The sequence below is a fragment of the Apteryx mantelli genome, chromosome 3 (genome assembly GCF_036417845.1).
Source record: "Apteryx mantelli isolate bAptMan1 chromosome 3, bAptMan1.hap1, whole genome shotgun sequence".
Taxonomy (NCBI): Eukaryota; Metazoa; Chordata; class Aves; order Apterygiformes; family Apterygidae; genus Apteryx; species Apteryx mantelli.
Window position 1 is genome coordinate 49,639,270 of NC_089980.1, and position 144,179 is coordinate 49,783,448.

General features: G+C 39.9%; 3 protein-coding genes across 5 annotated transcripts; 1 reads left to right on the forward strand and 2 right to left on the reverse strand.

The window, feature by feature from the left end:
- Positions 1-305: 305 nt before the first annotated feature.
- On the reverse strand, positions 306-16,807 carry DESI2 (desumoylating isopeptidase 2). 2 transcript variants are annotated; one of them, XM_067293334.1, is made up of 5 exons: positions 16,570-16,807; positions 8,239-8,311; positions 6,215-6,308; positions 5,378-5,519; positions 306-3,947 (listed from the first exon to the last, which is right to left on the reverse strand). In XM_067293334.1, the coding sequence occupies exons 1-5, from the start codon at positions 16,606-16,608 to the stop codon at positions 3,714-3,716; spliced, it is 582 nt and encodes a 193-aa protein (XP_067149435.1). In that variant the 5' UTR covers positions 16,609-16,807; the 3' UTR covers positions 306-3,713. The 2 variants fall into 2 exon arrangements, with proteins under 2 accessions (XP_067149435.1, XP_013799399.1); XM_013943945.2 differs by lacking the exon at positions 16,570-16,807 and adding an exon at positions 8,839-8,916.
- A 3,081-nt stretch (positions 16,808-19,888) lies between these two features.
- CATSPERE (catsper channel auxiliary subunit epsilon) lies at positions 19,889-66,181 on the reverse strand. Its single transcript, XM_067294568.1, has 24 exons — positions 66,096-66,181; positions 65,262-65,498; positions 63,416-63,464; positions 60,728-60,801; positions 58,977-59,046; positions 57,238-57,326; positions 54,542-54,572; positions 53,147-53,224; positions 51,958-52,064; positions 47,341-47,833; positions 46,481-46,952; positions 40,925-41,364; positions 38,182-38,259; positions 37,713-37,771; positions 32,904-33,012; positions 32,431-32,483; positions 31,486-31,539; positions 30,748-30,781; positions 30,574-30,653; positions 30,142-30,241; positions 29,361-29,447; positions 23,174-23,334; positions 21,911-21,964; positions 19,889-20,909 (listed from the first exon to the last, which is right to left on the reverse strand). Exons 1-24 carry the CDS (start codon positions 66,179-66,181, stop codon positions 20,759-20,761), a joined length of 3,246 nt encoding a protein of 1,081 aa, XP_067150669.1. The 3' UTR covers positions 19,889-20,758.
- On the forward strand, positions 66,046-103,974 carry ADSS2 (adenylosuccinate synthase 2). 2 transcript variants are annotated; one of them, XR_010883710.1, is made up of 13 exons: positions 66,046-66,385; positions 81,963-82,065; positions 83,307-83,375; positions 84,134-84,184; positions 86,511-86,577; positions 91,251-91,358; positions 91,588-91,669; positions 93,348-93,474; positions 96,312-96,466; positions 96,890-97,014; positions 98,656-98,753; positions 101,186-101,358; positions 102,212-102,290. XR_010883710.1 is itself a non-coding variant. In XM_013943876.2 (13 exons), the coding sequence occupies exons 1-13, from the start codon at positions 66,218-66,220 to the stop codon at positions 103,236-103,238; spliced, it is 1,356 nt and encodes a 451-aa protein (XP_013799330.2). In that variant the 5' UTR covers positions 66,055-66,217; the 3' UTR covers positions 103,239-103,974. The 2 variants fall into 2 exon arrangements, 1 of the variants encoding a protein (XP_013799330.2); XM_013943876.2 differs by lacking the exon at positions 101,186-101,358 and adding an exon at positions 103,186-103,974 and having other exon boundaries at positions 66,055-66,385; positions 102,212-102,361.
- The last annotated feature ends 40,205 nt before the right edge of the window (positions 103,975-144,179 follow it).

A 144,179-nucleotide genomic window follows, 5' to 3' on the forward strand; every position in this document is an offset into this window, starting at 1 on the left:
GCAGGCTGGGTGTTTGGATACCCCCAGTATCTGTACTTAGCACACCAAATCTGAAAACTTTTTGAAGTTAGTCTATTAAAAGATAATGGCTCTTACTAATGCCTTAAACAAATCAAACTGACTGCAGCTTTTGATGCCCAAGCCTAGTGTACACTGTAGCTTAAGTAGCTGTAGTGAAGTTACCCAAATGTTTCCTATCCTTTGCATAAAGCATTTTTTCAAGTCAAAAGGTCAGTTTGTGTGGCACTTGCAAAACAAAACTATAGGTATCCGAAGAATAAGCAACACAGCCAGCTGTCTTTTTTTTATAAAAGTATTTTTAATAAACTGATGGATTTAAGATGATAGACAACTTGTTGCCATGTACAGGTAACAAAAGTCAAAATTCTTTGAATTTTATACAAATACTATGAAGTACAGTAAACTTGAATACAAGTTTACAAAAATTGCGTCAGTGAATATTCAGCTTGTAATCAACTTCCAACAGTGAAAATTATCATGTATCAATAGTGATCAGAATTGCATTGCAAGTTTTAGAAATAATCCAACTGTATTTTTACCAAGCCACTCTGAAGTTACTGGTGCATACTGACAGTACATTGGATTTTTTTTTTTTGGCTTGCTGAACAGAACATGGCATTAAAAGAAAGTGTCTTTGAGTTAAAGAATATAATACATATCAAAAGTCTATCTTATAGAAAATTAAACAAGAATGAGAAAGTAAACAGAGCAGAACCCTGAAGTAGTGAATTATTTTTCTACCCGTTTTGATGGAAAGACTCCACAGGCATCCAGCTTTCTCACAGCATTTTGGAGTGTTCTAGTCCTAGCACAGTGTGGTCGTTAGTAGACTAAAGTAATCCCTGCTTGGCAGTAATGCTGGTGAAAGGTAACTTGCTCTATTGCTAACAAATAGGAGTAACCACTGGCAGGGTGACTTCTTTTAGGCATCCAGTGGAGGCTGAGTTTACAGCACGTGATGGAAGATCAAAGCTCACTTTGATCCAATACCGAACAGCCTCCAGGGTTCAGGTGTCAGTTTCCTCATACGATTTACAAATGGATAGTTTTGAGAAAAAAAGAAAAAAAAGAGCATAAGACAGCATTTTCACCTGTACAGCTATCAATAAAACAAGCATTTTTGTTACAAACTTTCCAGTCTGCTTTATAAAAAATATTCTTAGTTTTACTTCTAAATAAAAACTGTGCTGTGATCTGTCACTGTTTCTTGCATTGTACATGCTGTAGTTGTGTGTGTTAATGAAAGTGTAGAGATTTGTGACCTAGCGCTCTGGATATATTAGAAGCCTATAAAGCTGATTTTGGTACATAAAAGTTAGGTAGCAATGAAAATTCATTCTATTTATTCTTCCTAAAGCCTAGGAAAAGCTACAGTACATTGCTAGATCAGTGGCCTCAACCCTGAGCTGAAATAAAGGACCTGCCTTGGCCAAGAGACTTAGTCACATTACTACCACAACTGCACAGCAGAGACAAAATAACCCATCCATGGCCTGTTGCCTTAGCTGTAAGTAGTGTGATATTTAATTCTGTAATAATGCTTGAGAGTCAACTGGAGACCACCTTATTCATTTTCACTACAGGAAAAAAAAAAAAGAAAGAAAGGAGAACTCAAATTCAGAGATTCAAGTGAAGGGGGAAAAAAAAAATCAGTACAGATAGCCAGTATGTCCACCTTCTGGAGATGAAACACATACTGTAGCTAGTGGTAGACATGTCAGTTGATCTCTTTCACTCAGTGGGAAATGATTATTAAACACATACCAAACTACAGTTAAAGAGACCTCTACTATTATTCCACTCTTTCTAGAGTCTCACTTGATTTTTTTTCTCCTCCTGTTACTACACTGCATCACAGAAGATCAATGAAAGCTTAGAGAGTTTTACAAAGGATTCAACCCAACTGCAAGCAGAAAAGCCTCTGCCCATTTCTAACATGAACTGGAGCTGGTCATCATAAGAATTCTTACTAGAATATAGTCTAATGCACCTTTTTGAGGGTTCAATGGCACTGACTACCCAAGGCTAGGAGCATTCGTAACATTAAGCATTCTTGCCTCCTAAGATCATTTTTTTCATTTTAAATAGCAGAAACTGTAGAGTTAGTATTCCATTCAGTGGAAAAAAATACACCCAGAAACAGATTAAAAAATAAAGCTCCTAAGAGTCGTTTATACTTCTAGTAATGCACGCTACTTTGTGAGCTGATCAGTTTACAGATGGTGTGGTTTTTGTTACAGTTTAAGGCAGCAAGTCTTAAAAAAAATACACAAGCTCACCTCACTCATGGTTGTGCTACTGTATCCTTATATGCACAATAGAACCTCACTAATTCACACTAGTGACTGGAAGAACCATTAATTCTCTTGATAAGTGAACAAGAATAAGGCATTCCATTATATATTCTGATCACTAATTATAATTTAGCTCTAATTATAATCCACCAGCAAACATACTTCTGTATTTTACAAAATAACATCCTTTATCTTCAGATATAATTATGTGTGCAGATTAGTGGGTTCCGCTGTGTAAACACACAGGTGCCTAAGCAATTTTCAGGTTTTTCTTCATTACATCTGACAAGAAAGTTAATGCCACAGATAGAGACAGCGGGAAAATAAATTTGGATTTCTCCATAATTTGTGTGGGTATGCACAACTGGTCAGTAACTCGTGTCCTGTTTGAGCTATAAAAGTTTACAAACTCAAATGAAGCATAATCATCAGCAGAAAGCAAGGCCATTCCCCCCATAAATGGCTTGCATATTACACTAGTTCAAACTACATTAAAAAAAACCAAAAAAACTAACCGCCCCCACAAAACACCCCTCCTCTCCAAGTACTAACTTTTAAACATAAGTTTGAAATGAAGTAAAACAAACAGCGAAATTTGCTGATGCTTGTAACAGGTGGTATTCACACATCTAAATCCTGGTTGAAGTAGACTGTAAATACAGAAAGAAGATATGATGCCTATTCAAAAACAAGACAACTACATGGCAGAGTTAAAAAAAACAAACAAACAAAAACCCCTAGGGATTAATGTGCATTGTAATGAGATTTCCCTTCATATGTGCAAAAATCCACAGTTTCATTAATGTAGAGGTCAAACTTCTAGTAACAGATCTTGGACAAAATCAGTCTCCCTACATCCTGGAATCTACCTGTTTACATCAGCCACTTTAAGTGCACAGTACCCTGTTCACATATATAATATTCAGCAGTTTCTGGCATTGTTCAGAAATCTAAAAGTCACCTGCCTCAAATCTTTAAAACAAAGGGGAGAGTTCATCCAGGGCATAACATCACTGCCTTTGAGTTACTCCAGCAGTTAATCAAACTCGTATTCTCTCTTCTTTCATGGTGGCAGGAGTCCTTACAGGACTTGTAAACAGCAGTACACAATACTGTAAACAAATAATTAACGTTCTGCTTTACACAAGATGTTAAGTTAACCCAGGTCTACCAAACAGGTGAAAATGAAAAGGGTGGCTTCACACAAAATCCTTCCCTTTTCTCCCAGCAATTCTTTTCACTACATAAATAATCCTGAGCTGAAACACAGGTTGATGAGAGCCATTTTTGCATATAGATACGATATTCTAGAGTCAGCTCTCATGTTCTGTCAGGAAGTCAATTGCCATAGAGATTAAACTGAAGTATTTCAAACCATTTGTTACTTTGGAGGAGGACTTATAATTTGGTGTGGCGTCCAGTTCTAGACGCAGATGCTGAGCTTGCCAAGGAAGCTGATGCTGCTGCATCCTCAGCTTCCTCCAGCTCATCGTGTAGCTCCTGGCTAACACTAGACTGGAGCGCTGCAGGAGTTAGCCATTCTTTTGGCAGGCAGCTCTGGAGAAATGGTATACAAGAGCTGAAGTAGGCAAGACGATTCACCCATCGTGGAATCTCTTTTCCGCACAGAATCTAGAGGGAAAGGAGGAACAAAGGATTATATTTGTATTATGGATTCAGCAGTAACAAAACTACATTGCTGTACAGAATAGCAAAGGCTGCAAGAATCTTACAATTTATATTTCACAAACACCAGTCAAGAAGCACCTAAGTTAACTGCACTAAGACAGCCTCCCAGTAAGCAGCGTCCCAGCTCACACAACAGACTTATTTTGTTTTCGTTGTCACTATTCAAGGAGTGAGCTATTTTACTTAACATCCTCCGTATTCACTTTTGATATTATTTACTCCAATACAAAACTGGAGAAAATTCGTAACTACTGGGAACACTACTCTGCTGTAACTGAATAGCATTTAACTTGTAATTATATCCTTGTTTTTATAGTGAACTTGAACACAAACTAGGCAAGAGAAAACAGAAACAACATGGTCATGGTCAAAGAGTATGGCAAAAGCCTGGCCCTTTAGGCCAGAATTCATGCCAACTGCAGCTTAGTCAGTCTCACCCTACCTACACATACCACCATTGCATAAGAATCATCATTTCAATATAATTTTCCAGTACCACTAAAAGATCAAGCACAGTTTATACAAAATGTAGTCTATACAAAAAGTGTGCCAATGACTATTTTGGAAAAAAGGAACAAAAGTTGTATAGACATTTGAGAAAAAAAATCCTTCTTGCTTGAATGAGCATGAGAATAAATTCTGATACACACAGACTGGCTTTTATAAATAATACTACTGCCATTCCCATCTTTGTCCTGGGGTACTTGTTCCTGCCCCTTTCCCTTGTGTAAGTACAAGCATGTGAGTGATCAGGTATTCAATTGTATTGGCAAACTGATCAGGTTAAAATAAAGCTGAGGGGAAAAAACAAAGCCATTCAATTCCACAACTGGACACTTTGCATGACCACACAGGTGTCTAAGTGACCAGGACACAGTTGTTGGCAGAGGGATAACTTGACAAAAGCCTCTCCAACAGAATATCAAGGTTGTCTGTGCAACTTTGATTGCTTTGCTATTCTTCAACAGTATTACATAACTCTTCAAAACATTTTTAGTGTGATAGCTCTGTGAGGAAATTAGCTGGTGATTTCTGATAAAATATTAAGATATGGTTCTGTCTTTGGAAGTGATCTCTGAAATGGTTTTGAACACTTGTGTTATGTTAATACTTGCTGTACTAGGTCTCCCGATTAGGAATGCAGCCCTGCTGGAACACAGACTATGTATAACAGCAATATTTAGCTTTTTGGCAGCACAATCTTGCTTTTTGGACATAAACACAAATAAAGCTGAAGAAACGATGATATTTTCCCAAGGTATCAGAAATAGAAAGTTGGAAATTATGCCAAACATAATCCAAAGGACAGGAAGGAGATGATACTTTGTAGCCACCTGGAAAGCACCTTTCTAGAAACCCAGGTGTTTGTTTACCTCTGATAAAGCTGATGAAAAGTGATTGCAGTTTTTGTGCATTAGATGATAGGCATTTCCTTTGAATTCTTTTCCAAGCTCTTCTACTATTTTTTCTACATCATCTTCCATAAAGTCAGTACTGCCTAGAACCACAGCCTCTCTAAAAAGAGAAACAAATTGATTAGAGGATAATCATGCTTCCGTGAAATAGGTGGATCACTGTTCTCCCATTGCCCCAAATCACCCCACCGTGGGTGATCTTTCTGCCCTCCTAGAATAACAGATTCCATTTTACAGCACCATTTTCATCTTCCTCATATGAGACGACTTCCTTGCTGACTGTCTCCCTGTAGCTCACTTAAGTTCTTTGTGACTTAACTCCTAGAGCGGTGGATACAATTTTTCCCTCCTCTCCAAAGAGACAGCTGGGAAGAGAGGAGAGTTGGTAATGCAGAAAAGGGTCAAGGCAACCACACTGAGGAAGTGAAGAGGCGACACTGGGAAACCTCAGAGAGCAAGGTTTTTCAACTTTTCTTTGAATAAAGATTTCACTAGCTTGGGAAAGTTACCTTATTATATATATTGTATGAATAATAGAAGCTAGCTACAAATCTACATAATTTGTACACATTTAAGGAATTTGACTGTATGCTAAAGACAATATTCTTTGTTGTAGACACTTTTCACTGCCTCACCATCTTCTCCCACCTTTTGTTGCTCAGGCAAAAAACTAACTTCTCATCAAGTCAGAAATCCTGACATGCTATTCAATATGTCTACCTTCAAAAAATAAATGCAACAAATAGCCTTTTTAACATGCCTCCTCCAAAGCAACAAAATAAGTATCTTTCTTACTTAAATTTAAATGTTTCTCCTAGCTCAGAAGCATTTCCTGGCGAAATTTCAAATATTCCAGAAAAAGGGTAAGGATGACCACCATAAGCAAATTCTGAAAAAGAAAGCTCACATTTAATAAAGCCTGCATAAAATGACAGTAAAGAACAGCAGACCTCCTTTTACTGGAAGATCACCTCATAAGAATCTAAAGCTGGAAACTAGATATCTTATTTATACGGGCAAAATATGCAAGGAGTTGGAAGCGTATAGTTTTATTAGCTAACAGTCAACCTATGTAAAAATTTAAAAGAGACTTCTTGTGTCAATATTCAGGTTAAACCTTTACAACTTCACGATAGGTACATACTGTTTTCATTGTATAAGCCAGGACTTACAAGTTAAATTGGAAATCCAACCAATGTTCTTTATATAAGCAATCTTTAAATGTACACTTACATATTTACATATTAGGGACTCAAAGTGCTCCATCTTCAAACGCCCAATGGCCTTGCTATTCAATGCACACTACAAAACTGTAGTTTTGCACACTGTAAGTGTGGCAGTTAGCACTGGCCTAACACATTTTTGAATTTCTTAATTTGCAGGAGTTAAACTGTACTGGTAAGTTCTTTAATACAACAAGAAAGTAAACCAGTGCATGACTTACTGAAGTCTGCATATAACATCTACTGGCATAAGCACCAACAGTTTGGGAAAATATCACAGCATACTTGAACTTCCTTCTGTCTGTAAGATAATGCAATATGCCACACCCACATCATAACAACAGCTTTAAGCATGACTTCACACTTCCTTTCCCCAGTACTCATAATACATCATCCTCCAGGTCTAGAGCTCACTTTTGTGGAAAATCCTTTTTACAATAGGTTAATAAATAAAGTTTGAAGTACTTAGAAAAATACATGTCACTGTTCTAGTAGTGGTATGGCCTACGATATGAGAAAGCCATTATAATCTGAACAGGAAGGGAGGCACACGTATTTGGCACAGTTCTTGAACTAGGTTTCAGGCATGACACTGTCAGGAGTCAGGTCCTTCTGGTTTGGATTAGAAGAAATTCAAATAAGTTTTAGTAAAAAGCCCTGTATTTTTGTCAATTCTCCAATATTTTGGTAACACTTGCAAATCCAGGCACAATGCTACCATTATAGTAGCTGAAACATCTATATTTTAAGATACTTTCCACAGTCTGGTCTTTGGAGCACATGACACATCTTATACTGCTTCCCCCCAGTCCCAACCACATTCCAAGAAAAGAACTCAAGTAATTTTTTCTTTTTTAAATGAAATACTTTTAGCAACACCATCATCTCAGAATGTGGCTTTACTGTTAGGTAGTAACGCCTCAGAGCTGAGCCTGTGCTACAACATACTCAGAAACATCTCTTCTAGCAGCAGTGGGGATTGAAAGTGGCCTAAGCAAATCAGGAAGCTGCATTCTCAAACTACAGCCTATTTAGCAAAGTCAGAATGTACTACTCTATTTATCAGAAGTATAACTTTTGTAAACACACAGTGTGCATGAGATCCCCTTTAAAGAAACTTTCTCTTTAAAAAACAAACCAACTAACCTGCTAGTAAGGATCCAAAATAGACTTTACTGGGCACCATGCATTTCCAGGTGCCTCTCTGCAACAGATTACTGTTTCTACAGTTAAAAATTAACTCCTTGTACTAAGTGCCAGCAGAATACTGAGGAAACATGATCTAACCATGCTTACATGAAGCATAAATTTGTTTTAACAACAGGTATTTGGAAACCTAAAATAAATATTGCTATGGCTAGCTGAATAAATTGTACACTTTTTCATAGTTGTGTAGCTGTATACAAGAATGCAGGATGATGGCCAGGTTACTGGTATCCAAGCTTTTTTCCCAGAGGCAGAAAAGATGAGAACTTTAAGAGAAAACTGACAAACAGGTTTTGGGAGCCAGACTTCCCTGAGGGCACATCTGAAAGATGTTTTTTAATAACAGCTTAACCAGAACAAAGAGTAAAACTATGCTTTTCTTGTACATACCTCGGCCATATACCTCTATACCTGAATGGAATACTCCGATTCCAAGCGAAGAAGTATATTCATTCATCCAATACTAGAAGGAAAGAAGAAGGAAAAAGGCTGTAGTTAGTTTCCAATACAAATTTCTCCTCTGATAGCAAACTGATGTGTGTTTGTCCCCCACATTGAAAGCATAACAGCTAACCACCAAATGAAACTGCACAAGCCATTTTTTGAGAACAGAACATGCCATGAAAGTTATCCAACTATACACAGTCAATTAATTCCATTAGGTTTTACTTCAATGTTTTAGTGCTGTCAAAGGAGATCACACTTGGGAGAAAACCAGATCAACTTTGTTTTGCTAGCAAGTTCAGCTTACCAAGTTTTCCATCAGGTGGAACAGATACTTACTAGAATCAATTAAAGTTATTTTGCAGGAGCATTCATTTATTTTTAATTTTTTTTTTTTGGGGGGGGGGGAAGGTGGGGAGCATCAGAAAGTAGGATTGTAGTATACATACACTGGTTATCATTTATAGCAATGACCACACTTCTTTGCTCATAACCAGGTGAGCATGAGACACACTCATAGATATATGAAAGATGAACTGAAATTACCTTAGTGTATTTTGTCTTTGAATACTCAATTAGGGGTCATCATACATAAGACTAAATGGTCTTCAGGCTCCTGATGCATCTCTCTCCATACATCAGGTGTAACAGTGTTTTTGCAAAGTCTAGTATCAGTTTCCAACATATCACTTCTATGGTAGCAAACAGATCAGAGCTGCATTTCAAAAGAAACCAGGTAATGATAGATTTTAACTAACCCTCCCCTCCCCCTGTCAAATCCTTTCCTTGGCGCTCTCTCTTCCTCACCTAAATAAGCAGCACCGAGGTGCCTATCAGGAGCTAGCAATTACCCTCAAGACCATAAAGGCTCACAGAGTTCCGAAAAGGGAAAACTTCAAAATTACTGTCTTTCCTTGGCTGCATCACCAGCCTCAAAGTTATCAGTCTCCAACCAGTAACAAATTTCAAGTAAATCTTATTTAAAGAGAAAACTCAAACAAAGGCTTCAAAAAGTCTCAGCTGTGTCCTTCTGTTAAAGATCTTAAAACTGAGATGAGCTGGCAAGAAAAGGCTCTTGAAAATACAAAAAAAACATTCTTTTGTCCAATTATTACTCCAGCAGTGGGATTTTTCCCCTCCACAACTAATCTGGTCCCAAAGTGCACCACTGTGAGCTTCTATAAAACAGAATTCAAAGAGTGAGGTCGCAATTAGGATATAGATTTGAGGCAGCATCCCCAGCAAATTAATATTTGTTTAGCAAACAGGAAGAAAAAAAGCTATCTTATTTAAACAAACTGTTGACAGAGTAAGAACTTTCTGATGTGAAGTCACTATTAAAACAGCACAACTAATGATAAAAATGTAAAAGGCCACAGATGTCATGCTTTGTTTGTATGTGCTAGCTACAGTTTGTATATAATTTACAGGGCCGTTACAAACATTATGGCATTCAATGTGCTTTTCTGCAAGCTGTTTTTTTCCCATTAAAAATGATCCACTAAACTTCGGACTGAGAAGCCATTCAAGAAAATCAAAACAAATTAATAGGTCTCAGACAAAGAGACCTATTATTTTTGTGTGAAATTCTATTCATAACAGCTCCATAAATACTGTCCATTGCTGCACATTTTGTAGTTATCAAGGGAAATAAAATAATTGCCCTACTAATGTAGGTTGATATCGATGTAAAGTGAAGTTACGATCATTGAAGATCCATAGGGTATTCCTACACAGGGGAGTAACCAAATTTCTATTTATTCTCCCTCATTTGGAGTTAAACAAACTCTTGATTTTTTTTTTTTTTTTTTTTAAACATAGGCATACCCAGAGTTGGCAAAAAGGGCAAGTCAGACCATAAGGTACAATTTTTCAGGCACTAAAAAGGAACATATTTGGCTTTTACAGAGTTCCTTATTCTAAGTATCATCAATCTTAAAACTAATAGTCCCTCGAATTCGGTTACTAGTAGTAGCCAAACATCTGCACACCATGTTTCCAAACTAAACTTCCAGTTGTGCTAGCAGGCACAGGACATGAATGACTACCTGGATAACAAGACAGTAGGAATCTGATGATCTCTTCTTTAGACATGCCAGTTATAGGAATTTTTGTCAACATGAATTAACAAAAGTCAGGTTTTGCTCTTTATATTTATACAAAGCTAAGGGTCACTGAGATCTGTAGATGAATTTTGCTTAGACTGACCTTTACACTTTGCATTAATTTCTGGCTTTGTTAATGCATTGCTGTGATGCTGGAACAGGTGGGGTTTAGATCACTACACCAAGCCACCACCTTCATCTGTTTACATGGCTTACCAATTCTCTCCTTCCTTCGTTCCCCCCAGAAAAGAGCAGAGAGATGGTCCATATAGAAAGACACATAACAAGAAAAAAAAAGGGGGGGAGGGAGGGAGAAGGAAGGAGAAAGATTTGTTAAGACTACCCAATTAACAGATATGTGAGCATAAAAAAAAAGGTTCTGTTCACTGAAGTGAAATCAAATCCCACATGAAAAGGGAAGAACTACTTAAATGTAAATTCATTTCAGTTCTGAAGCCAGTACTATTTCACACTTTTCCAGCTATTTCAAAATAGTTTTAGCTTTATACTTATAATCAAAACCATAGGAACACTCAATATTCAGTTTGTCAGTAGAGGAAAAAAGTATGTTTGTCTATTGAGAATATGTATCCAAATTAACCTAATCCTTATCACAGCTTTTTGAAAATGGAACAAAAATTACACAAGATGTTCCATAAGCAGTGGAAATAATAAAGCCTATTTTGTTACTAGGCAGGAATAGAGAGAAATTATTCATACTCTTCCCCTCCTATTACCTGTGAAATGTAATGCAAGGTATAGGGAGACAATAGAAAAACAAGTCACCAACCTTCCCATCAATCTATATAGAAACAGACTGGTAGGATGAAAGGCTGGTATAACAAGGTATTCAGCAAGTTCAGTGTTATTCAGGTATACACTTGTTACTACTATTAGCACATAAATACATGGGGCTCACTGGACTACAGATACTGAACACTGGTGGTAAATTAAACAAGTGTCAGCAGCTTTAAAAGAGCTTGCCTAAAGCAAGATGGCATTTCACTTAATATTTCCAGTAAGAACAGAGTAGGTTAATTGAAGATAAAAGAATTTCAATAAGGCAGAATTACTTTCCCCCTAAGAACAGTAATTATATCTAATTATTACTTAATTTGGATCAGCTATTGGAAGGTTGGTCACATTTTCTCATTGAACAGAATGTCTTATCTCACTGAAGAAAAAAATGCAGGACAACTGCAACTTGAAATAGTCTTAATTTGGCTATAGCTGAAAGGATTATGAACAACTTACAAAATAAAGATTGTAAATTAAGAGACATATATACAGATTATTGGTTCAGTAGCATGCAGTAAATTATGGAATCCCAAACTGATCCCCAAAATTACTTCTTTGCTTCTATTACACAAATGGGATTCCTCTCATTTAGTCTTAATACGTATTTTACCATAGTAGAATCTGTGAGAGGCACAGTTCCATATCCTGAGCATTGTGCAATAAGTCAATCTTGTAAAACAGGAATTCATGTTCAATGCAATTATCAGAACAAAAATATTAGAGATGTATTTTTCTATCTGCACAATAAAGTCATGCGCTCCAAAAATACCTTCATTATTTTCTTCAGAGCTTTCATTTATGCTAATACTTCAGACTGTTGCAGGCTTATTTGACAGGGGGGAAAAAAAGGATGTTACTTTGGACACAAAAAAGCTAGACTCCTAAAAATAGCAGTTAGTTATAATGAAAACAAAACGAGTTCTTCAGTTCTTAAAAAACGAGATATCAAGGTCTTCAACTACCCTTTTAATGAGATATTTTCAAAGGCATGAACAGCAGCACATAAATATGCCCTTAAGCTCCTTTCCCTCCATGAAGTTACCAGTACTCGAAAGTTCACTTTCTTGTACAACACACACACACACACACACACACACACACCCCTCACCCCTCTTTGGTTTTGTGAAAAATTTTCTCCTTTTCAAATGAGAATTAGAGCTAAGGAAAATGGAAGGGTCTCTGTTTCAAAACTAACTGACTTGGTCCTGTAAAGAGCTTCACCAGTAGCAAGGTCAGCTAGTGTTCCCCCGCATATTTACATAGTTGTGCTTGGGAAGACAGATGTATGAAGCACCATTGGCACAACCAGTAACAGTCAGGTAACAGCTCAGTTCCTCTGAGAAGAAAGTGGAAAGGTGGAAACATGTCTCAATCTCATCTCTTTTCCTATCAAATACCACAAAAATATCAGCTTGTGGGTTCAGTTTGAGTCTGAAGAAGTTAAGCAATTAACTACATGAATTTCACCCATAAACCGAGAGAAACGCTGAAACAGAGAATACAAGCTGAAGGACTGCTGACGAGGACGGTGGTAAACTACTGTGGGTTAGGGATCAGACTTGGAGATCCAAACAAAGCAGTCAGATACAAAACTGAAATTCTTTTTCAGCATGTTTTCCTGATGAGGTCTGCAAATATTCAGTATGAAAATTCTTTTGCTTCAAGTGAGCTGACCCTGAGATATGTAGTAGTGTAATTAGCAGTTACGAGAGGAAAGAATCTAAACTGCATTGACCCACATAACATACCATCAAGGGGGGATGGGGGGGGGAACAGCCCAAACCAAAAATCAGATGTCTTTTATTCTCAGCAGATGTTCAGACACTTTCTGTGCCTGCAGAAGTGGAGCTACAGCTAACAGCTTAAAATGAAACCATTCATACAACTGTTGCAATTATAATGTTGATTTCTCCAGCCAGGTGGCTAATGCCAATCCTTTGCTCATAAGAAGAAAAAAATATCCTAATACATCTTCCTCAACAAGAACTAAACCACCTCCAAAAGCTGTGAAAAAGTCAGGAGCAAGCAGTATATTGAGGCACTAGCAGGTATATAATTGGCAGCATTTGATGAATAAACAGAACTACAAAATAGGTTTTATGAAAGGCTCTTCCCTTCCTCCCCCCACTTTTAGTGCCCCAAAGAATATGCTATCATTGATGTCAGCAGGCTTTCTAAATGCAGCAATAAAACCACTATGCAACAACAAAGGGAGGCTTCGTTTAAGTTCTTGTTTCAAACAAGTTTAACATGGATTCAAACATCGTTTAGTGAAAGGGTTCAAGGATGTACATTGAGAGTGTCTTTCAGATACCAAAAGAACCTCTGTTCTCCTTCCCAGGATAAAGGAAATCTGTTTTTCTAATGGTCAAATAACGTCATTATAAAACAACAGACATAGGTAGGGTATTTGCTTAATGGTTTCAGCTTGCACTATATATAGTTTGTGGTGATGTGCAGCTTCAACAAGCACCAGAACTGCAGGCCGATACACAAAAAGCCATCCCCACATATGATCAAACATCTGCAAATTAAATTTATTTCACTGCTTCTTCTGGTGAAGAAGTCCTTTCCACAAGTGGTGGCTTTAGATACTATTCTACTTATTAATGCAGAGACAGCCCTATCAATCCCAACAGGACAATAAGCAGAGTCCCCAACATGTCCTACTGAAAAGTACTGACACTAGTTTATATGAGCACAACCTTCCTGTTGTTGCATTAAAGAAAACGAAACAAAACAACAACCCCCGCCCCCATCCTAAGATGATGACTGGAGTAAAACTGATCACTAATTCAACTCAGGAGGAATAAGAAGGGAGGATATGGATTGTAGCAAAGAGATTTGAAGAGTAAATGATGAAGGAGAATCATGTGAACACAGGAGTACAGACTGTATAATGCAAAGGCTTGTTGAAATCACAAACATGCACCATCTAACCAAAATGCTATCGTATCCAAAATGAATTTTCCTCAAATGCTTTGTCACATTTCTTTCTAGGCAGGTATTTATATATGAGAGACAGCCCACCCTGTTAGTTTTCACAGCCCATCTTTAAAATGTGCCCAGAGCATACTTCACACAGCTAAGGCAGTGTTCATAAGAAAACTGGATCTTCCACGTTAGTGAGTTAGAAGTGCATCAAGCCTTCGACATTTAAAAAGATACTATCTTAAGAAAAGTCACTACCCAGTCCATGCAATATTTCTATCTTCTGACCAGTTAGCAAAGTATATTTTCCTCAGGCTGCAGAAGTCCTGAAACTGAAGTCCTATTTTCTATTCTGTACAAATACTGATGGTGAATAAATGTAAAACTACCTCTTTTAATGCTACAAGAGCTTCTCCTCTGTGTATTTTTAAACTGTAGCCCAGGTAAATCATGTATATGCATGTGACAGATTATTTTCCCCCTCAAGTCTAACATAAATAAGGCACTGTGACTTTTTGTCATATTGGCATCATGTATGTGCTAAATCAGGCGGGCAAAGACCCCAAGGTTTTCCCCTCTCAGAGAAAAAAAGTCACAGTGAACAGATTGTTCCTGTCTCCAGTCCCCCGTCACTCTTTACGATGAAGGAAAAACAAAATAGAATTAACAGGTCATATTCACTGCGGACAGAACTCAGACACCAGGGAGGGGAGAAAAAAAAGAAAGGAATTCTTTGACTGCCGGGGCATTTGTTTCTACAAGTATTAATAAGAAAGAAATAAATGTCAAGAATCAGACTAGCTACCTAATTTCATACATAATTTTAATTTCACATAAGATAGCTCCCTACTAATTGCCATTGAATACTAGCTTGCTACTCTAGCACTCAAGCCTGAGTATTCCCAAGCAACAAGCTGCATTTCTTCTCTGCCAGCAATCACTGACTCGACACTATTCAAGTTCACCCTTTTAACATGCCAAAAGTTCACTTTTAAAGCAGTGGTAATAGTAAAGCCTATCCAAAATAGGATAAGTAATGCAAACAATGTTACCTGAAACTAGTTGTCAATCTTACTGTCCCTGTATCAGTAGACTCAAAATAGAGTCAGAGGAGAACTAGCAGTACTTGTTCTAATTTCCAGTGATTGAAACGCATTAATGGATAATATTTTCCTAATGTTACTTATCCATATCTCCTATTCTATGCAGGTTCTTACACCTCATTTGTTACCATGGTATTTGAGCAGCTTCCAGCTGAACATGAGACAATACAACAATTGCTGTTGGTGTCAGGAAGATTACACAGAAGAGAGGGAAGGTGAGTTCACAGGATTGCAAAGCAAGCTGAAGCACTCCATTAATTTCTACCAAGTTGTGGCCATACCAAAGTTGTTCAAGAATTCTGGTCTAGAAAATAAATAACAGTTAAAATACTGACAGAGTACAGGCATACCTCGTTTTATTGCATTTTTTTTTAAACAAATTGAAGGTTTGTGGCAACCCTGCATCAAGCAGGTCTATCAGCGCCATTTTTCCAACAGCGTGTGCTCACTTCAAGTCTCTGTGTCACATTTTATACAGTTATTCTAGACGTTTTTGCACACTTAATAGACTACAGTATAGTGTAAACATAACTTTTACATGCACTGGGAAACCAAAAAAATTTGCATGACTCGCTTTATGGCAGTGGTCCGGAACCGGACCCACAATATCCCTGAGGTATGCCTGTACCAAGAATTTTCATCCCTTCAAAGACAGGAGTTATCCCTGACTATTATCCTGTTGAAAAATTACCTCAGACACTTTGATTTTGTTTCTAGAAGCACGAAAGGCAGGGCTTTCCCCCTGCTGAGTCCTGGGAGCAATAAAAGAAGAGGAAGCGCAACTCAGAGAGAAATCCACGTTTTCCTAGCATTCGGCTACTCATTAATAGCAACTACAGCAATAGAGCTATTTCCATCATTGCAGGCAATTAAACGAAAGGGAGCAGATCTACGCGTAACTGCAAAAGAGACGGCACAGCAAACTTTTGTTACGGATGATAATGGATTTATAGCAACTGATAGGCTATCAGAAATCATTTCCCCTCCGCTTCCCGCCAACCTCAGGTTGTCCATTTCTCCTTTTTTTCCTCCTTCGAAGGAAGGGAGCCCGCGGACCACCCTCAATTCAAGCAGGGGACAACTGGAGGAAAGGAATGGAAAAGTTTCCCGGCCCGCAGCCCCGCAGCCCTGCGCGGGGGCGGAGGGGGGCAGCCCCGGCCCGCAGCCACAGGTGCGGCCACCAACGGCCTCCAACCGCCGCGGGGTCCCGCGCACCTGCCGCCACCCAGCCCGCGCCCGCAGCCGCCCCGCCGCGCCCCAGCAGCCGGGGGGCGCCGCGCCCGGGCCCCGGCGGCGGGGCGGAGCGGAGCGGGCCGGAGCGGGCCGGGCCGGGCGCTCACCATGTCGTAGACGTTGAGGATCACCAGCTGGTTCGCCATCGCCGGCGGCCCGCGGGCGCCCCCCGCCCGCTCGCTCCCGCTGCGGCGGCGCTGCTCAGGCCGGCGGCGGGTCGCTGGGGACCCCCGGGGGCCGCTTCCTCCGCGTCCTGCCTGTTGCTGCGGGGCGGCGGGGGGCGGCGGGCACCATGGAGCCGCCGCCGCGGAGGGAGGGGGCCTCGCCCCCGGGAGACGCGCTCAGCCGGCGGCCGGGCCGGGCCGGGCCGCGGGACGGCGCGGGGGGAGCGGGCGCGGGCCGCACGCCGGTGGCGGCGGGGCGAGGCGACCACGGCGCGGGCGCGGGGGAAGCGCGGGGGGCGGCTCGCGCCGCCGCCGGAGCCCCTCCAATGGGCGCAAAATGGAGCCGCTCGAGCCCGCCCCCATCTTCCGCGAGGCGCGGGGCCTGCGGGGACTACAGCTCCCGACGTGCAGCGCGGCGGCGGCGACTACTGCTCCCGGCGAGCCACCCCCCTCCCCCGCACTGGTAGCGCCTCGTGTTGCGGCACGGCGTGTCGGTGGCGCCGTGCCGGCGGAGCGGCCTTTGGCGGCCCGCGCGCGCTGCGCTGCGCGGAGCCATGAGCGGCTGCTCTCCGCGGCAGCGCCCTGGTGTGTGCGCGCTTGTGGGGCGGGGGCGCACGTCCGGCCCCTACACGCAGCCCGCCCCCACCGCCGTTGAGCGGCGGCTGGCGTAACGCCGCTGGCAGCTGGGGTGGGCCGAGGGTTGTGTGCCCGTATTCTGGAAACTTCATCATCCGAGACACTGGTGTTTGTATATTTTTGTACTTCCGAGGTATTTGGGTCAGCTAAGTTAGCCCTGGGGCCTGAGGAAACAACTGCTAAAGTTTCTTCCGACAGGCGGCAACATGGACTGCGCAGTCAGACCGCTGCCTCGCGGGGCTCAGACCCGGGCTGGGACAGTCCTGCGTGTGCCCGGCAGCGACCGTGGTTGCTTGCTGCTTTCACGCTTGCTTGACTGGAAGGCTGTTTTTAAGTGGCACAGTCTCGAACACATCGAGCCTCTTAATTTTCAGCGGCAAGAAGTTCTGTGTCCAGGTCATGTGTGGAACATCCCCCAAACCCACTGTTTTATGTCCTGGTTCAGTGAAAAATGGGAATCGGAGCTAGTTTTTAAAATGTAAGTTTTAGTCTTTTGGGTTTGCAGATAACCTATAGGTCGTTACTGGTGAATAAATTATTATTTCTAAGACTGCAGACATCTTCTATATGTACAGTACATCTTCAACAGGCACAGTACACAACCTTGTCAAGCAATAGAAAAATTAGATTCTAGTAGGTGTGTCTGTAGGAGACAAGATGCTTTCTCTCTTCCAACAGCTGACTTGAGGTACATATTCAATTTTGTAAAGACAAGTACTGCCCTGTTGCAGCTTCTTATAAAAGACACAGTTCCCAGGAGTCTGCAGATGCTCTCCCGAGAAGAAGGAAGTTCTGTGGGAAGAAGGATGTTTCTCACCCCTGCAGTAGTCTCGCTTCTATTACCATTTCTGGCAGCAGAAATACTGCAAGCACATGCATGTTTGGTGTCCTTAAGAAACATGTCCTATTTCCAGTGAAAAAATTAAGGGCATCTCCTTTCTTCCTAATTATATACCTTCATTTATGTTCTTCTCAATGCTTAGCACATCTTTCTTGGCTGAAATTCCTCAGGGACGCTAGGGCTGCTGAGCACTGCACCCTGGGCTCTTGCCTGCAGAACAGCTCCATCTCTCCAGTACTACAGCACAGCACAAATGATGCAGACAGTTGGGAAAGCACCAGTTTATTTCCTACATCGCAGAGTGACTTTTGGTTAGAGGAAACTAGTATTGTTGCAAAAACCTCTCACAAGTTTGGCTACTAGTTGTCAGAACATGAAATTTGAATGCCAAAGAGACAGGTTTGTAAACCTCAGGTCCATCTGAGCTATATGATGACTGTTGGCAGTAATGCCTCATTTCACCTTTAAACCAATAAACATGTGGACAGGATTTCTATAACTCCTTTGGGTTGTGTTCTTCATCTGATTGCTCCTTCAGCTGGCAGCTAGTCAGAAGTCACAGATGAGGAATCAAAAGATTTCACTGATACAGCAGTAGGTACCAGGTTTGAAGCAAGGTCCTGGAACAGGACCTGACTGAACCAGGTCCTGTCTCTGTGCTGATGGCACAGAGGAGCTGAAGCTCTTGCTTTTACCTTGACATGCACAGAATCAGCAACATCTTGTCTTAGTAACTGTGATGCCCAAAGTCCTTGAGCTCAAGGGATTTTCTTTTTTCCTTGAAGATGACTTCTGATCCTATGTGGTTACAGTTTAAAAAGTCTTTTGAGAAGGACACGGAGAGGAGGCACGCCAGCTCATCCATGTGTGGCAATAGTCACGTCTAAAGCCAAAGCTAAAGGGGAACTTGTGGCTGCTGCTACTTCAGAGTGGCCAGTCAAAAGGTAGCAGAGAGTGCTCAAGATAACTCTCCTGGAAGGCTTACCTTCCAGGACATCTGAGTCTTTTAAAAAAATTTGCAAGTACTACATTTTTCCTTGGTTTACCCCCTTTTTGGCATCTTAGATAATGAAGTTTAGGCACTAGAAGGCACTGTTACCTCAAAAGGAGTTTAATGTGTGGACCCAGGGACTTCTAGATTGTAAAATTGAAAGCCAAGCTGCTTGGGCCCTGGATAAGAACACAGAAAATCTTTTCAGAGAAAGAACACAAACCAAAATCACTGTCTATCTGATTACTAATTTATACTACATATACCTTATGCCATAAAGTTTTCCTATCTTTGTGTGGGAGAAAGCTGCTTAAAGAGCAACATAGTTTCATGTCTTTATAGAAAATGACATTGCCTTTTTTGGTTTCAAAGGTACAGAAACAATAAAGAGTAGGGGAGCACCAATTTTCAGCCATAAGAGAGAACTGAAAGAAGACTAAGGCAGCCCAGATTCACAGAGATGCAGACAGGTGTTGCTACAAAACCCGCTCTGTGGCCAGTGTACTGGGCATAAGCACAGCTCAGGTAAGACAGATTTCAGGAAGAACTGGGGACTTCTTGGCTCACATCTGTGCTTCAGCCCATGAGACCATCCTATCTTAAGGGAATACTGATGTACTGTTCAGTAGACTGCTTTCACTGCAGGTGAAATTTCAAAATTGATTTCTGATTTTTTCCAATTTCTGCCTCGGTACAAAATGTACTGAAATAGATGGGATAGGAATCATGCAAAATGAATCAGTAACAAATGTTTAAAATGTTCATATATTCTTCATGCCAAATTTCCACGGCTTTTATAGTCTTCACAATTTTCATAAACTATGAACGTCAAATAAAATGATTATAAGAAGTTCAACCATTTATTTAAATATGGAGCTTAATTAAACTTCTAGTTTTAGGACAAATAGAACAATTGCCATTAACAACATAAATTTTGCAAGGTATCTTATCTTGACCATAAGAAAATTCTGGCTACAAGTGCAAAACTGTCTTCAGCTGGAGTTAGAAGATAGATTCAAATAAAATTTTGAACAATTATAGCAAATACTACAACCCTTATATTTATATATTAAAGTAGAGAATAAGCTTGTGAGAATATATAATGACCCAAATACGTATCTTTAGTATAGCATTTATAGAATTAATATTTATTAAACAGAAATAATACATGGACTATCAAAAAATGTCTTCAAGAATGTCTAATAGTCCTTCTGTGGACTGCGCTACTCATTATGGGAAATTAATTTGCTGGCTGCATCCCTTGGATAGAGCAAAAATTTGCAGTGTTCTGTCAGATTTTACATGAAAAAAATGTTTCTATACCTTAGGTGAGTGAGTCAGTGAAAGCCATAAAAGGTGAAGCTAACTCAAGCATGAGGCTCACAGCTGTAGCTTAGCTTAGTTTGGCTTGAAAGGTGTCTATTAAAAACTGTAAGCCACCACTGACCTGTACACACAAATGCAATCAAAGTTGTACAGAATAGCGTATCCTTTATATTCAAAACTAAACACATGAAACAGTATTATAGAGATATAAAGACTACTTATGAAAACATACCTTAATAAACAATATTTCAATTGTCTAAAATGCCACCATATTCTGACAATGTGTTATATAGGATGTCATCAATATAACAGTAAGATACTGGTCTTTAAGTCTTGCACTAGTCCTCTTGCAGGTCAAGCGATGTTTGTGAGTCAGTATAACTGAGCTCTTGAAAAATTTTTGTGTACCTGAAGTAGCTTAAGATGAGGAAGGCCCAAAAAATGCAGAGTATGAGGAATGAATAAAGTATAACTGTAGATAGATCTGACCTGAAATGCAAATGAAATTGGATTAAAATATAATTACTTTTTAGATTCCTGCCTTAGTCAAGAATATCTTGGATTTCATACTAGGAGTACATTCACATGGTACAGTAATTCATGACAATGTAACTGACTAATCATTAGGTATTTCTTTTAAAACTTATGGTCATAATAGGAAAATTTAAATTATTTGGTTTTTCAGTCAGTGGCAAGATTCCTTTGATTGGGGATGAAGAATAAAATGTGATTTTACTGGGGTTACTTAAAAGTTCATTTTGGTTTTAAAAAGCTTCTTGGTTCCAGGTATCTTGTGTACTCAACACAGAAAATAAAATGCCACAAAAATTGGAATGAAAAGCAGGTATTATGCAGGTTTACCCTCAGCCTGCAAGTTGGGATCTGAGTAATACCTCAACACTTGTCACCTAGCTGAGTAAGTGCATAAGCCTAGCTAAAGCAATTCTCTGAAGTTTCCAGATATGTCAGATGTAAAATATGTTTATTCTAGACTATGGTAGTGGCTAGCTTAAGAAGTGCTAAGGGATAGCGTCCAAGTTTCATTTTCATTTCCGTCAGGGCAAATCCTGTATTTTTACCAGAAGGCCATGGAAACTTTTATTTCTGCAAGAACAATATTCATGGGTGGAAATGAATCCAAGCAGTTGCAAGAGAAGCGTCCAGTTTTGTGGATCTTGTAGAAACACTTGCATTACATCATGGAAAACCAAGGTAGGTTTGGCACGCTGGCAAACTTCCTGTTTGCTTTCAAATAAGAGATTTTGGAAAAACTGCATCAACTAAAAATGTGTGGAGGAATTCTGTCTTTATCTGAAAATCATGTGCATAGAAGAAGAACATGATATCTTGTACCTTCGTAACTGTTTTTCTAATTACCTCTGTAATTTTAAGTATATTTTCATATAAATATTGAATAATAACATAAGAACATAAGAAGAATTTAATATATTAAATAACGATAAAGCTTAGAAACATCTACTAGCTTTTACCTTTCAATTATTCCATATGTATGGACCGCAAAGAATGCTTTTAAATCACAAAAACTGAAATATAAAAAAAAGCTTTGTTAGGTATCTTCACATCTGTAAAGACTTGAGAGCAAAAACAGAGAATCATATGAAACTGTCCAGTGCCCAGAATCACCCATCATTGCATATTTATTAAAAAAATTAAGTTATTGATAAGCAGATTAGAATTATTAAAACCTCTCTATATTCATAAATAACACTCCAAATGAACTATATTGTCAATTTTTAATATTGGCAATTACAATTAATAATTGTGCAGTACAGTTGGCTTTTGTGAGCATTCAGGCATGTACATATAGGTTTTTACAGGTCCTCTGCTTTGGAAAAATCACATTCTACAAGAGTCATGCCAGCAGTGTCAGTAGGATTTATGTAGGCCTAAAAAGGAGGCAACCTGTCTCTGCAAAGTTCAGGCTACAAGGGATAAATTATGGCTTTGAGACAGGCTAGAAATAATGTGAAAACTGTGTTCTATTTACTATAGGCTCTGTGTAAGCAGGGACTATTGGAGAAACTGCAATGCATTAACCAGCCCTCACTGTTTTCAGTCTGGCCTCTGTGCTAGTGTTTCAAGGAAGCAGATTTGAAGGAAGGGGAGAAGAAAAGCCAGAACTCTCTCCCATGGCTGGACCTTTTTCAGTGTAAGGTTAGCTAGCCCAAGTAAGCTACCAGGATATATCAGTTCTTTTCACTGATTTGTTATTGGTATTTACTGGTCTGTCTACATTCCCAAAATATATGGGATATGTGGTACTACACTGAGTATTATATGGGTCAGTTTCTTTTTTAAATTTTTGAGTGCATAAAAATGTTGAAATTCTGAAATTGTTAATTTGAAGGAAGGGGAAAACAAATATTCTTGAATAGGAGCTGTACTCTCAAAAGTTCTTGTAAAACATAACAAGATGTGACATTTCCAAAGATTTTCAGATAACCTATATTCATTTACAAATAGTACGGTTCTTTTTTTGCAAATGCCTCACTGTCTTCAGATTACGTACTCAGTATTTATGCCGTTGATTAGTTTGAAAAATGGAAAAGTCAAGGATTCTGAGAATCACATCTGAATCATTTTTAAGTTAGAGCTAGGCAGAAGGGGAAAATATCGGTAACACCAAAGTCAAAGGAAATCCTGAGCAAAAATATTTTTAAAATATCAGTGGCAGGCATTTTATCCATTTTTACCCCACATTACATTTTTTTCACATTAAAAAAGAAAATAACCTGTAGTTTGGGTCTAATATCCTCACTCTGAACACATAAATGCCACTATGACTAGTAGCCCAAACAATGGAATTTGTAGAGGTCATGTTTAAAATCTGATACTGCTCATACAGTCCTTCATCTGTACTGTTCTGATGAAACACAAAACAGGATCTGTAATTCTGAACAAAAACAATAAAGGAGATATTTATTTTTGAACTAGCTTTGAAAAGCAATCAGACACAAACACACACAGATTTGTTTTTTTTTAATGTGTATATAGTGGCTAAAAATGATAAATAGATTCTATTGTGTACAGGTTCAATTAAGTACAAATTAAATGTTCATATGAACATAAATTATATAATTCAGTCCCTTGATAGTGCTATTAAGAAACTGCCTACAATTTACCAAACACAATTATCAGTTCTTGAAATAACTGTATTTCTCCTACAGACATCATGTTATTAGGAAAGCTGCTGATCTTACATTTGTAAGTCAGTCTGTATTTCAGTTTCTAAATACAAGGTTGTTACTAGACAGAAGATACAGAATATAAAATATATAGAGAAGTTTGAATATGCCTCAGAATTTATTTCTGATGCCTCAGAAAATATTTTCATCAGTCTGAAAGGGACGTGAAGATGCTTCATAATTATGTTTGAAGTCCAGACAAAAAAGTCCTTGACAGACAGGACAAAGCATTAGCTCTGTGGATATTATATAACATATTCTGTCTCTTCCCATTCAGCTTGGCTGCTTGAAGGTAAAAAAAATAGATGTCATGATTCATACATTCTCTTTACATTCTTTCAAATTCATAACACTTGTGGGTTTCTGGCATGGCTTCCAATGGGAATTTGATCAATCCAACAGCAAAAAATAAAAACAGCTTACTTATCTGTAAGTGTCATCTCAAGATGTATTGTCTATATATATGTCTACATTCATGCTATCGGTATGTATATGTTAGTCAGAAAATTGTCCTGTTAATATAGATAGGTAAGGCACACTAGTATCTAGGATGTAAAGGGTTGCTTCTGCAAAAGAAGAATGAACTTCAGGAAAAAAAAGATGCATGCATGGATTTCCTGGGCTAAATAAAAGTCAAAAACCATCTTGATTAAGAATTCTGCATGTATCCTAAAGGTCACATTATCTTCATAAAAGACTGTAAAAAAGGTCAGCTCTGAGGAGCTGACTCTCTCACCTACAACAAAGGGCCAAAATTAATGGTTAATGAAGAGGCTATCTTAGTGGACAAGCTGAGAAAAGACTTGCAGTCACATATTCAAAGGATTTTCTTATTAAAAGGGGCAGGAATTAAATTAAGGTTACATTAAGAGAACAGGTTGCTGGCAGGAGAGTCGAGTCTGCTTTGCTCCTTCAAAAGTCTACCAGAAAAAGGATGGGAAAAGCAGATTAATCTTCAGAGAATAATCTTTAACCTAATTGTGCAAGGCTAAAATCTGGCATGAAATTAGTTATTACAGCTATTAGAGCTCTAACAGAGCTAATAGACTAAAATTCTTCAATTTGAATAGACAGTAAAGAAAAACTGCTTGGGGGAGTGGAGAACATTATCTTCATGAATAGCAAGCTAAAAGCCTTTTCAGCTTGTCTGTGTAGACAGATCTTCTGGATTCCTTTCTCCTGTTTGCAAGAATGTTCCTCCCTGGGAAGAGCAAGGTTGTATTAACCCCAGTAGCATCCACATCCAAGCAGTTAGATGAAAAAGCATTTCAGAGGACAAATGTATTGCAAGTTGGTATAATAATAATGGAAGTATCCTGGTATTTTGGACTGAAAGACTCAGAAGATCCTGAAGTCAAAGTTGGTGAGGCAAAGTTAGCCTGCTGAGGCCAGCAAAACCACTTGATCTTCATCCTACCTTACCATGAGAATCTCCTGTGAAAAGCAGGGAAGTGGGGGAAATGTGTACATCAGCCCTTCTACCTGTATGATCAGGAATGTGTCAGATGCTGACCTGGAAACCAAGCCTCCCCTAGGGCAGACTGGACACATATTATTGATATATAAAGCAAAAAGATCAATATTGAGGAAGCCTTAGTTCTAAAAAAGTGATGCTGGAACATCTCAAATCTTTCAGCTGTGATCTAACAGTTTGGCGTGATTGAGATTGTCTGATAGAGCATCTGGTAGATGGACTGCAGACAACCAGATGTGATGATTTGGTCAGCACTTCTGAAGGATTCGCATGGAAAAGCTGAAAGGTCCTTGCACTACTGATCTGATAGTGTGAAAGCTGAGGGTCTGCACACAACAACCAGAGATGGACAGGAGGAAGGCATAACAAGCATACTTGACAGCTCTGAGCTCCTGCACATTAATATGTAACCTGCAGTCACTCACAGTCTACAGACACGGTGCTGCGTCACACTCCTACCTCCCCAGCTGAAAAGAGCTGCATCTGAGATTACCATTCTGAATGCAAGGGGAAGATGGGAAGGTTTTTCTTTGCAAATATTAATATTCTCCATCAATAAAGGTAGTTGCAGACACAATCTGCAGACATTTGCATTGAGTGAAAGTTTGGTGCTGGCTGTGAAGTCAGGTCATTGGCATCTTGTCTGGAGCTTGAAATAAGGGCTCACAGAAGTACATGTTCCCTTCTGCCCTGAAGGATTAGAAGAGTTCTGGCAATATACCATGGTAAAATTCTGTATTCAACAGTTTTTCTGTCAGGGCATGGAAACCAGACAGAGGAATGCTTTGGTGCCAATTTGGCCAATATTACTCTTATGAAGTCCTAGTGCTAACTGTAATTACTAGATGTGATTTGTTAATATTACCCTAAAATTTATTTTCATATTGTAGATATGCTTCATGCTCTAACACACAGAAGTAGCATATTTGCCTTCTCATTTCCTTCCAGCAGCTGTTGTATAAACAATTTCCACATGTATCCCATTTTGATCAATATAAAGAAAACTTGTTGGTGAATGGACAGTTGTTTTGCATAAGAATTTTATGCTGGAATCATAACATGAAATCCCCTAACAAAAAGATAACATGAAGTTGTGAAATATGAATAGAAAAATCTCCCAAATGCTCTGTGGCACAAAGCCAAATTTCATAAAGCACTGTCAGATAAAAAGAAGGAACTCAGTACAATACTGAATGTCAGTCTTCCTCCTGAAGGTCCCCAACAGGTAAATCATCATCCAACATCACTCCTAGAGGTGACAGACACACACACAAATCTAGATTTATTGTAGCTAGACATTAGCTTCAAAATCTTGGATCCAAGATTGAAAATCCTGCTTATACAAGACTGAAGAGGGGGTTTCAGGACAAAACCAGCCACAATTGGCAGTCTTTGCTAAATTACTTTATTGATACTAACTTAGTTACAAATTAGCAAAAAAAAGTTTTTGCCCTTAAAGGAGAGGTCATTCACTAGGATCTCTTTAAAGAAATCTGTAGTTTGAACCTGAGTGACTTCTCAAAACAACTGCAGTACCTGCAGACGTGGCTGTGATACTGGAGGTAAAATAGTACCTTGGAGCATAATTGACAGATTCTCTGTGAGGGTGGTATCAAGGTCCTTTTTCAATTCAGATAGAGGGAGGGCAGAAAAGGACTTCAGATGGGTAAATAAATAGCTTGTGGATGTTCTTATCCAGAAGTGCTATGTAACTGATGATATGAAACTGGACGGGGGTAGTAGACAATTAATTGATTTACTTAAGGTCCTCATTAGCATTAAGGCTCTGGCCCAAATGTTCCTCTGCCACTAATGAGGCAATTAATGAGGCTGCATGAAGAAAAATTTATGTCCCATAGGAACAGATATGTGTAGTGGTCTTAACTGGAAGGCTGCTGTACCTCCATGAGTTAGTGATCCACATAACAGTTGACCTGAGTAGGTGCAGGCCTGTGGTGTGCTGTACATATCACTTGACCACTGGATGAACTTTCCAGTTGTAATGGAGAAGCCCATACATGACTCCCACTTGGCACCGGGTGATTACACCACCTGCATGTCTCATCTGATCTTGAAGTGAAGCAGCATGTTTACATATAACACATCCTTTCACTTGACAGTAGAAATGATGAACAGAGTTGTTTACTTCTAAGAAAATCCTGTAATAGCTCTAAAGGCTACAGTGCTGGCAAACCTCACCATGGATGGGATCTGTGCAGTGTGCTGTGCCCTGTCTAGGGGTCTGTCCAATGCTGTACAACTTGGGGTTCCCAGCATCTGAAGGGACGTAAGATTATGTTATCCCCTTTTTCCTTCTTGTGTTATCTCCAATAAATGGTATTTTAAACAATACCTTAAGGAGTCTGAATGCCTTTCTTATTGAGATCTGTAACAAACACTTGCACTGGTGCATTACAATACTTCCTTTCTATGTCTTCAGACATAACTCTAAATGACACTGGGTTTTGCCAGATTAGATGGGCAGGATTCCGAAGAACAGGATTAACTGGCAATGACAACTTTGAAGTCAAAGTCTGATGAAAGTTGTCCATTAAAGATTAAGATGTCTCCAAAAAGAGGTCCAAAGAACTATCCAATGAAGATGCCCACTTCTTCATTAAGAATTTATAGTCATCCTGTGCCTACTGGGAGATACATGATCTGCCAAGACTGAAGGAAGTTCTCTTGAAAAGAGAGATCAGAACATCATAAGGCTAGAGAAGTTAGAAGAGAAGGTTCCCTCTGCTCAGAGTTCACATTGGATGTCGTAATGTTGAACTTTTGGTTGTACAGGAAAATGCAAAGGACCCACTTCATGTATAGGAACAGCTGTCTGGATGGTCAGAAGTAGATGACTGATAGCCAGTAAATCAACAATTGAGGAATTTCAAGTTACATACTCTGCTGGTGATATAAGTTTTTAGTATTCAGATAAGCTGTCTTCTCTGTGCTTTCCTTTCATGGTGACTTGATAGGTATGAGAAGGATTTGGAAAAGAAATTATTGGAGCCTGAATCATAGGGCTCAGATGTTTCTTTTTCTTTCCTCCTTCCAGAAGCCATAGACTCTGGCTTTTCCAAAGATGAAGGATTTGGTTGTTGGGCTGTGTCAAATGCAATGGTCTCTTTGGAAAAAAAGATTTGACAAAATGGAGAAAAATAGAGTGGACAGTGTGCTTAGTCCTAACTGCAGGTCTCCTGACTTGGGAGCTTGATACAAATGTCTGCCCAAGTAAAGCACCCCAGGGAAGCTGCAGCCTATCTTTTCTGACTCTGGGTTTAAATACCAAACATTTGGCTGTGATATATTCTAGCTAGCATTATATATAGCTACATTACAATAGCTAGCATTGAAAGTGTCCTTTTCTACTTAAAACAGCTGTGTTTAAAGTATGGCGTGAAGATTTAAAAGTATTTTACAAAGATAATTAAATTTATCCATAGTTTTATTTGTGATCGAAATTAGATTCTAGCAGTGAGAACGGTACAAATAGGTCAGATTTCTTAAATATAAATTGATGTGTAAAAATAGCATTTTTTGGTTTTGAATATATACTAATAGTAAAAGTATTTTGAACAGACAAATGTAACTGTAGTGATGAAACAGGTGTTAAAAGATTCACCCTAAATTTAACTATAGTTGGGTTTCTACCATCAAGATCACAGATGGGCTACTAAAAATGCTTATCAAATTGTAATTACTTTATTGCCCCTTTGAGCAAAAGCCCAAATTTGGGGTTCTGTGCAACAGTTTTGTTTAGATGGGAAATAAACACTGGAAAGTTGATCTAACTGCCAATGAAACTGTTCCTAAATAAGATATCCTAGTGAAGTCCTATCCAAATTGGCATCACTAATAAAATGATCTCTGCATCTGAGGAAATTTTTTTGGTTCTAACCTCCCTTTCTGGCCTCCTGTCTACTACTCTTTGTGTTCAGCTATTTTGTATTACAAAATACTTTCAATTATTCCTACTGTTGACCACAAAGAATGCTTTAGTGAGTTTTAAAATGATACCTTTGCCTTTCTTGCAATATAATAATTGACAGTACTAATTAGGTATTTTCAGCATAAAATATCCTTTCAGAGTATGGTTAGATCAATGCTGTATTGTCATATGAGTTTTATTCAAATGTCCATATCAATGCTTTGCTATGCCCCCCTCCTCCAGGGATATTTGTAATGTAAAAATATGACGTAAGGTAATTATAGATTTTACTCATGCTATTACCAGCTATTTCTAAACATATGTTTTCATACCTGTGGTCCCCATATTTCATCCAGTGTAGAGTTTTTACTTTCATTAAGCATCATGGGCCAAGACTGTGCTTTATACAGGCAACCTTCCTGTTAAAAATAGAAATTTAAAACAACAGGTTGAAATATAGATTAAAAATGTGTACTTCAGATGCGTATCATTTGAAAATATGATACACAAGAATACAGAGATAATTGTCTCTGTCAGGGCTGCATATAAATAAGAGTCGTGTCCCATCCTCCAGCACAGCTGTATGTGTATACATAGAAGGATATGAAAGAGTTGAAGGAGTTCTTTCATAAACAGTGCTGTCAGAGGATGCTGCCAAAGCTCCAATAACACTATATGTAGATGAGGATTCTCCATAAATATCCTTTGTCATTCTACTGAAAAAGGAAGTTATGTTCTTATTTTAGTTATACAGAAATTGGGCAGAATTTGTTTTGATGAGACCATGTAGATAAGTGGATATCTTTTTTTTTTCTTTTTGGACAGAAGGCAGTCTGAATTTTAAAGTGATTCAAGTTTCATTTCCCAAACCATATTCTCATGGGCAGATTTCCTTTTTTTCTCTTTGTCTACTGTATTGTTTTGATGCTTCTCACATGCTTAATTTTGAACAGTGTACAATGTTAAGATCAATACAAGAAATGTTAAAATGTTATGCAACTAAATGCATCCATTCAGACTAAAGAGGACCAAGCATGCATAAAAACAGCCATACTTCATGTAGACCATTGTGCATAAAACATATTTAAGTTACATTCTCAGTAGCAGGCTTACTTCTTTCATGGATGAAGTGTACCCATAGTCAGTTCTGCCTTTCATCTCCCATAATATGAAATTTGTTTCAACCCTTCTAACATATTTATTGCCATCATACCTGTAAAACATATGGAATGTAACATCTCAATAAAACAGCACAAGCACATAAACAACATTAGGATTCAGAGCTGTGCAGTGGATCAGTAAGCATGTAAAGCTGCCGCTGCTGCAGCTGTGGGGGAGGGCAAAAAAGGTAGGCTGCTTTAAGGTAACTTGGAATTGTGGCATTGACATGGTGCAGCAATACCCACTGGAACAAAAGCATGCGTGAAAAGGAACATAAAAATTTGATAATGTTACTCTTGCCATTGGGCTGCAATACTTTCTGCAGCTTCACATCTCTACACAAGGTTGGTGGAAGAAGTCACAATGTATCAGCAATTTACTTACATGGAAATAACAGGTTGGAAATACCGTTCATAATGGAGTTCCATTAGGCAACCATATTTATCCCAGTCATAATAGGCTATCTAAAAAAGGAGAAGTTTTATTCGTATATTGAATACTGCACTCTGCTTCTCTTTTCACATGCAGCCCCACTAGAACGAAAACTATAATGCTCACCTTGTCCTTAGCTGTTGGACGCCACAGAAATTTCCTAATGTAATGAAAAATCAACAATCATTTTGTTAAACCTCTTAAAACCTTCTTAATTTTTTTTCTCTGTCTTGATAAAACACAGTTTCAGTTGTTTAGATAGAAAGATTTCAACCTGCCACTCTTCTTCCTGACTTAAAAAAATAAGAAAGCCTTTCTTTCTAGTATACAGTTTTAAACTTTGTTATGTTATTAATTTATTTAAAAAATCAACTTACAAGTAACACTAGTTTCTAAATATTTGTAGCCAGTTACTGCTATAAGCATTACCCAGAACTAGTAACTAAGAATTTAGAGGCCAGAACAATTACAGCCCTGAGTTCCTTTCACTGTTAATTTAACAGCACATTGGGTAAAATCCTGAACTATAACAAATCTCCATTAACCTGTTGGAATCAGGTGCAGATATTGTTTTTTGTGGATATTTTAGACAGTAATCTGATAGAAGAAAAATATTTCAATAGTTTCTGCATTGATTCAATCACACTATACTGGCAGAGAATTCTTAGAATACTAGTTTGCTTTAGGTTTGCAAATACTGTGCGTCTGTGCTGTAACAGAAAAGAAAAAGATGATAGGAATACCAATATCAGAAAAGCCTCATTTTATATTAAGTGGTGTATATTAATATAGAGCACTTGACTTTTATATGACAACATGTCCAAAATGCCTAGTCTTCTTTGGACTATTAATACAGTGTCTTACCCAGGTATCCTGTAAGTAGTAAAATTATGTTTTTGACAGACTACATCTGAAGGTCTAAAAGACAAAAAAAAAAAAAGGGAGAAATTTTTGGAAAGACATTAAATATACAGCTATATGTATTATATAAATGCCTAAATATTGATCTCCTCCAGAAACTGTCCTTCAATTACATGTAAATATGGCTCCAGTGTGCTGTTGTTACTTAAACCAGCAGAACAGAGTTCCTGAGGGTTCGATTCTTGGACTATTTAACAAACTACCTTATTTTTACTTAGTTTGGTAAAAACACATTTTTTCTTCACTTATTTTTGATAAGAATTTTTTAAGGATATGAATTTTTAAACAAAATATAAATAACTGGCTTTTTGGGGGGAACACTAGGCTTTTTTGTGGTTTGAACACTAATCTATTTGATTCTAAAGATAAGAGAGAGCTTTTGGATATGCTTTTACTTTCCTAAACTCTCTGATATGGCAGAAATCACTGTATGAGAAAGAAGTTGAGCTGATAATGCTGTACATCATGGATGTAAAACATTTGCAGAGTTATAGGAAAATAAGGCTGAAAGAACCGCAAAAGATCATCTTGTCCATCCCACTGCCCCAAGACAGGATCAACTGTATCTACATAATTCCGGCTTTCCTCAGGAAGATAATGAGAACTGATAATATCATGGAAAGTGGGATATTTTCTTTTTTAGTTTTTTTGCTAGTTAATTTTCTCAGAAATTATAGGCAGCATAAATCTATGCATACTTTCAATCTGTACATACATTTTCAAAGACAAACCTTTTAATTATTGTTTATACATTTATGCAGAGAAAGAAACATTTTATAAATGTAATAAGTCAGATATATGAGGCTTAAATATCACTACATTAGCATTTATTTCAACTACTATTGTAAAATTGCACAATCCAGAAGAAAATAAATGATTTAAACTTGCCTCTCAACAATAATATGCCTTCCTGGAGGGCAGCCAACAAAAAAGTGAGATACCTGAAAGTAAATACAAACTTTAGTTTTTCCAGGAAACCTTCCAGAAATGAACCTCATCCATGGCTTTGAGGAGTCTGGTCACTACTCATGAGTGTAAAAGCTACAGTAACTATAGCAGCAGTTTTGCATCATGGTTTATTACTATGGCTCCCTTCTTGTCCACAACCTCTTTCACATCTTATTTACCTTGGACACTTTTTCATCAATATGGTACTGTGAACTTTCTCTTCTTTGCCTTTCTACTTAAGCAGTGTTTATATAATTTTACATGGCATTAGTTAATTGGAATGACATGAACTGGAGTGAAAACTTGGCCATCTTGACCCTTGGCTCCCAGTGGGTCAGGATTTCCTCATAAGAATCTGAGAAACATTGTTACTGTATTTTATCCAAATTACCATATCAAGCTACAGTGCCTACCTGACAGCGTAATTCACATGCAGCTTCAAAGACACTAGGCTGCAGTTCAACTGATGTAACACCGCTGGTTAATTCCCTGCAAAAGAAACCCCCCAAACAAACATGAATTTGTGTTAGAATTTATTTCAAAATAAATCAGTAGCACCAAACTATTGAACTGCAATCATATCAAGGTAATTTCATTTGGAGGCAAGAGGCACTGGTTATTATTATTTAATATTATTATTTATTTTATTAGCATATCATCTAAAAGTCAGGTCAGTGTTTATTCCCATGGTACAAATATAGGTAATTGTTGCGGCATCACAGGTGGATGTTTGAGAGACTAAGAGAGAATAAGTCCTAGCACCCTGGGTTTTTTAAATGCTTATTGATTTCTGAGGGCCAAATTTGACATTATTAGACCTCTTGGTTACTTTGTGAATAATACAGCAGCTATCCAAGGACAGGCTACATTTTTCAATATCAGCTTCATAACTACTTCTTTTGAAAGAATGAAATTGTGACTGTGATCACTGGTTCTCATAGCATGGTGTCTTCTCTGCTTTTGTCTTTGAAATTGTTGGCCTTTCAGGCTGTTTATCTTGTAAAAGTAGTCTGCTATAAGCACAGCAAATAAATGGTAATAATGTACCTGGTCTCTTGCAGAAATCTGAGTGCCATCACACCACAGTGTATTAGATCTCTAGTTTTCTTTGTAAGGTAACACACTCAGTTGTTTGGCCCAGTAGAAGGGATCTAGTCTCCATGATTGCCTGTACGTCTATTTTATATGTGAGTACACGGCAGGAATAACACAGACACTTCCATCTGAACATGAGGAAAAACTTTTTCACTGTGAGGGTGACAGAGCATTGGAACAGGTTGCCCAGAGAGGTGGTGGAGTCTCCTTCTCTGGAGATATTCAAAACCCGCCTGGATGCAATCCTGTGCAATGTGCTCTAGGTGACCCTGCTTGAGCAGGGGGGTTGGACTAGATGATCTCCAGAGGTCCCTTCCAACCTCAGCGATTCTGTGATTCTGTGAAATACTGAAATAAATATTGCTTTGGAAGGATGGATTAATGATTGCTGTGAAATAGGTCTTTAATCCATAGACAAACACAGATCAAATTAAAGCAAGAAAATGCAGACAGCTTTGAAAATGTGAGCAGCTGAAATATTAATTTTTTCTGAGTTGCCAGACAAACCATGTTGAGGAACGCAGGAAGGTCAGGTTTGGGTGGGAGGTGATCTCTGTTGTGGGAGATTTGGATCTATTATTGAACCCATTAACAGTATACCTGTTCAGTATATCCTGGAACAAGGCAGAGGGGAGTGAGCAGAATTACACAGATCCTATCTGATTTCACCTTTTGCAGAACTCTGGTTTGTGCTGAGGTAAGATGAAAAGCTTAAGACAACCTTCTGTGGCACTGAATCAGAACTCTATCAGACAGAGACTGTTGATTCAGGCAGTCCCAGAACAGAATACTCAGCTGGCCTTTTCTATTGTAGCTTTTCATAAAGAGATCAATTTCAAAATATCTTCAGTCCTTGAAAATAGTGTTGAAGACACTTGATTGTATTTCCCATCTGTGATCTGAGATTCTGAAATGGCAAGGATTGCTCACCAGCATATTTAGCACTCCTGGAAGGAGAATACTAGAGCTGAATTGAAAGCTTGATTCAAAACTTTTAAAGATCAACCACTTCTGACAAAGGAAAAATCAGGCTACCTGTGCTTTGATGCAGAGGATAGTGATGATATCATTAGATGCACATAGATGTCTTTATGGCTCTATGCTTTAGCATATTAATGTCAAGACCTCTGTGCTTGAATCTTGGACCAAAATCAACCACATGAATTCTCTAACTCGCCAAGAAGGAATCCATTATGACTGATTTGGATGGAGGAAAAGAGGGTGGGATGACATATCCACACACACATCTTGAGAGTCCTGCCACCATTACAGGTAAGAGGTGATACTGAAAGAGAAGCTGAACAACATGTTGGCAGGTGGGAGCAGGGAAGAGGAAATCTGAAGGAATAAAACATCCTTTTATGAAGGGCTCAAAGACAGATTCACATCACAAAAGTGACTACAGAAGTCACACACCTGACAGCTACCAGATTTGACTGCACAGGGGCTCTTGAGCAAGACACAAGCAGAATTATCTCAAAAGCCACAACTAATTTCTGTTTATACTTTGCAATGTTGGCCTGAAAAATTTGCTAACCTGAGTTAGGAGACAGTGAAGTATGTGTGCTAACTCAAGGCATCCAGTCCTTTACAGTCCTTCTCCCTAAGTGCAGGGAGCAACTTGAAAACCTTTTCAACTGTTGGCTCTCCTATGCATCACTGTTACTACCAATGGCATAGGTGACTGCCATTGTAGCTGAAGAGAAATTTGGTATTCTCTGCCAAGTCCTGATATTTCTGGAGATGGGGGTGAAATATGTAAAGGCCTGCAATTTAAGATTGCTTCATTCATTGACAGTAAGGTCCTCATGGGTGATGGTTGGTGAAAGAATCCAGAAGACTACAGGACAGCTTTCCAAAGTATAAAATCTGCTAATTGCTGAAGAAGATTTTAAAATCATCTGGTATCCTAAGGTAATGGTGAACTTCCTCAAGAAAATGAAGGAGGCATGCCCAATGTTTCATTATTCCTGACAAATGAGCATCTGGATGAAAAAAATAAAAAGGAATGAATCATGGCATAAGAGTTGCAATGAATTTTACAACGAATTGCAGCATCACTGATTCAAAGATGAAGTCAGGCAAGAATGTCCATTTTTGGTGTTTAACCTTCCTCGTGGATCATCTGCCAAGATCTTTAGGTGGACATTTTGCTTAACTGAAATGTAAAAAGCTTGTCTTGGATGGGAAACAAAAGAAGCTATTCAAAACAAAACACACCACCGTTGTCAGACCAATTCAAGGGGACATATGAGAGTGGCAAGACAACTTGGAAAAGATAACGAGTGTAATTATGGAAACAAATACAGGAAAGCTGATAGTGAAGCACACAAATCACAATAGTTAGGACTACTAGGCATCTAGTCTTGCCCTCTGAGTATCTCAGGACATTTTAAGTACAACCAGACTCTTCTAAATGGAGTCCAGTGAATTTAGTCAACTAAAGCATTTCAGTTCTTAGGTGACTATTTTGTTGCATACAAAGGTTTGAAGCCTCTGAAATAACAGGGAGTTGTGATTAGCTTTAAACGTATGAGCAAGATCCAACCACCCATACATCTGTGAAACAGCATTACCGCACCTACATCAGTGCATTTGTTTATCCTCTCTGGTATCATACTCATCTATGGTCAAACTCTGTTACTTCAAAGGAAAGTTGAAAACAAACACACCTTTACATCACAGACAACATTTTGGCCATTGTGTATTGGGGAAAACCATACCTTTCTAATTCCTAGAAATGTTCCTCTTCCTTGATGGAACACTTAAGCCTGTCACTAAATTATATTCATTTTCTTAATGCAGAGTTGTACACACTATGTTGAGGTCAATGTTGAGGTCAATGACCTCTTTCTGTTATTAATATAAGGAAAACAAACTGATCTTCTTAGGCCTCTCATTGTAAAACTTTTGTTCCACTCACTGGATCCTTTTGTGATCTTCAAATCCTTCTCAGTATTTTTTACATTCTTCTTGATCAGGGAACATCAGAACTGGACACAGTATGTTAGTCTCAGCTTTATCAACACTATGCACCAAAGCAAATATATCTTCTTAGTTCTCATTCATATTCTCTTTCTTATACACACAAAAATCCCATTAGCTCCTTTGCCAGAACACTATATTAAGGCTACATGTTGAAGTGATTATTATGACAGCAGCTGAAGTCATGCCCCACAAAGAATGAAGTGACTTAGTAATTACAGGCTAGTAATGTGCCACACTCAACAATCTTTTGTACATCTTTGTATGAAGAGCTTTTGGTATATATATGTAGCTCTTGGTTTATATATCTTTATGGAATATAAAGTTGAGAGTCTGGAAAGACTCTGCACTGATACTTGCAAGTAGGCTTATTACATGAGAAAAAAACATCTTTTAGCCTTCAGTAGGCTATCAGTTTGCTATTAATTCACTCATGTACAAAAGACAACAGCCCCTTCCTTGTCAAAGGGACATCTGCATTTCTGAAGAAGGTGGTTAATAGTCTGGAAGAAGATCAGAACTGTCTCCTGAGCAATCTGAGGACCAATAACACTTTTAGAGGTGAGAAGATATGAATAAAGCTGTATGCAAATCCAGAACAAAAGTGAAAATAAAAGATTAGGATTGGTCTCCAACTCAAGATCTTCTTCGGGGATGTAGATTTGTTCAACAGCTGGATGCTCACCCAAGAAACTGAATTCTGAAAAGCCTGTCAGCCGGAAAATAAAAAGTGAAAAGAAATGTTGGCAAAAACCTAAGTATTACGTGTACATGGTTTTCTGCCAGTTGGACCTTTATAAACCCTTGCAGATGGGTTATCTATTTTACATTTTATAAATACTTTTATTTGCTTTTTCTAATCTGACTCATGTCCACTTGTATGTAAGAGAGCTGCATGGCCCTTCTTGAAGTATTACAGCAAGAAGCAGTATTCTCCCATTAACAACTATATTATTTATCTATATATATTATTTTATATATTATTTTATTATATTTATATATATTATTATTATTTTATATATTATTTATATTATTTAATTTTTCAGGGCAGTTATAGTCCTGATGACATTTATAATTCATACTTATCAAAACTACATTATCAACTTTATCTTATCTTTATCTTTAAATTTCATGATACTTACAATGCCTTTGTATAATTGGATTCTAAAGTATAGTCAATTTCATGATAAAATGTAAATGTCTAAAAGAGACAAAATAAAGAATAAAACTAATTGACAAAAATCTTTAAACCACAGAGATACCTCTATTTAGATGAAGGGTATCTTCATGATATCTGAAGCACCTGAAAAAATGTCTAATTCCACTTCTGGAGTCTATTTTTTATGTGTCCACCACAATATCTATGTTAAGTGAGAGGCTGAATCTTTTCTCTATTCGTGTGGTTCTTAGTTGCCCAAATAGCATAGCCAGGATTCATCTACCATAATTTAGATATCTAAACTATAGGTGGATACATCCAACAAACCAGGAGCCTACATTTAGTTGAGACAAATGCCCTAGCACAAAACGTACAACACGAGGGAAGGAACAGCACCTAAAAACATCACAAGAAGTTTCTTTCAATAACATTCTCAAACACAGTAAGAATACATGACCAGGGATGAAGAGCAGCTCTGGCCTTCTGCACTGGCAAACTACATGTGCTTTGTTGATCCAAACCAGTTGCGCCTATGACAGGAAGAAACATAACAAAAGGCTCATTGAACTGCTCACGGAACTGGTTAACACACTGAAGAATACAAATGTGAAAAACACCAGCATTACAGATGCATACTGGAAGAGAACCAGAGTCAACATTTACAATTTTCTGTGGCCAAATAAACTTCACTGGGTGAAACACGCAAACTCTCTTTTTACTTTCAAATAAGGAAAAATAATTTTTCACTCCAAATGTACCAAGTTCTTCCCATGTCACAGAAATGTTGAAATGGGGAGATTCCAGCTCAGCTCACAGGCAGACGGGGGACACTTCTGCCCAGTACAGTTGGCAAGTATAGTCAGCTCTAAAAAGAGTTCCTGTTCCTTGAGCAGATAGTGTGTAATTTTTGAAAACATGTATCACTCACTCCAAAACACTGGACAAGGTCCCTAACAAAGAAAACATCTTTTTCTGAGATTGGAGGGGGTGAAGAAAAGGGAAGTGTCTTTATCATATACAGCCCTCCCATACAGCATTACAGGTAGCAAAAGCAGCAATAAGTCCTGACTTGTTTTCATTATTTTTTGCCTCACCGTGACTTTCTCAAATTTTCTATCCTAATAAATCCTTTTTTTATTGAATACTGCCTACCTATGTGTAGAATTTTGATTGCCAAAGCCATTCTCCTTGGGCTCAGTCCTCATCTAAATGACTGAAAATATAGTTTACAACAATTTGACATATTTGTTGAGTTCAGGATTTTACTTTTTACTGAGTGTCTTCTTGTTGTCACCTGTATCTATGCTCCATTGTTCCAAGGTTGTCAGTGGTGAATGCTCTCATCTAGTCCCTGGGTCTGTCTGGCGCTCTCACTTCAGGAGGTTGTCTCTTTGTCTTGTTTGAGAGGCTGCTCGTTTTATTCCTTCAGATAGTGACAGATCGTGCTTGAGGTACACATTCTGGAGGATGCCACATGCCATGAAGACAGTGTTAATCCAGACTGCATGGTATCCTCAAACTGGCAGAGCCAGCACTACCACAGTTTTGGAATACTGAAAATCCACCATAGTTGTAACACTTCTCAGCATGGGGTCTTAAGGTCTCAAAAAGGGGGAGGAGCTAAAGGGGGAGAGGATAGAAGTGTTTTTTATGGAGAGAGCAGAGAGGAAAACACATTAGAATTCAATGTTCCATGTGGCTGCAGAAGCAAGCCAGATAGGGTACAGCATCTAGTACAGAGTCTGTCTCTGCTGTCTTGGTTCAGGTGGAAGTGGGGTTTGTCGGTGCTTACCAAAGCAGTCAGGTCTTGCCAATGTTGTCCAAACTGAAGAAGATGTTGTGGCCTGATGGGATGTTTGCATCATGAACAGACTCAGGCACTTGCAAAGATGTCTACTGAGGAGATGTTGAGGATGGTTGTTGCAGACACCCATTGCCTTCATGGAGTTGTTTTGCAGGCTTGGAATTTGCGTGAACTGATTTTGAGATGATAGGTCCATAGGGAACTCAATAAACTCGCCAAAGGCATCAACAAGCTTCTTCAAGATCAACTAGCGATGACAACGGACAGTCCTGTCATGAACTGAAAGCTCACAATGGTTAAGGCATTCTCACATTTATCTTGAGGAAGACAGTGATGTCTGTGACATGACTGGAAATAAATCTGTCTTAAGGAAGGTTGCAAAGGTACATCATGGTATTGAGATAGAGCTGGAAACACTCTATCCATTGGTCCTCATCAGTGAGGACCACAATGCTGCATCTAGGAGGAAGTTCAGGAGCATGCCATCTGAACAGCAAGCAGCAACAGCTGATTCTGCCTCCAGCCTCCTCTCATACGATCCTCTTCATTTACACCATCCCCCTCTGGTACTTTCTAGCTCTTTAATACCAGGACCTGTCCTTAGCCTTGCCAGAACAAGCCTACATAGCTCAGTGTTTTTGTACCAGTGGCTGGGCCTCAATTTCAGCCTTAATAAGGGAGCCTTGTTTCTGAGATGCCTGGAAAATAGTGAGCCTGTAGAGGGTGATGGAAGCACTTAAACTTTTACAAAATAGAAGCTGTTTCACAACATGGTATGATTTTGGTAAAGACATCTCAATTAGCAGGTTGGTATAGCACAAGAGACACTTTCAGTATCTATAGATCATTAAACATGCAAATGTTGACACGCATGAAACACAGCAGCAGTATTATGGAAGGGGGGAGATAAACGAGATGAAATGCTGACACACACTTAAAATGCCTAAAACAATTCTTAGGCCTAAATTAGGGCATATGGTTTCCAGTTTATGTGAGTAATTGTTCATTTTCATTAAATTTGCATTCTTGACGTTGCAGAATTGTGTAGCTAATTTCCAAATTTACAGTGCAGACCTGGGATGATGAAACTTAGTTAATGTGCTATTTTAATTCATAGTTGGAAGTACTGGTTTCTCTTACTGAATTATAATCCAGGAAATATATTTAAATAATAGTTCTATTGGCAGAAAATTAATCTGCATGGATCTGTGTGGGCTGCAAAGTCTTAATAGTAGTGAATGCATGTGGAAAAAAGCCTTTTCCCACTCCTTCAATGTACACGAAAGGATTCTCCCAAATACCACACAAATATCACAGAATATGAAAATGTATGGCAAAATATTGTGGAAAGAAACTTAAATTGGACAGAAAGAAACTTTAACAAAACTTACCTCATTTTTAGTACAGATTCCACGAGCAATTTCATATTTGCTGCTTTCTTTTAGTAGTAATAAGTCTGGCCTGTAGAATTCCAGATATGTACTTACATCCACATTTTCCTCAAAAACTATCTGAGACCAAAATGTCAGTTCATCTCCCATGTCCAGATAGTAGACATTGAAATCCATGTTGTGTTGAAAAGCTATAATTGAGCAAGAAATTTCAGCTCTAAATGTAGAACTAAATATTTCAATTTCCAAAGGATAGGTCTGGCGATATATACTAGAACCATCAATTAATAATATGTATACACTAGCAGATGGATTCAAATAAAGGACCATCTTTTTCATTCCATTTATCCACACAGGAAGCTGAATTAATTCTCTCAATTCACTTTTTGTATAAAAGAAGATGTTGTTTTTCATTTTTATCAATATATTCCCAAGGTAGTCTGTAAAAAGAAAAACAGAAAGAATACACTTTTATCTGTGTAATTTAAATTTACAAAAGATTATGACTATATTTATTCAGAGTTCCTTTTGCTTACAGCTGGCATCTTTCTCATATGGTATCTACATGTACTCCATTCATACACATCCCAAGTTAGAGAGAAATCTTTTGACAAGCAATGCCCAGTGGTTGATGGACATATCTTTTGTCCTCTCAATCTCACTCCTACAGAAAAAAAAAAAAAACACGCAGGATCTTGCAGGATCATTTCCTTTGTCATCCGGAATCCTTTTGCTTTAGAATTTTGATGTTGTGGGGGCAGAAGATGGGTCTTGGCATAGGTATAAGCAGCACATTTTGAAGAATGAAGGTAGACTCCTTAATTTGCTTTTAACGATTGTACAAATTTCAGTCTAGTGACTCTAGCAGTGTTAGCATGTATGATCTCACATGGGGAAGGGAGATACCAGTGTCTTTAATAAAGCAGTGATTGAACAAACTAGTTTGTCAAATGACCAGCTACTCTAAATACTTCCCATACTGCCCAATGTTTTGTGTAATAATGGAATATCATGTGGTAATTACAAAGATTTCAAATACAGGGATGTTTCTGAGAAAATAGAAAGTTATTTAGCACTAACTGGAGTTTTTTGAGATATACTGCCCATAGGGACATTGCCACTATGGATGCATGTGCTGTTAGTACCTGAAACCATATAATTTGAGCAGTATTCATGAAGCATGCTTATGCCTCATCTCTTTGCATGTAGGGACATAAAGGAGAAACCACACCATATGTTCTGTAGTCCCCCTAACCCCATAATTCTAGATCTAAACAATTCAATGAAGTCCTCTTCAAGAGGTAGGAGATGAATAGGCAAAAGGCATATGCATCTTGAAGAGATTGATTAGTGGTAAGTAGCCCTCTGACTTTTCTTTGAGTGATAGTACTTATAAACAACCATACTGATGATGACTACAAGAAGTATCCCCTTCACATCCAGAGATAATATAGAGTTAGTATATGTTAAGAAAAAGAACTATCCCAGGACTTCTCTAAGAAACACTGTATCATTCACAGATGCTTTTACAATGGCATTGTAAAAGGGCATTGTAAAAGGAACTCCAGGCGGCTGTTTGCAGATGTCTGGGAAAGAGACATTCTTCAGTTCTGATTAGTGTACCTTAAATCTTTGAAAGCGCTTTCACTTAAACAACCCTGTAAAAGGGCTTGATTCAGCTGAATAGGCTTTGTAAGGAGATTGCTGTGCTTTTGAGTCCTCTGACAACAGAAAGAATGAAAAAGAAACTTGTCTAAATAATTTGGTCCTATTCAAATGAATATATGCCTGCTGTCCAGCTTAACCCTGAAACAACAGAGGTTAGAAAAGAGCAGAGATTACATAATTTCCTAACTCAAATGAAATTCAGATATGATGTTAGAAATTTGGAATGAATTCCAAAGACCACTCCACATGGAAGAAGATGAATAATTAATGCCTAGATTTTTTTTTTTTTTTTTACTTTTGGCTGAGGTGACCACCTAGAGGAATGGCACCTTTATATAGAGGTGAATAAGCAAGCCAAATCACCATAAACTCAAATGTCCCCAAACCTGTAAGTGTAGTAAGTTTAAGTAAAGGTAAGTGCAACAAGTGTAGATCCTACTGGAGAACCGGCTCTTCTGACAGAGGGAAAATCTTAACCAGACTCTGGGTGAACCTCAGAGCTGCAAGTTGAGTTAACCTTCTCTGGCTTGAACACTGTGTTTCTCTCAGTCTGCCTTTTGAGATAATACTGCTCCGATTTTTTTCCTCGGAGGCAACTGTTTCTAATTTTTTTTTTTTTTTAAGAGAATCAGATGTTTATTATGTCTTTTGTTGAATATTCCAAAACTCTGTTGCAGGTATCTAACAGATCATCTTTTCTTGGAAGGCCACCTTTGATGAAGTCCATTGACTGAACAAGGAAAATAATAAGATGCAGCATAAAATAACAATGACAATCTGTTATTATTATTTTGATTCATGGCTGTATACAGCCACTTGTTGACGTTTTATTGTATCTTGTCATTCCTAACAGCGTGGCTTAAACACTGCTTCTCAAATCAGCTAATGGTGCATTTATTTAGGTTGACAGTGACTCTAGCACACCATACGGACTGTAGGATGGATGAGAGTCAATCTAGATGCATTTTCCAGGCCTCAGTGAGAACCATTATTATTATTTGAACATACTGGTGTGTACTGGGCATTGCCTTTCATGTTTTGGTCTATTACCTTCTGAAAATTAGTGGTGGCTCTCTTAAAACAGTATAATCTGAAAGGGATGCTGAAAATAAACTCATTTCAAAGATTCACTTCAAAGGGATTACGTCCTGTTCTCCAGGTTATCAGCTGTTGCCCCCAATTTAATATAATTCATGAACTTATTGAGGGTGCATTTCATCCCACTGATGATGATGTTAAATAATACCAGCCTGTTATCAGCCTCTGCCAATTAGACTTTGAACTATTGACCCTTTGGGCCCTACAGGTCAGCCAGTTTTTCACCCACCCTGTACACCCACTGCATATCAAATGCATTGCTAAGGTCAAGGTAAATGAGACCTACTGTTCTCCCTTTGTTCACCATGCCAGTCGTCTCATCACTGAAAGTGATCAGATTGGTCAAGCATGATTTTTCCTTGGTAAATCCATGCTGACTGTTTCCAATTACCTTTTCATCCCTCCTGTGACTGAAAATGCCTTCCAGGAGATTTGATCAATAATCTTCCTAGGCACTGAGGTTAGGCTGACTGGCCTGTAGCTCTTCTAGTCCTTCTTCTCTCTTTTTGGGAGGGTGAGTGAGATGTCTGCCTTTTTCCCCTGATCACCACAACTATACAAAGACAATGGGAGTGGCCATGCAATGACATCAGCCAGCTCTCTCAGCACTCTTAGACATATCCTGTCTGATCCCATGGACTGTGTATGTCCAGCTAGTCTAAACAGTTCCTAATTAAATCCTCCTATACTGTGGATAGTAACTCTCTCCCACAAAATTTGCTATTTGGAATGGAGACCTGGTAGGCCTGAAAATCATTTGCCAATAAAGACTGAGGGAGGGAAGCATTGACTGCTTCAGCCTTTTTTGTATCTCTAGTCACTAGGTCTCCTGCCCAGTTGAGCAGCACACCCATGTTTTCCTTCTTCTTCCCTTTGATGCTGATGCACCTACAGAAGCCTTTCTTGTCATCCTTCATATACCTTGCCAGTCTCAATTCCAGCCAAGCTTCAGCTTTCTCAGTTCTGTCCCTTCACGCCCAGGCAATGTTTCTGTATTGGTAGCCTGTCCCTGCTTTCATCTCCTGTATGCTTTGTTTCTGTAGTTGAGCTCAATCATTACTTCATGTGGAGCATATTGCAGGGCCTGATTTTGGATCATGTAGATCTGTTTATAACTATAGTCTATTAAAGTGTGCTCCTGTTTTAAATGTCCCACAGTCACCCAAGAAAAAGGCCAGAGGCTCAGCCCATCTTACCATTTGGACAGAGTTGCCTGCAGCCTATGCCAGGGAGAGCAGCACAACCTTTTTCAGGACCAGCTCTAGTCAGAGGCAAGGAAAGCTGCAGTGGCCATGAGGCAGAAACTCTTTCTCAACAGAGTGCTAGAAGCTTGATTAATAGGGTTCCCTCTCATGCTTCTCCTTTCTGAGCCAGGAGGGAAATGGTACTCGGTGTAATCTTTTGCAAGTCTCCGTAAGCCTGATTTGCGGTTATAAATTCAGGCACTTTCTTTAAAAAGGACCACTAAGAAATATTGCTTCAGTACTATCACTTGGCCTCCTCTCATGGCATTGTCAATAGACTTAACCCCTCTGTAGACAACTTGAGGTTATTTTAGCAGAAATATTTAGCACGTCCTCTTCAGAAGTCTTCTTGCCAGTACCCTTGGCCTGCCACCTGCAGTGTGCTGCAGTTGGCTGGTAGTTCTGCCATAATCTGCCTAGCTTCTTCCTGCTCTTTGTAAGTATCCTCTCAGCTGTTGCTATATTTGCATTGAGGTGCTTGGCTCTCAAACCATCACTGCATGACCTTGTTAGGATCCATCTTCTACATCACATTAGATGCATAAGGAAGTAGAATTTTGAGTATCCCATGAGCCTGCTGGCTTCATCTTGTAAGCCTAGTCCCAATAAGTATTTACTATGGTCTTTGGAGGTAGCTGTTTTTGCCCAAGAGGGCTTTCCTGTATGATACTGCACTTGCAGAAGGGTTTTGTTTGGAACAATAGCTCACAGCTGTAGGATCAGATCTTCCAAGTTTCAGGAAAAATTTTGTAGGATACGGCTGTGGTAGTGTCCAGCATGGATCCACTGAATTCTAAATTTTGTAGAGATGGATTCAGATTGGACTTTTGTACATTCACCAGGTGACTCAAGTAATTAAACAGACATACCATTGTCTGTAGAGTGAATGGCACCTGCTTAGTTGAATTCTTCTTTAATTGCCTACCAAAGATGAGCAGCTACCACAGGAAGAGACCTGATGAAGTTTCTTGAGGCTGGAATAACAAATGAAAGGACTATGCCCTAATAACAGTCATGGCCTACTTGGGAATTCCAGATATTGTCAGCATGATGCTGTGATTATAATGTGAAAGGGGTGCTTAAAAAGTCAGAAAGCTGCAAAATAATCTCTCTTTGATGTAGTGAAAAAGTTTTTGCTGCCATGCCATTTCAATCACCTTCTCTTAAGAAACAGCAGAGATTTCATGCCATTAAACTTCGAATCAAGCAGAATAGGACAAAAATAATCATCCTCCTAAACAGACAATAGATACAGCTATGTTGCTGTAACAAACACTAAGGCCAAAAGCTGTTGAGTTTTCTTAGTACAATCATACTGGATGATAGTTAACATTACCTGAAGAATAAAAATTTGCTTGATACGTCTGTCCATCTAAAAGTGACAATTTTTTTGTCTTAATAAGCCAATGAAATTATTAACTATTATTCTATGACTATCATTTACAAAAAGACAGACTCAGTAATCCCTTCTTAAAATTTCTCTTTTACTTTAGCACTTAATTAATTAAAAATTACTTAATAACTACTTAAATATAATATACTTAACCAAGAATAATCTGGTGAATAGTGCTCCCATTAGACATTTCTGGTAGAGATAGATTTGATCCAGATACTTGAAAAAATCCATTAGTTGTGTTGTTTTTGTAGGTGTAGTAAATGTTCTCACTGTCCCACAGTAGACCACATGATAATGCTGAATTCAAATATATCATTCTCATAACAGAACTGTGAGGAACAGGTAAATAAAACTCTCTTAAGCCCCAAAATTGTCTGTCTTCTCTATAAAATGCCAGATAAAACAGTCTGGAGGGGCTGCAGCCATTGCAGATCAGCAACAATATAATTTCAGATGGGACTGAGTCATAGCTAACAGTCTCTATAGATAAAGCAGCATAGTCTGGAAAATTTAAGGACTTCACTAAGTTTGTTGTATCTGCTATTTTATTAAATATTTCGTTATATGCAAGATACAGCTCATTAGATGTCCATGCTGCCAAAGTACTTAGTTGTTTTCCATTCTGTTAAAAACAAAAACAAAAACAACAGTGATTAGGTAAACAATATCTTCCCTTAAAGTTTACATCAAAGATGTATATTAGGAAATCAAAATGTTGTGGGATATCTTCAGCTAATGTCATCAGCAGAGCTCCATCGGAATGAATTTACAAATTTAAGCTGTGATCCTAGAAATGGTTCCATATGGCTACATGAGCTCGTGCAGAGCCACTCACAGTATCCAGATCTTATTTTGAAATGTCCTGAAAGTAAACTTGTTGCTTTCTGGTTGTTTCTAATTCCAAACCCAGCATTACATCAATGAAGAGTAGATCTAAAATAGATTCGTTCAGACATTTAGTGAAGAGCATCTGTATTTTAAATGTTAAATGAGAACTGAAGATAACTTACCTGCACTGGATAGACAGATGAACACCAGTATCTTGAATGTATTCCAGTTATTTCTGTTTCAGGAAGCTTGTGTTCTGCCCCAAGTTTAAAAAAATCATTAGATTCTCTTTTATAAATAGTTCCATTTATTAAAAATAAGATTCCGTTATCTGTTAGAGTCACATCAGTTACATTGTTATTTAGGTCTTGGGTCAAAGCATCTGAAGGAACTTTGATTTCTTCGTAAGTTTTGAATCCATCATTTGTATAGAAAGTTCCAAAATCTGCTAATAAAACAGCTGTTGTTGGAAAACATGCAGACCATGTAATGGAGATGTCACTATTACTGGGGGAACAGAGTGAGGTGTCATTTTCCTTGCTAGTAAATGATTGTTTAGGCCTTGGAATTATAAAGGGAGTATCTAGAACAAAGCATTCCTGAAATGCTATTGCCTTTCCATGTATATTTATTATGATGTCTTCTGATACTGCAGGTACTTTCACTGTCCATAATCTGAAAATGAAAGAAACAACAGATAAACTTGCAAGATGAAACCTTTCTGTTGAGGTCATTGAAACAAATTCAGCTATGTGATTAGACTTATGTCACATTCTTAGAAGAACTACACCTACAGTCAAGGTCCTGAATTAGCTATTTGGGTAGTGGAGTTGTTTTCAGGATAGAGAGGCTGCACATCCACAAAAGCTCTCTCTTCCAGCTACAGTGGTACAAAATTATTTCCTAATTTTCTTCTAATTCCACAAGATAGAAGACAAACAGGGAGAAAAAGACCAGAATTTGCCTGTGGTTGGATTTTAACTTCTAAACTTACAAAAGCAGGTATATTCCATATCTCAGTGTTGTCTGGGAACTGTACATTTCTGCAAGATGTGACTGCCAAAAGCAAAAATATCTGGACTTAAAAATGAATGGTTATAATGTTATAACTCCATGGAATAATACAGCATTCACTATTACTGAGGCCACCTTCTCCCCCACCTTCCCCACAACCTCCTTTGAGCTAGTCAGAGTGTGTAGAAGAAAGCTGATCAACAAGAACTAATACCAGGCCCATAGATGTTGCAGATGGTGATCAGGGCCACTGATAATCAGCAAGAGTTTTGTTGATAAGCAATATGAGAAAACGGGGCTTAAAAGAGATAACCTACTTGTAGGATTAGGCTCTTTATAAATCATGCAGACTGGCAAACCTGATAACAGAAACAGTCATGAATTTTGAGAATTTCTAAGTCTTTGTGAAGACGACCTATTTTGGTGTCAAACATTAATTGCATTTCATCACCTTTTTGTTTCTCTAATGGGAAATGGAACAAATCATCTCAACAGAAAAAAAAAAAACCCTTAATTTCTTACAGACTCTGTGTGAATGTATGCATCACATTGACAGTTACACAAGCATCCCTGATGCAGAAGTTCAAGCACTGATAGCAGAAAATTTAAGCAGGCTGCTTGGTAAACAACTAGCTTACAGAATCAGATTTAAAAAAAACCCAAATCAAATCATATTAATCTATATCCTTACACTTACATGCTTCACTTTTCTATGGTCAGTGTATTCCATGGAATCATTAGTGAGTTCAGTTAATTAATGGATTCCATACAGAGACCAACAATCTGTGTGGTTCTCCCAATGATGAGTATGTAGTGTACTTGCCTCTGTATTACTGCCCCTTTATTAGGACATACAATGATATGAACATATTTCTAGTAGCTCCAGGATATGAAGTCTAGAGTGAGTCTGAAACTTAGCGGGTTCCTCCTAAAATCCTCCACAGTGACTGACGTTCCCAGGAAACACATAGAGAGTGGATAATGCAAGATAATCAAGACAGAGAAAAGATTTTTGTTCTTTTTCAATTAATAGGAACTGCACAGCTTTCCAAAATTAATTCCCTAATTTCAGGTGGCATAATATGACTAGTTGATGAAATACAAAGGATTATAATGGATCTGATAGGGTGCCAAAGGCAAGCCCCTCTGAAGATGATGACACTTTTCAGTAAAAGGTGTTTCCACAAAACAGCCAGATGTATGTATGCGAAAATTCAGATTAATCAGATTCTCTTCCCTATCTGAAGAAAAAAGACTGTTAATTTATGAAGCAGATTTTACTTTCTCTTACTTGATTACTCTGTACTTTGGTTGTTGAAAAAGAAGGAGCTAATGAGATTAAAAAAAAGTTATACCAGCATTCACATCATTGAGAAACTATTTACTGACACTGCCAGAATGCATATATTCTCTTTCTTGGGGGGAAGGGGGGAGGGGGAGATTATTCTAGCTCCTGTGTGAAAAATGTGATAGAAAAAGCCCTTCTCCAGTTACAGCAACTTTTGATAAGAGATGTTACTATGTTGCCATCTAGCGATCAGATAGAAATATACAACTGATGGAGCACAAACCGAAGCTACATAAGCAGCTATTGCTCCTGTTAAAAGTCATAATCATTTCTTGCAGAATCATAAATACCATTAATTACAGGCTATGAGTAAACTTAGAAAAGAAGAAAAAGTCACAAAATAGCAGTGTAGCTTGTTTTAATTGGGTATTCAGAGAGTGTATAAAACAAGGGTAAGTATCTAAGAGACAGATGGCAAATATGTTGCAAGAAACATATGCAGTAAGAACTCAAAAAACGTAAACCAGAGTCATTTTCAGTACCTCTGTGCCAAAATCTAGCTCTAATATATTTGAATTAGCTTCGCAAAAGGCTTACGCAGAATAAAATTTTATTCTTACAGATCACAAAACTGGTGACAAATCCGTTTGCTACACATACGTCCTCGTATGCACATCACTATTATTTAACCATTTAATCTATTTTCTGATCAGCTCACAATCAAATAAAAACTGTGAATTTATGTCACTGCTGGCCTGTTGTGTTTTCACTTTACATTGCAAAGCACTGTGTGTATTAAATACTCTTGGAAAGGAAAATGCTTTCCTGCTTTGAAATCCTGTACAACGTTCTTAAGAAAAGTTCTTATGAATGTCGCCCAAGGGTGGATGCTGTAGTACAAGGAGGCACTGAGATTTCCTCCTCTTTCCCCTCACCTTCCAAGCACCACTTCCTTGCTGTTCTCATGAAGAACACAACCCCCCCCCCCCCCCAAGTGAGGGCATGACTGCAAATAAACAAGCATTAAAAGGAGAATTAATACTTTGGATATAATTTTTATCACATAGATTTAGAACCATATTACCACTGCCATTGCTCATCACCACTCAGGGCTATAGTTAGCTAATCGTTCTTGGAAGGCTGACAGAAAAGGACAAACTCTTCACCAAAGAGGTGACAGAAAGTGTCTAATATGTGGCGTTTCACACAATGAACTCAGTCCTGAGCAAGCAGGAAGCAGAGATACCGGAAGCAGTTTAACTGAGCCTGATAGTCCAACTGAGCGATCTTGCTTCCTTTTTGAAATTAGGCGTGAAATATCAGCGCATAATGGAAAAACATACAACCCCACTTAGAAGTCTAGAAAACAGTGAAGAAGAGTATCTGGCCAAGATTTTTTCTAAATGAGGATGATGTGTTCAACACAACACCTTACACAGGTTTTGAATTTCCAGGAGTATCGTGCCTGAACGGGGGTATGTTAAGCTTTGAGCTGATACTTACAACTTAACAAGCAAGACTCAAATACCATTACAGTAAAAATTTTAGGTGATTTCTGAGTCCAGTCTCAGTCCTTATTCCATGGGCTTCTATACATATGAAGTAGAACAATTACATGCAGTGAATTGTACAGACTGAAAGGCCTATGTAAGAACAAGCGCTTGAATTTAAAAAACAACAACAGCTTTGTAAAATAATAAAGTCTAAGAGCGGTTACTTAGTTTTAAGTACTATGGTGAAAGGAACAAATGGCAGATAAACCTGGCTAGCAGATGACAAGCTCTTTCCTCAAGGAAAAGGTAAAAACAGGCAAAAATTGTTACTGAAGCACAAAAGTTATTTCAGTATAGAAGAAGGAGGCCCAGACATGGCCATAGTCAGCCATATGAGGACACCAAGAGAACTTGCAAAGAGAATTTTGAGGAGTTTGAAGTGATCTCATGCTGCACAAGCTCTAAAAGGACATATAGGTCTCCTCGCGTTTTCCAAGCCAGGTACTTAAAAGTTGTCCCAAATTTGGAAGCTGTTTCTGATTTGTTATCAGCCAACAGAAGTGCTGTGTAACCATAAAAACAGAAAAGACTACATCTTCTTGCAAAGGTCAGGCTTTTCCCTAAGGTATTCTGAAATGCACAGGATTGATTCTACCAATTCGAAGGCTTGGAAGCATCTGTCTTTCTGCAATTATCCTACCCCTTCCATGCAGCAAAACTGTTAGAAAGAAACTTTGAAGTTCTTTGGGCACTATGTCCTTCTTTTTTAGATTGTCTGTGTGTGTGTGGTATACAATCCTTACTTATAGCTAAATTAATAGGTATCCTAATACCCTTCCAATATTACTTACTACAGTGTAATTAAAAAACAGACATGAAAAATGACCCAACTACTTTATTAAATGCTATTTCTAAATCTACTTATCAACAACTGTCTGTACAGTCATGATTGTAAAATAATTTTAAATAGAATTCCATTAAAATAAATAAATAAGATACTGTACCCTAAGTTTGGATGCTCCTGAGCATAGTATTTGTCTTTTTTCAAATAGGTATGTACAACGGGATCCTGTCCCAAATTCCAGAACAGCTTGCTGAGTTTCTGAGAACTCTGTTTAAATAAAATACAAGTTATTATTTATCACCCGACTGGTTGCTGTCTGGTCATTTCTAATTCCAAACCCAGCATTACGTCAATGAATAGTAGATCTAAAATAGATTCAGCTGTTGCTGAGAACTTCTCTCTTTTGAAATTCTGATGTTAAAATGAAATTTCATATTATAAAATACATTTTCAAAGAATGACATACCATTAGAATCATTTCTACTCAATCTATTCATTTTAGAATACTGCATTCAGAGCCAAATTCAATTTTCTTTGCATTCTTTCCATAGCAGCAAATAGAAAACAAACACTTGCTTAACATCTAGTAATCTAATAAAAATGCCTTAGTAATACAATTAATATTGCTACTTTTTTTCTTTTTAATCTTGAAGTTAATCATGTCAATTATTAAAAAAATGGAAAAAATATTAAAATATAATAATGACAAAATAAAAAAGTAATTTCTAAAATAAATGGTGGTGCCATGCATGCATACCTCATGTCAGGCACAATACCAAAGACTAAATACTTTCTGTCATTCATTTAGATCAGAAACCCTATTTATTGTACACATTAATCCCTACAACTAATCCATGTGGAATAATTCCATGAATGGTCCCCTTCACTCACAAGACTAGCTGCACAGATGAGTTTGTACAGTATATAGTCATATATCAGGACTCCTACAACGCTTTTACTTAAACATTTTTTCTAACAGTTTGCTATGCAGATGCCTGAGGAAATCTGGAAAAAAGGGGACGTGTGTTCAATTGCCGCATATTAGTACCAGCTACTAATTCTGAGTATAATTTTTGCAAAGACCAAAATTTGACTGAATTACTTCAGCTTGCTAATTATTCTGTCTCTATGAAACAGACAATAGGTTTCACTTCACTCTTTATACCTGTGTTCCTGCTGCAGTATTAAGAGGGGAGAAAATCCTGCAAATTTATTTTCCTCAATACAGTAAAGTGAAATAAGGCGTGTACAGGCAGTGTATTTCAATAAGACATTTCCACTTTTGACTGGTAAATTTTCATAAGACATACATTTTAACTTTTTTCTTAAGTGGCATCATTTCAACATACTTGTGAAGGACGAATTGCAGTGTGGTTCAGTTCAGAAGCATCTGCAGTTTCAGGATCATATACCCATAAAATTAACTCCTAACAAGTTAAAAAAAAAAAAAAAGAGAGAGATGCAAGCTAACAGTTTACTAACAAACATTAATATTCTATCACCATGATAATATTTCTTCTTGTGACAACACATAAGATCATGTAATAATTATGTTATCTTAGGAAATGCCTATGCTGTAAGCTAATCTTTTAAGCTTTGCTTCCTGTTGATGTCAACATGCAACAAAAACTTGAGGGAAGTAGCACCTCCTTTCTCAGAAATAGAGGGGAAATGAGTAAGAGTTCATGCAAAAGATTTTTCTTCCCCTCTGATGCCTTCACTCTTCCCTCAGAAGCCTTTCTTCAGTCCCTCTCCATCCACATGGGCTATGCAGTTATACACAGCCTGTGTTCCCGTAGCACAGGACGAAGGATAAGGAGGGGTTACTCCCCGTTAAAAACAATAAGAATTTGTTTCTTGTCCACGAAATGTTACAAAGCTTTTATTACAACGTGTATCACGTATGCTGCCATGACTGCCAAACAGCTGACTATATTGCTCTTTCAGTCAGGAAGAAGACAAACACATGGCATTTCCATCTCATGGTACATGCAAAGGGAATCACCATTCAGTGAGGCTCATTCACCACATTTACCACAAAGCACTACAGTATAAGGGTGTATCACAAAGCAGCTGACATGCTAAAAGTTCACATCCGACAGTTCACATCCTGCGGTTTCTTACTCATCTACTCAAAGCAAAATGCCAAGTCTTGCAATCTGTCCTTGGAATAGGGCAAACTAAGTAATCATATAGCTGCTTTCTCAGAGGTAGCTGCAGAGAAGAACTTACATAGGCAGAATATAAGCTTGCTTCCACAGCTGTGGAGTTCAGTCAGGTTGTACATTTTCATTAGGCTACACACTACTTAGGCAGCAGGTCCCTGACTTCAATTTGTAAGCAATGACCCTTTCTTTTCTTTAAAGTTTCCTTATTTTCCCCTATGATCACAATCTCTCTCACAGTCCAGCAAAAAGGGGATGAGGTAGGAAATAATTTATGTTATAATCTGTTTATATTAAATTTGGCAGATGTTGTAAAATAACAAATTTTATAAACAAATGATAGGTCATAGTAGTTTACTGTACCAATGGATTGTTTTAATCAGATTCATTGTATGACACACATTTTAAAAATCTCAAACAAGCACGCAAATTCAAAGACATCCATAAGAGGTTGGCCAAAGTCTCCCTTTAATCAGCCTGAATTCATGTCAAAATTGTATTTCATGAAAGTGAGAAAAGATTTGGAGAATACCTAGATTAAGATATACAGCCAAAGGACACAGTCAAACTTAAATTTACCTGGCTTTCATTTACTGAGAGTGGATCTGTTCTATAGAAACAAAATAAATTACATATTACTTTAAATTATCATTAAAAAGTTTTTATCTAAAATTAATCTGCTTGTAGGAGACATACATATAGTGTCTAGAACATGTTATAATATAATGTGCTTAACATATTGTCTTTGGCTGGTCCACTGCATAAATATTTCAATATTTAAGGTGAGACATCCATATTTGCTGACGGTTCTCATTTAAAACATACTTTACATATCTTTCATATGCTTTTTTTAAAATAATGTAGCTTTTCCCTTACAAAAATATGTATTGTTTAAAGAAATATGTTCTTCTGTTAAATTTCACCTTATTTGAAGTTATCAGATTAAAATAAAACCAGTCTGCAAGGAAGGATACCTGCTGTATCAAACAGCACTATGGAGACTCTGTTGTACCCAATAGCAGGGGAACATTCCCTCTGACCGATACTGATGGGGGACAGGTCCCTCTTTGTAACTGCATGACAGGGAGCAAAGTGCTGCTTGCATTAGAATTCAGGCCTGAGTCTTCTGCACTCTTGCTGCAGCTGGAACGGGTGAGTTCCAACGGCTGTGACTTGAGAGGCAGAGGCAGGGGAACTGCTGTGTCTTGGATGCCAGAAATACAATCATATTAGGATTGCATGAAATCAAACCGCATTAAACCTCCTGGACAAAACCTTAGTTCCAACAAAATCAGTGATAAAAAAAAATCCATTGCCTTCAAAAGAGGTCAAGAATCCACCCACCAGTTTAAGTGGAAAAAAGAAACTGTAGACAAGGATTAGAGTTTATACTGCGGAAACATGTTTTAATCACAACTCAAGTAAAATGTTAAAAATCTGCCAATTATCTTCAAATCTGCTGAAAGAAATCCCCGTGGCTTCAAAATTAAGTTTTCAATTTTCAGGCAAAGACACAAATAATCCTAGCTAATGTGACTGAATTTGAAGAGCAAAAAAAGTTGTCTGATCTATAATTCTTTTAGGATGGGAGATACTGTTTGCTGCTGTTAAGGCTATCTTTTGCTTCTTGTCAATCACATTTTATTTCAATTTGATAATCGTATTCAGTGTCTTGCTTCCAGCAAAATAAAAAAAAATGCATACTTCAGGCAACATTAACACTAATCAGAACAGAAAACATGCAAGAAAGTTTACCCTGGGATTGACAGAAAAAAAAAAAGTAAGGAAAGGTAAGGGACTGACTAGCCTATTATACAAATAAAAAGAGATAAACAGTTCTATGGCTTTTGAAAGCAAGCATAGACAAAGCTTTGCAGTATACAGGAGTTACTGGAGCGGTTCAAAAACTGCAAAATAGCAAGCTACTGCTATTTATTTCTACTATGTTTAGAGAAATAGGACTTAGTATACATAAGTGTGTGTGTGTGTGTGTGTGTGTATATACACACACACACACTTAGTATACATATACATTTGCATTTTGTAAGCAAAATATGCCATTAAAAATATTCCTGACTAACACTATAGATTTTTCCTCCTAAATAAATAAAGTAAGCTGAATACTAGCAAATTCCATGGGTCAAACAGGTGGAATACAAGTTTTAGCCTAAAAACTACTGTTTTTATTCATAAAAATCTATAAAACTTTTTCAGAAAAGTTTGAAGATAAGTTTTGAAATAATAATTTCCCAGTACTTTTGACTGTAAAGTGACCAAATTCTGGTATGGCTTCCTAAACTGACAACCACCAAGGTTTTCTGTTTGGTCTCACTATGTTAAAATATGTGCTCTTAAACTTCACTACTGTTTTTTTCTTGATCTGCCTAGCACACTTTAAAATCATAGGCTCTCTGTATGTAAAAACTTCACACAAGTGGCACCTTCTGTTCAATTATTTTTTATTCCTATTTGTCTGAGCACATGCTTTCCAGATACAACTTCATTCTGACGTATACTTCTGCAGGGACATGTGAAAGGGAGCAGACAGACATGTTTATTTTATACCATTTAAAAATCATTACTTTCTTTAGTGAGCATAATAAATACATAGATACAGACAAAAGAATAAAGTCCCTGCCTCATTTTCCTCCCTTGAGCATTCTTTGGAATCTTATAACAGCATCCAAGATATTCTTACTTCTACTATTGACTCCTTAGAAGGGATGTGTACTTCCTTCTGGCCTCTGCAATCAAAATCCTCCTGCTTTCTACACTAGATAGGAGGTTCTTCTATAACCTTCAGGCCTCTTAGACATAAGTCATTCCAAGTCTGACTCTTTAGGTGAGTAATACACCCTTTCCTTTGTAATCTGTTGCTCATGCGGCTCTCTTCTGCAATTCTGTCCTGAAAAGCTGCTCTACCTTGGGCAATGGCTACATTTTGTTCAGTCCTACATCTGAATCAATACTTCAATGACCTTAATTTTTAGACTTGGGCTAAGTGCAAAAGCTTCTCTTTTCACTTCCCTTGGATTTCAGATCAACATAGAAGCAAAAGACAGCAAAGAATTCAAATGAGACCAACATGCAAAATGGAGTTCTCAATTTGGCCCATACATATCTATATATAATACCCAACACTTGCTAAAATTCATAAATTCTACACTGGCAGATTTTTCATTTCTTCAGACAGATCATTAACAATATTACCCTGTTAGAAAATATTACGATTAAATTATATATTTCCAAAAATATTCACAAAGGAAAAACATTACCTGGTTGGCTGTGAAGCTGTTGTCGCATACCACAAAAAACAATTAGAATGGTCAGAAGCAGGCAAATACCGTTCTTTATCCTCAAATGTCTAGAAGACAGAAACATGTTTTACTTTCATATAGTGTCTTCCTAACGCCACTGGTTTATATTTTACTAATATCGATATACGCATTTATATAATGCTTTATTACTTGCAGAAAAAAACCTTTGATTTATGACTAGTCTAATTGAATTCAGTGAGACGATTTACAAACATACAAACATGCTTGGAAATGGAAGGTCTGAAAAGTCTTGGCCAATCATTTGCATATGTAGGTTAGGATTCATTACAACATTTGCTACCTCTTGTTCAACCAGTAGTTCAAAATATGAGTAGTAGAACCTGTTCTGGAATGGCTCAAGAGATACTGGGGGGAAATGGAAATATGAACAGGAGAAGAGAGTTTGAACACACAGATAAGACTTAGGATCATTTAGATGAAAAGAGTGAGGTGAAACATGTGAGAGGGAACTGAGGTTTTGCATTAGGAAAGGGTCATAAGGAAAAGAGAGAGTTAGAGGACACAAATGAATAAGCAAAAATTAGCTATGATGTTCATGAAATAATCTGCAGCAATTTCATCTCAGAAAACATAAAATTAAGAGAGGTTTCTCACATGATTTTTTTAAAATGTCTGTATATTAGATCAATTCTGACTAGTATGCACTGCATATATGCAGTATCTATGTTTCTGTGCCACCTTAAATGGAGATATACAAGGGGACATAGTCCAAATATCATTCACTTCTTTTTAACAGCCTTATCTAATGAATGGAGATTCAATAGCATATTGCAAACTTCCTTAATCCCTTAAAAAGATACTGTGATTCTTTCCGGGCATTTAATCAACAAAGCGATTATGTCAAGTTTTGTCAATATATTTTCATCTCTCCAGGATTCTACACGAGCATCTTCAGTTCCAATCTCCAAACATACTGATTACGCTCTCTACAAAACACTGAAAAAATACTAATTTGTCATATCCTAAGATTTTTGTGGTAAACACGATGGTAATCTCTGACAATATCCATATAAACTGTGCCATTCCAATGTAAGAGGCAGGAAACACTGTTCTTATTACAAACACATTTAAGAATCAAGAGTACTGCTGAACTTAGTAAGAAAATGAATCGCATCTCACTATGTTTTCTTATCTCTCATTTAATTTGAGAATAAAATCATTTAACATTGTCCCATACAATTTTTTCGCTTTATCAGGCTACAGAATTTCTTACTAAAATACTCAATGGTGGTTAGAAAAACTATTATGAAAAAGCTGAGTTTTTTGCAGCTAGATGGGAAGCAGCTGCTTTTTATTACCAGAGAAGATTCAGGAAGTGCGTAATTTGCAGAGCAAGCAGAGTGACTAGATGTTAAAGGGAATATGTGTAAAATATTTAACATTTCAATAAAATAAAGGATGCTATCAGAAATCACAGAGTTCATTGATTCAACCTGCAAGAGAACAAATCATTACTACACTAGTCCAACTCCATTCTTATTTGGAAGTTTTTCATCACAACCTTTACAGATACAGATGTAGGTTATTTTGTAATTAGCATATTTAATTCTGGAGTTCCCTTATGCAACAGGCTATGGATGCTGTGACCGATACCTGTGTCCAAAGACTCAATGATCAGTGATCACACAGTGATCAGACCACAATTAATTTTCTCACAATTTCTTTTCACAGCTTACCTCAATTGTTACTCTTGGTTTAATTCTGTAAGTCCCAGGAGTCGGACAATTCAGTGTTGTTGTTGGTGAACTAAAGTTATTTAAAAAATAAACATCATACATGACACAAAACTTTAAGATGATTTTACATCAGATATAGGCTTCTGAGAGATCTACTTGGACTAAATTTTGAAAACTTAAGATTTCAGGGCCCTCTCGAAGATTCTATGCAAGAAAAGACACCACATTTCTATTAAGCATAAACAGAGAACACAATCTAGCAGTTCAGTACTAGGGTGACAGACAATCTACATCTCTAAGACTGAAAGATTAACATTTCAGGGCATTATTTATAAGCACACTGGACCAAATAAAAGATAATAATAATAAAAAAAGAAGAATGTGAGAGAAACTTGAGACAAGAAGCATATAAAATATTCATTAAGCTTTTGGTTCGTTTCTCCTTACACGTATGTGAGACAACCTAGTTGCTGTAGAGTATCAGAGGGACACTTCAGGGAAAGTGAGAACTAGGAGACTACTGTCTCTCAGCAGCTGTATAAACAAGCCCCCTAATGACAGCCAACTGGCAGGGAAGTGTCCCAGTCCCCAAGCTTTTTAAGTATGCAATATGGTACAGGTCACTCCAGACTGCCTGCATATCCTGATCACCTCTCTTTAAGGTCACACTTCACCCTGTTCACCAGTTTATTCTTCATCCATCCTGTCCCAAAGCATCAGATAAAAGAAAGGAAGGACTGATCAGGACTCAGGTATTATAGGTTACAGTTAAACAGATATAGCAAAGACATAAGTCTTTATTCTAACCTATACCATTTCAGGGAACTATTCTGACAAAAAATAGCCCTAGGAAAACAAAAAGAGTAGTTTTCAGCCTTTCTCAGTAAAATATTGAACAATATTTGGCTTCTTGTTTTAATGAACAAAAACAACAAAAAGGATTCATATATTCATTATTTTGGGGGGGCTTCCCCTACACATCTCTTCATTTCCCCTGCCCCAGAGAGATTAAAAACCTGCAAAACATAAGTAATCCAAATTACCTATCACTCACACATACTATTAAATTTTCAGTGTCCGATGTCAAAGGCATGCTTTGTACACACTTAACACATTGTAACACTCGGAAACACGGAATTTATTTACACATGCCTTTGAGAGCAAGCTGCTGTCTGGATCACAAGCAGCAAGGAAATTTAGGGGGAACACTGTAATTAAAGTGAATTTGTGACATATATGTCTATTTTCCTATTTAACATTTTAAAAGTAAATATTTAAATTGCAATATAATACATACAGAAAACTCAGTTTTAATTCTGCTCTGTAAAGACAATAATTCATTTGCCATTCTTTTAGGGAAGAATGAAACATGCAGATTTGAAGAACTCACTTCATATTTCCTTACTTTTTCTTCTTTAGTAGTATTACATAACTGAGTTGTCTTTGCAAATCATAATTCAAAAATCTAATTTCCGAGCGTTTCAGTTCTGGCCTTACAATTTTTCAAAGAACAAAAGATAGTGGGTTTTTTTGTATAGTATACCGGAGATATCCAGTATATCTCCAGTCCTGACAGTTGATGTCTTATGTGCACTTATATAAATCAGTAAAAAAAAAAAAACAAACAAAACCCCCCACTTTCGTAAACTATCATTGAAATTTCAAAAGTAGTCCATATTACCTTAGTTATACACTCACTGAATTCAAAATCTTACTTTTGCGATGATGTTTTTCATTTGTGAAACTCTTACCTTTTGTTTTTAGCAGTACATACATCAGGAAATTCCCATACAGTAAATGAAGATCCTTCATATTCTAAATATATCTAACCAAAGAGTTGAGAACGCGTGTTAGTATGTAGAAATGTATCAACTATGACAACATGTACAAACATTATTTTAAAACTGTAAGGTTCTTAATCTAATTTTTATCATGATTAAAAAAAATTAATGTTTTTAAATATAACAAAAATAGTTAAGGAAAAGTTTAACTGGAATAACTAATTTAAAAACAGTAATAACCAGCAACAAGCAGATTAACTACATTAAGCACAATGTTCAAATAAATTGATGAGTATCTTATAATACTAGCAAAAAAGCTTTTCAGCTGATGTAAATAATGCTGCTTAACAAAGAATATTTTGTTTAAAGAGACATCATTGGTCTTTGGTAAACAACTCCTTAGAATGCAAACTAATATCTATCTTACTTTTCTGTTTCTGGGAACCCATCAGGATCTACATTTTTTCACCATATGAAAAGACCAGGTACTACAATGATGAAAGCCATAATATGTACTAAACAAAACACAGCCTACTAGAAATGCTCTCTTCCCTAAGTTACTTGACATACAAATAAAACCTTGCCATCTGCCCAGCATGATTCTCCGACGTTTGCAACATCATAACAGACAATCAGCTGCTCTTGCTATAGCACTCTAGAGAGCACTGATGGCACTGTAAATACATTTTTAGGGAAAGAACCATCTCTTTTGCACCATCACACTTAAAAATATAAAAGGTATTGTATTCTGTAATGCATTTCTTTTCCTATGACTTATTACAGATTTTTTTAAAGTTTCTTCTTGTATATTATATTTTTGTTTATAAATGAAGTAACACTTTCTTTGCCTTTTGTGTTGTCTGAGAGATGGAATAGATCTAATATAACCTCTCTGTGGAGAGGCTGAAAGCTTCTATATGCTTCCTTACAACATATTCAGTTCCCTTCCTCCTAGGGTAACCTGAAGGCATTCTGGAGAGTATGAATTGCTAGAGATGCCAACTTCGTCTGGCACAGTGATTTTTAAACTATTTTGGACTATGGACCACTGTCAACACCCAAAATTTCTTATAAACCACTGTACATCTTAACAACAAATTTAAAGCAGAAAAATGCTAATAAAATGCTGTAAATAATCAGGAAGTAAAATTAGCTTACTTTTTATTGAATATTTTAATGAGATTAAAATGACAAATTTCAACATTTTCTTGTTTGATGTAGATCCGTGGAATACCTAAGGTTAGCTAACCATGGTCTCACAGACTACATTTCTGCAACCACTGTTCTAGAGTAGATAAGACCTTAGTGTAAAATATATATCATTGTCATAGATAGAATCAGTGCTAAAAGAGAACCCATCCCTTGGACTATTTGCCCTGACATTTTAATTGTCAAGAGCTCTTTCTCTCTTCAATCGATACTTTTCCTGAAGGAAATTCAGAAGTTGCTCACAATAGGAAAATAGTAACAGAAAAGTATTAAAATCCTTCAGTTGTCCTTCACCTTGAATAAGAAATATTATAGTAAGGAGAAGGAAATAACACTGTATGACCCATGAGCCACACTGAGCCTTAGCTAGTAGTCAGCTGACATTCTTGGCTTTGTTACAGCATTTTCGCTTCATTTGTGCTCACCCTTGATTTTCTGAACTACTGAAGTTCTTACCAAAAACTCTGCTCTAAACAACTTAGATCAACTTACGTGTCTCATTTTTTAAATATATAATCAGAACATGTGAACTCTTTCAGCAGAGTAATTGGAAACATACAGATATAACAATTTTACATATCTCTTCGGCTCATTTAATTGAAATGCGGAAATTATGTCACACGGCTGCTGTTCTCTGTTATCTATTTAAAAAGTTCCTGTCCGAGTCTCTTGCAATTTATTGGGAGGCAGAAAACAACAGTCATATGAAAAGCCTGAATGTACCCAAATTAAAGTGAGATATGTGATAAATATAATTGCTTCAGTTATTCACCTCCTATCAATAACGTTGAACAATTCAGAAGACAATACAGTCTAAACTTCATCATTTTACACTGCTGCTATGAGTTTAGCTTTACAAAGTCAATCCCATCTAGCAGCTTGCTTACGCCAAAAAGGGTAGCCTTTCATTCTTTCATTCCTTGAACGTAGACTCTTGCCAGTTTGCACCTCTAAACACTCACCTGATCGCTCAGGGAGCAGACACAACATGCTAAACCAGCAAAAAAGTGAATAGTTTCCCTACATGTCAGAGGAAAAAAACCACTATTGTAACACTGTATGTACTTGCTGGTTCTTTTGCTGATAGAAAATGAATCAAAATAAGTGCAATTGGGCATTTCTGCACAGTTTTATTCTAATGTCTTATACTACAAAAAAAAAAAAAAAAGAGCTTGTTTTTGACACGGAGCATTAGATACCAATTGCTTTTGTACCTTGGTCAAGAGTTAGCATTTTTTATAACTGTACCATATATATAGTTAGTGAACCATGTCAATAAAGAGCACTTAGTATCTTTTAAAGTATTAAAATGAAAGCTTCCCTGTTATTAGTTTACAAAGAAAAGGGGGTGGGGGAAAGAAGGACCCAGAACAGCATATATGAAATAAAAATTCCAAACCTCCCATTGCCAATCAGTATTAATTAGCATGATCTCCATTAAATACTTACAGTTGTTCTGGAAGTGAAGAGTTTATAGTTTTCTTCAGTAGTTGTGTACCTACCAAGAAAACATACCAAAACATAAATTTCAAAACTCTTCTATTTCAAATAAAAATAGCAGAACAATGAAACTGTGTGTCTGAGACCTGTTTGGAAAGTAGCATTAAACTAATATCACATTGCTAGAATACTGCCCTGACAGGCTATAGTAATCTCAAATTTATTTTGAGATTCAAGGAACTATCTGTGTGAAAACTTAAGATCATAAACAAACAAGCTAACTTCAAATAATCTTCAGTTATTCTGAATTTAAAATGGTATATACATGGTATCTGTATACAGAATAGTGAAATCATTCTTTGATCTCACTAACAGTGAATAAGTTAGGCTATGCAGTTACACCTTAAGTGAGTTGTACACTGTTTAAGAGCATAGAGAGTGTAAGATACCCAACAGCTTATGACAGGAGGCAAAGAAAGTAAGAGTCAAATGAAACTGTGTTACAAAGGATGCTAGCATAATCATTTTCAAGCTTAAAGAACAGTTTCCTTGCACAGGTTGAGCAAAATCACAACCAGAAAACAAAGATCCTACTCTTCCCTTCCAAATTCTACCTTCTACTGCTCTGAGCTGCATACTTGTACCACTTATCTTTAGCTACTTAGCATGACCATCTGGTCACAAGGTAAACAAATTGAATTCACTAAAATAGTGAAAAATAACTAAGCAAAAAATAGTATTTGCTTCTTTTCTTTGTAAGATCAGCAAATTTATTTCGTTTATCTTGCAGTCAGGTAATTGCTACTGCCTTTTGCAAGGAAGGAAGCAAATTGTGCAGCTCGAAGTAGTGGCAGGAAGAAGAAAGGAAACTTTTGTTGGCAATGGTGAGGTGTTAATAGGACTCAGCCATACAGGGAAATCATATCCCAAGAAATAAATCAAAGCTATTCTTTGAGGAAACACGGAATCTTGTATGGCCTCAGTTTCACATTTCCTGGCTACTTCACTAGACCATTGTGTCAGCAAATCTGGAGAAACGCACTTCAGCAGCTCCTTGTGCCTATTTTAGAGACTTCCCACAAGCTCTACCCAGGTGATAAAGAAATCATGGCTATCTTCTTTAGCGCAAGCACCCAAAAATATTAATACTATGGACTACAATGAGTATCTAATAGACTACTTCCTCTTCAGAATGCATATTCACAATTGCCTCACATATTGTTTGCAATTGCTCAACATGTTTTTATTAGCCACAGCATCTCTTTGCACTGAAATTCAGGAAAGTATTTAGACATTTTCAGTTATTCATTAAAAAAACACTTTCTCTATTGACTTTGTATTTCATTTTCTGTTATATATCTCTAGCTTTATAAGACATAATTAAACTTTTCTCGAGTGCCTGTTATAGATCCTCAAATTCTTGCTAAGAGCAAACCTGAAGGTGCCAAAAAGCAACTAAAAATCCAATACAAACTCCGTAATTTGCCAGATCTCTGCAGATTGTCAGTGACTGCTCTGTGACTCAAGGTTTTCAAATAGCTGTCTTAGCAATAATCACATCATTCAGATTTATGTCTTTTTAATAGGTCATTTATCAAAAAATTTCTTTCCCCTAGGGGTGTTGATTCTGTGAAGCAGGAAAGAATGAAAACAGCCACTGAAACATCAGTTCCACTTCTAAACCTCTCAAGCATGCACCATGAATGCATTTCTCTGCTATGTTTTTTTCCATTTTTTTTTCCTCATGAATAAGCTGGGACAACGTCCTGGTGTTTCCGGAGAAAGCAGCCTCTCATATTTAGCCCCTGGTTCTACAGACACTTTACATTCTTATCATGAAGTCAGCAACACTAACCATATGCACGAATTTGTGACATCCGTGCACGTTTGCGGGTTTGACACGTGTAATAAGAGGCAGCGGTATGTCCTGTCCACGGAGCTACCAGGGGAGGAGGAAACGTACCCCCAGGCTGGCGGAGCCCAGCGGCGCCGCGGGCGGGAGGGAGGGAGGGAGCGCCCCTCCGGCCCCGGAGCCGTGCAGGCACACCTGCGGCACCCAGGCCTCGGGATGCGACGGCCCAAAGAGGCGCCTCTGGGGGAAAGGAAGGGAATCTGCGGCCACCAGACCCGACGGCCGAGGCAGGGCCCAACGCACACAGCCCCCCGCCGCCCCGGGTCCGGTTGGCGCCCCCACTTCCCTTCGCCCTCACTCCCTCCTTCCACCTCCACAAGGTGCAGCCTCCATCCAGCCACAGCAGGACCAGCAGTGCCCGGCACCAGGGCAGCCCCATGGCCCTCGTCCGCAGCACGGCGCGGCCCGGCCCGACCCGCCTCTCCCCGCACAGCCGCCCGCCGCCACCCTGACCCCCAACCGACACGGCCTCGCGCCGCCGCGGGGGCGGATGGGGCAGCCCTACAGCAACCGTTCTCCCACAGGTGCGGCCGCCCAGGACTACACGCCCCAGCATGCCCCGCGCCCGGGACGGCGCGGCGCCCTGCGAGCGAGGACCGCGCAGCGCGCTGGGCAATGTAGTCCGGGCTGAGGGGCGCGGGGGAGCGGCGCAAGGGCGCAGAAGGAAAAATCCGCCGAGAGCGGCGAAGATGGCTGTGGCGTTCCGCGCAGGGGAGGGGCGGGGCCGCGCCTGAGGGCAAGGGGCTGTTCCGAGGGGAGCGGCGGGGGTGGCGGCACCTGGATGCGGCAGCGGCATCATCGCCCCGCTGCGAGGAGGCGGGGGGAAAGGAGCCGCGGAGCGCGCCGCTCCCCTCCTGCCGCATGTGCCTGGAGCGGAGCCGGAGCGGGCTGCGCGAGCCATGGCGGCGCATGGCGCCTCGGCGCCCGCCATCCCCAACGGCGAGTGCGCCGCGCGCCTCCCCGGCAACAAGGTGACCGTCGTGCTGGGGGCCCAGTGGGGCGACGAGGGCAAAGGCAAAGTGGTGGACCTGCTGGCGCAGGACGCCGACATCGTCTGCAGGTGCCAGGTGAGGAGGCGAGCCGGGGCGGGGAGGCCGGCGTGTCACCTTGAGGCGGGCGGCCCCGCTAGCGGCCCCCAACGGCCGCCGCTGCCCGCCGCCCGGCCGTGCCGCCGCGGCCCCCCCCCCGCCGGGGCTCCCCCCGCCGGGGCGCCGCAGCCCTGCTGCTCCCGCTCCCCCTCTGTCGCCTTGCCCGCTCCGAGGGAGGAGGACGGCGCCCGCGGCCGTTTCGCCTGCCGCTGCCGCGCTCTTTGTGTGGGAGGCGCGGGGCAGGGGCAGTGCGCGCCGCGGCCCCGCAGCATCTGCACCGAGCGGCCTCCCCTCGCCCGGCGGCAGGATTTTAGTCCCTGTGCCGAAAGCCGGGATCGCGGGATGCACATGAGCGCGCGGGTGTAGTCCCCGCAACTTAGTCATCTCCCGATAAAATTAGCTTCTGAGGAAAAACTCGCCTTCCCTTGATTTAAGATCGTTGTGTGGCTGTGAAGTCCCATTTTCCTCTCTTTACATTTTTCCTTTTCTTCCGTGTTGCTGTGTGGAGGCCCTATTCCAGCAAAAGAGAATGCTGTTTGATCAAAAAAAGTGAGTCTAGCCTGCAAGCATAGTACTGTTAAATGTCTAGGTTAAAACTACATGGATTTGAGGGGAGATCTTCTTCTCTTAACGTTTCTTGTATAGTAATCCTGTGGTGTACGACGTTACAAACTAAAGTTACGTTCTTTTTTTCTTGAAGTTAGAGATACAACAGCTTAAAACGCCTGGAAGTATCACAGTATTATAGACTTCACATAAGTTTTGTTATCAGTACACTTCTGTTGAATGTATAAATTAAATTTACTTTTAAATAAATATATTTTGAAAGAGAGTACTGTTTCCCTAAGAGTGCAAGTATTGAAGCATTGTATTGTCTAATGAGAACTACAGATAAAACCGGTGTTGTCCAAGCTGAGTCAACTGCGAAAAAACTTGACCTTTGGAGATCTTAATTTTGAAATAAATAAACATTCTTATTAAATAGCTGCTTTTGAAAATGAATGACTTTTTTTTAAACAAGGTACATGGGGAAAATCTGACGTAGCGTGGTGGCATGGTTGCCTTGTTTTGTGGGTTAAAGAACACAGTGACTCAGTTGGTCCTTTACAACTTTGTTCTTGAAACTTGGAGGGCATCTGGGTGAGTGTGCATCTTTAATGCTAAGAAGTTTTGGTGGGGGAAGAGAGGCTGACAGTGAATTTTTGTTTGTGTGTTTAAATATATTTGTTACTTCTCCAATCGACTGGGGGAAGGGTCAAGAAAAGGGAAAAATTATGATGTTTTCTCAGGCTGCAATTTCATGGCCAGTTCTACCGTTTCTAACAGTTTTTTGCTCCTGCTGAAGGAAGGAGGTTCTTTTCCTTCTTTCTTCCCTTTCCTGTTGATGGCTGTGTTGTCTGGCCTCTTCTCTCTGGCGCTTGAACTCGCTCCTGGGAGTTGATTTTAATTCACCAAAATGGCAGGAAACTATTTTTGTTCAATTTATTTTCTACCATTTTAGTAAATTAAGCTGAATTTACTTAGCTCAGAGGAACATGATGAAAAGAAGACCCCAGGTCAAGGTAAGCACAGTTTCTCAAAATGAGAGGATGAACAGGAATATTCCCTTTCAGTGGTACTGTGCTATGAAATCATCTTGCTGTGTGTTGTGCAAACATACTCTTGACGTTTTTTGTTATTGCTGGTAAACCAGAGTATGAAAATGACATTTGCACTTTACGTACCAGTACTAGTCCTGAAGAAAAGATCATAACTCAGTCTGCCCTGCGCTAATATTGCTCAGTAGTCCCTGCTTCTGTTTCTTATTCCGACTTTATTCATTCTAGGATGGTTCTTTCTGTTCTTCATGCCACAGAGCTGCTAAAATACATGTGGATGAGACCAAGTGTTTCTAGCATGGCTTTTGCAAAACTATGATTTTATATAGACTGATGGAAAATTATGCTCTTGTGAAAAATATTAATGCAACTGTTTTCTTGAAGGACTTGTGAAATTGTTGTAACAGGTCTAAGATGGCTTAGAAAATTGTGCTATATTTGCAGTGAAACTTGGGGAGCTGTCATCTTGTATTTGGTTCTGTGCAGATACAGAACAGAAGTGGTCCTCTCCTAGAACCGACCACCGATTATCACTTACTTGTACAATGCCTGTAAAGACATTGCAAGAGGTTGTACTCTGAAATCTGTGGTCGTACCTTCTTGTTTACTAGGCAGTTGATGTCCTAATGACTTTAGTCATTTGTTTAACTAGCTGATTATGGCATCTGGAATGAGGTACTTAGGTACAATTGGACAAACCGGTGTATCAGGAATAAGCTGTACTACGGTTTCTAAATACCTTCCCCAAAGCATTGTATCTTAAGTTTGGAAGTTATTGGAAAGTTATTGCGCTCAGAGCAAGAGTATGAGATTTTATTTTCAGGAGAGAGTTTCATATTTGTCAAAAGCAGTATTACAGTTTCAGAAACAAGTGATCTTGTTTTTTGCTAAAATAAAGAAGCATGCAGGAACTGCATGTACGTAGTTGCTAATGCAGCTGCATTGGCAACTATGACTTTTACGAGGGCACTGCTGGTAGAGGTTTCATAAATACTTACTACAAACATGTTCATATGACAGGCATAGTATGTGCTGGTTCTTCCCCTGTCAAATGTGAACTGGCATTAATTTATTTCTAGGAAGTATCTGGTAAAATGGTACTTATGATAAAGCACGGACATCTGTGATACTTTTGCACTTGAAGCTACCTCTGGTCTTCAGTGGCTTACAGAGCAAAGTCTGTTTACCTGCTATCAAATAAATCATAGTCCAGACAATAAAACAGTGCAAGAATTATGCTGAGATTCTGGAGTAGGTGCCAGAAAAACTGTGTTCTTGTGGTTTTTGATTGACACATTTTCCTCTTAGTAAGTGTTTAGCCTTGCTACACTCAAACTTGGCAATTTTAAGAAGTATACATTGTATTTTTGTCACTTCCGTGGGTAATGGAAAATTAAAGGAAAATGCTTCTTGCTCTGATTAAGGGACTTCCTACGTTGCAAAATGGAACCAAATTAGGGAATTTAATTACTGGAATTTCATTTTTTTTATTGGATACGGAAAGGCAAATTAATGCAAGCAGGTGATTTTAGATGATCATTTTATCAAAACAAATATAGTACAAAAATACACTGGGCATGTCTTATATAAAAAACCTCAATAGACCAGTGTATACAGTGCAACGAAAAAACTTATTTTAATCTTCACTGCATGATTCCATGTTCATTTACTCATTTCATCAGCAAATTTGTTGGTCACTCTTTGCTCTTACTGCTAGAGGTACCTGATTTATTCAGAGCAGGGTATATAATTCGCACAAGCAGATAAGACTGCAAAGCCTTCAAATTATTATTAAGCCATGCTCCCTATGCTAAAAAATCTCATCTTCCTGCTTCTTCAGTTCTATTGTACATCTTATCACTACTCCAAAACAGAATTGCAGCTTCTTACCAAATCTTCTCAACCTACTTCAGCAAGCTCTATTACATATTGTTATTGCTCCATGTGCTGCAGGGTCTCACAGGTCTTCCCTCTGAACTGCTAATGCATAGCAATTGCAGTATGTAGATTCTTAATCCTCTCTTTCGTCCCCTCAAACAACGTTTTGTATAGGGAAGCCACTGCTGATCAGTTGATGCATGGCAACTACAGTGTGACAATTAGTAGAAAAGTTTCAGTGAGCAGATTCTTGGCGTTAAGCAGTTGCCATTGATCATCTGCTAACTGCTGACTGAAGTCCCCAGACCAGTGCTGCCTAATACATCTGTATCCCCATACTGCATATATCTGCCTTTTTTTTTTTTAACTGTAATTCCCCTATCCTTCATCCACCAAACACTCTCTTTTTTCTAAATATTCTCACTCAAAAAGGTGTTTTAAAACTAGAGCCTGTGCAGACCCTGCAGAATTGGGAATAGCAGAACTGGTAGCTATAGCAATTGGTGCTTTTTCAGCTGCTCAGGTATTCGATACGTGACGTCTGGCTAGAGCTCTCATTTTATTTAAGTGCTAGGTGCACTTTTGGACCTTGTAGTGGTTGGCAGCATGCCAATAATGTGCTCTGGTGAGGAAAGAGAGGTCAGTAAAATGAGTTCTTTGGCCTGCTACTTTGCTCTAGTGAAAGAAATTCAGTGTTTCATATGCTTTACAGACCTGCTTTACAGCATCACTGGCAGAGGTGATCTCTTGTTATTGTAAACAGTTGAACAATGTCTAAATTATTTCTAGAAGAGTAGTTGAAATAATTTATAAAGTTGTGCTGTTAACAGCAGAGATTTAATAGTACTAAAGAGCAAATTGCACCTTGATCTAGCAATTTTACTGTTTCTTACTTGGTTTCTTCATGGTGCAAACTTACTATAGTAGCTTATTAACATTTCAAATAAACTTATACTTTCTCCTGTACTCCCTCACACATTTGGAAGAGGCTCTCTGTAAATATTCCCAAAGCCATTTTTGTTCTTCATGTCCCTTCTTAACTCTATTGCTGTGAAACATAGTGAACATTGGTGGGTTTTTGTGTACTGAAGCAACATAGCACTGGGCTAATCAGTGTTTTCAGCATTTTGCTCGTTTTGTAGTTTTGTATCTGCCTATCTCACTTGTTTTTTTTTTTTTTTTTTTAATCTCTTAGAGATAGAATTGGTCTTTATTCCGGGCTTGGATGAAGACTTGCATAAAGAATCCTGCTGCCTACCTAACATAGGTAGATGTTGCAGCCCTATAAGGTTTTCCAGATCATGTGAAACTAAGCTGAAACTAGTTCTGAAGAGTCTTTCTGAATATTGTGATCCTACAGCAGTTCTTCAGAGCAAGCTCTGTCAATATAGAGAAACCTATCAAGTTGTTGGAGATGATTACACTTTCTCCTGTTTTCTCCTAAAAATAAAAGAAAGCATTAAAAACATCTGCTTACTCTTTTGTATTCCCCCTCAAACCACACTGTTGATCTTGTTCTGATCCAACGTAGTTCTTGTACTGCTCATTTAAAAACCTCTGAAGTCTAGCAAAAATTTTAGGCACTCTTTAAGTGTGTAACCTGACAGCTCCTTGAACTTTGTTCAACTATTATAAACATGAATGGATTGAAATGAATAAATACCAAAGAAGAAAATTGCTAGCTGCTGAACTTTTTTTAATACTGAAAACCAGAAGTAGGTTGTTAACTGATAATTCATTCTGGGAGAGAAAGAAAAGCAAGAAGTCTATCATAAAGATTTGGATTGTGAGAGAGTATTTGTTACCAACTCCTTGGTAAATGAGAGTTTTGCATACTGAAGTTCAAACTAGTTTTTTGGCAGTATGGATTGAAGAGAGAAGCAAACAGCCTAACTGCAAAACTATGTGGTGTTAGAGTATATAGTAGTAGTTCAGATATGTGCCTCTTCAGTAGACTCTGATCAGCTTGTTACAGATATATTCAGCGTTCTTAGAAGCTGCCTTCAGAGAGGAAGAAATGTATTTCTTGTAATGGTAATATCCAGTTTTCTTGATGCATTTTTGACTTTCAATCTAAGAGTTAAATGGAGATGTTTACAACCACATGATGCTGAAGCAGCATTGACTTGCTTCTTGCCCAACTTGGCAGTCACTTGTATAACTAGTTCAGAAACAACCGTGGTTGGCATGAGCAAAAATGAATGCTGGAAAGTGGTAGCAACAAAAGCAAACCATAAAAAAAAATATGCACATACGCACACATCTGATGGGGAGAACTGAAGAGAGCATACGACTTCTCTTCCTTAAAATAGCCATAAGATAACATCTCTTTAATCTAGACGACTAATTTCTGCTCTAGAAGAGATGACTCAAGACTTCTTTGCTTTACCCTGAGGCATCCTATTTTTGAGATAGACACTTGGCATTATCATGTCATAAGAAAAGGCAGTGATTTTCCATTGTAGCTTTTTTGGGCAGATAGCTCTGTTAAATATATATTCATTCTTTCAGAGCAGTTTCAAATACTTTTGTATTTAATATCTGTAGAAAGAGCCGTTCACAATATACTTCTAATAGGAATTTTAGTCACCTTTCCTACTAACTTTTTTTTCCTATGCACCTCCACTTTTAGGTAAAGTCGCAGTAATGTAGACCAGTCTTAGCAATTTTGAGAGCACTGCTGTAGGTAAGGCATCAGGGTTTGAACTGTCTTTCTTGACTTGTTCGTAACAGCTTTAGATGTTGTAGTTACTACACTAGCATCTAATCTGCTGTTGCTTAATGAGGCTATGCTCTGGAAATAAAATGAATGTTTTCAACTTATGTAGATCTAAAATGGAGAAAGATATGCTATTGTTCCTCCATCTTAGTTTTAAATGCATTATATTTCTTATGCTTTCCTACAGTGATTTCTTACTTGCAAGTTCTGCTTGTGAATATACAAATATGCCTCATGCTAAAGCTTAAACTTCCTTGGCTAGCATATATGTAGCACACGTTTACTCTTGCTTTTTGTGCTTAACACCAAGGGTATAAAAGACAGAGGATGTCTTACTGCCTGTTTTTTAAGAGAATTAGTATTTTGTATTTATTAACAAGCAACTCTGCTCTCATTTTTGGTTTTGCTAATTATGTAAGTTGGCATGTTAAGGCTTCCTATTAGACCATTTGTACTTAAATTTCAAAAAAAAAAGAAATTACTTCAAAGCTAGAATGAACTTTTAAAGGCTACAAATGGGGCTTTTTTTAGTGAATGATAAGTATTTTAAGTGTGCATGTTTTTCCTGGGAGAATCTTATGTGCCGTGAAAATGCAGTAACTGCAAATCCTTCTCCCTTAAACTGGAAGGGCACACAGTAGAGGCCTTTGCATATTTTCAGGTAAATCAGTGAGACTGGTTGCAAACCTGGGAGCATAGAGCTCTTCTGAACAAGCTCATTAGGCAAATAGTTCTAGCTCAGGATTTCCCTAAAAGCATTTGAATATATGGCTTTATATCATTTTCAGAGTCTCTTTGGAAAGTGAGATTCCATGCTTCCTCAACAATTGGCTTCACTTGGCTTCAGATGAGCTCTTAAATTATCAGGTTTTGCATATAAAACATAGCAGAGCTTATAACTCCCAATTTGATTTTTCATTCTAAATTTTATGTCCTTGATACAAATTTCTTTGAAGTAGATTAATGGAAAGCCAAATAAGATATTCTTGAATAAAAAACTTCTTAGGAAACTTTGTGGTTGTACCATCATATTTAGTGAACAAACACAAAACCAAAAACAACCAGTAGTTATTTCAAGTGTAGTGTTTTGATAACTGGATTTTGGAAATGTAGTGTCTGGTCCAGCACTGTAAAACTGAACTGAAGTCATAACTGGTGATTTTCTTGCTGAATTAAAATAATGCACTAAAATTTATCTTTTTATTGAATAAGCACATCTCTCTTTAATCCTGCACATCTCTCTTTAATCCTGGCAGTAGAGGTTATGATGCAAAAAGATTGGTCTAGTAGTCTTCAATTTAGCCTTTTGAAGACAGGCATAAGTCACTATGGTTTGGTCAAACTATAACTTGATTAAATTATCAAGACCTTGGCATTACTACAAAAAATGATTGGCTGTAATCTGGCCAGTTAATCAGCTCAATATATATTCCAGAAAAAAATTGCCTCAAAGGGTATTATGAATGCTCCTTCTCCTTGCTTTGTACATGATTTGGAAGCTGTTATGCATAGACTGAGTGTGAGGTGCTAAAGCGCTCTTGTGCTACAGAAAGGCTCCAAGTAAGAAGACTGTCTTGCTTAGAACTTGTTCACAGATTCTTTTAAGTGTGCTAGTTTAGTTCCTAGCGTTGTCCAGAATACATTTTTTCTAACTATTCTAAAAGTTATTTTTAACTTCTCAGTCTTCAGAGCTAAAAAGGAAAAATTCATAAAACTATAGTCAGGTAATTATGTTAATATCATTCATAATTCTGTTCAACTCTTTACCCAAAATATTTTAACAGGCACATTATTTAAAAGTTACAGAATATAAGAGGGGAAATAAGCTTTTTTGCTTGTTTTGGATAAATGCTGAAATAACTTTGCCTTAAAATCTACCGCAGATGTCATGGTATTAGGAATACCATTCAGTCAATATGTTGAAAATGTAGTCCTCCTTGATACTTGGATTAATCTTCAGTATGTTTTCCAGCGTTCCTATCTTGACCGTGGTACAGTATCGTGCTTTTGTTAGTGGTAAGTTTTGTCCTCAAGTGCTTTGATAGTGGTTTTTGACTAGCAAGAGTCACTTGTTTGATTTGTTGAAATTTAAAGTTTGTTTCCAGTAAAATGTCAGCTAGCAGATAACGACTTATACCCTTCCAAATTAATATTTTCAGTCACTAAAAACTATTGCAGAAAGGGTGTTTCCGTAGAACGTTTATCAAATGGCCCCCAGATGTGCAACACTTGCAGCTGGCTTTGCTATCTCATGCCCCCTCTGTGCATATGTGACAGATTCTGTGCACATTTGCCAGGATAGGTATATTTTAGAATAGTGTCTAGTTTTGTGTGTAGTAATGGCCAACGTATCTCAACTGAATGTATGGATGCAAATTCTTGGGTATGGTGCTTAGTCTAAAATCCTTCTCTGTGTATTTAATCTTCTTTAGCAAGAGCTGAGGAAAAACAAATAAACAGACCTACCCTGTTCAAAACAAACAAACAAACAAACCCTCTCTGAGCAGTTTTCCACTGTAACAGGAATATTTCAAAAGTGGTATTTCATGGAGAATATTTTTGGAATGAGGCTGCTAGAAAGTGGGTAAATTTAAGTCTTTGTTACCATGATTGCTGTCATTCTAACAGTACTTGTGTGATAATTTGTCTATTAGTATGCACTTTTCCATCAGAGTTCTGTATACTTAGCTGTTCTACATGTTGAATAGCCTGAATATTTCAGGATTACCAGCTAGTGGCCAGGGATCATATGCTGTTTTAAGGAAGTGATTTAAGCATATTGCATTAGTGAAACTGGGATAGCGCTTTTTTAAATCTTCTGCATTAGTTACCTTGCAACAACAGTTTTTGCTTAAAATATTGTGGATTGGATAGTGATTTTATGCCTGATCATATTTTTGCAATTTCATTTATACTTAATGACTTAATACTCTAATAGTATAATTTAATAATACTGGAATTATGAAAGGAGGAAAAAAATGTTGTTGTGTCTCAATAGGATTTGAAACTGTTCATCTGTCAGAGCATCAAACTAAAAAAACCCTAAACTAAATCCATATTTTGAAATGCATAGATTGATGCTCTTTCATGATGACTTTCACATTGCATCTCCAAATGAATAGAAAGAAACTTTTTCATTCTTATCCAGCCGGCACCGTTGTGAGCTGGATGTGTTTGGAAGCTTAGAAAAATGACTTTTCCAAGAACTTTAGGAAACTTTCATGGCTGAGTCCTTTTTTTTTTTTTTTTTTTTCCTTTCCCCCTGCATCTAAGGTATGATTAAAGAGCCATTTCTAAAATTCCCAACTGCACATTGTTGAAAGAAGAGGGGTTCAGCTCTCCTTTCCCTGTGAGCAAGCTCATGCTTTCCTTTGTATCAGCACAAATGCTCAGTGCCACCTGAAGGTACGGGGGCAGTTATGGTTTCACAGTTGCCTGCAGCAGTAGAGGTGGCTACTACTAAACTGAAAAACAGAGATGGGGTCCAGCCATGAAGCTAGCTGGTGTAACTTTGGTATGTTCAAGAGTCAAAGGAGCAACAGCGGGACTCGGTACAGGGACGTCAAAAGCTAAGGAATGACATCATATTGGGAAGTCCATGTTTGTGGCAGCTCTAAAGGTTGAAGAAATTCTATTAGAGGCATAATTTAACATTATTTGTAACTGGATATAACTTCAGGCTGCTGAAAAGGGCAGTCCCTTCATCACTGAAGAATTCTTAAGGGGAGGAGAGAGAAGTGTTTCCCAAATACTGAGGTGAAAGGTATGGGGAGAAAAAATTAGTGCAAGGAAAGGAGAAAGGATTAGCAAACTGAATGCTTTTAATTTTTCTACCCTCCCTCAGAAGATTCCTGGCTTATGAAATTTTAATTTTGGAAACATCGGAGTATGCTGGAAATGTGCAATGCAGTGCCTTGATAGAGATAGACAAATAAATAATATTTCTATGTAAAATATGTTTGGGGTTTCAGGAACAGTAAACCTGTGTTAGCCTCTCAATAGGAGTAGCTACTGCCGTTGCATTACTGGTGCTTACTGCTCTGTTTTATGGGGTAGCTGCTTTGTTGCTAGATGGGGAATCTATTTTATGTTCTGGTTTTGAGCAAGGCATGCACAAATATATCCTATATACACAATTTTTGATGATGAAATGAGCACAAATCCAGTGCTGTTTTCCTAATGTAAGGAAAAATAAAATGAGAAACGGTTTTGTATTTTTTTTTTTAATAACTCTCTCTCTTCTAAGTAAGCTATATTAAACTTCAAGGAGAAGATAGTTTATATTCTCACCTGAATAGCTTAGTAACCTAAGTGAGACAGCTATTTCAGTATTAAATAAACAAAAGTTAAAATGAAGCATTATGCATATTACACTTCTGAACAGCTTAATTTGTGGTGTAATAGTAACAGGAACTGATTTGTTCTGATCTGTTCAAACTACATACTTCCAGTTCACAGCATTTGAATGCTAGATGACTCAGCCTTCTGGGCAGCAAACACCTGTTTTTCTGTTGTTTTTTTGCCTCTCTTTGTGTCTTTGGCATGTTTCAGAAAAGATGCCTTATTAAGAAACTGTTCAGTGAAGTAGCGAATATCTTTTCAGAATGAAAAGACTTAAAATCAAAAGGCTTGGGATATTTTAGGTTCTGTCTATTGAAATGAGAAGCTCAAGGTGTGTAAGGATTCTGCTGTGTGTATCCAAACTTGAAATACATGTGTAGGGGTGTATGCAAAATGTAGTTTATCTCCTCTGAAGTATTTGTGAGAGGGGAAGGGAGGTTCTTAAATGACTTTTAAGGGAGCCAGACTTACTATTTAGGTTCAAAATTTTGACTGTACTGTTTTGGCAGATGACATAAGGGTTTAATATAATATGTCTGGTATTGTAACATCCAGTGAGATGCAGCAGTGAATAAAGAAAAGTGTGTTCACAAAATTTTTCATAAACACAGAAACAAATTTGGGGGGTTTTTTGTAATGTTTTAGATGTATTAGGTTTTGAACTACTCTTAAAACGGCAGTAACAGAACGTAGAAAATTTATGGAAGCAGAGGAAGAACACAAAGCCTTATGAAAAAGGTTCAGTGTGATTTTGATTCTGTTTAGCAGGGGACTTGATCTTGGAACTTCTCTCCTGGTCTTGTGTATACTGCCTATCTTCAGCTGCTTTTTTGGTCTTTTGCAAGTTTAGCTTACCTAAAAATTGCTAAAAGGATCTTTCTTTTTTCTTAAATGCACTTTCTTCTGTGTGTTTTTTGCATTAGGTAGTTGTCTTTGCTGTCTTTCAGGATCCCTCTTTTGCATAATTTTGAAACTAAGTATTGTTTTGAAATACCAAGCAAGTGGACTTTTTGAGTTTGAGACATTGAGCATGTCATGCTAGTTCTTCTTCCCCATTCCTTTTTTTTTTAAACACACAAACCACCCTACTATGGCAGACGGCTCTACCTTAGCTACCTGACCTCCTCCACAGCCTGCATTCCAACTTCCAGAGGGGTTTGCTGCACTACCTTTCTGCTTAACTGGGGTGCTTCCTTCCCACAGTGAACTTAGAGTACCACAGGTACTTTATTGTACCTCTCTTATAAAAGAAGTTTACTGGGGAAATGTCTTTTCCCTCCTCTTCTCAACCCATTTGTGCAGTCCATGTATTTGTAGCTGAATCCAGGGCTGCCTTGCCCTAATGAGTGGGTCTGGGTTCCTCCAGAAAGCAGGAACTGTGGACCTTTGGTATGTTGGCCATGGCAGATCTGCGTGACTCATCTGAGGGAGATCTTGCCATTCTGCTTGGAGAAAGGGAAAAGGAAGTAGCCGCTGTTACATGCACATAGTGTTTTCCAGCCTGAGCAAGAGCAGCCTTTGCTCTTGCTCTGCATTTGGCCTCTGCCTGTGTTGGCACAAGGTAGATGTTTCAATTTTCACGTGGACAGAAGGGAGAGAACTTTGCTGGGGCTTCTTGTGTTCCCCCAGTTTGAGAACCTCATGGGTTACCTCGATGTGATAGACAGACTACTGTATCTAGTTACTTAACTAGGAAGCATTGCCAGCCCCAAGAAATGACTTCTATATCTTCATTTCCCTCTGGCAAAAGCTTTATGCAGTGTATTGAAGATCACTTGAGCATGAACTTTGTTTAACTAATGGTGGAAATAAATTCCAGAGTTAAGAATTCTCCATTAATAATGTTTAAGCATTTGAATCAAAGGAGTGTCAGCTTGAAGGACCTAAGTGATCCCATTTGGTTTAGTGCAGTGTGGGAGGAGTGAGAAACCCAGACAGAAAGGACTCAAGCCAAAAGTGACTTACTCGGTTTCTACCTTGAATCACACCTGAAGGCAGTAGTTGCCTACAGTACAAAGATGTTGGCATTGTCATCAATTTCTGAAAAAACAAATGAAAAACCCAACAACAAAAATCACTAGAACTGAATTCAAGTTTTTGTAATTACAGTTGTTTACCAAACCTGTGCTGTGCAGTGTCTGAGCACACATGTAAACTTTAAAAGTAGTTTGCTGTAAGTGTATAATATGAATCAATCTCATCTTAATACATTACAATTACTGCTTGTGCAACTGTACACTTGCACTTCTGTTAGGTTAGAGCTCACCTGTAAATCAACAGCAGAATTTTGAAAATGCTATTTTCAGCCTTTCAAATCATTTCAGAATGATTTAACAACAGAAATTTTGACACCACCAAAAAATGGCAGATATGTTCTCATGATTAGTACAATCTGCGCTTGTATGTTTTTACACCCTGCTCAAGCAGATGTGACCACTGAACACTGTGTTACCTTCTCTGAATGGCATCAGTAGCTTGGCAAACTTTAAAAGACTAAGAATTTGTTAATCGTGATCTAATCTCTGTAATGGCCAGTTTTTATTCCTCTTTCTTTGAATAGACCCTTGATGCTAGAAAACTATTTGTTTGAAATAACTTGTGAAGTAAAACATGAAATTAAATCAGTCATTGAATCTCTAGGGGATTTCAAGTTATTCACTAATCTGAATGTTGTTCATGGGTTAGTCCTGCTTATTTACACTGCAGTGGGACAGCTTGGACTCTTCCATCCTTCTTCCCAGTTGCAAAATACTCCTACCCGAGTACTTTAGCATTGTACTTAGACCTATTGAACTGTCATCTAAAACACTTTAGCAGTCACATTAAATTTCTTTACGCTGATATTACCAATGGATCTAATGGAGAGAAAAAACTGAAGGAACCTGATGAGGAAGGAAACCAGCATTTTCAGCAGATATGCTTGACTGTAAATGCTACTTTGTACATAGCTGTGTTTTCTCTCCTTCTCCCTCAAGAAAGGATTCTTTCCTAGATTCTCAAACATTTAAATCAAGAACAAAATTTGTGTCTTTTCAGAGATACTAAAAAAGCTTGCATATTTTATATTTGTATCTAACTTAACAGTTCTTAGAATATTATCCAGTTTTGGAACAACTTACAATAGCCCAGGAGTATCAACAATCCATTTACAAAATCGTAATAGCGTAACCTACTAATGTAACTATTTAGCATCCCTTTAAATCAAAGGTACAACTGTGGAGGCAGTAGACCACTAATCTTTCTGAAAAGATAAGAATAAACTTGAAAGGCTTGCATTTTTTATACATTCAATGTGTTTTAATTTCACATGTCGTGAATGGAAAGTTTGGCCTTTTCTGGTTAAGTCAGTTCTTTTCTAGCGAAAAGTATCTGTTTCTAGAAACCTTTACAGCTTTTTAAAGGTACTGTTTGCTACATGGAAAAAACAAACAAAGAAAAACCTCTTTATATATTACAAATTCATTCTAACTTTTCTTAAATTCAGACATTTTCTTTGTTGGGTTCATGGATCTTCTCTCCACTTCCAAAGGAGGTGGGACTAGTATAAGAGTAAGTCCTCAGATGAATGATGCTGAAGTCATGAGAAGTTTGTTACCAACCTCACTAAAATGAGGCTTTTACCTGTGGTATATGTGTTTATATATTGGCACAAATGTGTTTGATATCTAAGAATATTCTTTTTATAAAGTCTACTATATGTAGATTACTATATGCAGACTACAGATACTACTTGTATAGTATACTATGTCTACTGTATGTACTATATTATGTAATATATTCATTCTTTGTGAAGTTTTAGAAGTAGTGAGTTGCTGAGTCCATTGCTTAGAAAATACTTTCTGTTATAAACTACTGGAAAAGTTTTAGGTTTATAATTCCATGGATTAATATTTCATAAAATTTTTTTGGGAAAGTTATTTCCATTTTGTCTTGTACTGAAAAAAGATTTCAATTGTTAAGTCTTTACTTCTGTGAAGCAGTTTACTGGATTTCTAGTGCTAGGTACCTCTAAATGCTGTTCCTGTAATTATGACAAACAACCATTTTGTATGTAACCTTGTCTTACACAAATGACTCGATCAGGAGAGCGTGTAAGCTCATTTTCAGAAATACAACAAACAAGAACTGGAGATATTTGGTAACCACTTCATAATCTTTTAAGTTGCATAAGCTTATCTTGACCCTTCTTAAGACTTGGGTACAGGCTTCTTTTGTATTTTAGCCATATTCCACAATTTAATGAATCTTAATAGTCTTGTACTTTATGGTAATGAAAAAACCTGGGAATGTTAAGTGCCAGTTTGTAAATGGGTTTCCTGTAATTTAGAGAAACTATGGTTGCATTTGTTGCCTTAGTTAGATTCACTCCTTAACAGCACTCTTCAGCTGTGAATGTGCTGTACCATTTAACAGGCCTCTCTTCTGTCTGAAGAAGTATAGAATGGACTAGTCAACAGTGCTGATTGCCATTCATAGAAAAATATCCAAAAGACTGAACCCCACATGCAGAACAAGTCTGCATGTTGCCGAACAGCTGGGCTGATCTGCTCTAATAACTCTATTAGTATGGTTTTATGTACTCAGTTTAACTGGTGATTTTTATCTTTGCTGAGGTTGCAGTCTGACTTTAATGCTTACGATCCCTAAGTGTAATAGGAATTTAGTAAAACTGTTAATGGACTTTTTTTCTTTTTTAAGAAATGTTTGCATGTTCTAGAATATGTATGCTTCTGTCCAATAATTCTTAGAAACATTTTTATAAATCTTGTTCCAAAGATTTTGTACCTTTGAACCAAAATAGCATCCAGGGTCTATATGGCAGAAAATACTGATGCTGAAATTTTCAATTTAGACAAAACAAGTTCAGCTAATTTCCTGGGAAGAAGTAGGTCTTTTATAGATCTTCTGTCTATAACAGAAATGAAAGCCGCAGAACTGGAAATGAAATCAGTTTACTCCATCTCTGTGCTGTTGTGTTCATTTGTCTTCAATAGCAAAAACTAGGAACTTCTTTTTCCAGGGAGGCAATAATGCAGGGCATACAGTTGTTGTGGATTCTGTGGAGTATGACTTTCATCTTCTGCCAAGTGGGATCATCAATCCAAAAGTTACAGCATTCATTGGTAAGTGGGACATCTCTAAAACAGAAATAGACACTAATGCAGTTCTTGACATCTTAAAATAACAAAAAATATACCTGAGAACATACAGGATCAGGATTTTTCTTTTTCAAACTCATATGGGCCTGGACTCCAGTTGTGAAGCATCTCAACTACCTTGTTAATATTGTCTTAACTAAATTATGAAGCTTGGATTTGCTTGTATTGTATTCCATAGTCCATCTTTATTCTTATCTGCCCTGTCACTGCAAACAGCTTGCTTATCTTAATTCTCTGTTCTTTTCCCTCACCTCTTTCCTCTTACTTTCTTTACTGCATATCTCTTATTCTCACAGTCCCTCCCTATTTCAGTCTTCAGCTCTGCTGAGTGACTACCACTACATTTTGCAGCATAGATCTTTCCTCCCTTTTCCATTGCACAGTGAAATGAATGAATGCTGAATCCAAGAAGATTTCTCCACTATATAGGTTCTTCTCAAATGGTCTTCTCAAGATGGTACAGTAGAAGGCTTAGGGCAGTGGCAGCACTATGTGGTGTCAGGATCTATAGTTGTTGGGTAGATATTATCATACTGACAGCTTCAGGTCTGCTGAGTTTGGCATGATCTTAAGATGGTTCAGTTTTGATGTGTGGAAATGCTCATTCTTAAACCATTCAGTGGTGTTGGTTAAGTGTGTGAGATCCTAGCTTTTTTCTAGCAATGTGACAGGATGGCAAATTTCAGTTTCCTGTAGGAAAGTGAGCTTGTTTTGGTGGAGCTTTTTTCCTCTGTTCTTTTTGCTAGTCTGGTAACAATGCCACCTCTATTTACACAGTATTCTGTAGTTATTTAGAGGAGTGCCTGAGGGATACTAATGTTTATAATGATGCTAGAAATGAGCTAAGCTTTTAAAAAACAATTGTGTTATTAAAATGAAATACAAAAAGAGAAGTTAATTTTAGAAATGAGGAAGAGGAATTTGTATTCCTGACTGTCCCATAATGATCTCTTTAAAAAACTTAAACTTTCAGCTTAGATTAGTAATAGTAATGTACGTGCTTAGAAACCCATACTTGAACTGTAAGTCAGTCTTTTACAGATAGATTCCAAAGAATGAAAACTGTAATGTATTAAAGGTTTAGAAACTTAAATGAAATACTCTTCATGCAAAGCATGATGTGTCTCTGAATTGATTGGAACATTTTTTCCATGTTCAGCATAATACATTAAATTTTTTGTAATGGTAATTTGTAATTTCTTCAGGAAATGGTGTAGTAATTCATTTGCCAGGACTCTTTGAAGAAGCTGAAAAAAATCTGAAGAAAGGAAAAGGTGAGAATATTTTAAGATACTACTTTTAAAAAGGTGCATGGGGCCTTCCTCAAAAGATTTAGGTAGAGGATGCCTTTGCAGAGGTCATAATATGTTCTTCCAGAACTCCATTTACTTGCTAGCTTCTGACAGGAGTCTTGCTAAAAGTCTCAGGGCTCTGATGGGCAGTAGAAGCACAAAAGGAGTCTTTGCACGGTTTCAGAGCAGAACATCTTCTAGAAGTAAATTATCTGCAGACATTTTTTATTGTTGTTGTTGTTGCTTAAAGCAGTGGAATTATTAAATAAAATAACTTGTTAAGGTGTGTTACCTGTTCATAATTGTTATACCTCTTGCAATACTAGCGTACAATTTGATACATGTTAATGAAAACAAATGCTATTGGAATCACTTGCTTCAGAACTCATTTTTTTTGATAGTTGATGTTATGGCCATATCTGGCAGTAATCTGCTAGAAGTTAGGTAAATCAACTGTCTAAATTATTCAAAAGAAAAAAGCTACTAATTGGTTGCTGAAATTGAGAAACAAGTAAAATATCTAGAATTTTTTCATCTGGATAATAAGCCTGACGTTCTTAGCTTTATAGGCTGATGTCAGGTTTTAATTACTGAAATCTACTTGTTTTCCCTGGAAGGTGTTTGCTCATCCTTTAAATGTATTCACTGAAGACTAAACATGAAAAGCATTTCTCCATTAAACATCAAAAGAGAAAAATGCTACACAAAACATAACTTGAACTATTTTACTTTCATTTAAGGGCTAGAAGGCTGGGAAAAAAGACTAATAATTTCCGACAGGGCTCATATTGGTAAGTTTCCCAATTTTATTTTATTTTTTACTTTCTCTGAATTTTCTATGGCATTAAAAAGGTGAAAATTTTTAGCCATCTCTTTACATTGGTACATTAAAATTATTTGGATTAAGCCTCTGTATGTTAGGTGTTGTAGCTGCTTTGGTTTGTTGAAGATCCTGGAAAAACTTTTTGATCACTCGAGACTCTCCCAGGTTTCTCAGAAGCATAATTTTAGTGACTCTTTAATCAGAAGCATATCCTAGTCACTAAAATGGGTTCACTTTCCAAGCCAAAGACTAGACATGAAAAGCAGTCAAAAAGCACTTTGGAAGTTAATTGACTGGAGGATTCACTTCCCCCTTATTGTAAAAGTGGTGTTGCTTTTCTTTCCTGAAATTTAGAAGCTTTTCTGGTGGGAAACCATGTGACTGTCCATGACTTCCAAACTAGCGAGTTCCCTCTCTACTAAATTGCTGTACACTTCAGAAATGAGATTTTAGGGGAGTGCCTATGGGAAAGACTTTATAGGGATCAAGAGAATGACTTTCCTCTTTCTTGCAGGCTCCTGTCAGGGAGCTCATCAGTCAAGCTTTGATCCCAACTTATATTCCAGATGACTCTTCAGTTTAGAGCTTGGAGTAAAATCATGTTTAGAGTCCAAACCACCAAAAGAGAGCTTCTTTGTTAGAGGCTTTTCCTGTATCACCTCTAGGCCATCTTTATTGCATAAATTCATCCTTTAAATTAGGTATTGGGACATAATTGTCATGTAACTGCATGTATTAGGAAATGGGCTTTTTGTTGATGTAGTAGTAATCTTCTGAAGATACAAACTTTCGGTGTTTTAATCAAATAAAAGCTTATGACACTACTTTATTTTTTAGCTGATCTGGAGATCTGGTATAGCTTTGCGAGTGAACATGCTATTTCAGAATAAATCTGCTTTTAGTTTGGAGTAATTACTCTGTTCAGTTTGAAACAGCTGAATAACTGTTCCTAAATTACTAAAACTCCTTTTGAGGGGAAAAAAAAAATCACTGCAAGCAAATTATTTGGAAATGACTAGATTATTAGAAAAGCTGTTGTACAGTGATTATATTACAACAGCAATACTGTGAAGTTTTTCATGGGTAAAGAGATCCTGAGTAAAAAGGACCATGTATTGACTGTCAGCCATAATCATTCAACCTCTTAGAAACAACCAGGGAGTTCATTAATGCTATTTAAAAGGTTTTGAAGATAGTCTGGAGATCTGTTGCCATTACAGATATGCCTTATCTAAAATGGGCATTGGGGGTCTCTTATTATTAGTCTATAACAAAAGATCAACCAAAATAAGTTCAAGCTGCTAGGGATGATCTAATCCTTGAAATTATGGGGAAATGTGGAAATAAACACAAAAATAACTTGGTAAGGAAAATGAGGAAAATGGCTCTTGTTTTTAGCGAGACCAGAGCACTTATTGAATGAGTCAGTTTCTTGTAAATTTTCCATCTTTCTTGTGGAATGAGTAGATTAGTTGTTCAACTTTCAGGACATGGTGCTTAAGAAAAATAAGTTGGTAACCTGCAAATGGCTGTTTTCTGTTAACCTGCCAACTGCTGCAGCACTGTTTGTTTGCCATGAGTCTTGTCGTATTTATTTTTTGGTAAACAAAGAATTGTTGTAAGGAGTGTTTTGCATAAACTTTGCTGCTGATAGTATGTAATACTAAGGAAAAAAAAAGGCACTACTTGTGAAGATGACTTCTGTCTTCGTCTTGTACTGTATTGGTTTGTGTAATCAACATTGGAAGATTTTCATTCAAGTGTATTTCCACTGATGCTGTCTTGCTAAAATTAACATGATCTAAGAAGTCTTTAGAAGGAATGAGAACATTCTTAAAGTCCCTGCCTTAAATTTCTTCAGTATGACTATTTATTATAAGAATGTTCTCATTCAGGTCACTGTTTTCCACGATTTTTTTTTCAATTATGTGTTTTTCTTCCTGTTTATGATCTATACATTATTTTGGGCCATTACTACACTGAAATGGCTTAGTTATTGTATGGGAGATGTATACATAGCCTGTGAGTATTCTACAAAATAAACATGTTTCTTAAAAAAAAAAAAAAAAAAAAAAAGTCTCTCAACCACCTCAGAACACTTTGCTGTGAAGAAAAATAACTTGTAAAAGAATAAAAAAGGCTCTTGCCATTGTAGTTGCCTCTCCTTTGTGTATATGTTTTTGTTTTCCACAGTGATAAATAGGGTTAGGATGGGTTTGAAGAAATAGTTACTGATATGGCTATTCATTTCATGCAAATTTTCTACTTAAGGGAAATTTTTTTCATTTTCTTAGTATTTGACTTCCACCAAGCTGCTGATGGAATCCAAGAACAACAAAGAGAAGAACAAGCAGGAAAGAAGTATGTAGTTTTATTATGTCAAACATGGGAAACATATGTGACCTAGTACACTGGATTTCCTTTATTGTTTGTCATCGTGTTTAAAACTGTATTAATTGTTCCTTGCAAGTCTTTAATGTGAAGTATGCAGGGATCATTTCTTACACTTCTGTCCTCAGTGGCAAGCAAAAAAGCAAAAAATCATATTCCTAATGAAAAGGTTTTATCTTGATTTCCCCCCCCCCCATGAAAAAGTTCCTAGGTCCTAATTTAGTGTACGAAAAGGGTTGCTGTTTCCCACTATTTAAGTTGTTTACCAGAGAAATATGTTTCTTAAAAAAAAAAAAAAAATTTCCGTTGATAAAGATTGAAGGACCACTTCGTCATCTCTAAATTACTAAAGTCTGATAGGACTAATATGGTATCTAAGGACTTTTGTTTTCAGAAGTGCATGTAAATGTTCATGCTGTCACATGCTGCTGCTGACTTTATGAAGTTCTTACAAGGTCTAAAAACTAGGTGCTATGTTTCTAAATGGTGATTTCCAAGTAGCTTGCCAGGTCTTGAGGGTGGGGAAGGAACTGGCAGAATTAACAGCATAACACATCTACAATTGGAAAACAATGCATCACTATAGATATCTGAGATAAAAACTTAAACTTAATCCCTCTCCTGGGGGAGTTTGTGTATGTGGATGGAAATTAATTCAGTCTTCCTTACTGAGACTTCAGATAAAAGGTATCATCCATGACTATAACCTTTAAGAGAATGTCTGATTTGGGCAAAATGTAGTAAAACATACTTGTTTCACACAGGTTGTTATTGCATGCTAACTTTTCAAAAGCTTTAAAAAGCAAATAGAAAGCTGGATTTTGGGTTTTTTTGTAGGAGCCAGTATCTGTATATCGGCTATTCTTGAAGAATGTTTGTGGAGTACAAACTAAAACTGATGTGTGGCAGTATTTGTGGTTAAAAACACTGAGTCACTTGGCTACTTGTGAGAGTGAACTACTTTATTAGTCAACATTAAAGACTGTAAGAGAATGTCCAATAAAGAAATAACCACTTTCCTCCAATTAATTTGGTTTAAAGAAATCCAGAATTTTTTTCCTTGTAATTTGAAGATAAAAAGTTTAAGTCACTCTTATGTCCTGCATTGGTTCTTTCTGTGAGGTTTATTATGCTGTTGAAATTTTGCAGCAGCCATAGAGTTCTTAAGCTTGGTAAAACTGCTAATGGACTAAAAATATTAAGCTGTACATATTTCCTCCTAAAATTTTAAGGGGAGCTAAATGACTACAGCGTTGGAAGTACTACTACAGGCTGGCTAAGCGCAGGAAACCAGAACTTGACTATAAAAAGCTATCCTTGCTGAAGGGCCTGGGGCTATTGCCTGTTTGTGAAAGAAACCAAAATAGCCTGGTAGCATGCGAAGTGTGGATATGACTGTATAGCATATTTTGTATCAAGCTTCTTGTGTGTCTAATACTTTAAAGTTGATCAGTATAAATAAGCAATAGCTTTAATTTTAATTTAACTGAATGCTTTTATCTGTTCAAATGTAGCTCAAGAAAAACTCCAGATAAGGATCATATAGCTTTCCTTGTAGAAACAGTATAGAAAATGGTGATCTGATGTAGAAGGATGTTATGCTTATACAACTGTTTTAACATCTATAGAGTCTCCTGATTGAGAACTTAACTCCTTTATGAATTGGCATGTATTATGAAACAAAATAAGTGGAAACCAACTTCTTAAAAAATTCTCTGTGAAGGGTATGAATTGGGGTGGGTTAGAATCAGTTTAAGCCACAAACTCCTAGTTAGTGAGGAGCCTCTCTCTGCTTTAGTTAAATGATACTGTACTATACAAAGTAAGTCAAGACATCTTGGATTTCAGACCGAAGGTAAACATTACCTCTCCCAGAAATAACTCAGTGTTGAGTCTAATTGGAACAATCTGTTGTTTTTTCTAGATTATTGTTTCAAATCTGTTTTTTTTCCCTAGATTATTATTTCAAATCTCTCTTTTTCTAAATTGTTTTAAATCTACTCTAAACTTATAATAACAAACAAGAAATAACATGAATTATGTACTGATGTGCTTGAACTGAATTTCAGTTCACTCATGTCTCAATTGATATCTTTAGTATAAAGTTCAAATATGACTTTAGGATTAAACTGTACCTTCACGTTGAAATGAAGTCCCTCTTGAACTGAGTTGTAGTAACTTCAAGGCAGTTGGAAGAAATCTGGGCTACTTTGCATCTGCCAGATTTTGTAATGGAAAAAGTCAAGGCTTTGTGTTTCTTCTCAAGGTAAAAAGATCTATAAAGTTAAGTGCAAAACTAAGTATAGCAATGTACAGCAAATTTCTGAAAATGCTGCACATCTGTTAGCTTCTCCTTAAAAAATTACTTCATTTTTGAAAGTGATGGGGCAATGTTTGACAAGCTGATTGTGATGAGTGCAGTTTGGTTCCATTTTGATAGCTGTCCAGCAAAGCTCTGGCGGAAATCACTTTCTCATCTTTTAACAGCTAACACTGTCTTTAATTAAAAAAAAAAAAGGCATGAAATTATCTTTGTTTCTAATGCCTTCCAATGCCTGGCTTTATGCTGCAGTCACTTCAACTTTGTCTCTGTGTTTTGTAAACTCAATTTTTGCCGCCTTGTGATCAGTGCCATTGTGTCTTTCTTTTTGATTTCAAATAGCTGCTACTCTAGTTTCTCTTGTAGGGTCTCCTTCCTTGAGTTAGGGACTTGGAAAAATTAATAGAGCCCTGTTTTTCTTCCACAGAGAACCCTCCAACCTTTTAAAAATGACCTTTTGTTATATAGCTATTTTGTTGAGACAACCATCTGTTGAGACCACAGTGATCACTGGGACGATTGCTTTGGTCCCTTTTCTTTGCACTTCTTCATGCTGGTGTATAAATTTGTTTCATGGGCTCTCTCTTTATGTATTTGTAAAATAGTTGATAAAAGGTCAATAGCCCATACCTTAGACTCCAGAAGCTGAAAGTGATAGAAATAAAATGTAAGTCTCTCTATGATACTAATAGGTCATTATCTTCTCTTTGACTAGAATGATGATGTAGGGAATTTGAGTCCTTTATTATAGTTCCTGGGGTGGGAATCCCAGGGTTTTTGCAGCCTCTTGACATGTTTATGTAGTTTTGAAATCTAAAGACCAGTCACTCGTTTTCTCTTTCTGTCCTGTGCCCTGCTACCACTGCAGTGTGTGTGTGTGTGTGGTGTGTTTTTTGTGTGTGTGTGTGGGGGGGGGGTTAGTGCATGGGGTCACTATTCTCTCTCCATCAGTCTTAACCTTTTAATCTTAGGTGTTCTGCCTTCTCTCAATCTTAAACTGCAACCCTTTAATGATTTAAGCATGTATTTGCTTGAGGTACCTTTTTTTTTTTTTTTTTTTTTTTTTTTTTTTTAGGAATTAAAATATAAAGAACAGTATATTAACTCTGAAACCTAGCTGTTAATGTCCCTATCAAGTTAATTTATTAGCACTGTTCTGGGATTTAGCATTGCAGTCCTACGACTTGTATGTTGTGACTGGATTATCACCCTTGCCTGTCTAGTTTAGGCATAGGCAATGACTATTTTTTAATCAACTTTGTTAGTGGGAAGAGTGAGACAAGTCAATTCTTAAATTTAGACTAGCAGATAAAGTCCAAGTAGAAGTGTGTTTAAAATCCCTATTGAAATGATCCAGTTCTAGCAAAATCTGAATGAAATCTGACATGCTTCCTGCACCAGTATCGGCTCAGAAGCTCCATTTAGTGTCCAATAGTTTAAAAAAAAAAAAAAAAAAAGAGAGAGAGAGAGAGAATTGAGTATTGGCTCTAGTCTGTGTTAATGATATTTGGCAATGAAGAGTTAATGTGCTGTCTTTCAAAATATCATTTCACTGGTATCTGCCAGTGTTGCTCACATTAAGCAGACCACAGTTTTATTGCTTACTGTATTATTATTCTTAAAAAGTCTAAGTCTAGCTGTACTTCTCTGACAGTAAATTGTATTTTGTGATATCAATGACAAGCTAAAAAAAACTCAGTTCTGTCTGCTTGTCAGGAAAAATAGGTAGGTAAAGGTAAGAACAGTAATTCAGGTTTTCAGAATTGGCTACAGTAAAAATGCATTCCTGAACTGTTTCTTGCATACATTTTGAGCATCAAAGTCACTTTTAGATATTGGCCAGTGTTTCCATTCTCCTAGCTCAAACTGAGGCTTTCAGTATTAAATAAAAGATTTTTCGCATACAAACTTGAAATCCATACCATCTGTTCTGTTGCTTTATCAAGGACTTTCTTTATCTCTTTAGGAAATAACTTTTTAGGAAGGTGTTTATTTAGTTTCAGTTCATACTATCAAATGATGTTGTCTTGGCATTCAGTTCTTTAAGTGTAAAGTCAGGGAAAATTATCATTTGGGTTTTTTGTAGAAAAGCATTTCACTAAAATATGAAAGGTTATTGCTTTAAAAACAGAAGTATGTTGAAGGTATGTCCTTAAACAGTAATGTTCTGAAACTAAGTTGCATACTAAAAGTATCTTGTGCATTGAGATTTTAAATGTTTGCAATAATAGCATTTGATTTTATGCTAAATGTGTATTAGCTTTTTTTTTAAAAAAAGCTTGGTTTTATATCAAGAATAACTTGTATTATTATCTTTTGAAAGTTTGGGAACTACCAAAAAAGGAATTGGTCCAGTATATTCTTCAAAAGCTGCTCGAAGCGGACTCAGAATGTGTGATCTTGTTTCTGATTTTGATGAATTTTCTGAGAGGTAATTTCTATATTTTAATGCACAGTGTCAAGCTTAGTTTTCAGTTTCTGGGTAGGTCCCTGTGTAAACAATTACATCTGGCTGCTGATACATTTTGTGGTATGCTGTTCTGCTTAAAAAAAAAAAAAATTAATCGCAAAATAATTGTAGGCATGTAACCAATAGAAGCTAAGGTGGGGGAGGGAAACAAACGAACAAAAAACCCTAGTGAAAAATGTTTGCCTTTCAGGTTCAAAGTGTTAGCCAATCAGTACAAGGCTATATATCCTACCTTAGAGATAGACATTGAAGGGGAGCTGAAAAAGCTGAAGGTAAGCCTGCTTCTGTCTGTTAAATGATGTAATCACCCTGTGCAGTTACTGATGCATAAACCTCGAGACTCTCAAATGCTTCTATGAGGAGTTAAAACATAACACATATCTCATGGGAAATTGATATGTATTGATTTTTAAAGAATCTGACTCAAGGACTCTTTTGGTGCTGCTTTATGCAGCATTTGAAAACATAGTTTCAAGAGAGCTATTGTAAACTTTAAGAAAAAGTCTTATGTAGGGAGAATTCTTCTTGCCTTTCCACTTGCTCAAGCATAGTGGCTTAAAAAATAAGATTGTAATTGGGGATGGGATGCCTTCATTGTAATGCAGAATATGAATTCCTCTTGTCAGAACCTTGAGAAGTTTTCCCTGTAACTGGAGTACTTGTGAGATTTCTCCCTAGTGTTGACTTCTTATGCTTAATAGTACAAGTTTGCAGTGCAAGCCAAGTTCTTATCTGGAAAACTGTCAAGTGCTTTACCTTTACCCAGCCCTTCCCCCCTTCCCCCCCCATGCCTTTTGTAGAAACTTAAGTCTCTTTGAGATTTTTACCCTTTAGAAAGCTTCAACCAAATTTGACAAATGGGTTAAAAACATTGAGATATGTGTGGAACAGGGAAGGGAACACACACTTACATATGCATAATTATTTTAGAAGATCGGGCCAAAGAAAATCATCCTTCTTTTATCTTTAGTTGCTGCTAAGCTCAGTTTGCCAGCTCTAGAAAGCAATATGTGGGAGTTCTTAGCATTTCTGCTTGGCTTACTGTAAATGATGTCACTTACACATGTTGAATTGTAAAACTTTTATCAATATGTAGACCTAAAAATCACTTATGGCTGAATGTTTTATAATCCTTTTCAGTTTACTTCAATACACATTGTGACTATAGAATATCAGAAGTTCATTGCTGGGTTGAAAACATAATATGTAGTGTAGCCTTGGGAAAATTACTTGCACTTAATGTTTGTTTTATAGTAATGTAATTCAGTAAATTCTGAAAGAGTAAAGCTGCTATATTTCGTGTGAAGTGAATCATTAGTATGAGAACTTCCATATGTTCTCAGGAGAAAAAGGCTGTGTGCCAAATGCTAATCTGAACATTATTGGGTTCTTACACCCAGTTCCTCAAAAGTTTTTAGGTAGTTTGCTCTTAATTCCAGTAAACAACTTAAAAAAACAAACAAACAAAAAACCCCCCACAAATGAATGCTACTTTACAGTTGTGTTTGTTGGCTTCAGACAGCCAGTAGTGGAACTCTGCAGATGCTGGTTTTGGAGGAGAAGTTTTGAACACTTGTAAATGAAATGCTGAATACAGTAAAATATTGTGATTATACTCAAGCTTGAATCTTTCTAAAACATTTAAATTACTTCAACAGTTTGGATTTGTGGTGTGTGTGTGGGGAGGGGTTTGTTGTTGTTGTTTTAACCTCTTGCTAGGAAGAGCCTACATGTCTACTGTGTAAATCTGAACCTAATGTTTCTCCTTCCCTTGCTCGCTTAGTGGCACATATTTATTTAGCGTTTCTTTATGTTTGCTTTTCCTTTTCAAATGGATTAAGACCCTTGTTATGAGAGAGGAATAGCACTTAGACATTTGCATGGAACAGTTCTCTGGCTGTCTCTATCATAGTGAAACTATACTAGACACTAATCTTTCGTATTACTCAGGACTACATGGAAAAAGTAAAACCAATGGTAAGGGATGGTGTCTATTTCATGTATGAGGCTTTGCATGGACCGCCAAAGAAGATCTTAGTAGAAGGTGCGAATGCAGCACTACTGGACATTGATTTTGGTAGGTATAGCCTCTTTGAGAAACGTGTTGCTATATATTTATGCTGTGAAAGGAGAACTTAATAAAATCTCTTCTGTGCATACTTGTTTTTGTGGAAGAAGTGTTTTGTATTTGGGGAAAACAGTATTCTCTGTGATTAACAAATAATCTGAGAATTTAAAGAAATTAATGTTTAAGTTACATTCTTCTAAAAAGGTTTAGACTCTTCCAAGATTAATCTTTTGAATGACAGTGAGGATTAGGCAACTAAACTACTTTTCTTAAATAGAGTGTAACTACTACAGACTTCAGTGTCTATAAACTTCATATGAAATAATTCACGGTTGTATAGATCTGTGGAAAACACTTCAGAATAAAAAATGATAGCTTTTTAACACTCCATAACAGAGAGGGAAAGTATATATGCAAAATATTTGACTTCTGAAGAATACACTTGCTTTTTATGCCCTTTATGTAACTTAGAATATCACTGTTTTACAGTGCAAGGAAAGATGACTAGAAACTGTGTTGTTAATGAGGCAAGAATGGAAAGATTACCCCAAACAACTTGTAATTACAAATGGTGCAGTTATTCTTAAAGTATTGTAAACTTGCTAATGAGAAGCTTCTTGGTAGAAATTGCTTATAACCAATATAACTGTTGTTATATTCTGAGGGACAGACAAATTGCTGTACTTCTATGTAAGCATAAGAAACCTATACGATAGGCTCCTACGTTCTGCCACATTTGTCTTTCTTCAGTCTCCCCAGTATTGTAGCTGCATCATTTTTATTTGTAGAAAGGTGCTTAAGCCTTAAAACTGAGGCCTGTGAGGACTACTGTCAAATGAATACAAAATTGGCACACGCTCTACTTTCAACTAATAGGTGTTTTGATATTGAATGTTTTTAAACATGCAAGTTTTGTGCCTCCTTTTAAGAGCTTATTTCTACCTCTTCCTTTAAGAGGGAGATATGTCTAAGAATAATCCCTATAAAGTGTGGGCACCAAGTTTTCCCACAATAGCATGAATATCGGAAGAACCTTCCTTTTTTAACAAGTCAGGAAAAAGAGGAAAGAAGTCTTAAAATAGGTCTGTCACAGGAAAATGTTTTGATGCAAAATTGTGAGATATTTGCAGTAAACTCTAGCTTTTTTTTAAGTTTTAAGGATTTTAGTTTTCATAAAAGCATAGAAAATCATGTCTAAAAATCATCTATGTCTAATGTGTACAGAGTTCATCGGGTTGCTTGCATTTTCTCCTGCCTGTATTGTGAGAAACATTGATACAGAAATCTCTACTCTCCCTAGGTAGATGCTGTCAGTTGGTGGGATGCTTAGGCTAGCAACAGACAAGTCCTAGCCAAAAGATTTGGCAATGCCAAATTTAATTGTTGAGCATACTGAATGAGGCATAGAAATCTTAATGCTGAAGTGAGTTTTAAGAATGTGTGTCTGTCGACACTGAAGATGCTAAATCCCCAGCGTCTTATGTTCGGTGCTGCTTTCTGGGGCATGTAATGAAGCTCTCTTTTGTGAATGTGTTTGGTTGCTTATGGTTTCTTTTTAAACACTGGATGAGGGTAAACCAGTGTCAATGTACCATCCTGGAAGCTGAAAATGAGTAAGAATTGTTTCATTGACTCCCTTTGTGACATCCCCTATCTATACCACCTGCCAGAAGAGATGAACCTAACTACTGTTTCATAAGAAATGTAAAGCTTTAATTAGTACTTACAAACTACTGGTATGTACCACCTATAAATCTGTATCTTTCTCTTGAGCAATTTGAATTAAGCAATGGTACCTAAAGCTAGGCTTCAAAACCTCAGTGTAGAAGTCTCGGAAGGATTTTGACTTTCAGTTGTCTGTACTGCTTTCAGTTCCTTTTATCTTGGCTGTTCCTCTTACCCATCTCTCTGACTTTCATGCTAAGAAAGAAAAAAGAAATCTGAAGCATCAGGTAGAAGTCTGGCTTATATGCAGTTACTGTGTGCCTGAAGTGTTCATTCACAATTCACGCTGGAATTGTGAGGACTGGCTTACTACATTTCATCTTCCATTATTTAAACAAAGAAGTGTGAAACTAAATATTTTTAGCTGTTTAACTCTTTTAGCTGCCTTTGGTATCCAGGCTGTTCTTTAAATGAGGACTGATTTTTATTTTTATTATTTTTATTTATTATTATTATTATTATTATTTATTTTTTAATTTTATCCATGGAAAAACTCTCATCACTAATGAACTAGACTATATTCCAGCACTCTTTTTTTCCTTTTATTTTGGTTGTGTAAATCAGTCTTTTCATTTGATAATGTAAGCAAAGCTTTTCTTTCCAGAATTCTACTGTTCTATGCTATTTCTTATCCTTATACATTGTTGACCAGTTTGTTTCAGCCCATGTTTTGTTTTTTCCCCCCCAAATGAAAAATTATAAATGTTTATTTTCTAACCTGTTAATATCATTTTCTTAAGAGTCTCCTTTTGTATATTCACTTATAGCAAAGTGTAAATATTTTTTATATAATAGAGCGAGGCATGCTTTTATGGTGCCTCATTCCAATTTTTGACTTGTGTGGCCATCCAGAATTGTTATGTGGTCAAAGTCTGCTTCTGTGTCAGTTGAAATAAGTGGTAAGGTTTCTGCTGTTTTAATAAAGAAGGATCAGACAACGTACACACAAACTAAGAGCTCATTAAATATGTGATTGACTGTAAAGTGCATTTATTGTTGTTTTTTCTTCTTTGTAAAATCTAGGTAAGTGCAATGTAGAAGTACTCCTTACCTAGTTAGATTTTTTTTTTAATAGCTTAAGAATAATGTTTTAAAAAGTGATTAAATTTATTTTTAAATAGGCACATATCCTTTTGTGACTTCATCGAACTGTACAGTTGGAGGTGTTTGTACAGGTCTGGGCATGCCACCGCAGAATGTTGGGGAAGTGTATGGAGTTGTGAAAGCATATACAACTAGAGTTGGCATTGGTGCCTTTCCTACAGAACAAAATAATGTAAGCATTATCTGCACTAATGTGACCTGTAACTGGATAAAATTACTTGATGTGTCTTTCTTATGTTAAATCAGTATTACTGGTTAAATGCAAGCAGATGACAGTGGGTTGGATGTGTCATTCTTCTGATCCTAAACTGAATTTACAGGACTGCCAGATCTGAATGTCAGCTTCTCAAATCTTCCTATGGAATAGAAGCCTAGAGAAGGAATAACTTTTCAGAAAGTAGCTTAAATAGCATTCTCTTGAATTAGCAATAGCATTTTGTGTTTTTATTTTCATCTCATTGACAGATTTGTAAAATCTAGGAGGGGGAAGAAATTTTAAGGTAATTTACAATATTGAAAATGATGCTAAAATATATGATGCAGATACATACTGCAAATATGAAAAGGCTCATGTAATAATACTGCTCTTTGTTAGGAAATTGGAGAATTGCTGCAAACGCGAGGTAAAGAGTTTGGTGTGACCACTGGTAGAAAGAGAAGATGTGGCTGGCTGGATCTTGTATTACTCCGATATGCCTACATGATTAATGGATTTACTGCGTGAGTTATTTGTGACAGCTTTACTGGCAACTTGACTTTAAATCATGATATGCGACAGATTATTGTACATGGTACATGTGCTAGTCAGTAACATTCAGACTGTTAGTACTGATAGAAAATGCTAGTCAGTATGCTAGAAAGTGCTAGTCAGTAACATTCAGACTGTTAGTACTGATAGAAAATGGACTTTATAAAGATTTGATTGCCTGTAGAGTTCCATAGCCCTAGCTAGAAATGAAGGTTTTTCCTTCCTGAATAGGCAGATATTTTCAAAAGGTACAACAATTAGATATAAGTTTAGTCTGTAATTCTGGATATTTTGTCTAAAAGCTAGACACTTGTCTTGAATAAAACTTTCCTCACTAAGAGAGAGAGTGTAGCACTAGAACAGGTTCCCAGAGGTAGTGGAATCTCCTGGCAATTACCTCTGCCTCAGTCAAGAAGTTGGACTAAGTGAATCTCAGATGGTTGTTATCAGGTGGTTAGTTGTTTCCAACCAACATTTCTGTTTCTATGATTCAAAAGCAATCATAATGTCGTAGAGGAGACTAGAAATTACACATCTCATGATTTAAAGTTAGGGTTATGATTTTTATAAAGTACTTGATAAGGATATATTCATTATTCTGAATGTATCTTTCATTCTTCTCTTTTTGATAAATTAATTGCCCCTCATTTTCCTAGCAGTAAATATTTTTATATTTTTTATTTCTGTACTCCTAAATTCTTTCCTTTACTTGTAGTAAATCACTTGTGTAAAGAGATCCAAGAACTGCTTATGGCTCAAAGTACTTTAAACTTCAAGGTATTGCCCCCTCTTCTCCCAAACAAACCAAATCAAGCACATTACAAGGGCCTTAAAACCTGGCATAATTCAATTCCTCCCCCCTCCCAATTATAAGACAGACAGGAAGCTATTGGTATCTTTAGCAGTATATGTAAATATAGAAGACTTGAATGTGGCTTCCTCCGAAATTTCAGTTAAAATGAAAAGTAGGTATCTGAAACAAAAATTGTATAAAATTTCTAGTAGATCCATCAGTGTAAGTATATGCTTTACTTAAATGTTCTCATTTTCCTTGTCCTTTGTATTTTTCATTTAAAATAATATGCTTGGAAATGCAGCTGGGTATTTATAGAGCCAGTGCTTGGTTATTTTGCTGTCCTCACAGTTGGACAGGAGCACTTGTCAGAGAAGAAGAGCAGAAAGCAACAGGCATCATGCTACAAAACCATCTCATAGGTATGGTTGTAAATGTCTTGGCAGCACCCTGACCAATTAAAATTCTACCATTTAAAAGTAGAGATCAGTCACTTTAATTGGGGCATACCTGTTCTTTGAATTTTGCCCTTTTCCTATAATGCCAGATCTAAGTGCCAACATAAGGACTGTTTAAGTTAAAAAAAAAAAAAAAAAAAAAAAGAAAAGAAAAAAAAAAAAGAAAAGAAAGAGAAAACCACCCCCCCCCCCAAGTCAAACTAGGTAAATTGAACAGTGCCCTACAAGCTGTTTTTCTAAGGAGAGAAAAAGATGAATTGTAATGTGCAGAAATCTTTTTTGTTTGGTTTTTGGTATTTTTAAAATGTGGTGAGAATTGAGACTTGTTAAATGTGTTTAAACAGAGTAATGTTTCTTTATAGCTTGGCTCTTACCAAGTTGGATATCTTGGATGTATTTCCAGAAATCAAAGTTGGTGTTGCATACAAACTAGATGGTGAAATCATACCTCATTTTCCTGGTAAGACTGCATGTTTATAATTACTATTTTAGATTTTGGCAAAATGTAATCTGATACTTAAATCACAGGAATTTGTTACTTTAGCATCAAGCCATTCATGTCTTCTGAGATGCACCGAAGAGACCTGTACTGTATAAAGACATCTGCACTGCACAGTGTCATCTGTCTACCAGAAAAATGCAAAATGCTTTATAAAGCTTTGAGTTTTTAAACATAAATGTTATTACCGCTTTAACCCTTTTCTTTAATACAGCCTGAATTACCTTCAGGCTAAGTCTGAAGCTCTTGCTTCACATTCTAAACCCAGTGTCCTATTCCCACTACTATATTCATGCTTTCTTGTAGCAGGACAAGTCTTTATTTAGCTGTTGAGTGGACCAGATGAAGGAACTGATCCTGTTGAAAAGCCAGTTTTTTCCATCTCTATATTAATTTTTGAATGGGTCAGTTCCCTTTAATGGTTCACAGAGTAGCCAAAAACCAGTGGAAATGGGGGGAAGAGCAGAGAGAATGAGCAGCTAGTTTAGGAGAACGTAAGAATGCATGTTTCAGTGGCAGGAGCAGCATAGGTCCACTTAGCATGATAGAAACTGTAGTTCCTCACAGAGAGGACTGTGGTCATTTTAGTTGATTTACCAGAAAAAAATATATCTGCATGTTAAAATATTCAAAATTCAGTTTAGAAGAGTTCTAATCTGGGAATCTTTCATTGGCAGGGTGTTCCTCCCTCTTTCCCTCACTTCCATTCTCTTGGAGAAGTCATTGACTTATCCTTCTGGTGAGATGGCTGTCTATATTAGAAACACTCAGAGTGCCCATTATCTCAAAAAAAAAAGCATGCCATATTTCATATATTGTTCCTTTTTCCAGCTGGATCTCAGAATCATAGGTGTGTCGCTCAGTTTTTCAGCCTAGAGAGTTCTGAGAGAGCTTCCTATCTGTTAAGAAAGAACCCAAACATCTGGTAACTTTACAGCTGGCCTTAGTTGGTATCGTGGAGGCTCTACTCTTTTGCAGTGGAGCTGGCCAGGATCTTCTTGCCAACTGTGTTCAGTCCTATGAGATTATGAAAAAGACAGAAGTCCCTACCAGCCCTGAGCTGACCTGGATGAAGAAGAATGTGAAAGCCACAGTCTAGTCCTGCCAATGTCTCTGTACAGGTTTGGCTGGCAGGTGATCTCAGCGCAGAAGGGCACAACCTCTAGCTCAGGAAACTTTGAAACCACAAATTCTTAGGAAGTTGGGAGAGTATTTTGGAAAAGCTTCACTTCATGTTTACCTTTTCCTTATGCTTTTCCTTGGCCATCTACTGTTGGTCACAGAACGAAGACATTCTTCTAGATGCATCTCTGGTCTGATCTGTGTAACTGTTTTTATGTTCAGTTTCTGGAAATTGCTGGAGGATCTTGCAAGCTGAGATCTTTTCATGCTGAAATCCCAAATTTCAAATATTTTTTTGGAGCTGGAAATAATATCACCTCGCTCCCTCTCCAAATTATATGCCAGACTACCAGATATCATTACATCTGCTTTCTCCATTATCTAATACAGCTGTTAATGAAGAATGTTCCAGGAGGCAGGAGCTCAGAGGCATCTAGAAAGTAACTACATCTTTTCCTACACTGAGCTCAGTTCATGGCTTGTCTTTATCATCCTCTGTTACCACACCAGTTGGAGCAAGAGGAGAGAATCACTTGAAACATCAAGAAATATCCCTTCTTCTACCTTCCTTTTGGGAAAAAGGGAATTGAACTAATACAGAATAATGGAAGTTTATAGACAAGATTAGTCTATTCAGGTCTAAGTCCTTTTGACTTTCAGCTTTTTCTCAGCTAACTTAATCAGAGAGGCCTCAAAGTAAAAGTGAATTGCTCATAGACTTCCAAGATTGAGTGTTCAGTCACTCTTTCCCTTTAGAAAGAGGGAGACTGGCATCTTATTCTGGGCCATCTGCAATGCTTGGAGATTAATTTGTGGTTTTGTGCTTTCAAGATACTGAGTTTGTTGACATTTGCCTTTAATCTGTGAACACCTCAATCCAAAAATTGTGTATTTTTTCACTGTTACAAACTTTGATGTCAATAGAGTGTAGCCTTACTCAAAGCATCCCATTCATAAAGGCCATCCTTACAGCATCGCTACTATGGAACTGTTATCTGCACCAGCACAAATTATTCAATATTCTAAGTGTGAGTTGTTTGGCTATATGCATGCCAGGGAGATTAGTTGTGATTCTGTATTCACACTTTTATTTTTGTCTCTTGCACCTGTGACACCTTTTCAGACCGACTGGAATGATTTGATCAGACTATCTGAGACAGAACTTAAATAACATTAATTATCGTGCCTTTGGTAGAACTGTCTTTCTCAGGAGGACGAGAATGCCAAATGCCCTCCCATTTTTTTTATGAATGTTTTTCATCCATCTGCAGGCTTGAGGCTTCTGTTTCACTGCTCGAGGTCAGCCCAAGACTAATATTCGGATAATTGGTGGAATGATTTAATTCCAAAGTAATATGCTTAGCTTCTTTTCCAGTACTTGAGAGCATCACAGGATTCAGAGCTGGTGGACAACATCATAACAAGCTATTATATAAAGGACAAGGTGAAATATACTCATTGCTTCGATTCTGAGAAGCAATTGGAACGGAGGCATTGTTCATATGTCATGTGCGACTCCATATTTTCTGGTCTACAGAACCCACATAATGGACCAACTCTGTCCCTGTACTGTTGACTATCATGATGGTTGCTTAAGACTTTATTTTGTGTATCTTCCATATGTGATGATATCCAAGAATAGACCATCTGATGTCTGATCAAGATAAACACTTGCAGATTCTGCTGTACGGGGAAGAAGGTTTATAATGTAGTATCCAAGTATCCTATAGCTGAGGACCTGGAGAGCTAGTGAGCTGCAGACAAACAAGAGTCTATTCGAGAGTTTTGGGGCAATGGGTCCATGGCCATCAGAAGTAGACTATGTGTAAACAGTACATCTTGTGACTGCCTTTGTTTAGTAAAAAATACATTCTTATGCCATTGTAAAATGCATGTGGTTGTCTGACAGTTGCAAACTGGTATATAGCTTTCCTTTCACATTATCCAAATTCCCTTGTGAAGGGAGAATTGGATCTTGGTATTTGTACAGAAAAAAAAATCAACATACTTGGGAATTAAATTTCCTGAAAAATACAGGTTGTGGTTTAAGCAAAATGTATGCATGTGACTGCTGAATACCAGAATTCTTGAAGTCCAAGTCCTGATAGTTGCTGGGTTTTGTTTTCTCCATTTACATTAATAAAAAAGGAAACTTTAGTGCCTTTCACTGACAGTATTATCTGCTGAACAAACTTCTTCATGTAAGACAAGAATAGAAAGCTTAGAGGTGCATGGTTAGTGGTAGAGAGTATATCAACGTTGTGGGCATAATAGTTTTGTTTCTGTTTGCTTCTCAGCCAACCAAGAAGTCTTAAATAAAGTAGAGGTTCAGTATGAGACACTCCCAGGATGGGATACAGACATATCCAATGCAAGGACATTTGATGAGCTGCCTGTAAATGCACAGAACTATGTTCGCTTTATAGAAATGGAGCTAGGTGTTCCTGGTAAGTAAAGCAGACTACTTTTTTTTTTTTTTTTTTCCCTCTTCTCTGCTCCATGAAACTTATCTTTCTTGTACTCTCCCTTAATGAACATCCAAAATCTTGAAAATTAGATTTTTTTTTAGCTGTGCTTATTCTTAAGTATCTGGTGATTCTTATAGCTACCATTTATATCTCCTTTTTATCTATCTATTTAGCTGTTGAACTGGACATTCTCAAAAGTTTCAGTATGCGTCCTTTCGGTGGCGTGTGCTATAGTTCATGCTGAACTGAGATTTTTATAAATTGCTTACTGATTTTTTTTTTTTTTTTTTTTTTTTTTCAGCTCAGTTATAGTAGGGGTTTAGTCCTGCTGCCATTGAAGTCAGCAGGTCTACTGATATACTAATATGATATTTAATATACGTGACAGGAAAGGATTCTAAACCAATCAATTGCTCTTATGGTCCCTAATAAAGATGCTCTTGTGCTTGTATCCAAAGATGGGAATTAGAAGGTGATGCAAATTTTTACTTTTCTGACAGATGCTATGTATCTCTCTCTTTTTTTTTTCTTTTTTTCCCCCCCTCCCTATATCTGGAAAATTGATGTATTTCTCAGGCATTCAAGACTATTCCTACTTTTTGAAATTAGCAGTGCACTCTTTCTTTCAGATCAATACACAGTTATCACTTCTTACCGCACTAACAGTCTACAGTGTGTTTTTCTTCATAGACCATAGTGCTTAAGATTTTAAGCACTTAAGAAGATAAACTTGTATCTTATCTTAAGATACAATAAGATCTTGCTTTGGATTATTTATAATAGTTTGCTTTTCTCTCCTGCAGTTAAATGGATTGGAGTAGGGAAATCCAGGGAATCAATGATCCAGCTGTTTTAAAGATTTCAGATGCATGGAAGAAAGCACACTCCTCAAAAGACTGCTCATTCTCAAATGCATTAGTAGCCCGCAAAGCAAAGATGTTGGAAAGATAGATTTTTGCATGGAAAGAAATGCTAGAGTTGATATCCCCAAATCAATCACTACTCCTGAAAGAGACTTTAACATGAACTTGTATCAGTTCTTGGTCAACTGGCGATTTCCAGGACATTTGTTGTCATTGTTGTTCATGGTGCCATCAGATTTTTTTCTTTACCTAATATTTACTTCATAATGTAATTCTTGTTTGAAAATCTAAGGTAGCGTTACTTTCACGACTGTTTGTCTTTGTTACCGTGTCTCTGCTTTTGGCGGTGTTACTTCCCTGAAATTTTAGACAGTAAAAATAATGCAGTTTTGCACAGATAGTTTTACATCCTCATTATTTGTATTCCTAAAGCTGTTGTATTCTTTATGGCTGCTCTTGTAAGTGATTAAAGAGAGGGATTCTGATTTTATAATGCTATAAATGCTGTCTAAATTATTGTGTGATCTGTTTTTTTTAAAAAAAAAAAAGTGTGATGCCAAGGTGTTGAGAAATGTCCAAGGGTTTTTTAGCTGTACAGCCCAGAGAACTTAACTCTTTGTCACTTATAGAGGACACTCAAGTGCTTACCAGAAAGTGTGCGCAAAAAGTTAGAAACTTGATATTGTAAAAAGTTAATTTGCAATCATTAAAGAACAGTTCTGATTTTGAGTTAAATGTTTTATAATTTCACTCCAATTTTTTAGTATTTAAAAAACCCTGGATTCCTCTATTTCCAGAGAGCATATCTCAGCTGTTTCCCTAATTGAAAGAGGTTGTGTTTGTATTTGATGAGAAGTCTAGCATTTTGATGCCCTTTGAAATTCCTTTCTACATACCCAGTAGATGATCTTTCTCTGGAGACCTAGTGAAACACAGACATTTTTATAATTCTAAATTTAAGATGCTTTGGAAATATTTAAAATATTCAACATATTTGCTTTAGATGTGGGGAAAATGATAAGTATTCACCCCTTGACATCTGACATATATTTTGGCTTATTAGTGTTGGAAAACCTTCTGGAATGTTTTTTGTTTATAACCATTATGATATAATCCAAATAATCTGATTTCCTTTGGCAATAACTTAATAATTACATGCTCTCATTCCAGATTTTTTTAAGTCTGACTTTGTTTTTACATGTTATATTATGGTGTTCATGAGCTTCCTTTTCACTCCAAACAAAACTTGCTTTGTTTCCTAAAAACAAGTTTATATCAGGGTGGGGCGGGGGGCGGACAGCTTAGTAGGTTTCAGCTGTGCAGGTGAATATAAGAAACTTCTAATGTAAAATAAAAGATACCAGACCTTCCAAACTATGTCTTAGCTAACCACATGTTTTGTGAAAGTGAATAGAGCTATTGGATTCACACTGCAGTTGAGGTGTTCAACACAATGTTTATATTCTCAACTGGGCATAAAATTGCTCATCGTAAGGGGAGGAAAGGGAGGGCTGAAGGATAAAGATTACTGATATTTGGGGAGCATTTCCTGTTGAATTGTTTCTATGTAACAGAGCAGTTAGCAGGATGCATATGTTTTACTTGTGCGATGTGTGGAAAGAGGAGGATACTACATTATGGTGGAAAATTGGCAAATACAGTGAGAGACCTTTGTATCAATGTTACATGTTAAAGACCATTCTCTCCAGTATGAAAAAACAAAAAACAACCATATACTTTTTTTTCTGGGAGGGGATAGATGTGGGGGATCCAGTGTTGCCCTCAGTCTTGCAGTTTGGGAGAGAACCAAATCATCCCTCCTTAGCTAAGGGGAATCTTAAATTGCAAAGCTGTCCTGAATTCCCTGATGAAGAGAGAGAGACAAGTATAACTGCGTGATACATAACTTATAAAGTTCCTTTAGAAGATAAAAGCAATATTAATATTTTCTAGGAGATGGAATTAGCCCTGCAATGTGAACGAAAAGTAATAATAGCTAAATATTATTGTCTTCCATATAGCTGTAGGAAGAACTGAGGGGCTTTGTGCTGTCAGTGAAATTACCGGCCCATGAATGGGAGGCTAGCTGGTTCAAGAAGTGAGTAAATAAATGAGGGCATGCTTTGCTTTTAAAATGAGTAAATAAATGAGGGCTTACTACATGCATGTGTCTCACTTCTGGTAAGAAGAGATCTTTAAGTTCAAGGCCTGCCTCAATTTTTCCACTATTGCATGAACTGTACCTTATTTTTCAGCTGGTGAATTCAGGCTCCCAGATGTGAGAAGATTTCTAAGCAATATAGCTATAGGCTAAAATGATGCAAAGTATTTGTACAATTAAAGAAACAAGCCAGAATTCTGTCTTGGTTGTACGAGTGATTTACATTCTTCTGCTTTCTTTTAAGTTCAGCTGCGATTTTTCTTTGATTCTTCCATTCAAGTGCAGATCTGGAAAGCTGAACAACTTCCTATTAACAGTACTTGTCCAGATGGTAAGTGGTCCAGGATCTGTTGCTGGTGTGTATTTATTCTTGTGACCTGGAATTAAGATTTTTTTTTCTCTTTAAATTTCAGGTGGTTAAACTTGGCATCTCTGAAGCTTGTTATGTTGTCCCTGAATGCCAATTTTGCATGAGCCATGCTAGAGTGAATTCTTGGATCAGTGCACTACCACTTTCCTGGGGTGAAAGAATGGTGTTATCCTACCTAATCTTTTTACAATTTTTTTGATGCTGCTTTTCCCATCCCTTTTTTATTTGCACGTGTGGTGAAATGGGTCTTTTGGTGAAGCTGGGATGTGTTATCACCAACCTGAACATTGTGAAAACAAATGTTAAAAGCTGTGGAGACTGTTGCAAGCTTTGTGTGGTCTGCCCTTGAAACCATGCTGTGCTCAACTGCAGAGGCAATGAGGAAGAAGAGTTGTCACGGAACAGCCTAATGCACTTTAGCAGTGGCAAAGTTAAATGGCTTTGGAGGCTCTTACAGTTTTTTCTCTACCCAAAATTTACTGTCCTGCTTTTTTCCCCCTTAATGAGTCAAGTGCCCTTTGGCCTCAGAAGAATTGCCATGTTCACTGGCAAAAGGCTTTCAGTGGTCTGTCACAGGCTACACAACAAGTAAGCTGCAATAAAAGGGAAACCTCTGTACTACTTAAACTTCTTTTTTCAATGATGATCGTATATTTCTCAGGCCCTTTCCGTATACTTCTTACCTACTGGCCTGCAGTCTCTTCTGTTCCTAGCTCGTAAGTGGATTGGATGGCAGTATGGGATAGCAGTTGAAATTGATTCTCTGCCAAGCGTCCACTCCCACTAATGGGGTGTTCGGAGGAGGCAGAGGCACCTGTGAGACCTGACCAAGCTGACGACAGGCAAGGTAGTCTGATCTCATGCCGTTCTTGCTGCTGCTTAAATATTTACTAGGTTGATACTCCCAGGCTTGTGCTGCATGGCAGCGTTTAATAGCCCTTATGTCCCTATGGTTTAGTGAGTCTGCTTTATTAACCTAAAAGGAGAGGAAGTGAGGGATACTTCTGCTGCCTTAGCCTTTCCATTTGTAATCCACATGTAATTGAGTTTTGGCATGCTGCTAATGGACAAAGCCTTCAGATAAAGTGGCAGACAGACATGCTGATGTAACGCATGACAGCTGCTTTTGCCTGTCATCATCTTGGAAATGTACTCTCTAATAGAAGATCAGTGTTTCCATTCTCTGTCACAGACAGCCCCCTTAACAAAACAAATAATCAAAAGTTGAGCTGGTTTAGAAAAATCAGAAGGCAAAGTTACTGGGAATAAGGGACTCAGGAGTCTGGCGAATTTTTTCCCCCAGTACTGCTCCTAGCCTCTGAAATAGTGAAACTGTAACCTAATGCTATACTAATTAAGCACACTTCTTTTCATGCACAACAGCTTTACCTGTTTAAGGTAGACTGCTGTTTATACCTACCTAACATACACATATACAGATAATGCAGAAACTCAAAATTTTATCCATTCTTTGTTCTGAATGTTTTAATTGTAATCTCATTTGACATCTCATCTTTAAAGTATCTTGCAATGAATACACATTCAAAGGCTTTTTGTACAGCTTCAAATAGATTATGTCATGTTAAATCCTAATGTTCTTCACTGCCACTTTAGAGCTTGTAGATCAAATGTATCAAATCAGTGTATTTTCTTATATAGTCTATATAAATTTTTTCAATGATGAATCAATTCTTCATACATCCTGGTATCCACCATTTAGCTTTTTCTATACACACTACTGGAATTATCTACTGTATATTTGAGAAACTGCTCTATTTTTAGAGATAGCAATTTGCACAAGTATAAATAGTTTGTCGTGTTCTGGTTCATTGGGAGCCTTCTGCATATTACAGAGGGAACTGGGATACCCTGGCAGTTTGTAGTGGGGGAAGAGTATGGTTTGGGGGGACAGGTTGCAGCTCTTTCTCTGGAAGAAGTGAGACAAGACTTTATTCACTTTTTTCTCAAGGCAGTGTAAGATTATTTGGATAACTTCACCCAGGTGAACCTCCCTAGTTTGTCCTCACACCCCTCTCTCCAAGAAAAACAGTAGTGTGTGCAGAACAGTGTAGTTAACTTACGCATATTGAGAAATGGCAAATCAAATGCTGCTTTGTAGGAAGTTTGCTTGTACCAGTCACTGGTGGTCTTTTTCTTTGTCTTTTGAAAATGAACATACTGCCTGAGAGTTGAATTGTCAAAGTCGGGTTGGAAAGGAGTTTCAGCTTCGTAGTTTCCTGGAGCTGGTTGCAGTTGACTGAAAGGTCTAGGCAGAAAACATATATCATTCTGTAATCTCATGCTGACATAGAGTATGTAAATACCACGATCCACCTAAAGGGTAGCCAACATCATAAATGTACTTTCTAATCTCTTGCTGAAATGAGCACTCAGTATGATGCAGCTGTAATCTAGTAGATATTAACAGCCTGAGTGTATACAGTAAGACCCTAATAATTCAGTATTGTTCATTGGCTCCATCTGATCGTTGTAACTAGCGTGAAAAGGATTGTATATCTTGCAGCTGATCAACTAACTGTGTTAGTTTAATTTTACTAGAACTATTAAAGGCTTGGGTTCCCAACAGAAATAGCCTACAACGCTAAATAAATAAATAAATAAAACATGTTTCGAAGTTGATGTGCAGTACAACAAATTTTCTTAGGGAAAAAAATTAACACTACTTAAGGCAATTTCCATTCTGGATTCTCAGATGCCTAATGGACTTGGGTCATGCAGCACTCCTGCTATGGCCAAAAGCTTTTGGATGTAGTTTTGGTTTACTCTGCCTGGGTTCTCTTGTTCCTCTTTTAGGCCAAAATCATAAAAAATCGTTAGGAGTTGTTGCAGTGTTGTCCATAAACGAGGCATAAATGAGAAAGGCTTATTCCAAAGTTCTTTCAGCTTTTATTTGACACAAAAGCTTACCCTGGAGCTCCTTCACATGCACGTGCCTTATGTACACGTCCTGCTTGCCCAGGGTGGGATCCGTAGACATCCTTTCCAAAATGAATAACTGAGCTGATAAGGCAAGCACACAAAACAGAAGTTTGTGATGATACAAGCAGGACACTAGAGAGCAGGAATGCCACCCATATTGTGGAAAAGCAATTTTTTTACATGGTGTTGTGAAAAAGGAAGGGAAGAAATAATTTGTCTCATTTTCTTGTTTGCTAGTAAGCTGAGTACTGACTTTAATAACAGCAAGTTCTTGCATCCTTTGCGGAAAAAATATGTGCAGATGAATGCACTGTTTTTTAGAAGAGCTGAAAGTCAGGCAGACATTTCTTTAGGAAAGGTAACCTTCTGAAATTATAAAAACTCTTAAGCAGGTTTCTTGTATGATTGACTGATAACCTGGCTGGTGTGCATAATGTGTTCTGTGTGTTGCCAGAGGCTTACCCTGGTGGCAAGATTGGTGCAGGATCTATAAACTCCCTTAGTCTGATCTCTGTGTATGACATGACAAATCCCTGCAAACAATGATATAAAATGTTAAGTTGTTGCCAAGAAGCTACTGATAGATTTAAAATCACTTGCTTACGTGGTTGAATATATTAGTCTCCATTTTGGCACCAAAAACATCTATAGAATAGCATATCTGTTAGGACTCTTTCCGGAAATGACTAGAAGAAGAAAAGAAGTAGTATATGCATGTAAAAATAAAGGTTCCAAAAATGTTAAATGTGGCAGAGATATGGAGATCCTTAGTATGTGTTGCACAATATCAGTAGCTGAAACAAATGCAGAAAACAGTTAACTTTTTAAATGGGACTTCCTAAGTCAGAACAACGGCGTGCTGTTCTGTGTCTCGAGCAGAATTTCTTTGCAGACTGATTCATTATACCAGTGAGCCTGATGATCTACTCATTTGTCGTAATTAAGTAGTCATTTATTCTACCTCCTGAGGAAAGAAATTTGGCTGATTTGTATAAAACAGTGACTCACCAGTATTTGGAAAACAGAGTAGATGTTTTCTGTATTTTGTTGCCCATCAGAGTCAGTGAATTATGTTTTGGCCACTCCATGGCAACTACTTCACTGGAGTGTGAATTAATACTGCAGCTTGAGGAGTTAGATGTTAAAATCAGTTTTCACCAGAGATCTTAGTCACAGACTGATATTTTGAATAGTATCATGATGCTGCTGTCTTAAAAACTCCTTGAATACATCTATAGTGGGTTGTTTTTTTTTTTGGTCTAAAGCTAAGAACATTACATCTTCCACTTAGTTGTGCAGCACTATGTAAAAACTTTCTATCCAGTTTAGTCTACAAAAGAATGTATTTTCAAGCTTTAGATAATTTCAGTCAATCTTGGAAAATGTAGCTATACAACATACAAAAGTGACAACTCCAACACTCGCACACAATATGAGCTGTTGAGAATCACTGTTATATTTACCAACATTTCCATATCCCTGTCAGCCAGTTCTGTACAACTGTTGTCCTCATCCTCGTCAGCAGCACCAACAAAGATTGCTCTCCTTTCTCCTGCTCCTCCCCATGGGGGATTATTGTTCTCTAGTTTTATCTTTAGTGCCTTTAGTAGGAAGCATTCCTCAGGTACTTGTCCTTGGGAAATTGGAAAAGTTGCATCTTCCTTCAACAGGAATTATTTAGTCAGGTTGCCAAACAGTTAACTTGGCTAGTGCCAATAGTGGCTATGTGTACCACAGATTTAACAATCTTGCTTCCAAACCTCAAGTTGCTTCACTATCTCTTGGTGTATGCTTTAAAGGCCCTCTTCTCAAAATATTTTCTCCATCCTGGATACATCTAGGAACACTTTTTTTTTTTTTTTTTTTTTTTAAGTCATTTCAATGACTAGGTTTCAGCTTTCTCTTGTAACTGTGCACATAAAACTGCTGCTGCAAGTCTCGGAAACCTTTGAGACCTGATGTATTAAAAAACTCAGCAGACCATGAGCTAAAGTAGTTCTGGCCTAAATAGGCAAGGCACACACCCTAAGACACAGGTTAAATGATTCATTTAAGGGCTGCGGGAAGTCTGTGAGACGCAAGGGAAACTAGCACATCCAAATGCTGGAGCCATACAATTAAAATTACAGTCCTCTCTGTAATCTACCTGCTCTACTAGGACAATCTAGCTGCTCGTGTTAAATAATAATCACCCATTAAAAATTCTCTGTTCTTGTTTTTGAAACTATTATCTAACTAGTTAACAGCAAAAGAGGATTCTTCTTCCGGGGTAAAATTCATTCTGCTTTTCAAAAATGAGAAAGCCCATACCAGTAGAGTTTATTTTATGAAGCAGTGTTTCTGTTTACAAAGTGGGTGAAGATGGAGGCTGTAATGTGAGCTTACCTTTTCCAGTTCATGCTCAGTGAGTCTGTGGATTTAGATAAATCGCTAAAGGAAGATTAGAAAAGGCAAAGCTTGCAGGCCGAATAGCGAGGGCCTGTCTGGCTGCACTTCCTTTCCCTCACGAGGCCCGCGGGAACAAATGACTTCACCTCACTAGCTGGGACATTGTGATGCTCCCTCCTTCCCTCGGGGGCACGTGAAAGCGGCTCCCCCTCAGCCTCGGGGCAGTCCCAGAAGTGTTATCCTCCCAGAGGCACTTTGGAATGCTATTTGAGCCAGTTTGCTAGCAATATTGTAGGCAGCTACATACCGAATAAAAAGAAAAGGGGCTGTCATACTGAAGATGTGGATGTGAGGAGGCTAGGAGCTAGGAAAGGGAGGGGAGAGTCTGATTTATCAGCAAATCATTGGGAAACTAATGCCTCTGTACTCCAGAACCACCATCCTGAATGCTGCTGGACTTTGGTAAAGTGCAATGTGGTGTCTTCTGCTAGTCTTTGAGTTGCATATGTTATGTTACTCCTAGATGTGAGTTTAGGAACATCTCCTGACTATGGTAAAATTTAAAGAAGAAATTCAAAGTGGGAGAAAACAAAAAGATCTGACAAAGGAATGAGGACTTCAGGGCTGGATCTTTATGGGGTAAACCTTCTTGCATTTTATTGGATGTGCTCTCTGGTACATCTTACTTGCTGGAGGCAGAAGGTAAAGCTTTATTTAACCTTTCTGGAATTACAACTGTAGGTGTAATCTGAGCCTGGATTTTCTGACATAACTTTCTGTCATATGAGCTACAACCTACCTCTCAGCACTGAAATAGGGAGACTTCAGAGCAGTCAGGTGGAGCAAGGAAGAAGGAAGAGCTTTGTTTGCTTTCTGAGACACAGACCCCTGGAACTGGGAAGGACCTGAGAGTCAGTGGGTCTTGGGTGGGAGGATGGACTCTGCCTTCGCCGATCCAGGCAGACGTATGCCTAATATGAGGCTCCTAGTACGAGTTGTTATAACCTCCCAAGCAATCTGCTGTGGTGCTTCACTGTCAGAATGTTTTTCCTAACATCCACTCAAATCCTTCCTGCTGCAATTTAGGCTTGCTGTTTGGTGTTGTTTGCTGTGGGCATGGAGTACAGCTTATTCCCTTTGTCTCTGCAGCAATTTTTGTGCATTTGTTCAGTTCCAGTCATCTTTTCCTCAGACTGGTCAATTCTAATTCACTAAAGCTTTGCTTGTAGGGTGGTTTTTTTGTTTGTTTGTTTTTTGAGATCTCTGAGGCAGTTTGTTACTCTTTTCATTTTTCTCTAGTTGTCACTGGAGATTTGGGATCTGAAAATGATCACTGTTAGTTCACAGATTCTTGCAATGCTGAATAGAAGGGATAGATGACATCATGTATCTTGCATCAAAAAATCCAGTTATGGATTCTAGTATGATAGTTTCCATCTTTCTAATGGCATAGCTTTGCTGATTTATGTTTCATTCTATTTTGTATTTGCTCTATTGATTCTTTTTTTTTTTTTTTTTTTTTTTTTTTTGCTTACATGTAGAATCTTGGTCATAGTCTGACTGTGTTGCAGCTTATTTTTCTCAGACCATTTCTCCAATTTGTTAAAATCATTTAGAATTCTTATCCTGTTCCCTAAAGTACTTGCAGTTCCTCTCAGCTTTGTCACCTGCAGATTTATTAAGTATACTATCTATTTCATCACTGAGTTCATTAATGAAAATTTTGAATAGTGCAAAACCAGGATCTGTTCACTGAATACATCTTGCTGTTTTGATGGTGAACCACTTTCCAAAGTGTGAGGTGTTTTGTTTTGTTTTGTTTTGCTAACCAGTTCTGCACCAACCCCACAGCAGTTTTATCTAGATTACATTTCTTTATTTGCTTATGAAAACATCCTGCAAGGCTGAACATGTCACCATTTGAGCTGATACCAGCAGCTTGCTATGCTCTGAAGAAACTGTCCTGAGCTTCACCTTGAGATTGTTGAGCCTTGTGCCAGACCAGTTCACCTTGCTAAATAGGTGGAAAATGAACCAGCAAAAAATAAGTGAAGAAGTTTCTGCAGGTTTAGCAGGTTGACTTGGCTCTGGGAAGTGTCCAGCAAGCAGCAGAGGTGCCACAAGGGAGGAGATGACACTGCAGCACTCGAGTGGGGCAGAAGTGGAACATGCCCCTTTGCAGAGGTAAATTGCTTCAATTACAATGTGTAACTTCACCCTGAGCCAGTGTCAGGGCCTTACTGGGGCTTAAATGAAATGTTTACTACATCTCATGAGAAGAAAGGTCAAGTTTACTTGTTGAATATGGAATTGGGGGGCAAATACAAATAGTATTTTCATTAATTTCTGGAACTAATGCTTAAGTCTAAGGTGATCTTTGGTGTTCTTCTTTAATTAGATGGTTTTTTGTGCCACTTTTTCATGTGAGAACACCCTGAACATACTTGTTCAGTCAACAGTAATTCATTAATTAGTATGGATGACAGCTCTGTCTACTGAATCACCGAGAAATAATTCCAAAAATGACATTGTCTCATACATGTTGTCTCTTGCTTGCTCCAGTATCAGACTTGCTCTGCAACAAGATAAAAAGATGGATTTTCTTCTCTTCTACCATCCAGCTCATTCAAGGTTTCAGTCCTTCCTGAGAGAGACCAGTTTAGCTCTCATCCAGGAGCAGACTACGGATGTTAGATTCAGTCCTTGCATTTTGCAACCCTTTTGTCTTGAGATTTCTTTCCCCTAAGACAAAATTATAACTGTAAACCCAGTAATCTTGGCACACGTGGAGACTTGTCCCTGGAAGAGCAACCAGGACGCAGCAGGGCTGCATAGGAAAGGAGAGACAAGGTACGATTGCATCAAAACGCACGTGCTCTAGTCTGTATGGGAAGGCTCTGAAGTTTGCTGCGTTGAATTTTTAGACGAGGAAGAGTAATTTACAAATTCAGCACAGTCGGTAAGGAAACAAATTAGGCACAGTAAATACAGAAACCTACAAAGTTATTTTTAGGCTCCTTGAGGACAGAACCGGACTTCAAAAGCCCCTTGGCTGTGGCACCAGTCCTGCTGGTGGCCGTGTTCTGCGTCTGGCAGTAGCTAAGTGAGAGATTTCATTCCTTACTATAACAAATCTCATTCCCGTTATCCATTGTCTTTTTTTTAATAAAGGAAAGGGAATGAGGAGACTTGCCTCTTTCCTGTCGCGTTATCCTCACAGAAATTTCTCAGGGCTGCCCTTATATTAAAGCAGCCTGAAACCCCCCCGCCCCGCTCTAAACATTTCCCTTGTACGCCATCCCCGCAAAGGCCTTTTGGAGGCTGGCAAGACCCAACGGAGACATTGGCCCCTTTGGAGGGAGGAAGGTGGCAGGTGAGTGGGGGCCGAGGAGCCAGCTTCGGGCTCACGCGGTGCTGCTGGGCAGGCGCTGGGAGGGGAGGCCGGGAGTCATGGGCGGCTCTGCCCCACCGGTGGGGGAAGCTCTGCTGGGGCTGGGTGTCCAAGAGGGAAGCGGATGTGTGTACGTGCGTCATGGTCTGAGCTCTGAGGAGCGCAGGTTGTCACTGGAGCGCTTCAGCTTGCTCGTGAGCCAGAAAAGCGCTTTTTTCCTGCCTTTTCCACCTGAGACCGGGTGCGAATGACTCTACGTTTACGAGGAGACAAAGAGAGAAGCATCTGAGCTGTGCTGAGGCTGAACTTGCCGGAAGAAACCTAACAATTCTTATTTACCAAATTGACAAAATCCTATCATTGCAATTAAGGGGATATGTAATTAACTGTGTCTTAATTACAGCAGCTGCCACTTTTTCTGAATGCGGCAATTTGCAGAGAAACCGGGGGAGCTGCTTTAAATTGGTGCGTGTAAACAGCGAGAGCACAAGCAGCGCGAAGCCCGGGACTCCCGGGGGACGGGGCGACCTGCCCAGCGTGAGCTGCCCTCCCTGGGGGCTGCTGCCGCCCTGGGGGGCGCTTGGGAAGCCACCCAGTGGGCAGAGCTTTGGAAAACCCTGTTATGAACCTATTGCCCAAGGAGTTTTCAGGCACCTTGCTCCAGCTCGGCTTCCTCATCCGTGGAGTTGAACATTGGCCAACATCACAGAGATGTTGTGACACAAAAGCATTTGTAAAAGAGCTTCGTATGCTTGACTCGGAGCCGCTGTAAAAGCATGAACTCTTGTTTGTGACGAGCCGTACTGAGTGAGATTGATTTCATTTTATTTTTCACTGTGCGCTTTCATGGCTTTATCATTCATGGCAGGTGCCCGGCTGGCAGAAGCAAATTATGCAAATGGCCTGATAACACACACTCTCGCAGTGTATTTTCTATGACCTCATATACAATAAGAGGGAATATGTTAACCAGATCCAGCTTTGGAGGAGGCCGACTTCATTTCCGAGCTACGTTTCCAAACCAGGGCGTTCTTCCCGGCTGCAGCCTTTCCTGACCGATGTGACTAATTTCCAGGGAGTTGCTGCGGATTTCTAAGGCAGATGAGTTTTTCCTATTGAATTACCAAGAAGGTTTTGTTCTTTGCAGATCCACGTGGGTACAAACCACTTGGATTTCATCTCCTTTCCTGCCTGACTCAGTGGGCTGCTTGCTCCCACTTCCTGTTTGTAATCAGGCTTTGGTGACCGACTTCACTGTTTTCGGGTAGCGAGCTGTGATGGGATGGACGTGTTTTTTCTACCCCAGGAGAGTCAGCATCAGATTCCCTGTTTGTCTAAGGCGAGAGCAATTGGGGTGCAGTGTGTGGGACCCAGGTCCCGGGCAGCCGAGCCCCCTTTCCAGCCCTGCTTGCTGGCAGCCACTAGCTCAGGGGATGGGGCTCAGGAGCTGTTTTATACAGCTGTGCCTTAGTTTACTCCTTGGTAAGCTGGCTCCGAGAAGTCGCTTGACCTCTGCAAACAGCATCTGAGCATTAGTTATAGCTCACAAATATGGAGCTAAACCCAGAAAATGCTGCTTGATGTACTGCAGCTTGGAAGGAGCAGGAAGCCCTCTCCCTGATGCCCACTGCTAATAAGTGGGATTTGTGCTCCAGAGGCTAAGGACTGTGCCTGCTGGAGTTAGAAGATATCTTTTGGGCTCCATAACTCAGCTGCATTACTTTGCCCCGTATGTTTCACACGTGAAATAAAGCTGCTCTCTATTAAGGCAGCACAGGAAGGATATCCTGTTCTATACCAGGCACATTCCGCTGACTCGTTAACTGAAACTTAAGCCATTTTCTGCATATTTCACTACCTTGTTTTGTCAAAAAAGATTGGCTTATTAATATACACATCAAGAATTTGGAAAGATGGGATGACATCCCATCTTTTCATTTAAATGACTGCACAAGTTCCTGTGGATGCTTGTGTGACCAAAATTTCACCAACAAACAGTACTTAGCTGTCAAAAGCTGTCTTCACATCATGCTGCAGGACTCTAGACTGCAGTCAATGGCACTTTAAGGAAAAGAAAACACAGTTAAAACTTGTCCATATTAATCTTTTAAAAAGCACTTATTCCAAGTAGATTTACATACTGAATAGTGCTTCATGGAAAACTTTGTAAGCATGTTTCTCCTGTCTTGTTTGGGATGGAGCTCTACGCATATGTTGTTTTTAATATCAGGTATATTTGCATGTATGCATGCTCTTTGTTTCATTGACCTTCGAGTTTTGCTGCCTCATTTTTTAAAGATAAAATAAAAGAATATTTTGACGTGACTATTTCCACAGCAGCTGTCTGTGATGTCACCAACTGTGCTTTGGATATGGTCTTAGCAGAAGAAATTAAATTAAAAGAAAGAAGAAAACAAAGCCACCCCCCCCCCCATTTGTTTAACCAAAGCAGAGTTTCTAGGCAGAAGTGATGTAATTTTCATAGACACCGAGTGCTTGAGCTTTCACTGATGTTGTTTGTGAGCTCCAGCAAGGATGCTGGGCATTTAACTTTTGATAACAAGATTTGGAAACACCACCCAAACGTCCATTGTTGTCCAAGTGCCCATAGAAACAACAAAAAAGAAATACAGAAAATGAGAGACACCAGAGGAATGTTTTTTCTTCAAGTTTCTTATTTGACAGCTGCAGGGTTTTGTTGCGTCCAGTTGACAGTACAGTCTTCATAGGATACAGAAAATGCTGTGAGCAAAGCAATCTGTTGAAGACCCCTTTCTACCCTTCCTTAGGTAAATGAATTATGTTTACTCTGCCACTCATAAACCTGAGAGGCAAATCTGTAGTTGGTCACGCGCAGTTTATATTCAAACATCTGTTACGCAGTTAAAAATGTTCTTTTGACATCAAGCTGTTTGACAGCAGCTAATGTTTGGTGTCCGGGAGGTGATGTGACAACGCTGTCCATCTATACAAATGCTCCCTACTGCTACTTTTGTTGTTTTAGTGGCTGTGAAGAGAACGGGCCAAGATCCCTGGATTAGAGGAACTTTCCAGTTTTTGCTAATGCACTTCACATCCAACCCGCAGCATCTATCTCTGTTATCCAAATGCTGGGCCTCTCTCCACGCTAGGCAGCGGCTGTGTCAAACTGGGGGCTGTGAACAAAGGGCTGCGAGGAGCTGGAATGAGATCACCAAATCCATTTGACTTTATTCGGGATTTGAGCCTAGGTCTTCTGAGCGAAAGTGAGTGTGTTAACCCATTGTGGGAGTTAATTCCTTGCCTAGTAATTATTGAGGCATCATTAAAGCATGCATTGTGCTAGAGGTCAAATCAGATTACTCTAAAGAATTTGGAATGGGAAAAATGTTGGTTTTTTTCCCATCGGTCTAACCGTTTAGTTATCTCAGTGTTTAGCTATTTATATTGTGCCTGTCACTGTGGCATGTCACTGTATAAACAAAGAGATGCTCTAAATCTCTTATTATTCTAATGGCATTAATGTTTTTCAGCTGGGGAAAAAGGAAAATAAATTTCCCCTGGAAGGTAATCGAATAAGTGGTTTAAAGTAAACAGCAGCTCTGGGAAAATTGCTCTTACAGACTCACCCAGGCAGAACAGTCCTGCAGCTCTGCATTAGCTGGCCCCAGCAGCTGCCCAGTTGCACCTGGAGATGTTGCTACCCACATGATCTCTTAACGCCAGAAACAAGCCATGGACTCTAGTAAGAAAGGCTACCCTGAAATGGTGAAAATGCAAAGGAGAATGACAGTCTAGATCTATTTCTTTTGCACCAACATTTAAAGAGAGAAAGGGGAACAACGCTGCATTACTCTAATCTCTCACGCATGAGTGTCACCCTCAGCAGAGCTCTCCTCTACAGAGATAAGCTGGGTGCCTTATTTAAATCATATATTCTGGCACCAGAGGGGAGAAGCAGCACATGGGTTGGTAAAGGAGTATTCACCTTTTGGCGATTCACAAAGATGCAACTTGTAATTGCAGATATATATCTGCAATAATATATATATATATTATATATTTTTTATATATATATATATATATATATAAAATATCTGTCCTTGTATCTGAAAAAGAAAATGCTAGAATAACAGTACTGTGTTGGAAGGGAGCAGTGAGGGCAGAAGCAGGAGCAAATTAGGGGCACAATAAGTCATCTCCTACCCCTGAGAAACCTGGCTGGCTTTCCTGTTGTAGCAGCAAGGGGAGAGCAACTGGAGCCTGGAAGCAACCTGAAAACAGATCAGATTGGGCTACAATTGTTTAATAAGATGATGGTCCCTCTCAGGAACACATGCTGGCTAGGGAGAAAGTCTAAATACTGAGACTATTTTAGTGCTTAGAGGAAGTGCTCAGGGAGTCTTGGTGTCTGGCATGTTTCTGCAGTATTAAACCATTCTGTGAGGTACAGAGGGAGAGGGTGAGAGCATGAACTGGCCATATCAGGGACAACCAGTAAAGGGATTCTTCTAAGTCTGAAAGAAGCCTCCATAAATTTTACCTTTTTTTTTCTTTTTTCTTTTTTTGGCCTAGTTTCATATAGAAATAAGGCCTAGATGATCTCTCTGTCAGCCCCCTTCAAAAGACTTTTGAACTTTCTGACCAGCTTGAATGAAGGTGATGGTCTCAAAGACATTCAGTTCCTACAATTCAGTTCCTTTGTGAAAAGAAACGCCTGGGAAGAAAAGATAAATTCAAACCTGCAGTAGTTCAAGTACAGTATTAGCTGGATGCCATACAGGAGAGAGGTATTATGAGCATCCCAGCTGCAAATGAAGCATTGCAGAAGCAAAAAGAATTGCTAAAGAGAGCACATGAGATGTGGGGTGCAATCAAGGTGCAAGGCACACAGTCGTAGGGATCCAAAATTCATACATTCAGCTTCCCAACAGCAACTATTCATAATCCATTTCAAATTGAATCTGAATTTTCTACAAGCTTCTCCATCCAGGGACTGCAGCATGCTTGCGTATTTTGAAATCCATGAGGAGATACATGCCTGAGCATAGGACTCAACACAGCAGAGACCACTAAACACCAGACAAGGGTCTAAGCTGCATCATTCACGTTTCAACCAGGCATGCAGGGGACTGGATCTGCGCATTAAACAAGTGACACAAATTGCTCCCTGCACTTCTAAACATCCTGATTCAGGTCTCATCTTTACCCTACAGCAAAGGATCCTTGAAACAGAGCATAAGAACACCACCTAAGGAGGAAACAACTCCATGCATGGAGACCTAATGGCAAAAAACACTTTGTGCAGTGTCAGGGATAGTCTTGCTTTTGCACGCATCTGGATTTTGCCCAAGGAAAAAGGGCTGATCTGTGTCCTAAGCTGGAACAGGGACCATTTAGCAGCCATCTCCTTCTAAACACTGAAACATGCAAAACTCGGGAGAGTTGCATACTGACCAAATTCTCAGAAACTTGGACAGCCTGAAAAAGTGTCCTCCGTGGCTTCTTCTGCCATCTCCCCAGATTCATCTAGACCAGTTCCCCATTCATTGACCCAATGGCCTTATACCTCCTATACACTGCTTGAGTAGGATACTGAAGGGAGTCAGCTAATCTATCAACTTCTTCCCTGCTGTATGTGGCAGTACACCAGGCTGACCTGCACAGGTGGAGGGACAGGAGGGTTGTGAGCATACAAATCTCTTTGGGGAAGGATCACTGATGTGCAAATACCTGCTGATCAGCATGACTTGTTTTTTCTAGTAGCACAGATTCATTCTACAAGGTAAACTAGGATTATTGCACTTGTATGCCATCCAGTCTACCTCCTTTGGCTAGCTGTTGCAATCTGGCAGATAGCTGGGGTCCTGAATTAGGCAATCATCAGATAGCTTGTAGCGACTGTGGGAGTGTGAGCATTGGAGCTGCTGCCCCATCCTGCCCATAAGGAGAGGCCACCTGAAAGGGACCTAAATTCACTTGTTACTAACTGGGTGCACGCATGAGTATGTGAAAACCAGGATGCTGCTCTAGCATTGTTGGACAATTCATTGTTTTCAGTGTTAAAGAAATATTACAGAAGAATTACACCAGGATTTGGTAATCTAACCTTTGATGGAGCCCATTTAACTCCCTAGTGGAAGACTATGATACTTATCTCTTGTTCTCCAGCAGTTACGGCATCCAGTGATATCTTTAAAAGATAACTGGGGCAGAAATGATGCTCATGCTGTGAAATAGGTCAAACATGATGTGACACCTTATCTGTTTAGCTGTGAACCCCACCATTGCTACTCTGCCTCCGTATTGATTATCTGACAGTTTAAAAATGCCCCTGAAACCTTTGTTTGTCGTCTTGCATAACTGCATTAAGGAGTTAGCACTGAAGTGGCCCTGTGCCCTTTTAGTTGGAGATCCAATTATTGCTTCTCGTTTCTGTAATATGGGAAAACAGAGAGGGCAATCCTAATGCACAGATGGCCAGTGATTTACATCAGGAGCCATGGGGTTAGGAAACGTCCCAACAGAGAAAGCACACTAGCCTTTCTTTTACTGAACTGCCTTCAAATGATGTATAAACCCAAAATTCTGGCCACCTGTGGCCATTAAAGATTCAGTGGTGCTTTTTGCAGGACTGTTAACACCCATGTCCTGAGCAAATTCAAGGAACGGTGTGTGTGTGTGTGTGTGTGTGTGGAAATACGTTCCAGCTTCTTAAATTCTTCCTGATTAAAATGTACAAAAGAGGCATTATCTTCTTCCTGCCCTGAGTTCCTATAATGTTATTAAACTGTAGGCAATCAAATAGTTACTGCATGTTGCCCCAGAGCTGGGAGCATTTCAGCTGTGAATTCAAGAGATCCAAATATCTTGTTTCAGTTTGTAAAGTGCCTGGGAAAGGCAGTTACTACCTTGAGAAGAGCTCTTCATTCCTGGAGGCATTTTTATGAGTCTGTAAAACGTCCCTGAGTCTGCTAAAGACTGAAATACTAGCAAAATAAAAATTGAATGCACTCTTAAACTCCACTTTAAATCATTGGATTCATATGAAAGATTAAAACAGCCACTTAGAAGTTGGACTGTTAGGAAGAAGACTCAACTCTGACAATAGTAATGGTGAATTACTGGCAGTGCAGTAATATTATGATTAGGTGCTTTGTGGTGGTGTGTGGAAAAGGCTGAAAGAGACACCAAACACACTCAGCCTTGTTCTTCCCCTAATTACATGACTTTTATTGAGGAGTACACAAAATGAGCACTTAAAATTAGACTCTGAGAGCTCTTGCTTAAACTAAGAGACTGTCAATATTTGCAGAGAGATGCTTGGGCTCACCCAGACAGTATCTGAGTGTGCTGCACTTGAATGGCTGAATAAATGGAGCACTCTCTTCACTTTCTCTGCCTAATAAAAGGCAAAATGGGAAGAGCCTCATTTTGCTTTTCAGATTCTTTATGTTCGCGTTTGTTCCAGATGCTCCTAAACCTGAGCAGACTCAGCGCAGTCACATGTCCTGGCCTAAGACTATATGAAACACAAAACAGAAGAAACAAAAGGCTTTTTTCAAACACTGTAGGATTCTGCCTCTCTAATCTCTCTTTCCCTCTGGACAGTTAGATGAAATACCAAGTGCAGACATTGATTAGTTCTGGAAGCAGAGCAGTAATATGTTGCCTCAAGGCTGAATTAAATTGCAGCACTGTGTGTGATCTTGCCAGAATATCTGGGTAAAGCTTCCCGCACAACACCCTGTTCTCTTGCACTTTTATCACAAACAAATCATGATTTTGAAGCTGATGGGCATTAGCGTCCCGGGTGACTTGCATTTTTCCATGAAATTCTTAATTATACATTACCGGAATAGCAGGACACGTGAGTTTAGTCCTTAGCAATTTCATGCTTCTCAGGTAGGGTCAAACTGTTGGATCTGTAGTGCTGTAAGCTCAAAGTAACCACAGTGAAGGCTTCTGCCCTCTAATCTTCCTATGTTCAAAGCATTTCTTATCCGTCACTGAGCTTGGGTCCCCTTGGCACCTCTGGCTTTTGTAGACAGATTGCTGCCCTCCCTTGTAAAATCCTCTCTGCTCTCCTTGTCTCCCAGGCCACAGAGAGGCTGATTCCCACTGAAGGGGGTGTGAAGTCATGCACTCCATGGCAAATGAGGCTGCTCCCCTGCCCTGTTATATCCATCACCGTGCACGCTCTTTATTCAGTACCTGGGTTGGAAACAGCAAGAACGTGGCTACAGTTCACATAACAGCACTTCCCACCATTTCCTTCTGGATCTCCACTTAATAAGAGTCTTGTAGGCCTCAGAGTACTTTATAAAGCAGGCTGAGTATTATCTTCCCCACACAGCTGGGGATACTACAGCTCAGATATTTGCTAAAGGTCATACTACATGAGGACCTAGATGTCCAGATTCCTAAATTGATGTCTTGGACATGGCACCATGCTGCACTCATCAGTTCCTTTATTTCTTCAGATAGCAGGTCCGTGAATATGAGGAGACAGCTGCCACCCAGCTAAGAGGGTGAATGTTTGGAAGCATGGGCTGGTCCTTACCTGAGGTCAGGGTCTATAATTTCCAACCCTGATTTCCTGGAACAAATCATCTATAAACGCATAAATGTCTGACAAATTTGGTCTGGCACAGACTGTTCAGTGCAAATCTTAATGCAAATAAGAGAAATGTCAGTGCTAAAAGAAAAAGAGTATTTTGGAAAAAAAATCATGTGCTGTTTTGTGGCATTTGTGCATAAAATAATGAGACCAAATATATCACCACTGGATTTATGCCAGATAAGTTCATAACTTCTAATCCAGCTGGTGGATCATGACTCCGTTCATTATTTAAAGCAATACTGTGGGAAAAGAAACACAGAAAAGCTAACAAGACGGTTCTTGAGCTGCCATACTCCTGGCAGCTGAACAAATGCAACATGCATTTTCTCACACCAGAAGGGGAAGAAAAGGAAAACGTGTAGCTAACAACAAGCCCATCATCTCCGCACGATGCAGGCTGAGCCTCACTGCACATTTCCATCTTCTTGCCAGTCTGATTCTATATATTTTAAGTGACCGTGTTTCCCCACGTCCCTTTACCACAGTCTTGGTTTTGCAACAACAAACCAGGAGAAGGGCGATACCGGAGCAGAGCTATCCATCCAGCCTTGTATCCAGCAGGGGCAAAGCAGATGCCTCAAGAGCCAAGTACAAGAGCCAAGCACCTAGCAATGCTTCCCCTAAATACACTCCCAGCCTTTTGAGATTTGCAGCTCGGGGACTAAGCCAGAGGCAGTAACTTTGTGTGTAACAGTTCTTCAGTGAGTTATTTTCTTCTATTTATCCAGTCACTTTCTGAACTCACGTAAACTTTTTGGATCATGTCATTGGTATGGAGATCATTTTCTAGCCTGAGTTTTCTTTTGCTCCTTTTGCACCCCTTGTTAGCCTTGTGACTATGGCCTCTGATGAAGCGGAAGTGATCTGGATAGAAATCCCAGCATGGCCACAGCCATCTTAAGTAGAGGCATTGCTTGGTCTCTTTCTGCCTTATTTCTTTCTGGTGCCGTACATGAAGAGTGTCCCGCTCTCCTACTCTGATCGTAATCCCTTGGGGGCAGGAACAATATGGGACACAGCGCTACCCTGATTTTATCTCCATCCTCTGTGTGCTGCTGTAACATAAGAAATAAAGCCAATTGGTTGCATCCTCTTGGAGCACCCTCAGCAACTCTTCTCCTTTCCCAGTCTTTGCTTGCTTGCGTCTCCTCCATGATTCAGTTGAGGGGCCACCAGTTTTGGGCACTGTTGATTTGGGGACTCTCTGTTCGGCTCTGTGCCTTCTGCTCTGGCCACCCACACCAGCTCCATTAATTACCAGGGGACGTGGGGAAAAAGATGCTGTCTCAGAAAATGAGTCACAAAGGAAAGAAACCCCCCCCAAATGGAGAGACACTTCTCCTGTTGCTCAGCAGGTCACCTTCCCTTGCTCCCCCCTCCCTCCACGCAGGCAGGTTTGTCACCAGGGTGCCACCAGCCTGCCGACCCCCATCAGGGGTCCCCTCCTCCCCGCAGAAGTCCCCCTGGCTGCACTGCAGGATGCTGGCAGTGCTCGGGGCCTCGCTTCCCCAGGGCCGGCTCCTTTCCTGCCCCGCGACAGGCCCCTCTACCCAGCATGGTGCTGCCCTCACCTGAACTGCATTTCTGCTTTTCGTTGTCTGTTGTGAAAGTGGCTTCCTATGGAAAAAAATAAAATGACACCTTTGCTTCATTACTCATGATATATAGCTGGGAGGACAAAGCATTTTTTATTTTTCTAGGTAAAATAAAATAATAATAAATATATATATATATCCTAGTCGCATCATTTGTTTTCCCTCTGAGGTCTCTCTTCCAGGAATGCTGCTTCTTGTCTCGGAGAACTTGTGCAGCACCTCGGAGAGCTTGGTCGTGCCAGCATAGGGTCTAATTGATTAATCAAAAAGATCGTCTTGTCTCTCCAGCATCTCCCAAATGTATGAGCTACACAGGTATAAACAAAAATTCGAAGCAGAACCAAATCTACAAAAATATGATTAAGTAACTTCCCTGCAAATCAATTTTCACCTCCTCTGTTCCTGCCGTTTCTCAGTCTGACAAGTTCCTCGGCCATCCATTCAATTTTCCAGGAAAAAAACAGGGCAAGACAAACACTGCTTTCTAAGATGGGAAAATAAATTAACCCGTTTTGATTTTGAGTAAATGTTTCCAGTTCTCCTTCGCACAAAACAAAGAACACAAACGTTATCCACCTATTTGCATATCAGCATCCGAATTTCTAAGTTCAAAGAAAAGGAGAGAAGCAGTAGGAAAGAGAAACAGTTTTATTTAAGTGCTCGGTGTTTCAACACATGGGTAGAGAACGAGGAAGGAAAAACAGTGCTAAAAGAAATAAGAAATGCCTAGAAATAGGGTGTGGGGTGTGCAGGGTGTGCTGGACAGCTTTTCCTGGAGGACGAACCGTGACTCTCTGCAGGTCAAGCTCGGGGGGGCCCCAGTTTTGGCGAGAGGCGCGGGAGCCCTGCTGTGGGGCAAACGCAGGGTGCCCCAGGGCCACGGTGCTCAGCAGGGCCTTGAGGCCCTCCAGGGTAGTGGCCAAACCCTCCCTGCTGGGGTGGGAAGCGTGTCGCACGGGCACAGCTCGCGATGAGCTTTCGCCGCCTGCAAGGCATCCCGCGCAACTCTCTCCCTTGCTGCTGCTTAAGTACCCTGCTGCTGCTTCTGCTTCCCACAGGGATGCAAACAGCCTATTCCCTTCCCTTGCGCAGCAGCAGAGCCTGTGACCGCATCTCCCCTCAGTCATCTCTTTTCTGGATTAAACAGACAAAATCTCCTCAAAAGTTGTTTTCCGTGACGCTGAACTTTCTCGTGGCTTGGCCGCGGCCTCTTGCCAGCAGAAGCTGGGTACGGCCGGCTTTGGGCTGGGCTTCGGCTAGCGCCCTGCAGGAGCGCAGCCCACGTGTGCCTGCCTGCCGGAGAGGCGAGGGGAAGCGCCAGGGAAAGGGGTGCAGCAGGTGCCCTAATACTGCCTCCGCAGCCCGTACGCCCCACAGCTTTTGCTTTCCTGCTACTTGCACATAACCCTGCAGTATCCATGCCCAGAGCTGCCGCCGGCACAGGGCCGGGCCGGGCAGGTGGCTGCGGCAGGAGCCGGGACAGGGATGAGGACAGGAGAGCCCGTCAGCACATGAGGCGCTACCTAACCATAGGAAAAAAAAAGAAGAGGCCTCCCAAATCCCACCCAAGAGCTGCACAGAGTGAATGTTAAACAATTTTTTTTTTTTTAGTTTTGGACTCCAGCTTAGTCATTGTATTAAAATTCTTCCAACGTGAAAGTGGCTACCTGAGCACAAACTCCGCTGCCTGCCTTCAAGAGTTTCATTCACATATAGGCTTGGGTGCCTGCAGGACCCGTCCCCTCAAGGAAGATGCTGGATCCGGAGGCTCAGATCCTCCGCGGGTGCTAATTGGCACCGCCGGGCAATTACCTGAGGTGCCAATGGCCTGATTTTGCAAGGCCCAGGGGGCCCCGTGGTGGCTCCTGCTGATCGCTTGTGTTCGGCCTCTGTCGAGACCTGCATTCAGCCATGCCGTGGGAAAGCAGAGAAGCACACCTCCGGGGTTTCAGACCAAAACATAGCATTGCATTTATTGTTTGCTTTTGTTTACTGTCGCCTGTTGATGACAAAAGTGTGTTCAGTGTGGTACCAAGAAAAACCAAGTTTTCTTCATCCCTGTGCTTACCCGCTCACTGCCTGAATTCAGAGGAAAATAAGGGCCTTTTCCCACCTCCCGGGATCGGGGCAGCGCTTTCAGGAAAATCCCTTTCACCCCTAATTTCTTAAAAAGTCGCCACTATCTTGTTTTCCGCGAGGGAGGCGGAAACCGCATGCTTAGGGCAAGTGGTGCTGTGGCCCTGGGCACCAGAGAGCAGGTGAGCTGGTGCAGAAGCTGCTCCTCGGGCGAGCTAGCGGCCCGGACGCACGGCGCTGGCTGCGCGCCCGGCGGGAGCGGACGGGTATGCGCCGTGCAAGCACCAGATGGTGCAGCAGCCCCAGCCATGGAAAGCCCGGGCCTGCTTCTTCTAACGCTAGAGGTCTCCAACCGTTCGTCGTTAGACATGCTCACTCGATTTTGAGAGAGATGGGTAGCGCGAGCAAGAAGTTCAAACGGCCGACCACCGTTTTTACCCCCATAGCGTACACCTTGGAGACCAGGGCTGTGTTTTGGGGCAGGGTCCTTGATCGTCTTACCTGTCTGTCCCGACCCCCCTTGGAGCAAACACGAGCACGCGAAGCGGCCGCAGGAGACAGAAAACAGTGCCGTTATTGTTGGTGGCATTTGGTCTATTTGCCAACAAACATAAAAGCATACTTGGGAAGGCAGGGCAGGACTGGCAGGGAGCACTTCTGTTGGGTGTTTTGCCTGGGAGGTTTCCAGACCGAAACCATGCTGGCGTCAGTGTCGTGTCGGCAGGCGCAGACACGGCTTCATTCGGTGCTCCCAGACCTAAAAGGCAGGCTCAGCCGCTGCGGTTTGGATCCGGCTACACTCAGTCACAGCAATCGTCACCAGAAAAGGGTCAGTGGGAAGCAATCGGGATGAGCCGTGATGATTATGGCAAGTTAACACAGAAGGCATTAATGTGCTTTTTTGTTGTTGTTGTTCCCCCTTTCTTTTTATACCATACTATGCAAGGTAAATTTTCAGCCAGCTTCCAAACGCCACACAAATTTTCCTGTGTGTGAATGAATAAAGAGGTCTGCTGAAAGCTCGGGTCAATAGGGGCTGATTTAACATTCCTCAAATTCCCTGGCTCTCTCTTTTGTTTCTTTGCTGGTGACTCTGCAACACAAATTTTATACTAGCACTTTGAGACTGGTTGCACCTTATAAAGGGAAAATAATTAAAGCAATGATCAGTTTGAAAGGGGATTTCACTTTGCTAGCAGATTTTAGGACTTTGATGAGTCCAAATGATAAAACCTGACTCCGAGAACTGAATGACAATCGGGAGTGCAAGAGCTTTTTTTTTCCCAGAGAATCTGGGTTTTGTTTCAGAAACTTCATAGGCGTAGGAGCTGGCTGTAAAGGTTGAACCAAATCTCTTCCAAGTTTTATCTGCTTCACAAAAGTCATTTTGGCAGCCAGGAAGCCGACAAGACCTGAATCCAAAACCCAGCAGAAGTTCCATGTTAGAAACTTTAGAGGAGGAAAATGTCTAGCACTTATAAACAATGTAGGTTTCCATGTGAGTCTCTTTGAAAAGTTGTAAGTCAGTAAAAAGTTCTTGGATTAAACATTGTTTATTAACCTTGCAAACTGACATCAGCCTAAGTTCCGCTAGCTGAGACGAACCGTCTGTAAGAGTGTGCAAAATTGGCTTTAAGTACATATTTGTGTATGGCACCAGTACAAAAACCTGGTGACAAGTAACCGAATGAAGTAAATGCTTTTCCTACCGGAGTAGTTTAGTAAGTGCATCTAAGGCCATTCCTGCTCTCCTCTGTAATTTGACATTTTCCTGGCCCCTTATGCAAATGCAATCCATCTTAAACTAGCAGGTATCCTGTACTCCTGTAGGGAAGCAGCATAGTCCTGTCCTAGGGCTGGCCTTCAGTGAAAAATAAATAAATAAAATGCTTTATTTTGCACATGTAACGCTTCTGCTGAATGCGATTCAGACTGCTGAGAATCTGAACCTGTTATAAAGCTGCCCTTCGCCATCCAAGCAGCAGTGCCTCAAGCCTCACGCTGTGACCCCGCACTGCCCTTCTGAGCCCCTCATACCAGTCCTTCGTCCCACTGAAGGCCTCTCACATGGGGCGACAGTTGCCGGGGGACAAAATGATATAGCCAGGAAAGTGGAATTAGCCATAATGCAGGCAGGGCTGCTCTTGTGTATCATTGATTTGCCTTGCAAAATATGTTTGTCTTATTTGTTATTTGAATTGCAGCAGGACCCAGGAGTCCCAGCATTGACGCGGGACTCTCTGTGCTACACCATGCACAACTATACAGTAAAAGACAGCGTGTTTTCCCCTTGACTGCTATCAAAGTAGTGTGCTTCCTTAACTCCCATCAGAAGAGATCCCTAGCTAGGGCGTATCAGCCTAGCTGTATTGAGGAAAATCTGCTCCACTGGGAACTGTGGACACAATAATTTGTAGGAAGAAGCACTCTTAATTTGTGAAATACTTAGGGGTATCACAGGAGGCTGCAAAACCCAAAAAGCAGTTGGGTAAAGTATAATGCTGCAAAGAATTGGACTGGGGAAGATCTGCTGTATAACATCGTGCTCATGGAGTCATTTGACCAGACAGCTCAGCAGCTTCACAGGGCTGATGTTGTGTGGCAGAAGTCAGCAAGAAGGCTCCAGTTATGTGGGGACATCAGGACTTGGGGAGCGACACCTGGAAGCTATTAGGCTTTACATCAACAGTTGCCAGAGCTGCTTCAGGAAGAAGGCCAATGTAAACTAACATTAATCTTCAGCATACCTATTCCATGATTATCTGGACATGGTAGCTCTTACAGGAACATCCTTGATCTTAGTAAGGTATTTTACCTAGCGAATTAAAACATCCTAACACATGACCTCATGGCCTACAGGATAACGGAATAATTTATCCATGCAGCAATCCCAGTTTGGAGGTTGAGAAAGTCTCATTCCAGGACCTATTTAACGGTATATTTTACTGCTTATGTGTCCTATGTACAGTGCACAGAGACATTTTTATCAGAATTTTCAGTAGATGTTTCTTGTCCTGGTCTGAGAAGCCTCGTCTGCATCCTGTTTCAGCTGTCCATCTTTCCCTGTCTGGCAGCTGTTGTGTTGCAGAGTTTAGGTTTGAAAGCACGAAAACTTCATGGACAGATTACCTAGAAACTTTCTGGAAGCGGGATCAAGGCAGACACATAACTTCTTTGATGACCTTTTATATTTAAATGTTTTCCTCCTCTGCTTTATTTCTGGGTTTATTTCTTATTTAACTACTTCAGCTTTCAGGGCTGCTATTTAATTGTTTTCCTGTAATACGCATCTGGAAGCATTGCAGTTTCTTTCCTCTATATTGCAGTGCATGTGATTTGCTTTCTTGCTATCCAGCTGGATTATGCTTTTTTATAGACAGAGATTTACTTCAGAGAGAATACATTCCTGAATGGAATGTCCTCAGAATTTAGGAAATCATCCTCATTTTACGTGTAAAAGATGTTGAAGCCAGTCCAGGCAGTAAGAGGTAATCGATGTTTCCTCCTTGGAGAGGTGTTTTTTTTTTTCCAAGTTGTTTGTGCTTTACCAGTGAGAGAGGCCAGCGGCCTCCCTCCTCAGGGAGGGGGCTCCCAGCGGCGGGGCAGCACCCGGGTTGCTCCTCCGGGCTGGTGCGTGGCCCCAGGCTGGCTGGGCGATGCTTTGCCACCAGCCAGTGTCCTTCGGGGGCAGAAGTGGTGCTCGTCCCTCCGCGTGCTGGGAAAGCGCACCAGGGCCGACTGCTACAGTATTTCTGCTGCCTGCTCTGAAAGGCATAGTTGAATTTTAAGGCAAGAAATCTCTTTACTGTAGTAATTTGGGGAGGTTTTGAAAATTTGCCGATGTTAGAACTATTTTTTCCTTTTAAAGCTTTTCTTTGAGACTGCACCTGGGCAGTATGCGCTGAAGATGAAATGTCAACTCAATCATTCTTCAGTGGTATGTTGTTGCATTTCTATTCTAAAGATACACCTAAAGGGCAACTCGTTTGCATAACTTTTTCATACCCCTGATCTTGAAAAGGCTTAAGGAGTCAGGACTATGATCTGAGGTCTAATGTGCTTACCATTTACATTTTACTGCAGCAGAGGAAAGGAGGAAGTGTCTTTGAAAATGTACTGATTCTCTTTGAAAAATAGCATCACATAAACTGGGGAAGCCAGTCAAAGAATGGTTAAAATATTAAATAGTGTTACTTTTTTTTTTTTTAATGCCTCACCCCAGGCTTTTACTGTGGATTCTCTTTGTGAAATGTAGTGGAATTATTGTGAAGACGTGTTGTTTAAATATTAAACATTAATGTTCTTCTTTTGATAGTTAAGCCAGTATTAAAACCGTTAATTTTTCATTAAAACGCCTAAAGCCAAACTTGTTTAAACTCTCAGTTTGCTGTCATTGTCATAATAGAAAACACAAAGTAAAAGCTGCTGCAGACATGAGAATAAATAGGAGGAAAGTGTGGGAGACCACTACAGGCTTTCTTGCACTGCGGAGGGGTGATGAGAGGACGAAGGGGGACGAGGGAAGCAGCGGGAGGGGGAGGACGAGGCAAAGCAGCACAGGGAAGAGAGGAAGAGGGAGGAAAGGATGAGCATGTACAGAGCAACAGGAAAGGATACACCTATACGGTGACAGGGCAATGCAACAGCCAACTTCTGCTCCATGACAGATGTAAGCTCTCGTCGCGGTATGCTCTTGTGCTGGGGACGGGTCAGGGCGAGGAGCCACTGGCATGTGGGTGCCCCTCGCCTCACGCCTACGGTCACCACGGGTGGGCGAGGGATGGGGGGGTTTCTGGTCCGTCGCGTTATTGCCACTGGGAACTAAAGACAATGCAACTTCATGGCAAATTTTGGCCCCAGCTGTGCTGTTTTTTCTCAGCATTATGGTGAGATTACCCCAGCATGTAAGTTAATTCTTGCTCACGGTTCCCAACGTTGCAGACTCCAGAGATAAGAGGGGAAACCTATAAACTTGTATCCAGGCGGGACCTTGCACCTTCCCTGTTGTTTTGTGATCATCAACAAGGGTCAGCAGAAAGATAACTCACAGGAAATGTTTGCAGGTGATGCTTCGGAGCATAAATGATTTTAAGCTGCGGTTGACGGGTAAAGTAGTGGCTGGGCAGGGAGATGGGAGAGGAAGCGCTGGATGAGGTTGCATTTGCCAAGCAGGGAGAAGGATTTTGCAGTAATTGAGATGTGAAAAGCTGAGAGTCTTGACAAGAGTTTTAGCTGTACAGATGGATAAGGAAGGCCATATCTCAGAGATGTTATGCAGAAGAAATCTGCAAGCGGCAGAGAGCGAGCTTGGATGTGAGCCCGGGGGAGGCACCATGGAGCCGCTGCCCAGGTGACTGCGGAGCGGCAGCACGGAGGGGTGCAGGGAGGGAGGGAGGCACAGGTGCACGCAGGGGGCTGTGCAGAGCAGTCAGAAATGGAGGGAGCACCGAAGGTGGAGGCGAGACGGACAGCAGTGTTTTAGCTTTGCTGGGTGCAAACTGACGGCTAGCTGTCCACAAGAAGCTGAGAGACTTCAAATTTCAATACAAAGAGGCAATAGGTCTCCAGTAAAGCCTTATACTTGGGAGACAAAGCAACGTGCCCCCAAACCAGCATCAGTGAAAACCTGAAACACCTTCTGGTTCTGGGGATAGGAGGATCCACCTGACTCCTTGCTAGCCAGCCTGGGACATGCAGAGGTGTTGTTTCTCCCCCCTAATGCCCCTGCACAGATGTCGTAGCCTGTCTTTTATGACTGACTAAGGACTGGCACAACATCCTTCTTTCAGTGAGATTTCTCAGTTACACATAAGACCAAAAAGCAGCCTATTAATATTTAATTTAGACTATTTTATTAGAATAATGGGGAAAACAGACCCATATTTAACTTTGGTTATTGAAGTCTTTTTTTTTAAACACCACTTTTTTTTTTTTTTTAACCAATCCAATTAACCCTTACAGAAAAGTCCCATTGGATTTAATAAGGATGGTGTTAACAAGGAACTATAGATATGTCATAGAATTCTATATGCGTTGCTCCAAAATCCAGGAAGTCCTGATCCACGGATGGTGTAAAATGAGCTGTCGGCACAACAGCACTGAAGTAAGCAGAGTGATCATGGATTTCGCAGCAGTGGGATACGGTCCAGCCAACAGACCAGGCAATGAGTGAGCAGTACTATTTTCTGTTGGATGGCACAGGGCCGCTCAGAAAACTACGTCTGTCTCGTTGGTCATAGTTTGCACCTGAATTATTTAAGTCCTTTCCTGTAAGGGCTGTCTTTGGGTATTTCTCTCCTTTGCTCTGTCTTTCCCTTCCTCTGTTTCCTTCCCTCTCTCGCTTACGTGACCAGCTCATTTGGAACATTTCTGCTGCAATCCTGCAGAGATTCATTTTCACTTATTTATTGAAAAATCAAAATCTTTGGAATTACAAGTTCCCAATATTGAATTTTCAATAGCAGGTGAAAATTACACACCGCATGACAATGAGGAGCATGATGCATTGAGCTTGGAGCACGATGACATGGGCGCCAACGAGCTGACGTTCGGACCACATGGGACAATTGGGGCAAGTGCTAAAAAAACGAAAAGAAAAGCAAAAGTAATTTGGAAAGTGCAGCAGAGAAAGCTGGGGAAGGAAGTTTCCCCCTTGGAGGAGGAATTGCAGGAGGAACAATTTTCCTGCCATTTGAGTCCAAATCAAATGCGGAAACGGAGTGCGAAGTTTCTGCGCCATGGGTATATTTATGAAAGCCATCAGGGACTTGAGGGTTCCCGTTTGGGGCCAAACAACTTCATAGCTGCTGGTCCGGCTTCTCCCAGGCCTAATGCAGCTGTCCTTCCCGGGGAACTCAGTCCTGCAGACCCCGTGCTGTGCCCGAGCATGGGGTGAACAGGGGACAGCAGCGATGGGCAAACCCCTCTGCTGCAGCAAATGCAGCCGCTCTCTTGATAAAATCTTCTGTCATTGAACTAACACAGATGCAGCAGCAGCAACGTCGCCAGCCTCGCTGGCACTCGGCATTCGTTTAATTGCCGCCCAGACTTGCTGGGAGTGGGGTGAAGCGAGGCCGCGGTGGCACTGACAGCGTGCTCGGTGACCGATTGCCGAGGCTCCCGCTCCGGGGTCTGCATCGTGCGCTTTTCCCAGAGCCTCCTCCTTTCTTTGCTGGCATGTTTATGGCTGCCCTGCCGGGTGCAGGAGCAGGGGGTGAGCGCGTGGAGTTGCCTGTGGGAGCCGGGCACTGAGAGTTGTCCCTGTGCGCTCGGGGTGCAGGGTGCAGGGTGCAGGGCTGGGACACCTCAGGTCTTTGGCGGCCCACAGCGGCCATCCCTTATGTAAGGGTCAGCTGCTCTCAGCCAAACCCTGCCAGCTGCCAACTTCAGACCATTGGTTTTTTCCAGCCTGTGTCATCTGCATTGCCCCAAGTGGACAAAGGTTTGGCTACCTTCGCTGGGAGTGGGGCCTGACCCCGGGCTTGCAACTGCTCGAGCGAACCAAGGTCAAATGGTTCCCTGGCTGATATTTCCTTAGGTCTTTTAAAAGTTTCTTTTTCAAGCATGTCTTTCAAAACCTTGTCTTGCTTTTCAGTTAGTATTGCAGGACATGCAGAAGCGGGAGTCGGATGAGTAGGAAGGCAGGTGCAGAGCTGTTGCAAAGCTCGTTTGGATGATGGCTAGTAAGGGGAAAAGAGTAGAGAAGAGAGTTTCCTTATGCCTTCAGTGAAGTCAAGAAATGTTTTGCCACTAACTCCCCAAAACCACACTCATGCTCAAACACTGTTTCATTTCCTGCTAAACCATCATCAGGGATGGAGGCTTTGAAGAGCTGACAAATTATGTAGGTCTGAATTTCCAGCTAGTGAGATATAAAATTAATTCAGAAGGGCTCTATTTTGTTTCTCCCCCTGCCACCCCACTGTTAGCAGACCAGACCTCCCCAGAGCCCAGTGCTGCTCCCCGGACAGTCTCGGGGAGCTTTGCTGTTTGTACTGACAGGGCCTGGGCATGAAGCACCCTGCTCCAAGCACAGCGGGAACGGGAGGAAAAACCACCCCCCAGCACACCCCTTGAGTGCCCGCAACATACAGGGCAGCATATAGCCAGCAGCAAGGACCTCGGCTGTACTGTCTCTGCGGAAAACCCTCGCCAGGCCCAGACAAGCTCCTGAGCACACGGCCCCGCGAGGCGAGATCCCGGGGACTCCCTGAACCAGCCAAGCGCCACCGGGCATCGCTCTTGCCGGGCACTTTCGGATATAATTAGCTTTCCCCCTGCTGCTGCTGCTGGGTGAGGAAACGGCACCTCGCGCACGGAGGCGATAGGAGGAAATCAATTGGGAGGAAAAGTGTTGCTTTAAAATTTAGCTGTGGCTCCCTCCCCACCCCGCTTTGGTCCTGGGTCTGTTTCCAGCCTACCCCGAGTGAAGCAACTGGCAGTGGCACGTGACCCGCATGCCAGATGGATCGTGTGTCACCCGTACAGCTGTACATCTCTGGCACACAGGTGTTGGTCTTGCGCCTGCCAGCTGCCCAGCAGCAGCCAGATATTTGTGGCTGAGGGATGAAAGGGGACCAAAGTCTCCCGACTCGTGTGGGGAGGCGGAGGGGCAGAGCGAGGGCGGCCAGCGGACGTGGCGCTGCGGAGAGGAGGAGAGGGATGAAGGCACCAAGCCCTTCCCACAAAAGCCCTCCGGGATGGGCTGCCCTGCCGGCGGAGCCAGAGCCAGCCGGTCCAAAGGCAGCACGAGGCGGGTGCTGCCTTGCAAACGTGCTCGGTGCCCTGCTGCCAGCTCCGGGTCCCAGCGCGGGAAGCGCGGTCCCTGCCGTCACTGTGCGGGGACAGCCCTGCCTGAGGTCCTCTATGGCCATCCCGCGGGCGGACGTGGGCTGTCTCAGCATTAGGAAAGACACTCTCGTAATTCAGATGGCGCTGAGGCCCTCACAGAGGGGGTCTGCAGGAGATGCCGTCTTGACAGGCACAGAAATTAATCATGGAAATAAAAATTTGTGGTTGCTTAGGTACGAAGTAATCATGACCTTGTTTGGTTTGTGCGAAAAAGTAAATTACAGGCTGGTAATAATTAGCAACATTCTGTGCTTACATTGCTAGAGATTATGGGCTGAATAACCTGGGAGAAAGAACATAACAAGAAAAACGTTAATTGGGTTTTGTAAAATATTTCTTCATATGCCCCAATACCCAAACTCAAAGGCTGAAGAGGTTATACCCAACCTGTAAAACCATCTAAAGTTCTATGTATATAAGACATATGTGTGTTTGAGAATTAGGTGTGGAGGTGTGCATACAAACATATACCTGCACATATGTAAAATAGTGCTGGGCTGGAAATCACTAGCGAAGGGTGGCAACATGTTGTATGGAGAATTCCCTGAACATCAGACATGCGCAGCGGTGGCTTTCAGAAATGGCCAACAGGAGAACTGGGTTTCATATTTTTATTTACAATTTTCTACATTTCCATTTTGATCATGACGTGTCTGTAAATGTGTATGTGTCAGTACTTGTGTCACACGGCACACGTACACCAGTGGAAGAAAGGAATCAGTTGCAATGAATAAGAACTGTAGAAATTGCTAAAAACTAAAATAATGGCTTATTATTATATAAAGTTACAGCTAAAGGCAATAAATGTGAGTTTTTAAAGCATATTAGTAGCACAAGGAATCTGAATAACAATGTCACGAAAAGGAAATCATAAACTGTCAGTCGAACATTATACAAAATACAGTAAATATTCCTCTTGTGCATTTGGGAATAAGCATATGACGCATTTGTGTCCCGTGAGGATGACAGTGATGAAGATGCTCTGCTTTCCTGTCCAACGTCCGTCCACGATGTGGTCAAAGACGAGCCGCCGCTTCGCAGAGCGCTGTGCAATGCGACGGCCCAGGCAGCCTGCCCCCAGGCGCTCTGCGGGATTTGGCTAAGCCCTTCCCTGGTGGCTCACCTTGGGTTTGCAAAGTGCTGTGGACTATCCCTCGCGCTGGGATGCAGCAAGAACTCACCCTCCTACCCAGGCCGCCCATGCCTGCCTGCACATGGCTTATTTTGGCAAGCCAGGTCTGAGCGGGCCCTGCTGTCCCCCTCTTCGGAGGACTGTCCTGTGCTCCCCCTCGCCCGGCCCTTCACACCGAGACCCCTCCCTCCTCTCGCTGCCTGGAAAACACCCGCCGCCCCCTGAAATCGGAGCAGAAATTTCCCCAGGGCAGCCGACTGCGCCGAAGGCAAAGCTGCCTGCAGCGAGGCGGTATCACGGACCGCGCGCGTGGCATTTGAAGGCTGCCCTTTAAAAGTGACTCCCTTCCCTGTGTGCAGGAACTGTGTTTACCATTACTCATTATATTAATGGGACTCTCAGTGCAGTTTTTTCTGAAGTGCAGCTTGTATAATAAACAGTTACGACAGAGATCTGAATAGCTCCCATTGCAGCCTCAACTTTATCCAGCATCTGGGAGAATCTCTCAAGATGACGTTTATTATCCTTTTTCTGCACAAGAATATGCTCAGTTGGCTTCCAACAAGTCAGCAATCAAATGTGTATTTTTCTAGACTGGTTTCATTTGTAATTTTATTGGTTACTCCTTCTCTTTTTTAAGAGATGATTGGAGATTTTGATTTCTCATAAGCTATTAATGGAGATTACAAAGAAACCTAATTTTGGTTAGTCGGTTCCTAACTGTTAGGCGAAATGAGCTCGCCTTAGCTGTGAACCCGCTGTATTTCCTTCAGGACTGTCACACTGTACTAACATCGAGTGCACCACTGCCTCGCAGCCTGAAAACACGTGAGTCAATACAGGGAGAAATACTCTGCAGGTGAGTCAAACTCAATCTCTCCGTCGCTCTGCCCAGCCTGCCATGTTCACGTGCCATTTACTCCCATCATACCAACACCCTGCGTTGCAAAAAAATTGGGGATGCCTGATAGCCAAGAGGCAACAGTTAGCAGTTCAGCCAGGCTGTGCAAGGAGAGCGTCTTTCCCTCCCTGAGGGATGCAGCCTATCTTCCTTCAAGAGGGCTGCTGATACACTCAGAGTGCTTTGGTACATTTTTCTTTTTGGAGAAGGGTGGTTTTATTTTTTAATGGGTACACCCTTTTCTTACCCTCTGGAAGCTGGAATAAAGCAGGTTACTACAGCGCTTAGCATCAGAGGCGCTGCTCTGCTTGTTTCAGAGATTTACTTCTGATCATCAAGGAGGCATAAGACAATAAAGAAACATGTTCCTTCCCTCCCCCTTCCCTTCCCAAAATCCAGTTAGGACAGGGCAGTCCTGTGCAGCCTGGCTTGCCCCATGGTTCCTCCGAGGAAGATGCAGCCAAGCGCAACCTGAAGACACGAAGGGAAATTCTTTGAAGCAGCTTAGCAGAAATCTGAGGCCAAAGGTCCTGAAAATTTTGCTAAGATCACCAAGGCAGGCCACGCAGGGGGAAGAGTTTGCACTGGCTTAGCCAGTGCAGCAGGGAACTATAGTGGGAAACCTGTAAAGCCATCAGCTGCTTGCAGTTGTCCCCAGAAAGGCTTAGAGGTGAAATTGCTTCTAGTGACTTGTGTACAGGGTTTCAGAGGTATCCAGAGGGCAGAAAGCGCCCTGTCAGACTTTCCAAAGGCAAAACTGACTTAGTGAGGGGCAGCAAGGAATTCCCACGGCATCGACCGGCCTTTCTCGGTGCTGTAAACAGCTTCGCACTGTCCTTGGCTCAGGAAGTCCCTGTTGGGCAGACAAACCTGAGTAATGCGCCTTGTTTCATGCCTGCGTGTCAACCTGGGGGGCTGGAGGCACGGCCAGCGGACACGGCGTCGGCGCCGCTGTGGAGACGGAGGCGTTCGGAGGCGGGGGACCAGGGCCGAGCGCGGGGCCGGGCTTTGCAGCACGGCTCTGCTCAATTGCGTTCGCAGTGCCCGCAGGTTGTTCAAAGCGCCCGGGCACGCGCTCGCGGACGGGTGCTCCGGCCCTGCGCCCGCCCGGGGCTGTGCAAAGCCTCGCGACGGCCAAAGCCAGCCCGTTACGGCCTGACCCGAAAAGTCAGGACGACGAGGCCAGCTCCAGCCTTCACCGGCACGCTTTCCCGAATACCGGGGGCAGCCTGGGAAGAAAGCAGGGAGGAAAGGTTGGAGCCTGGCCGCGGCCTGGGCACGCGAGGGAGGCGCCACCGCAGCCTCTGGGCCGGCGCCTCCAGCACGTGGGACGCCCGCCGGCCCGCGTCCCACGCACGGCTTCCTCCCGCTGCTTGGCCACGTTAACGAGGCCTCGCAACTTCCCGGGAAACGGTGCTAGCACTGTTTTCCCAGTGCTAAACCGAGACACAAGCTACTTGGCAGTGCAGAAAGCCGCAAGCGAGGGCAAAGGCAGAAGCCGTCCCAGCTGCGGGGAGGGGGGCAAAAATTAGCCAAGAGCATGGTCCTGGGGATGGGGAAATGTTGCTGGTGCTGTCTGACAAAATGGATGCTTCGTTAAAGGGAGGCGGTGGTTACACCAGGTCGAAAAGGCATTTCTGACACCCGCCAGGACAGGGGGGGTGAGCTGGGAGGGGGCGGACGTGCCGGGCTGGCTGCTCCCCTGCCGCTGCTGGCGCTGCCGCGAAGGAAGCCAGTGCCGGCTCCCAGCAGCTTGGAGCCGACACCAGCACCCGCGTTCCCACGAGCAGCAGTTCGGTGTTATCGTTTCGAGCCGCTACAGATGCAGGTTGGCACGGCGCGTTCTGAATCTGTGAAGAGGAGAGGGGAGGGGATACGCCGAGGGAGGGAAAAGCATGAGGGAGACAGCGAAACGGAGCCAGAGAGAAGGAGAAAACGGGAATTGCTGAACCTGAAAAAAAGCGAGTAATTCATTGACAGGGGAAGAGAGGGAAAGGGACAACAGAACAGGTCAGCGACAGAGACAGGAGAAATAGGAGGAACAGAGAAAAATGGACTGTCAGGACACAAAAAATGGGGAAAAAATAGAAGTATACATATATATATATATATATATATATATATATATATATATATAAAAACCAAAGGAACCTGAGATAAAGTTAAAAGGAGAAATGGGAAACTGGTGTATTCATGCATTGCTGCTTTCACTGCTTTCGTGCCCACAATGCACTGAGCCCCTTTGGTACATAGCTGCAATGGCAGTGCCTGCACTTGCAAGCAAAGAGGGCAAAATGGAGAAGCAAAGCCTGGGGGGGTGATAAAGCCGCAGCAGGGCTTACTTGTTTTGTTAGCTTTATTCACCTTCTCCTTGCCTCACCAAGCCACCGCAGAGCAAGGGAGATAGCCTCCCTGCCCTGACCCTCCCTCCTCTCTCAGTTCCGCGGGGTCGCGCGCCCCTTCCCCAGGGACGGCACGGGGCTGGGTGCATGCAGGGGGAGGAAGGTGTTTCCGCCAGGGCACAGCACTCCAGCTCTGCATCGCCTCCCAGGCGATTTCAGCTGAGGTGCATGTGCGGGGCAGCCAGGAAGGAGCGATGGACAGGGTTTCCGGAGCTTGATTCTTGGTTTTGCAAAATTCACATTTTGCAAAAATCCAGTTTGAAACCACTGCTGGATGTGGTTAAAGGAAAAAAAAAGGGGGGGGGGGGAGAAAAAGACGGAGCAAGGCAAACCACCCCGTAACTAATTGCGGCCACTGCCCAGCCGCGGTGCTGGGCCCTGGCGCTCATGATTGGTGGCGCCGGGCAGCGCCAGCCGCAGCGGCAGCCTTGGGGGCCGGGGGCCCCTCCGGCAAGGGAGCAGCGGCCCCTGGGCCGGCCCCGCAGGCAGGCGCTGAAGGGGGAAGCCGCCCGCAGCCGGGGCCGCCAGGTAGCGTGGGCGTTTCTGACCTTGTCTTTTAGGTCTTGCTGCCGGCACTGGGGCAAGCACCCCTCGCCATGCGTGTCCGGGACGGCAGGCGGCTCGGGAGAGCGAGCGGCCGGCATTTCCTGCAGCAGCAGCAAACCTTCAGCGTGGAATCAGACTAATAGGAGAGAAACCGCAAACTTTAAAAAGCACAGCTTTAAAAATAACGCGAGAAGTTTGGCTTTAAGATGCAACCTCTCACTTTCCCTGAGCCTGCAGAGCTGTGGTAAGAAAGTCTGTGCTGAGCCACCCAATTTTGCCAGTGTTGCGGCGTGTATGGAGATGAACCAAGCTCTTCCTGGAGCCAGCGGGAATTTTCCCAAGGACCTCGGTAGCACTAGGACTGGGCCCAGGGTATTTAAAATTACTGCCTGCTTTGGAAAGGCCCCTTTGGTTAGTCCAGCAGGGCGGATTAAGAATAAAATTTCACATTTCCCTCCACTTGTCCACAACGTGCCGGCTCTTTTCACAGCGGCGATTTGTGAAGGTGAATAAAGTGAGCCTGGTGAGGCTCGCTGGGAGAGCCGTCCCCTCCGAGCCGGCTCTGCCCCCTCTCCTCCCCGGCTGCAAGCGGGCCCCCACGAGGTGCGGCCGTGCCAGCAAGGAGGGGATTAGCGCGCGCGGCTCCGAGGGCTGCAGCCCCAGCCTTGGCACCGCCGCCTGGATGCGAATTCGCAACAATGGAGAGCCGCCGGCTGCCAAATCTCAACACAGCAGGCGAGGCTAGGTTCAGCTCGAGCGAAACGAAAACTATGTAGGACCCTCCATTTTGGAAGAGAGCTAGCAAGGTCTGGCACTTGGGATTCTTGGCACCCACAAGTGTCTTCACTCTTTCTTATCCCCTCCTGTTCCCAGTAGATTTTGCATCCTTTACAATGGATAAATTATACATGCAGAGTTTACTCTCCTACCCGAGCTTCGAGAATACCCCAGTGCCAGCCAAGGGAACTGGTGCATGGGGGAATAGCCAGGAATGTTTAAAATAGTCTGGCCATGTGATTTTGGAGATTAAAAAAAAAAAAAATCCCTTCCCCCAGTGCATTAGAAAAAAAATGTAAGTGAACTTTTTTGTGGGAAGAGAGTCATGAACTACGTACGAGTCACAAGCCGGGAGTTGTGGGTTTCCTCCCAGCTGCAGTAATGGCTCTGTCTGGGCCCTTGGGCAACGTATGCAGAGCCAGAGTGTGAACGGAGGAAGAAGACCATGTGCATGGCTGGAGCTAACCTAGGCTGAGGTGAAAGCAGTCAGTGTATGGAAAGTGAGAAGACAGAGGAACATTTCGGTTCCTCCCTCTTTGGCTTGTGCTGAAAGATTAGCATGAAGAGGGGATGTACCTGTGTGTGTACATGCAGATTATTCCATGTCAGCTCTTTGTAAGGAGCAAAAAATAGCAATGAAAGAAAGACGCAGGAGATGTAAATCTGCGTTTGCACCAGGAACCAGCTCAGATAAGTGAGAAACTCATGCTCACAAGCAAGCCCCTTGCATTTCTTCCCCCCGGCCGGCTCCTGTGTGGCTCCTGCACCCAGGGCACCCATTGCACCTGGCCTGGGACCCCGCTGCCCTCCCCACCACGGCCGGTGATGGCCCTCGCCGGGGACCAGCAGTGCTGCCATATTAACGAACCTCTTAATTATGGCTACAGGCTTGTACTACAAGCATCTGATTCTCATTTGAATTCAGGCAACTTTAAGCTCTTTTGGCAGTATAAAAGGGCCTCAAAGTGGATTCCAGTCACATGTGCACTTGCTTTTAGACTCCAGCGTGGTGCCAGCATGATGTAAAGGGGCCTCCGTGAGTCGGAGAATCAGGCCCTGCATATTTTACACTCTTTTGTAGCTTGCTGTGACTCTGCTTATCTCTAACAGTTAAAAACTGAGTGCCAATGGTCTACACGCTGGATACGTATCATGCAAAACCAAATATAGCACGGCTCAAGAACACTCTTTGCATAATGTACATATGTATTTCATTTATTTTTGTAAAAATTCTGCTTAAGCATATGGAAGGGAAGGAGTGATAACACTGCCTAGAGGCAGATATAATGTGGTCAGGCAATGTGCAAGCTTCCTCACACAGCTCGAGGAATGTGCCTGAGTTTGAAGTTGTTATATGAGTCCTGGACAATTCCTCAGCAGAGAGAAGCAAGTAGGTCATACAGATGATTTTGTAACAGTGGTCTTCCTTTGCACCTGATGGTAGAAAGCCTTCAAGTGCATTTCACCTGGGGCTTATGTTTTCTAACCCAGAACCATGGATGTGCAAGACTCTGGCTGAAAATAACCATGTAGATCCATATTTAGGAGCCTGCATGCATGGATTTTTCTTAAAACTTTTGGCTTGCCACATAGACGCTGTCCTACAAGTACTTCTACAAACCCTGTATTTTACATTGCATATCAGAACCACTGCAGCCAGTTGCAGAAAAAAAGGCAAGTCACTAATAGAAAAATAAGCGAACTTAATATAATTTAAAGCTCCTTGTTCATTGTCCTCTTTGACAGGGGCCAGCCAGACTGGACCGACCACAGGGCTTGGCCCTGAGAGATGCTCAGCTCTTCCAGTGCTTCAAACAAGACTTCAGCTTTGTTCATCTCCAAATGTGCCTCTGTCCATGATACTTTATTTCTATTTTCCTTGTATGCAGATTAAAATACATTTTTAAAAAAACAGTGGCTGCTGCTAGAGGATTGCAGTAAACCGCATGTTCACTCTGAATCGTGAATTCACTTCGAACCTTGGCAAGAGCCAAGATCTATTAGACATTGCTTTACATGTACCAGCTTGCTTGTCCAAAGCCAGCTCGAGGCCTCGGGGGCTCTGGCACCCCCCCGAGGCGTGAAGGAGGCTGCCCTGGCTTGGCGCAGCTTGGCCACCCAGCGCCCAGCAAAGGAGGAAGCTCAGGGCACTGCAGCTGGCTGCAATCCCAGTTACCCTGGCTTTGCACCAGTCACCCATACTGGGATTTCCCGGATTTACCTCTGATTTTTACAAGTGTAAATGACAGGTGAACCAAGCATCAAGTATCAGCCTATTCTAGCGGCCCCACCAGCACATGGGGCCTTTTGAAGCCAGCGTACACGAGGCAGCTGCCTCCAGGGAGGAACACACAGTTTCAGGACCTGATCTTTGAAGCATGTTGGACCTTGAGTAGGGAAAGTGCTTGAACATAACCTTGAGTTTGTGTTTAAGTCTATGTTGTTCATGAAAATACTGAAGCACATAGTTAGCAGTAAGTGTATAATTTAGTGTAATTCATGAAAAGCAATGCTTCCCTGAACTGGAACTTCAAGAATACACCTAAGCTACATCAATGTGAATGAGTTTTATTTCTGAGTAACTTTAACTATTGGCTAGTACCAACAGGATCAAGGTCTAAATGACTTGATAGAGGGGAAGGGCGATGAAACAGAGTATAGAAATACCAGCATGTGGTTGCTCATGAGACATAGGTTTAACTTGGAGACATAGGTTTTACATATGGGTTTATTTAGATTTTACCTCACAGGCTTTGTTTTAGATGTTGGGAACTCCTGGGCGTGGTGTTATCTTTCTGGCATA

What these genes read in the sequence shown, in the direction of transcription:
- DESI2 (XM_067293334.1), bottom strand. Translation starts at nt 16,608, where the DNA reads ATGGCGAACCAGCTGGTGATCCTCAACGTCTACGACATG. An exon ending in TCCTCAACGTCTACGACATG is followed by an intron (nt 8,312 to 16,569) that starts GTGAGCGCCCGG and finishes CTTTCCTTCTAG; the next exon opens with TATTGGATGAATGAATATAC. An exon ending in TTTCATCAGCTTTATCAGAG is followed by an intron (nt 3,948 to 5,377) that starts GTAAACAAACAC and finishes CTTTCCCTCTAG; the next exon opens with ATTCTGTGCGGAAAAGAGAT.
- CATSPERE (XM_067294568.1), bottom strand. Translation starts at nt 66,181, where the DNA reads ATGCGGCAGGAGGGGAGCGGCGCGCTCCGCGGCTCCTTTCCCCCCGCC. An exon ending in GAATCTGTACTAAAAATGAG is followed by an intron (nt 38,260 to 40,924) that starts GTAAGTTTTGTT and finishes TTCCTGTCATAG; the next exon opens with GCGCAACTGGTTTGGATCAA. An exon ending in AGGCATATTATTGTTGAGAG is followed by an intron (nt 31,540 to 32,430) that starts GCAAGTTTAAAT and finishes TTTGTCTTTTAG; the next exon opens with ACCTTCAGATGTAGTCTGTC.
- ADSS2 (XM_013943876.2), top strand. Translation starts at nt 66,218, where the DNA reads ATGGCGGCGCATGGCGCCTCGGCGCCCGCCATCCCCAACGGCGAGTGC. An exon ending in AAATCTGAAGAAAGGAAAAG is followed by an intron (nt 83,376 to 84,133) that starts GTGAGAATATTT and finishes CTTTCATTTAAG; the next exon opens with GGCTAGAAGGCTGGGAAAAA. An exon ending in ATGATTAATGGATTTACTGC is followed by an intron (nt 97,015 to 98,655) that starts GTGAGTTATTTG and finishes GTTTCTTTATAG; the next exon opens with CTTGGCTCTTACCAAGTTGG.